At 43.4% G+C, this 143,033-nt stretch overlaps 3 protein-coding genes across 4 annotated transcripts; 1 reads left to right on the forward strand and 2 right to left on the reverse strand.

Annotated features, from left to right (window-relative positions):
• Positions 1–5,741: 5,741 nt before the first annotated feature.
• Positions 5,742–79,074, forward strand: PITPNM3 (PITPNM family member 3). Its single transcript, XM_074160901.1, has 20 exons — positions 5,742–5,991; positions 18,825–18,920; positions 26,958–27,065; positions 34,853–34,900; positions 44,385–44,461; positions 45,755–45,990; positions 49,946–50,135; positions 52,427–52,546; positions 55,985–56,157; positions 57,123–57,292; positions 63,667–63,837; positions 69,067–69,261; positions 70,004–70,152; positions 73,091–73,207; positions 73,942–74,058; positions 74,181–74,329; positions 76,346–76,495; positions 77,357–77,540; positions 77,943–78,071; positions 78,470–79,074. The coding sequence occupies exons 1-20, from the start codon at positions 5,742–5,744 to the stop codon at positions 78,776–78,778; spliced, it is 3,138 nt and encodes a 1,045-aa protein (XP_074017002.1). The 3' UTR covers positions 78,779–79,074.
• A 13,293-nt stretch (positions 79,075–92,367) lies between these two features.
• Positions 92,368–97,064, reverse strand: TEKT1 (tektin 1). Its single transcript, XM_074160952.1, has 7 exons — positions 96,811–97,064; positions 96,255–96,420; positions 95,844–95,972; positions 95,263–95,406; positions 93,818–94,040; positions 92,997–93,193; positions 92,368–92,722 (listed from the first exon to the last, which is right to left on the reverse strand). The coding sequence occupies exons 1-7, from the start codon at positions 96,998–97,000 to the stop codon at positions 92,563–92,565; spliced, it is 1,209 nt and encodes a 402-aa protein (XP_074017053.1). The 5' UTR covers positions 97,001–97,064; the 3' UTR covers positions 92,368–92,562.
• Positions 97,065–99,436: 2,372 nt separating this feature from the next.
• On the reverse strand, positions 99,437–117,122 carry SMTNL2 (smoothelin like 2). Of its 2 annotated transcripts, XM_074160953.1 has the most exons (9): positions 116,504–117,122; positions 109,385–109,472; positions 108,420–108,659; positions 107,640–107,693; positions 105,361–105,436; positions 103,822–103,992; positions 103,138–103,255; positions 101,650–101,801; positions 99,437–100,954 (listed from the first exon to the last, which is right to left on the reverse strand). In XM_074160953.1, exons 1-9 carry the CDS (start codon positions 116,906–116,908, stop codon positions 100,828–100,830), a joined length of 1,431 nt encoding a protein of 476 aa, XP_074017054.1. In that variant the 5' UTR covers positions 116,909–117,122; the 3' UTR covers positions 99,437–100,827. The 2 variants fall into 2 exon arrangements, with proteins under 2 accessions (XP_074017054.1, XP_074017055.1); XM_074160954.1 differs by lacking the exon at positions 103,138–103,255 and having other exon boundaries at positions 116,504–116,993.
• Between the last annotated feature and the right edge of the window lie 25,911 nt (positions 117,123–143,033).

Below are 143,033 nucleotides of genomic sequence, written 5' to 3' on the forward strand. Positions count from 1 at the left end.
ACAGCCAGCACCCAGCGTGCAGTCTCACTCTATGGAGAGCAGGACGATGACAATTGTCTTTTGACGGGAGGCTGTGAATGCCTGAGGAGGCCGTTTCCTCAACACATGAAGTGAAGCTCAGGTACCTGCTAAAGAGGGGAGAAGCTGGCAGTTTGGGAGTTATAGTTGGTGAGTCTGGCTTGCTTCAAGAGAAACCATTACTGGAAATATTAATAGATCTAGGATTGTATCACAGGCGAGGAAATGCACCACCTGCCTCTCTTTACAGCTCAGGGAAATTAAGGGCTCTGCATGGAGTCGCCCAGCACATGCACAGCAGCTGCCGAGTCAGTCCCTTCACTCAGTGTGGGCCTTTCTGGGTTGACGGGTAGAAAAATATGAGTTAGGGGGCTTCTCCTCCCTCCCCCCATACATCTTTTTGTGAGTTGGTTCTGAATAACTTGTGTACCAGCAGAAACCAAGGTGCAAGTCCTGGGGTAAAAATGCTTTTTTAGGAACATTGTGCGTTTCCCTTTCCTCTAAGATGGGATTTTCCAAACTGTTAACTCTCTAAACATAGTATAAAGAAATGTGTGTGCTATTTTCAAAGTGTAATGGCTGTTTATAGCTGACAGTCTCACTTAGTTATTGATTGCAATATACCTATAGTAGTGGAGAACTACAGCAGTCACTCCCTCGCCTCCTGCAGACACTTTGCAGCTTCAGATAAGCTGTGTGATACCGCAGCTATGACTGTTGGTACCTGACAGTGACAGTTCAATGCCAGCCTCGCTGTGCGCGCTGAGTTTCTCAGCTGCGACGGTCTCATATCCATTGAGGACAGGTCTAACGTCCGTCCAAGTGATGTGGGTGGCACAGCAGGATGGTGTGAAAGTCTCCATCGTGCCGAATCAGGTAGCTACAGCTTCAGCTGCCTTTCCCTCCCCGATTCCTCACCTGCCTCACAGTGTGGGTTTTGCCGTCGGCAGACCCGGCGGGGAGCGATGGGCTGTGGACCTGCGGTGGAGCTCGGCCACCTCGCAGTGTGGCTCCAGCAGTGGGACGAGCTGCTGAGATCGGGCTGTGCCCAAGAAAGCCAGTGGAAATGGAGTTGGGTCTGTCTGTGCAAAGAGCTGCTGCTGTTGCAGAACGGGAATGCTTCATAGATGCTTCAAAAAATCCCGGTATCACAATCTCTCCCCTTGGCATTTCAGTAAGGAAACAGATGACTAAAAATAGCCTAAAGCACCCAGCAAGCTGTGCTGTCTGATTACTCCTTTAGCGTTTAATTTTTGTTCTCCTGAATGTATCCAGTTGTTGTTGTTTGTGGGGTTTTTGGTTGGTTTTTTTTTTTCCAAATACCCAGTCCCTCATTTAGTAAAAAAAGATGGGTTTAGGATCAAGCTGATATTCATCAGCAAATCTTCTTGCATTTATCATAGTCCTTCCTCCTGCTGGTCTTTCCTACCATTCTGCTCTGCCATGGACCAGCAATCCGACTGTGGGAAGAAGGCTTCCTAGCAACGCCTTAAGCTGCTATAACAATATTTTAGAAAAAACAGGCTTCCTTTACGAAAAATAACATTGGGAAACTGATAGACTTTTCCACATGGAAAGAACAGATGCCCTGTGCTTACCCACCGAAATGGAGAGACCCTGCAATGTATGTAGCCATGGTAGGTTTCAGCTTCTGTTTTTAATCGGTAGATGCTGATTAACTTAGGCTTTCCTGGGTGTTTGCAGCAATCTAAGTAAAAATTGTACATTCAGGTTTGCTTGCTTCTTCCTCCTTTCCCTCTCAATGTGGTGTTTTGTCACTGTCCTGTCCTGATTTTTGAGAGTGGAAAGCTTAACAAGTATGACCCATATTCTAGCATTTTGAAAATTAAGACATTGTCCTCCTTTTTCAGCTTCCTCCCCTCCCCATGTCAATACTTGACAAAAAAGCTCCCACTTGCCCTAAAGTAACAGCATAAAAATCTACAGCTGCTACAATTTCATACTATTCCTTTAAGTTTCCAGTCATTAATTTCTTAACGTTTGGGTTTTTATAATCTGTGGAACTGGTCTTCTGAAAATTGCTAATATTGCTGACCTTGGTGTGCTATTTAGAGTGGACAGGGGGAATTGCTTTTTCAAAGTAACTGTTTCCGCAGCACTACCAGGTATAAAAAGTCATGACTATATGGGCACATTTGAATGTGGGAGCTTTCCTGCAGGGTCTGGAGCACATTGTCCATGTGCTCTCATTTTACCCAAGGAGTTTTGTGAGCTGTCTCCCATCTGGAACTGGAAGCTCTTTGCCTTGTGCTCAACCAATCTCTCCCTTTTATTAAAGAATTAGTGCAGGGAAAACAGTCTTGATTAAAGTAGTGATTCTGCAGTGTGGTAACAAATACTAGATATAAATTAATTACTTATGAAATCCTGCTTCATTCTTGTGGTTTTAATTCTTATCAACTTTCTTTCCATCTGTTTTTACACCTTGTGCTTTCCTCCTCATGTAGCTGGAGTTAAAGCACTGGAGTTAAAACAGCAAGTACCAGTTTTCCTTGCCTGCATTTAAGAAGGCCTCAGCCCTGACATTATCGATCGATACCAGTCTGCTCCAGCTCTGACAGACTTTTAATTGGGTAGGCTCTGGCTATTGAGAAGACTTGAGGCAGGAGGAAGGAGCATATTTCAGTTCAGGGCTGATGAAGAAGTAACGTGAGGGGTTTGACTGGCTCAGAACTGAGCCTCCCTCAGCTCTTGCTTCTGCAGCTATTGACAGCTGTCCTGGCCATTAGACCCTGCCTCTCTGCAGAGCGAGACCTGGGATATCGGTAGGAAAATTTTCATTGCCAGGCATTTGTCTGGGTGCCTAGTGGCTGTTGTGGGCTTCTTACAGCCACACATCCAGCTCCAGCTGCAAGCTGAGTAATCCTGCTGTCTGTCCCTTAGTAATAAGGGCTGTATGAGGCCTTTCTGGTATCGGGGATTAACCAGAGCTGGCAGCAACCCGGCAACACCACAGCCCCCCCCGCCACGTACCTTCCTGCGAGACAGTTCCCTGTACCTGGAGTACCATAAAGCCCTTGTTGAGACCAGTTGCCCATCCATTGCCGTCTTCTGTTATGCCTCTGCGGATTATGATTTTGTTCCCTTTGTTTTTTGGCAGAATGCTCTCCTCTGAAGTGCTGGGCTCTGACATATCCTGTCTCTTTTTTTATTTTGGCTGTGCGTGACATGTAAACAGTGCGGAGAGGCCTCTCAAACTATTTGAAGTTATGTTGCCAAGAGTTGCCATCTCAAGGCTTGTTCTTGGATCCTGGACAGCTTCTCTGGCTGTTTCACTGGCAAGAGCAGCCACAAAGCAGGTGTATCTGCTGCCAGAGAATTTCTCAGTCCTTCCAAGTAAAACAGCGTAGTGCAACCCGTTTCTCGTGGGTGACTGACGTGCAACACTTGGCTGTGAGCTGCTCTACTGCCTGCTGTTTCCTCTGACTCAATATGGTGTCTGGTCCTTAGGGCTGCCTCTCAAATTCTGTAGTGACTCCAAGGAGGATGTAGGAACTGAGCTTAAAGGGTTCTCCTGAACTTCACTGCACCATCCTCATCAGCTACTTTCCTTGAGTCCCACACTGCTGTATTAATGAAATCCCAGAAATGCTGATGGAACTGCACTCAACGTCACCCTTCTTGAAATAAGCAATTATGTTCTGACTTTGGACAAACAATGTTGGCTCTGCCAGTATAGTTCGGAGTTCTCAGCACAGGAAGGACATGGAACTGATGGAGCGGGGCCAGAGTAGGCCACGGAGATGCTGTGAGGGCTGGAGCCCCTCTGCTGTGAGGACAGGCTGAGAGAGTTGGGGGGGTTCAGCCTGGAGAAGAGAAGGCTCCGGGGAGACCTTAGAGCCCCTTCCAGCCCCTAAAGGGGCTCCAGGAAAGCTGGGGAGGGACTCTTGGTCAGGGAGGGGAGTCATAGGAGGAGGGGGAAGGGTTTGACGCTGAAAGAGGGGAGATTGAGATGAGATCTGGGGAAGAACTTCTTTGCTGTGAGGGTGGTGAGAGCCTGGCCCAGGTTGCCCAGAGAAGCTGTGGCTGCCCCATCCCTGGAGGGGTTCAAGGCCAGGTTGGAGGGGGCTTGAAGCAACCTGGTCTGGTGGGAGGTGTCCCTGCCCAGGGCAGGGGCTGGCACTGGATGGGCTTGCAGGTCCCTTCCAATCCAAACCATCCTAAGACTCTATGATTATGCAGAAATCTTATTGATAAAACAATTTTATGCTTCCTTGGGCAAAACTTGTGTTTACTGTGCTTTACTTGGTGGTGTTCTGACATGCTGTAAATAAAAGCCCTCATAGGCTCCCTCCCATTGTTCCCACAAGATGAGCTGCCATTTAAGACGTTTCTTGAGGCGGGTTTCTCCCAATTCTTGGGAGATGTGGAGAAGCTGGCTACTCTACTTTCTTCCTTGATGGTGTCAGAGAAATGCCGCGAGTGAGGCAGCCTCTTGCCCTGAAAGTTCCCTCGTCCGACTCTCAGCAGACACTTAAACCGCTGAGGCCGTCCGACCACCGCATTGACGCGGGACTTGGCAACAGCCAAAGGGTTAAACCCATCGCAGCCGCTCGCCGGGGCAGGGCCGCCCTGGGGGTGCCCCCGGGACCGGCCAGGGCAGAGGCCGGCGGCGGGGCCGCTGAGGAGAGGAGCCGGGCACGGCGCGGGCGGCAGCACCGCTCCGACCGCCTCGCGCCCGCGGCTCCCGGGGGCACTACGGAGCCGTGGGGGCCACCGGGCAAGGCAAGGCGGCCACAGCCCCGAGAGCCTCCGCATCGGGCCCCGCCGCCGCACCACCGGGCGGCCTCGGCCGGTGCCTCTCCCCGGCGCGGGTCCCCGCTGGCAGCGGCGCGGGCGGGCTCGGGGAGGCGAACGCTGCGGGCGGGCTCGGGGGCAGCCACCGCCGCCGCGCCCCTCCCCGCGCCGCAGGGACTCCGGCAGCCCCTGCCCCCGGGCCCGGCGTGAGCAGCCCCATCCCCGCGCTGCCCCGGCCCGGCCCCCGCTCTACGCGGAGCCGCTCGCTGCGCCTTTAACGACGGCGGCTGCGCCGCGGCGGGACCCGGCGGCGCGGCGGCGTTTCCCGGCCTCGTCTCCGCGCCGCAGGCGAGTGGGCGGCGCGGGGCCTCCGCCGGGAGCCGATGGGGCGGCGGAGCGCGGGGTGCCGGCGCGGCGGGGCGGCCCCGCGGGAGAGCACCTGAGGCGGCCGCGACGGTTCGGCTGCCAGCGGCAGCCCCGACATGGCGAAAGCCCCGCGCCCAGGTGAGCGCGGAGCCCGCGCGGCGGGACGGGACCGGCGGGGCTGGACGGGGCAGCCCTGAGGGGGGCGCGAAGCGGGGCGGGGCGGGTGCCGCCCTGAGGGGAGCCGGGCCCCTGTCCCCGGCCGGCGCGGCTCCGGCGCGCCCCCGCCCACCGGCGGCCTGGCGGGCAGCCCCGGCTCCGCGTCCGCCCACCCCCCGGAGCGGTAAACGCAAACTTGCGTGAACGAGACGCGGGTGCGTTCGCCTCCCCGTCTTGTCCCGGCGGGGTCCTGCTGTGCCTTCGGCGCCCACCTCGGCCGGTGCTCGGGGTCGCGGGGGCCGCCCCGGTCGCCGCTGCCCGGGCATCTCCCAGTGCGGGGCCGGGAAGGGTCTCCGCAGCGCGGGGGAGCTCTGCGGCTGCCGCCCTGTGGAGCCGGTGCTCGCTGCCGCCTGCCGGGAGCAACGGGCTGGGACGCAGCGGCCATGGGCTGCTCTGGAAACGGCAGAGGCGTGTTGGTGGGGCAGGACCGGCTGAGGGGAACCGGCCGGTGCGGTCTCTCCCGCCCCTTGCGGGTTCGCGTTTTAACGCCTGCTTCCCCCGGCGCCGGAGCGGCGTGGAGTCGGGGGGCCGGGGCCCAGGGGGTGCTCGGCGGCAGAGCCCTGGTGCCCCGCAGCGGGTGGCACACAGTCCGTGCGCGGGAACGGCCAGTGCTGGTGGCAGAACTGGCGTTGGGCTCCGGGGGCCCCGGGAGGGGTTTTCCCGCGGCTTTTGGAGGGGAAGGCCTAACCCTGCTTGACCGAGCGGCTGCTGGGCTGTGTGTGACTCTCGCCTGGTGCTTGGTGCCAGCTCTTGGCACAGCTTTACAGCACCATAATAATGTTAAGGCCAAACCCAAAGGTTTTGCCCAGCAGTGTTTATTCTTTTTTTTTATTATTTCCCCCAAATACACATAGCGCTCAGGAACATGAAAGCATCAGTAATTTCAGAAGATGCAAATGTAGTATTGAACTAAATGGTTGTTTTCCACCTTTGGAAGATGAAGAAATAATCAAATGGGGAAGAAGTCTCATTATTTTTTCTTTGGCATTGGTTTGCAGTCCGTTTAACTTTGATAGGAAAATAAGTGAGCAATTCATTCCCTTTCAGGGTCCTTGAGCAATGTAATAGCTTGCTTGTTCAAACCCAACTTTGCATGGGAATTTTAGAGGACGCTACTTCCCTTGGATGTGATTCCACTCACTTTGGTAGACAAAATATGACTTTCGCTGTCAGCTTTAGTGTTGTCACTACTACTTACTGTAAAGAAAAGCAAGAACTGACCATTCACAAAGGAGCTCTGGCAGAACCCATCTGGGTTAGGAGCAGGGGAAATGTGCTGCTTTTATGAATTGAGCCTACTGAGTTTATCAAAGTGAGCTGGAATGTGCATCAGTATAGAAATGTCGTGGCTGTTTTGCTTTTGCTTGCCTTGCAGCCTCTGCCAGTGCTGCAACCTTATCACAAATACAAAGAAAGACCATCATTCTAGTAGCTATGACTTCTGCTGCCTGGTCACTGTTGAATGACATGTATGCTTATGAAGGGCTTTTAGAGGCAGTCGACTTGACCCGTTTGAGTAGCCAGATTTCACCTAGTGGGTTCTAGATTTTAAGCCCTTGGAGTAGTCCCTGCGCAGAAACGCTTGGACATTTGCAGGATTGTAGGTTGCAAAACCACGTAGTGGCAACTGTACATCGCTACTTGACATATCCCTGTGGGGGTGGTGTGGTATCTGCTCTTCATCACCTACTTCATTTTTTAACAGGCAGCAGTGACTCAAAAATGCCAGATCCTCCTCAGAAAGCCAAAATCTCTGCACTGTGAAAGTAGAGTCTTTCAGATGTGATGCAGGCAGTCCACCTACAGTCGTTGCAGGAAAAGGTTAGAGAATATTCATATCTTCTCTGGTTTTGGGGAGTGAATTTGGAGGAGGTGATGATACTGCTGAGAGGGAGGGTGAAGTTAATTTCTGCTGTGGGGAAGCTGGCATCTGAAGCATCAAGAAATGGCTTCTACAGAAAAGCTTGATCTAGAATTTGGAGCCTGAAGAGCCATGCTAAACCTCCTCTCTCTCTTCCTTCATCTCACCAGTAATCCCATAATGTGCAAGACTGAAAATGTCACCGGTACCTTAAAATAGGGGCTTAAAGGCCTGCATGGCTTAGTTTCTTGATTTGTTTCCTGTACTCAATAAGCAAATATACGCCTGTCCTTACCATCTGCTGCAAAACTGCCAGTTGAAGGATGTACAGAGTACGTAACCAAGGACTTGTTGTTGCTGAATTGCTGTGAGATGAATGACACCGAATGAGGGATGGGAGAGAGGAGTTGGTTATATTGGATACTTCTGACCACAGTGGTATATGGACTGTTTCTTCAGTTAGCCCTTTCACTTGACTTCTTGATAAGGGAAGCTGCATTCTGTGTGAACTTTCTTCTGCCTTTAACTACGTCTCTTGCTTTGTCAGCTGCGCTCTTTGCTCTCCTTTTGATTTTTATTTAGGGACTGATGCAGCCACAATGAGAATAAAGGGAGCTCCTGACTCTTTCCCCCTTTTAGCCTTTCCTGGTACCTGCTCGATGTTGCTGACTGTCTTCAAACTGCTTCTCCTCTACACTTCCACTTACAAGCTTCTGTCTTTCCAAAACTGACCACTTTATTTTTCCCTTAGTGCTTCTCTTCACCTCTCAATTTTTCCTTTGTACCTGTCAACCCTTTTCCCACCTCTTGGAAATCTCAGTACACTGACTCTGTCAGCCCAGGATGGCTCTCAGAGGGGGTATTGTAACATCTCTTTTCTGGGCTGCGGCTTCTCTGATAAACTTAGTGACTTTTGTTCACTCTTGAGACCCTGCTTGCTTTATTGCCCTTTCAGGATTACTTTTTTTCTCCTTTTCTCCCACTTACATGCTCCCGATTTCTTGCCTTTGATCTTGCTGCCTCTTAAACCAGGAACTTTCTCCTAGTGCTTGTTCTTAAAGCTCCCACTTCTGTCCCTTTTAATTCTTCCTCTTCTGTCCTCTTTCTGAAGTGCAGCAATGCTTCCAAGTCTGCAATTCACAGGACTGTAGGCGTACACAAATTTCCTCAGGGCAGGACTCGGCCTGTAGAGTACTGCAGGTTCAGGAATGGAAGGTACGGGTTGATGATCTGGCAGCTTGCTGCCAACAGTAAGAGAAATCTTGTGTATTTCCTCCTCTTTCCTATGCCAGCTCGCAGACTTCCCCAGCGCTTCTGCAGTCTAGTTCTGGGAACCAAACAAGTGGAAAACTCTTTGTTATCTTAAATTTTTAGAAAGTTTGTTTTCTGCTGGTTTTACAGTCTTTACCAGCTCAGCTGCAGGGCTAGGTGACGGCCCTCCCTGGTGGGAAGGAGGAAACAGGATCACATCCCTTATAAGCAGCTATAGTTAGGTTTGTGGGATGCCCTCCCCCCTTCCCCCCCCCGAATTGGCCTCCCACTCCTGCATTTGCCTCTCCTTTCTACTCCCTGTTTTCCTCCCCCTCTCCCTTGGCCTCCCCCTCTTTTATTCTCTTCCCCCTCTCTCCTTTGGGGCTCCCCCTTCCCCACTCTGGCTCCCTGTCTTCCCCTGGCCTTGCACGCTCTCCCCCTCAGCCTCCTGCTGTCTCCCCCTCAGCCCACCCGTTCCTCTCAGTCTCAGCCTCCATCTCTCCCATCACGTTCTCTTGTTTATTTTCCTTCTTCTCTCCTCCACCTGTCTGGCCTCCCACGTCCCCCTCTGAGCGCTCTTCCTGTTGGCCTTCCACTTTTTTCTTCCCTTCCCCTTGTTTTTGTGTGCTCTCTCCGACCTCCCTCTCGCCTTTGCTTTTATTTTTCTCCCCCTCTGGCCTCCTCTTGTCCCCTTCAGCCTCACACTTCTATAGGCCTCCCACTCACCCCCAGTCCCTTCCACTTGCAATGGATTTCATTGCAATTTCAGCTGATTTCATTTCAGTTCTGCTCTCTGCCGCAGATTCGTAGTGTGACTTTGGATGAGTTCTGTGTGGCCCTGCTGACAGTAATGGCGTGTATGGTCCTTTTCTGGTGGTCAGTGCTCAGGTGAGGGCTTACTCTGAGTGTACTTCAGTTTTCACTCTGCAATAATTAGAGGGAGGATCAGCAGCTCCCTCTGTCTTGCCTGAGCTCCTGAGTCTGAGGACTGCCTCCAGTAGTTAAATTCACATCTTTTTAAAGTATGTCTTCAGTTTTACATTTGCCAAAGAGGAAATAAAATGTAACTAGAAAATAAAAGTGGGTAATTTTGGCCTCCAGTTAGTCTTCACTGCGTAGTCATTAGGTAACACTGTGTGGGTAGCTCAGTTAAATCACTTACTGGGTAGGCAGGAAGCATCTGAAACCAGCAGAACAGAAAGAAGTATTATTATGCAACAACAGTCAATGGCACCAGCAAAGGTCATTCCTTCTACCCAGTACCTCTTTCCAAATGGAAAAATGACTTGTACTTTTTAAATTTTATTAGGAAAACCTTCCCTGAATTCAAAATGGTCACAGTTCTAAAACAAGTTTTGACAAGTGGAAATCTTTTAATCTGTGCAACAGAGTTTATTTTTGATTATTTTTTTTTATTGAGATTAAGTGAACCTTCAATACTTTGCTATGTAAAAGACTGAGTTTTCAGTAGCTATGAGAACATTGTGTGCTATTTTGTCTCTGCTAACTGGGTTGGTGTGGTAGTAGTATTTGGGAGTGCTTTTTTATGGTCTCCCGTCTGTGGCACATGCTTGTGTTGAGGCTGGATCGGCAAACACTTATTAGCAAGCAAAGGATGTAGCAAACTGCTGGGTCTGCTGCAAAGCTCTACATCTGTGATAGTATGACAGTGACGTCAATGGCATTGAATTAGTTTTTCAGGAAAGCCCACTGCTGTGATCACGTCCAATGGTAGCTGCTGTTCTTATCCCAGCCTGCGGGAGGACATCTTCCTGCAGGGTCAGGTACAGGCACACCTCAGCCTGGGAGCTCTGTTGGGCCTTGTTCGTTAGTGTCACTGGTTCATTAGTGACACTGCCGGTGCACAAGGGACCAGCAGTGGCTGGCATTCAGGTCCGCCTGCTTTCTTTCTATCTATTCCATGTGCCTCACAAGGTAACTATTGATTCGTGCCTTGTTAAGGAGAAAGGGCCTTTAGGAGATGCGGGGGTGATTCTTAAACTGACGCTTCTGGATGTGCCCCTCACAAATGTGGTTTGGGTATAAAATCACTGCTATTTCATTCCCAGAGTGTTTGTGCTGATCCTGCTGGTGAAGTTCTGCTGCAAACAGCAATGGCTTCTGTCACGGTTTTCTTTTTCAGCTGCAGTCGGTGTTTGTAAAAGCTTATTCAAGCTGAGGAGAAGGCTGAGCCAGTGAGGAAGGGTAACGTGGCTGTAGTTTCACAGCAGGGCTAGGCTTACTTCCCCGAGGCATTTGTAAAATGACTTTTCAACCCATTAGATCCAGTGGCAGAGCCCTGTGTCTTGGTCAAGTGTGCTGTCCACTAGAGGACATCATTTCTGCAGGCAAACAAATGTTCCTTCCATTTTACAGAAGCTATTACTGTCCTCCGCACGCACTTCCTCTCCCCGTGTGTGGCACCTCCAGAGCTGGAGCCTCCTGTGTACAGCATGGCTTTATCCCAAGTCCGAGGTATTGCCAGTTACTGGAATGGAACAAATAAATGCCTTTTCGTTTGCCTGACTTGATAGGCGTTCTAAATACAATCCTTACATAACAAGTAATATTGAAACAGCATTTTTGGTACTGTGTGGAATTACTGAGTGACAGTGGTGAGACTTTCTGCGTTACGATGTTTGGGACTTACAGGATGAGTGGGTTTTGGACACCAGGCCTTTTAAAATGATATAGGCAAGTGGTTAAATTAAAGTCAGAACTCAGCAGCGCTAGCTATTCAATTTTCAGAGGAAGACTTTTGTTTCTTAAAGTCCTTTTCAGATCATCTTAGGCCTCGCTTCACTTGTCTGTTTTTCTGCTTCCTTAGTTCTGAGAATGTTGGATACAGACCAGTAAGGTCACTTCAATTCCTCTTGTGTTTTTTCAAATCACATGCAATGAAGTGCACTCACGCACTGCTTAATTGTTATATCACTGCCAGTTTGTCACATTTCTTTAAAAAAAAAAAAAAAGAAGTGCTTTTAGAAAGAATTTGGGTTTATGCCTCCTGACCAAGAGAAACTAGACCAGATTCTTCTCTTGTATACACTTTTCAACTACAGTTGATTTCAGCAGGATAATTTGCTCATGAAACTATGAGAAAATGAGCTCTGCTGCTGTTTGTGGGCGAAAGTGGAATTGGTCTTTCTTGTGGCTGTTCTGCTTCTTAGGTCGACTTGTGGAACGTATTGGAGATTGCATGATTGTAGTGGGTTTTTTCTTCTTCCTTGGATGGATAGCATTAGAAGCTGCTGATACATGAGTGGGAACTACTTCTGCGGTTTGCTGGAACTGTGTACGGTCACTAACACCAAGGATGAAATTTGCCTTGCATCTAAACTTGGGTGCCATCTACTGAGGTGCAGTCTGACTTGCCCTCAACCAGAAGTACCAGTGTCACATAATAGGACATGGAACTATTTCTCTAGTAATTCTTAGTCAAGTAAGATCTTGGATGTTCCTGGGAAGAGGATTTTTTTAGCTTTTTATTTATTTTACTGTTTTGTAAATGAGGGTCAGAGAGGCTGGGCGTTCTTCAGGGATGAGTTTAGGTGCTGGTTCAAGTGTGGAGTCAGTCAGCTCTTTTATTGCCTGCCATAAGAGGATGCAACTGGTTGTGTCTGCGGCTTTTGGCCTTATGGGAGCTCCTGCTGTACAGGGTGTAGGTTTCAGTTGTGATCCTTATTAATCTTAGTAATAAGGAACTCAATATCTAATGTAGGTAAATTGGCTAATGAGCATATTATAAATCTGAAAATCTTACTTTAACTGATTTTTTTTCAACAACATTCAGAATTGATTTTGCTTTTAATTAGCAAGTTACATAATGAGACCTACTACGAGGTTGGGATGTATGGTGAAGTATGGTGAGTCACAAACCCAGACCTAGAATATCCATGATGTGGAGAATTGTTTTCTGTACATCTTGGAAGAGTTGTCTTCATGCAGATATGTGACAGCATCAGCCACAGAAAAATTAAAATGTGAAATGATTTAGTGCAGGGAAAATGAAGAGAGTGCTGTTCAAAGTTGCACTGTACTCATGCATTGCATCGCCTCACCTCACGCCCTCAGATCACAGATACGGGAAAGTACCAATGGATTTCCAGCTGTTCTTTGTTGAAGAAAAAAAGCAAGACTTTTACAGAAGAAAATCACTGATTGTAATCTTAATTATAATTAATATTAATTACAATTAGTGCTAGCCTAACTAGAGAATTCAGTTTCCGTGCATGGTGCTGCAAGGTGGCTCTGCTCTTGCCTTCTCCCCACTGTGGCTGTGCACCCGGGCAGCCTCAGCCAGCTCCCTCTGAGATAGGTGAGTGTAGCCGCCTGCAGTGCTGGGCAGAAGAAAGCAGTTTCGGTAGGAAATGTTGCTTCTGCTTCTCCTAGAAGAAAAGCACCTGTGTGTTTCTGTGAATTCTCCTTTTGGCACTTGGAGACGTTCCCTGTGTGTCCTGCTGTCTGTCGTGCTGCCTCGTGCCTGTGGGAACTACTGCATGTGGTTCAACTGCTGTGACTGGCAAAGCAGTGATGTACTGGGTTTCTGTTAAAGGCATTACATTTTTACATGGTTTCCCCTTCTGTCCTCGGAAATTGTGATGCTGGACAACTGAAATAAAATGTAAGTTACTGCCCTGCTTGCAAAAAAACCCCACTGAAATCTGCCTGCTAAGAATCGGTCAACAAATCTGATAAAGTTTGCTGACATAGAAGCATCAAGTGTCGTTACTGAGGAGTTAGCCTGTATTTTGAAGTATGGCTGGTCTTTCTGTTCTCTGAAACAAAATAATAAAATAAAATATGCAGCAGTTGACACTGTAAATCAAATCAGTGAGTCCAGGCAATGCCAGTGTTTAATGCAATCAAGAAATCTTAATAGAGTCCTATTAAGGTGGCTAATGCTAATCTGTTGGCACAGAAGGAAGCAGGCTCAATAAGACTAATGTATGAGGGTGATGCAATGCAGCCCAGCCAGCAAATAAACGTAGATGTGGAGAACTGCTGCAGTGAGCTTACGCAGACTTGTGCTGCTGACTGGGGCTGTTTAAACTGCTTCTAAATCTAGAAGCATTCCTAGTACAGTACAGTAAAACTGCTGTTCCCAAGGGCTTTTCTTGTAGCCGGAATTTATGCCTGGAGATGTGTGACGCTTTTCCCTGCCCTCCCTTCACAGTCTGCATCCAACACCAAGGTCACTGGAAGCGTGAGCTTTCTTTGTGGGGCCAGCGCTGTTACTGATTTCCAGCCAGGCTAGTGGCAATTCTTCTCCAGGGAGCTCCTGTTTTCTTCTTGTGAAGTCTTTACAATTTCATATTTATATAGCCTTCTCCCTTCCTTCCTTCCTAGCAAATTCTGGTGGCTAAAATAGAAAGCTTTTTATTCTGGCAAAAAAGCAACAGTACGCTTTTAGTACTCTTTTTAGTACTCTTTTAGGCTCTTATTCAGGTGGAAGTTCCTTCAACTTTACATTACTCATCATACTTAATCCAGAGTAAGTAGCACTAGAATGGTGTTGGTTATGGAGATGCTCATGGTCTTTTGAATCCTAAAATGATGAGTAACAGGACATGAAGTGGAATTACATGGTTTCACTCCATATGCTCTGAGACTATCTACATATTTCTTTTAACCTGAGTTTGCCCCGGGGGTTTTCCTGTGAAGTGATGCTGTAGCCAGATTTCTGAATCATTGTTTAAACACCTGAATGAATGTCTAGAGTTATTTACAGGAGGCTGATACAGGGCTATGGCATCATTATGGTTGTTAAGCTTGGAGGCAGACACTTAAGCTCATTTGATATGGTGACTTCACCTGTACAAATGAATCCCTGCTGAGATAACTGTTGACCCCAGTGAAGCTGTGCCAGAAGGCAGATTTGGTGCTGTTAGCCTCATTGAACGCTGCAGGTATTTGCCATAGTCTTATGTGGATAATAAGTAGTTGGAAAAGGCAGAGCACTGGAGCGGAGAGGAGTTGCAGTTGTTTCTCGCTACATTTGCAAGGCCTAAGTCTACACATGTATTTACTTTACTGTTTAAAGGTGAGACTTCTACCAGGATTTTGGTTGTGAAGACAAATCTCACCACAGTGTCTCTAGGACGCTTCCTTCATGTCACAAGGCTTCTGATCCACATGCTTGCAAACACCGGTGTGCACACAATTGTCCAACTTGGCTTTATTGGTTCTTATTTTGGTCTGGAAACAGGTCAGGGTGAGGATCTTCTTCTTCTCTTTTTCTCAAAATGGGTACAAATTTATCTGTATTTTTAAGGGAACTGGGTATATAGGAAAAGCGTTAACAGTCTTTAAACAGTGCTCTACTGTATCAATGAATCATAGCAAACGAATGATAATCATAATGAGGAATGAGTCTTCAATGAATCACACGTTCACCTGATACAGTAAGTATAATTGGAGAGTTTTTCAAGTGGATGTGTGACAAAAAAAAATACAGTACCAAATGTGATCCTAGTGCCTGATGGTATATTGTGGGGGGCTTTTGCAGTGTTATTTTTTAACAAACAATTTAAATATGCACATTACTGTGTTAAGTAAAAGCTTGAAATGACTCTTCCATATTGGCCATGATAGTTTAAAAAATTACAACCTTTAAAAACATTGTATATTGTTACAGAGGTTTTCTTAAACAGAAATAAAGAGGGAAAAAAAAAAAGTGAAAATGTGAAATGAACACTTATTAGTCCCACTGCTTCAGTCACAAGAACCATACTTTTTTAAGCTTTTGTTTAGCATTCTGTCTCTCGTAAGACTGAAACATGGCTTCAGTAGGAAACAGTTTTCTGCATGCTGTGGGGATTTAAATGCAATCAACTGTGTTCTGTAATTACTGTTAGTGGGCTGGCCTTGGGAAGTCACGCATCATTGATGTCTATCATCTTGGGGTATTTTGTGCTCCAAATCTGAGTTTGACAGCCAAAATGTCAAGTAATGAATACAGTCCTTGAAAAAAATAAGTTTTATATCAAGAGTGAGTTTATTTGGATTTCGTCTGTTGTTCTCTTGAAATTTATATAATTTTTTTGCAAGAGTTCTTTGTTCCTTCCAGTCAAATGCAGATGAGATTATTTTCATAATCCAGCTGAAATTATCTGGAATGAAGCATTGGGGTTTATTTATTTATTTTTAATTTTTTAAAAATTTTTTTTTTGGTGCCAGACTTCCTTGATAAATAGCTTAAATTCTGAATCCTTTAATTCTAAATTCTATTTCAATTCTGGTATGCAGAAGTGGAGCACAGTCATAAATGTCTTGATCTGAATGAATTTTTATTTGATTGAGAAAACCATGCTGAAAATGCCTTTGTTATCAGATACAAATCAGTGAATCATCCGGATGCTTAAACTACCTTACTCTTCAGTGATTTTTGTAGTGTTTTTGATGCTATTTGCTGTCTTTGTGATAGTAACGTCTCAAAATCTGTTAGGTAAAAACAAAGAGTAGCAGGCAGTTTCTTCCCAGAAGAAGTGTCTGTCTTCAGCAGAGGCACCAAATGAAAACAGAGGTGAGAAAGCAAATACCATGAAACGGGAGGAACTGATCTGCGTATTGCAGGTGTTGGATTAATCCTGTAACTGTGGATTTTGCAAGGGGACTAGATCTCAGGAAAGGCAGAGAAGAAAAGGAAGGAAGAATGAGTGGCTCCTTCTGGTTTAAATCTTAAGCTTTTACTGGAGAATTATGGAGGCCCAAGACCACATTGAATGGGACTTCACCAATCCATGGAAAACATAGCTGACCGATGTAACAAAAATTGGAGAATCTTTAAAATCACAATAAGTCAAATCCTGAAAATAATTATCCAAAATGCCAGATACTTGTTTCTTCTGGCTTGTTTTTGTTTTCTTTTGTTTCTTTTGTTTTTGTTGTTCTTTTGTTTCATTTGTTTCTTTTTCCCAGTGTTTGCTGGCTTTGGATACTTGCATCTGTGGTGCTTGACGAGAGGCATACAGTTATACGGCTATAAAAAGTGCAGAGAAACTAACTTTTAGTCAGGTCCCTAAATGTCTCTTCAAAACAAATTATCTGCTGCCGTAAGAGGACATTTTTTGTTGGGGCATTTTTGCTTGTTTGTTTCTGCAAGTGTAGCCCTCTGGCTTCTTGTGGAGTCGCTGAATGCTCAAAATATATGAAAATCGGACTCCTCAGTGTTTAGCCTTGGAAGAAATATCATCAGCACAGACATCTGGTCTGGAAAATCTGAGCAGAATTTTCTCAGTGTGAAATTTATGTTCAGTATGGGATTGTCTGCATCTATAAGACCCCAAAAGGCGTTAACTCTGTGTTACCAATGAAGTCTGTCTGTCTTAGTTTGAATATTCCTGTGGTTTAATAAACATCTGTAGCACAGAAATTCAGCTTCAGTCACAGATACTTGATGGACCAGAGTCTCTGAGCGGGGAGCTGCTTTCTTGCCGAGGGACAATCTGAACAGTCTTGAGGTGTTCGAGGTGGTTCTTTGCCTTCTCGTCATTCCCTCTGTCTCACACTTGTTCTCGTGTTCTGTGGACCTGTCTCTCTTTTATAGGTTCTTCATAAATTTCCTAGTTTACTGCCTTCTTTCTTTCTGCTCATAGAGCTGAACACCTGTGATCCGGAAATCTAATATTCTACGTAAGCTGAAAAAGAGTAGTTTACTCAACAATTTTTATTCTAAGAGTAATAATATTATATTTTGGTTTTCAAAGCATCTCCAAAGGTGAGGCAGATTATTCCTTCCTTCTGCTCTTTTGTAGTGTATGAGCTTTTATCCGAAGACCGAATTTTGCAAATTCTCCCTTTCCCATCTGTCACTCTGGCTTTTTTGTGGTGCTTCCCATTCTAATGCTTTGAAATTTTGGAATTCCTGCTCTTTCAAGCATTGACTTTTCTTCATTAGAAGTTCAGAAATGTGTTCTTTCTACCACTATTTTGACGGCTATAGTGATAAGTTTTAGGATATTTGTATTTGAATGGAGAAACAGCAAGGTGTTGTTTGGTAAGGAATAATTCAGTTTGCTATCCCCTATCATTAGTAAAAGGTTCCAGAAATCTGTAACAGTTACTGTAATGATCTGTATGCATCCTCTGTTAGCTGCCAAACACCACTGGACACATTCCCAATAACACAGTACTCTTGTAATTAACACTGACTCCTTAATAACAAATTATTTTAATGGTTTGGGGGTTGGAGTTTTTTTTAAGCTATTAAAATGCTATTAACTGATTATTATTTTTACCTTCTTCTTGGCCAGCTAAAATCTGCTTCCTCCTGCCACCTTTCATTTATATTTCTGATTAGTTCAGCTATAGATGAAGTAAAAGTAGAGCAAAAGGCTGTGACCTAGTGGCATGTTTCCCCCAGCATAATGTAGAGGGATGCTTCCCCTGGTTGAGTTTCTTTTTACTACTGGGAAGAGGAGAATGCTTTTTTGGACAGGGCCTCAGGATATTAGATTTCAGGTCTGATGTCATCATTTGGATAAATGAATAAAACCAAGGACACTCTTCTGTTTGGTAACGAAGGTCCTTTCTACAACAGCTGTAGTGTTGTTATGGATATGGTGGATTTGATCCCTGGTTCCCCGCTGATTTGGAGGAGACTTTATTATAAATATAAGGAATATATTTCACTACTATATTTCACTATTTTCTAGTGCCAGGTTGCTGTAGATATAAGGAGAACTGATATAGTTAGGCAGGTCTGGTTTACTAATTACAAATTAGTTTGAGTATGATAATCCATTGAGACCATCTAAGTTGATGACTTAAATGACTATACCTGTTACTGTACCTATTCTAAAAGGGTTTTGCCTTCCTGTCTTCAAATGGCAAGCTTCAAATGAAAGCCCCAGGCTCCAGCAAAACAAAGCTGATGAAAACAGCTCAGTGAGTGAGAACTCAGTAGTTTGTCTGTAAATCTGTGAGCTAAATAGGATGGCACTTCTTTTAAAAGTGAAATGGAATTTAAATGGGAGCTACTGCCATGTCCTGGGGAAATGCTGCTTCATGTCTTAGAAACAATGTACAGTTTGAGTGTTGGAATTGAACAGCCCAGTGAATTCAACAGGAAGAATGTATCTTTTCAAGTCACTGCATTAGATTAAAGTGATGCAGGCTTATCTTTAACAAGAACTTGTTTAATCACTTTGGTTAGGTGGAAGGGAGAGGTGTAATTTTTATGCCATCCTGAGAACTCTACCTGACTGTCTGTTGAGATTAAAGTATGTGTGCTGACCAAATTGATCCTACTGAGCCATCTACACAAACTGTTTATTAATGTATTTTTTTTTTCTTTAAGCCTAGAGCAGAGGTGAGCATTCCTGTGGGTTAATGTGAGTCTCTGTATTTCCAGCTGGCCAGCGGCGATTCAGTGGAGCCCAGTGGCACGTGCAGAACGTCCTCAAAGACTCCGTGGAGAGCTCTGATGATGAATTCTTTGATGCACGAGGTCAGTACACATTTTTGTCTTCCCCTCTCCATTCTTTCCCCAATTTTGCAGCAAGTCACTAAGCTCCTTTGGGGATGAACTGACAACAATGCCCTCATCAGACTGAAGTCTGAAACAAAGCCGTGAGGCCTTCTCTCAAGGATTTGTGAATGGAGTTAGGTTTACAGGAGGTGGGTGAAGAGCTGGGGCAGATGAGCGAGCTGCCGTGAGCTGGGTCTGGCATCAGAAGAAGCATAACTGCAAGAGTACGGACCTTCACGGGGTCTCTTGGGCCCGGCTTGCTTACGGGTCAGGCAGTGTGTGATGTTACAGTTGGAGTGCTCTCGTTTACAGTTCCTGATGAAGGACGTGACTCTCTGTGTTACTGAAGTCCAACTTTTAAAACCAACGGCCTAGATTTTCCACTCTGTCAAAACTTTGACTCAAGGGACAGAGAACTCTGCTTGTTCAAGAAGCAGCAATATGGGAGATGGGGGCTCTGGTTTTAGTTTTGTTTGTAGGAGCGAAATCTAATGCTTTTCTGATGTTTCGTTTGTTTTTCTGAAGAGCAGAACCAGCAAGGGGGGATTAATTCTGCTACTAGTGTAGCAGAAATCCAACTGTATGATCTTTCGTAGTGTAGGCTACTGAGGTCAGACTGAGCTGTCCTTATGTCCTGATGTTACCTGGAAGTCAGCAGTGCAGGGTGAGGGAATAAACTTGTTGAATGTCCTTTGGGTTTTTGTAGCAAACCACTTATTCTCCACTTTCCTTTCTCTAAATTGCCTACTGTAGCTATAAAATTTATGACAACTTCAAACTTGAAAGACAAGCTGATTCTATGACAGATTATTTTTTTTAAGCACCCCCTCCTGCCCCCAGTAGGGAACAGTCTCAATCAAACAGGGGAAGAGAAACTTTCAAATTAAAATGGAATTTGAAAACTTGGCACAAAATTCTGGCCTCACCTAGAACACTAAAACTGTCCATTGAAATGGGGCAGTTCTAAATGGAGATGGACATTGGAATAATGGGATTTTTTATGAAAGTCAAATGATTTGTGCTTGGTTGATCAGTGATAGCAGGACAAAACTATTTGATATGGCTTGTTCAGGAAGTCTGCAGAAATGATTTAATGGATCCTTCTGTCTCTGTGAAGTTGACTGTGGACATCATGGTCTTTCAGAAACATGCTTGTATCCTCTTGATTTACCACAGCTAGGAAAGAGTCCCTGGCTGTACAAACATGCTACAGCCACTGTGCAGAAAGTGGTGCAGATGTTCCTTCTGACTTAATTGGAAAGGACGTGCCATGGTAGGTTGGTTTGTTGGGGTTTTTTTGTTTGTTTTGTTTTAAAAAAACAACACCCAAGCACATTGCGGGGAACAAAATTCCCTCATGTGTTGCCTGTAATAAGATATGTATTCAGTTCAGAGCCTTTTTGAAGGCTGAGGCATGAGATACACATCAAATACCGGTTTTCTTCCCTGTTCCTGTACAGCTAGGCTTACAGTAAGAACTACTTGGCTGCTCTAGAGGGTTCTGTGTCTGAGAAACAAGAAGTAATCTACAGGAGAGTAAAGAAGTAAGTGACCCAGGAAGGTAAATAAACGAGAGGGTTTTAAAAAAATTTAGAGGTATTTATACCTGTAAAATTTATAGGTAGGCTGAGGCACAAAGCCAGACTATGTATTGTCTGATGTCACAATGCCAGCTCAGGCCCAGCCTGAAATCAGCTCACATCTGCACTTCTGAGCTGGGATTTGGCAACCTATCTCTCTTTGAAGAGGAATTTGAGAGCTCTCAGTGAAGAGCTGTGAGCGCTGTGTGTGTGCATGCACATGAATGCATGTTTCAGAAAATACATTGCTGAGCACTGATTATTTTCTCCTTGTTCTGAACCAAATGGCTATCTTAACTGAAAGAGGCTTTTAGCACAGGGATGTTCCAGCTGTCTGCACAGAGAGAGGAAAGAAATACGGATGTTATAAGCTGATTTGTCCCTTGTAATCTTTGTTGTCATCGGTAGGCGCACAGACACTGCAGCTGGTATTCAGATGATCCTTGCACCTGGAGTTTTTTTCTTTCCCCAGATGGATACTTCATTATTTTGGGAATTTAACATCAGATTATGAGTGCTGTAAATTGTCATAGGTACAAAGCTAATGTGGATGTGTAACTGAGATTTTGGGGAGAGGCCGTGTGTGGCGTATGTGTATAGATACAGATTTTATTTACTTTTTTAACCATAAGAGTGGCAACTAGTCATCTTGTGTTTTGGAGGCAAAACCAAAATCTCAAGGTATTTGTGTCATGTCTCATGAAAATCCATGCCCTTGAAATCCATCTCAGTCTATGGAAGTCTCCTTGCACTGAGAGAACTTGTAAGCAATAAATTAATTCACCAGTACAGAAAAGCTTTCTACATTCTTGCTGATCAGGTCTCCAAGCTTGGTTTGGCTTTACAGGTCAGGAGGAATTCTGCTCTTTTGGGAAGGGGCTTTAGCTGTGGCAGAATTAAAAGTAGCTGAAGTGTAATGTGAGAGAAGCAATGCCCTGTGACACATGTGAAGATTGGTGTTGAAGATGCTGTTCTGAGTTGCAGATACTCAGTGAAGTGAACCTGTTTGGCACTGTGAAAAGCTGTCGCTGTAGGGAGAAAGCATGGTATTAAATAAGGTGATGACCACTGTGCTTAAGTTCGACTTGCTACGTCTCTCCTAGTGCCTAGTCCAGGGATTGACTATAGCAATAGGGGCTTGGGGTTGAATATTGTTACTTGACAGGCTAGGGCCAAATTTGCAAAAATTTACATGTACAACTACTGTAAGCCTTATCTGGAGAGTTTCACTTCATAGTCAGAGTCAATAAGTAATTGCTTTCACTGATTACAACATCTAAAATTATGGTCATAAGTATGTGTTCTCTCTTGTGAAACTTCAGCTAACTTAGCCTGATTACCACAACCCGTCTGAGAACAACTGTTGTTGAATATTTGATCTTAGAAGCATGACAGCTTGCAGCGCCATTTGGGAAGGGTAAATTCTACAACCTTCCAGAAATGTGCTTAATTTTTCTGAGCAATAAGGAGAGAAGGATTCTAGCCACAGTGATACTGAAACAAGGCCATAGCTATAACAGGAGTGTGTGGTTCCCCCTGGTCAAAATGTATCCTGGAATTCTGAGGCTGACATGTGGGTTAGAGCATGGCTATAAAAAGGAGCTGCAGGCTGTCTAGGTGAGTAGCTTATGAAAAGCAGCCTGTCTGGATTGATTTTGAGAAGAAATAATTCCTAGCGCAGACTTCCAAATCTTATTCCATAAGAAAACTGTATAAATCAAAATGTGATGTCTTAAATCAGTGTTTGAGTCGTACCTTCTAATTTATGAAATACATATCCACAAAGAAAGAGGAATCTCTTGAAGAGTGTTAGGAAGAGATGCAGACAGGGCCAATAGTTGCTGTGTGTCAGGAGAGGTCTCTGGAAATGAGTGTATGTGCACCAATTCAGTCTGCTATTTAATTCATTAAAAAGGAAAAAAAAAAACCCTGACAAAATCTAATCCTACGTGCAGTTGTCAAACAGGCTGCTCCCTCCTCCTTCGTACTTTGTGCTGACAGAAATTGAGAAGAACTAAGGGAAACAAATTAGTGCAGTTGACAGACGACTCAGGCCTTGGATTTTTCTGTGTTTAAGATGAGTAACATAAACGTTTTCACTCAGAAGCATTTCAAGCAAGGAAGAGCTAGAGCATCTGGAATTCTAATCTATTTGGAGCGTAAAAGTTTTAGAAACTGGAAAAACAGCGTCACTGCTGGAATCAAGTCTCTCCCCTACAAATATATTTGCATGTAAAAGACTGATTTCATTTTGTTTGTATTTTTAAAAGCTATTAACACGCAAGAATAGATGTGTGTGTAGAAGATGAGGGACTGACAGAGAAGTCCAGTACAATCTAGTTCTAATGAGTTTTCTTAAATGACTTTTCTAATGGGTTTTCTTTCCATCATATAGCCCTAAAGAGAAATTCCAGCTTACCCCCTGTTGACTTCACCCTGCTGTTTGGCCCCAGCACAGAAGGGGGGGCCAAAAGTTAAGTTAAGTTTAAGTTGCTGCCGTTTCCCCGAGTGTCAGACCTGGCTACACCTCATTTGCAAATGTGGATCTTTCCTGCCCTCAGAGCCGGGGTGCAGGAGCTCCTGTCCGTTCCTTCAGAGAGTCAGGATACCATATTGCTGTTGCTGAACTGTGACTTTGCTAAATGAAAAAACAAGTGGAAATTTTAGGGGAAGTTCCATTTGGGCATTAAACTCCATAGGAGGCAGTATGAGATAGACCATATGTACCCACGGTCCATTTATTTTTTACTGACTATTTTAGGGCACTGATTTTCTCCATCATATAAAACTATTAATTTTATTTCTAGGTTTTCATTTTTCCAATTGTAAACTATGAGAAATCTTTTCTGGCAGGTGGCTGGAAATTAGAGTGGTCTTTAAGAGAAAGCTGTTGATGATGGTTATCATTAAAGCACCTGCGAGTTGATTTCGGGCTTTTTGTGGACTCCCTCAGAAGCAGCAAAGTTTGCAGTTGATATCATGTTTGTGATAAGATGGAAATGGTGGTTGCTGTTTGCAGGGGATCCCGTAGCCCCTTTCTGACCTACTTTAAATTCAAATGAACTCTGATTTCAACAGTACTCTGGATTTAAACTAGTCCAGCAGATGAGAATCTGACCTATCAGAAACATAACTTCATCATTTCTTTATCTCTGTGTCAGTCTTCTGTTTTACAATGTGAGGGCATTTTTTTTCCTTGTTTCCTGAGAGTGTAACTGTGGCAGTTGTTATAGTCAAAAGCCTGCTGACAGCTTTGCTAAAGATGGAAGATGTGGTGTGGCATACAGCTGCTGCATTTTCTCCGGCTGAGTTTATTTAGTCTGCATAAAAAACTTCTGTCATTAGTTTTGTCTTCTTAAAATGAGCCTTACGGCACTGTCTTCTCTATTATGCTGTTCATGTAAAGCTGAAGCCAATAGATCCGTGGTATCTGTATGGCCTCTCTACCCTCAAGGGAATTCACAGCTCTTCCTAAGTTAGTATCATCTCTGCTTTCTTCTAGACAGCCTTTCAGGAATAACAAAGTGTTAAATGTCAGGAAAATAAATGTGCACAAAAGCATAGATACTAGCAGAAGAGGCAGAAGGCATTTCTACGCTCAGAAGCTCTCTGGGTGATGAGGGAACTTGTATCTTTGGTAGAGAAAAGCATATGTGTGGGCTAAAGTCATTGGCATTATCAGTGGGTTAAACGTGGCACCAGAGGAGTTTGTGCTGAAGTGAGAAGAACCTGGCCAGGAGAGAGATGTCACCTCCTGGACCATTATTCTGTCTCCAGCATTACGCTTCCTGTCATGTTTCTTACCTGTATTTCTCACCCATTCTCTGTTATTTATACAGAGTGCTTCATCAGTGCTTGATATTCTTGCAGCTGAAAGGGCTTTCCGCACAGTGCAGCTGGAGCTGAGCACTGTGTTTCTTTATGGGAGAATTTGGAAGCTGTCCCAGACTCTACATCTACCCCTGTGTAATTTGCACTTCAGAGACAGCCTGGAGTAGGAGGCAGAGGGCACAGCAGTGGGCACAATTAACACATAACATTAGTGAGCTGCTTTTGCATTCTGAAAAACAGCTGGGGTCAAACCCCAGTTCCTCAAACAAAGAAATTTCTGGCTGTGACAGCCTTGTAAACAGAGAGTCGAGCCCCTGTGTTTGAGATGGAGCAGCTGTATGTGTTTTGACTGTAGATTCATCTGCCCTGGCTGGCTACTTAATTTAGTGAAATCCACAGAGGAAGGGAGGAGTAATATTTTACTGTTTTATTTTGCCCAACTGTACTTTATATCTTGCTTTCCAGGTGGCATGCAGTCATTAGGCAGAAAGTTCTCAGTTGTAGCAGGACTGAGCCCTGCTTCCGTGTTTACATGGAAGAAGAAAAACGTTTACAGAAGAAAACTGCTATCACACTGTAAAACAATCACAAGAGTCCATGATTGTGTTTTTTAAAGAAAAAAGAAAAGTATAAACCATCAGAAAGCTTTAAATTAAACCACTTGAAGCACTACCATCTTGTTAATTTGATTGTGGTAGCGCCCATCAAACCCAATGAAGGTTAACAAAACTTTGTGAGTTAACAATAAGCAAAATAGGAGCAATTGCCACAAAAAGAACTATACATAACTGACACAGATGCAGTGTTTATAGTTCCTTGAATGGTTTTTTTTCAATACAAATTCCATATGCACAGAGAGCTCCTCTGTAATGCCAGCGGTTGGTTTGTTTTCACGTTGCTGGTCTGTGAGCAGACACCATCATAGCCAGGAAACAAAATGGTCCAATGGCTCAATGATGGTGAAAGACTTCAGTGAATTTGTGGCTTTCTGGGCAAAGTATCAGGAAGTCTCAAGAATCCCAATTTTGGTACAGTTTGGGCACGGAGGGCATGGTCTGTTCATTTCCTGGCTGATGTGTGTGGCCGGGGCTGGGGAAGGCTGCAAGCACTGGGGTTGGGCATGAGGTGGGGGCTCTGCCAAAAAGAGTCACCTCTGTCCTGGGGCAAGTTCTCACCTCACAAAGCCTTCCTGCAGTGCAAGTGTTCTGGCTACACGCATAGTACACACACACAATATTCTGTAGTATTTTTGATATTTTAACCCCTGAGGCTGACGTGGCTGTTTCTTTTAACGTATGTTGTGACATTGCAGTTTGCCAGAGAGGGACAGAGTAGCAAGAGAAGACTCCGGTGCTGTGAAGTGAAATTGTGTTTGAAAATGTAGATTGTTTATGGGGGTCAGGACTGCCTGTCAAATTGGAACACCCTGGAGTCTGTCTTGGTTTGCATTATGAAAAATAGTTTGACCTACATCCCGTGCTGCAGCCGGTGCCTCACAGATTTTGGTCCTTGTGCCCCCCTGGGGGGCAGGAGCCAGCAGCTCCTTCCTGCTTCTGACATTTTCTGGGCCTCTTTAAGGAACCGACTACAGAGGTGTGATAATCTATTTTGTGCTAGAAAAAGTGAAGTAGAGATTTGACATTTTTGTATACAGTCTGGTGAGGAGGTAGAGTACCTTTTATCTGTAATATTTTCTTTTTCCCATTCATTGATGATGCTTGTTTGAGGTTGAAAGTCATAACAAAATTCAGAGTGGGTTGTTTCCCCAGTTTCCCTTCCTTCTGTGAGCATTTAACATTTTTTTTCTGTGCATTCACCCTAGGTACAAAGACCATTCTGGGCTATATACAGCCAGGCTGAAATGCTTTTAGTAAACTTATTCAGAAAGGACTAATGCAACCTTCCTGCCAAATAGCTGTTAATTTGAAGGAAAATGCTTTCCAACAGCTTCTAGGCCTGTTTGTTTTTTTGTTTTTTGTTTTTAAGAGACAGAGAATATCTACAGTTCATGTTTTGTGCTTTCAGCTTTTCCCGCCCCCCTCCCTGGATGGGATCCCAGTAAAAGAGATTGTTCTCTGGGCTGTGGGCTTGGTGCCATTCCATTATGTCTCTGTGTCCCTGGATGAAATTTTAAAGCTTTGTGTAGCACAGGTGGCTTTGATAAAAGGGGGAAAAAACATGCCTTAAGCTGGTCTCTATGTCCATTCTTCCCTCTGCTCTGCCTTTTGAATATTCTGAAGTAAAAGAGAAGAAAAAGATGATTTCCAAGAACAGGAAAGAATTCTGACTAATTCTGTTACTTGACATTAAACACTCAAAGTGACTTATTATAAACTTTGTTTTTAGGTCACAGCTCAAGGTAAGAGCAAAAATTTGGGCAGTCCTCTCTTTTCTATGGTTTTCAGGCTCACAATCTATGAAGCATGTAGGTACGCTGTGGGGCATATCAGTAAGAAAGCAGCTTTCCTGCATATGCTAAGCTGTTATCTGTTCCCATTAGAGACTGTGAGTGTCTATTTCTCTCTCAGTTGTTGGTTCTCGCCCTGTCTTTTTTTTCTCCTGTTTGTCACTGCAATTTGTTCTGTTCTCCTTTTTCTTCCTATAGAAGAGATGGTGGAAGGAAAAAGTGCCATTCTCATAGGCATGAGCCAGTGGAACTCAAACGACCTTGTTGAGCAGATAGAAACAATTGGGAAGCTGGAAGAAAATCAAGGTAACGTTTAGTTTGCCTTACATACTAATTTAAAGTGAACAAGAAAATCTGACTACTGAAGCAATCCATTGTCAGATATCATGTAAATACTCAATAGAAATATTATTAACAGCGTCCCATAGTTAAAAGATTCACATAGACATGTAAGTAGTATTTTAGAGCTGCAAAATGAATCGCAATGATCTCTTTCAGGAGAATGCTTTTCTGGCAGTCCAGATAATACAAATTTATTGACTTCAGTGGGAAGTCAATGTTGGACAACTCAACAACTGTGAGACAGATTACAAGACCACAGCTTATGCATTGCATGTGTCCTGTGCTCAACATACATGAGACTTGTTGGTCATTATCACTGGGTTATTTTGCTCCCTAAAGTCAGCAAATCATTATCTGGAATTCTCAAGGGGACACATACTTTCAGGAGTATTTGAGGCCATTTTAGGTAAACATTTAGGTAGCTACATGCCACTGAAATGAGTGGAAAATGGGCACTGATACACCAGTAAGAATCTGGGACATAGGACAAAAGCCTAAGCAGTCTTCCTTTAATTGTTACTTTGGCTCCTAAATTGCCTAGTCGTTTGAAAATTTAAATGACCTCATTTACTTTAGGGGGAGAGAAGGACTTGACTTCCTTATCCATAGGTGGTATGGGGCTCATGTACAATGGTGCTTGTTAATTAATCTAACTTTTTAAAGAATTTGTTCGATTTGTCCATTTTAAGACCCTTTTCAGGAGGCTTTTCTTTGTGGATTTGCTACATGTAGTCAATCCTGAGGATAGCTGTAAGCAGGTCTACTTTAGTATATAGGTATATCAAAGTCATATTTATCTGAGTCACAAACTTCTTGATTACCTACCATAAGAATGTTTTATTTTGATAGTATTTAAGTGACAGGTAAACACAATACACACAGTATATTTACAATTGTTAGAAAGATAATGAGAGAAGAAAAAACTTCTCTTTTGCATGTGCTCTTAACAGTGGTATCAAGGCCTCACCTTGCTTGGTAACTTACTTCACTTGAAGTGACAATTTGTAAGAGATACTATATGTGTTTTAAATATGCCATTTTCTCTGCTACAAAGTAGCAAGAAAAATGGATACAGTATTGCATCAAATCTGACTTAGTCTTCTAAATGACTTGCCAAGAGCCATCTATCCTTGCATTCTTGCAGATATTTCTCTATTTCTTCCAGGGCTGGCAAAGATTTAGAATGCTTGTTTTCATTTCAGCACCCATCATATGAGAATGGTTTTGTTTGGTTTTCTCATAGTGCCCTTTGTGTTGGGCACTCAGGAGAGAGTTGTAAGAAAACTGCTTTTAAGAGTAAAGAGATTGTTGTTTGCATTATTGTCGTGGCTTGGGCTGAGCTGGCCACTAAAATGTTGAATATCTGCAGCAAAAAGAATGTGAGACCCGGGGTGGCATGGAAGACCTGTGCAGAAAGAAATGAAGCAGTCCCCTGACTCATAGTTCATTCTCTTCATACAAGGGGTTTCTGTTTTCATTTAATCTAATTCTCTGTGATGTTTTGTAAAAGAAAGACTTTTCATCCATTCTTTTACTTCACTTGTATTCACACACAGCCATTAGAAGAGGCTTTAGAGCCAGTGAGCCCGACGTAAAGCACTGGACGAGTCGGCCCATGTGTGAGATACGTCTGCATTCCATGTGTGCTGCTTCTGGGTCTTGGTTCGTTGTGCTGATGTGACCATTCCTGAGTAGAGATGTCAGGCAAGGACTGAAGTTGTTAAGAACTGGGCTGGCACAAGTCTGGGCCAATATTACGCATACCATATCTCGTTACACTGGAGTGTGATTTCACTGCTTCAGTAACGCAAAAGAAAATTGAGTTCTGGCTGTAATGCACGCTGCCAGTTAGAAGTTTTCCCTGATCCACCCCTGCTAAATACATTCGTTTTCTAAATAGACGAAGCAATTACGTACATTTACTTCTTTCCTCTGCCACCTTATGCTCTCAGATTTAGTCCTATCGATTAGCTACTTGTTGATTTTATTTTTTTTATTATTATTTTTTCTTCATTTCCTTGCATGTGCTTGCATGTGTATCTTATTGTCATGGAATCATCTGCCAAATGCTGATAGGTTGTATCGTAGTATTGTTAGTGCAGATAATTGTACCATGCTTTTGTTATGGCTTAACAAGACTGAATAGTGTTAACCAATTCAGCAATTTTAGAAAAGTCTGTGATTATCAACCATCAGATAAAATTATAAAGGCAAAGAGGGAAGAAGGAGGATGTCTGAAGGAAGACTGTGTTGTTTTCTGTGGCACAGTAGAAAGATATTTCAACCTTAGCCCAGTTGTTTGTAGTTAAAAATTAAAAGTTCAGGTAAAGCTGGATTCTCTCTTTAAAAACATTCTGTAGAAAAGAGAAAGATGTCATATATGGCTTCTTTCCCAGGGTACTTCACTTATTCAACGGAAGGATGAGAGGAATATGGTCTGCTGATTAAGGGAAAATTCCCCACCTGCCCTCCCACCCCCAAAGCTGGATTTTCTTATGGCTCTCAGAGAACGATGGGTCCATTGATTGGTTGCAGGGAGCTGCGTTACAGTTCAATCGGTCTCTAGGGCCAGTGGTTTTGTGCCTGTGCAGAGAGCAGAGTACTGATTCTTTTTCATGCTTTAATAAATTGATTAATAAAGCACATAATTGTGGGCTCTTTCAACAAATGAAGATGTATGAGAAGATGGAGTATGCTCTGGGCACAGCTGAAGACCCACTGGACACTACTTAAGCAATGCTACAGTTCTAATGTGAGACAGACAAGGTCCTCAGGAACTTTATAAAAGGCAAGTATGTAATTTAATTCAATCTTAGATTCTCGATAAGTATGACTGAGAGCACTTGATCAGCACAACCTTTATCATCAGAGGTAGAAATAAGTCTTTGGAGAAAAACTGGCAGCAGCATTTCAATTTATTAAGTTTTCGTTACAGAAAATAACACAAATAGCAATCAAGCTGAATTAAAAACTCATACAGCTGCATAAATTATGTTGATGCAGATGCCTTCCAGGTTGTGGCACAAAAATGCATGACTACGATGCGTGAAAATGCTTAAATTCATTCCTGGTGTCAAGTATCTGTCCATTACACTAAGGACAATAGCGTGTACTGAGCACTAGGAACACATTCAGCCTGTTGGATTTCAGTGCTTTGCATTTCCTCCAGCTATCTTGAGTTCATATCCTTATTTTAAGTATATATTGTTAACATTTGTGAGGTTCAAGTTGTTTGTTTGTTTTTGTGCTCTTGACAGTGCAGTGAAGGTGAGGTGAAGAAGTCTTTGCAAATACAGCAGAGACTATTTGTATACTTTGAATCCAATATATGCTTTATAGCAGGAAATGAGTTACTATACATTTTAACTGGCAAACCAGGCATATACTTGTTACAGAAAAAAAATCAATCCAAGCTAGTAATTGCCATGTAAACTTAAACTTGCGTGGTGAAATCCTGGGGAAAAAATACTGGAGTAGACATTACCTGTGAGGTCAAAGCATATTTGTTTGAGACAAAACCTGTGTAAGACTTAAAATAAGGGCACAGAAGTAGCAGGGTTGTCCTGTCCCCCTCAGTTGCCCATCTTTTCTTCTATTTGTTGTTTTTAAAATGTGGACCTAAGAGCTGAAAAGTGTTACATGAGTTTAACATTTTTTTTTTTTTTTTTTTTTCTCACACACAAATTAAAGTATGAGGGAATCCAGGAACATCTAAAGTGGATGAATAACAACAGAGCTCCATAGGGAGAAAATAAGTGCTTGCCATTGCAGCTGGAGAGTAGCAATCCTGCTGTGATTCAGTCTCTGTATACAGACAGCAGGCTTTACTGCTCTTCACCCTTCGTTTTGTCACCTCCTCCCCGCCAAGCCATCTTATTTTTCTAAAGAGTAGAAGAAACATGCAGCTGTCAAGGAATGGGCAATGTCAATGTGTCTCGGCTTTGCTGGCTGACCATCGTCAACCATCCGTGAACATGAATCAGCATTATTTACGTTGAACTGCAGTGAGAAAAAGGCTGTGTTGTTCTGCAGCTTTGGTAGATTGTCAGATTGTCCCTCCTGAGCCCGTAACTTCCACACTGGGGAATTTTATTCACCTCTACCCTCCTAGCTGGTAAGCAGAAGCAGCTGGCATTTTCTGGATCATCGCCACAGACAGAGCTGCTGTGCATAAATTTGTGCAAGCTACATTGCAGCTTCAGGCCTCTATTTTTTTTGCATCAGATCTAATAAAACATACAAGCTTTATGGTTTTTCTTGTGTTGAGCTTCTGCTTTTGTCTGTGGCGCTCTGGTTTTCTGCCTGTCCTCAGCGAGCCAACAGCCATTCCTGGGGAGCTCTGATTCCCGGCCGTCTTACCAGAAATGCCAGGGAGGTTTCTTCTAGGCAAAGGCTGCAAGGCTTTGCTCTTCTTGCACTGCCTTTTCACTGAAAGGTGACATAGAAGGCGTCTGGGAAAGGAGAAAGGTCTTCTGTGAGTAAAAGAGACTGCAGCTCCCCATGCAATGGTTAAGTACACCTTTGGCAAGGAAAACTGCCAAGATGCTAGGAATCAGCCCTGAGTTAACGGCAAAGTATGGCAGGAAGGCAGTGTTAATTTGATTTTTAAGGTCAGTTTTTTAGGCAAGATTGGCCTGATTTTTTCCTCTCTTGTTTTCTTTCCTTGTATAATTTGTATAATTTCCTTATATAATAATGTGAAATACATACACTTCCTTCTTGATCCTTTCCTGTGTATAAAACCTGTAGAGATGGAATCAACTAATCTCTTTTCAGCCTAATTGTATGTGGGTCTTAATTGCTTTATTGAATTTTGCGTTTCTAATATTTTTTAAAAAAAGGTTAGATTTGATGATTACGTCAAGAGAATAAAGAGGAAATGTTGCAGATGTGCCAACTTGGCTGTGAATCAGCATTTTCCACTTAAATGGGAATGGTTAGTTTTTTGCCTTGAGTCGTTTAGACTTTTCGTTAAGATACTGGTCAGTTGTGATGTGGATGTGAACCCGCAGTATCTGGAATTATGAGCCATGTTGAGGTGGATCCATTAAAGTCCTAAGGACAGCAGTGTTTCTGTGCAGGACTGGGTGCACGCTAAGATGTTTTTAGCAAGTTCTTCATCCGGTCTCATTTTTTGTTGGCTCACTGATTCAGTCTCCTTTGCTACATCTGCATCTCAAAGGTTCTCCAACATTTATGCAATGGTCAAAACACTCAATATAACAGAAAACTCTCTACACTCTCATGATTCTGCTTTCAGTATAGTGATTTTTACCTTGTGCTAGTGTTTCTCTTTCCTCTGAAGGCTGCCTTGCCTAGTCTTGTCCACAGTGAGTGTTGTGTACACAAATTGCTCTCTTCTGTCCCCCCAGTAGCATCTGATCTCCCCCTCCTTGCCATGTCCTCCTAGAGTCATGTAGTTAATTAAAGGATGTTTGTACATAGCTGACTGTAGTGTTTACACTGCTATTAAATTTATTGCAATAGCATCTGCCACTGCCTAATAATGTGAAGAATGGCAAACAGAAAATTTGGCTTAGTGGAGTGAGCGGTGGAAGGGAAGGATGGAAACTAGAATAGTCAGCAGCATTCCAAAACACATCAGATGGCTCGTATAAAGAACAGATTTACTTCTAGCAGCAGGTTTTACAGAGAAGTAATGAATTGGATTTCTGCAAATCATCCATGGTAACAGTTTATATGAGGGCAGGTTACCAGTGTTCTGCAACTGCTGTCATTTAATTTTTGATGCTGTACGTTCTAGAGTACGGCTCAGCAAATGCATGAAAATGGAGGAAGCTTAAACTGGTTGCTAAGGTATTTTTTAGCTGAGAGCCAAGTCCTGCTGCAGAGAGTATTGCTTTCCTCGTAGTCCCTCCATAGGTTCCCGTTTCCTTTTTTCAGCCTGTATTAAGATCCAGTCCACATGCTGAAATCAGCGTGTGTTCTCTATCCGCTCCACCAGGCCTTGAGTCTCCCTGGCTGCCGTGCTCATCCAGAGAGTCACACCATCTGCAGCTATATTACCACCTTTCCTCTCCCCCTGCTTTCTCAAGTTTCACATAATTTTGCTCACACTGGTGGTACGTTTGCCATGGCATTAAAAAAAAAAAAAAAAATTAAAAAAACTGATTTTTCTATTCTGAAGTTAAATTTCACTGTATTCTTGCTGGGGCAAAAGCCATGTTCTGAAGTGGAGCGTGATCATTGTTTGTTCCGGTGGTATGGTGATGTTGTCAGATGAATTCAGGTGATTAGAACAGAGAAAGTCATGCACAGCGTAAAGCCTGCTGGCACTGCGGGAGCTGATGGTGCAGGACTGGGTGTGTGGGGAGGAGTCCCTCGACACCTCACAGCTCTGTTCTGCTGTGTTGTCGTCTGATGCTGACCCCATCAGCGATGGAATCCCAGAGAGAACAGAACTGTACGAAACGCCCCCTGACACCTCAGGAACACAGATCCGCGAAGATAAGTGTGTGTGTGATGACTGTGTACCGGAATGTGACACTAGAGGTAACTTTGTGAATCGTATTTTCACCTGCAGATACTTTCTCTGGTGAACAGACACGTTAATTTCTACTGGGGTTACCAATCCCTTGTGGGGAAGTAAGGTGAATTTTATTCTGTTTTCAACACTGCCCAAAGAAGCGCTCGCTAATTTTTTTTGTAGCATTGTGATAGCTGGTAGCATGCGACTAGAGTAACTGCAGTTCATCTTTTAATTCCAGCCCAGAGAAGTCGCAATTTTTTGCAGATTCTGTAGAAGTTACTGTGTGATGAAAATATCTGGAAAAATATAAAAATATTTTCATATGAAAGTATGCCTCTTTTGAGCATACTTAACACTCCGTTAGAGCATAGAGGCGAAGGCAAGTTGTGTCTGACAAATTCAGTGGCCTTCTATGATGAGTTTCTGACATTGGTGGGCAAGGGAAGAGCAACTGACATCATCTGCCTGCGCTTGTGCAAAGCATTTGATACTGTCCCACACAACATTCTTGTTTCTAAATTGGAGAGGCAAGGATTTGATGGACAGACCATCGGCTGGATGGCCACACTCAAAAAGTTGCGGTCAAGGAATGGCTTAGTGTCCCAGTGGAGACCGGTGACGAGTGGCGTTCCTCAGGGGTCGGTCATTTCTGCAGTGGTGCAGTGCAAAGGTGTCTACCCTCCATGGCAGAAAATGGGAGAAGTGACCCGAGTGCTGTAGGAGACCTTTATCCATATGCACAAACTAAATGAAAGGCCCTTCTATTCCCATATCCTTGTTTCTATATTTTAGGTTTTTGTATTTATAGCTGAGAAAATCCACTCGTACTTGCAACTTTCCTTGGACAGGTGGACTGTGGGAGGGAAGGGAAGGACAGAGACATTCTTGAAAACACTGCTAGTTAAATATTTGGAATAAGAATCTATTTTGTGTTGCTAGATAAGTTATACTAATTCTTAGTTATTTAAAGATTCAGTGGCTAATTCTACAGGTAACCAAATGGATTCCTAGCTATGGTTTCATTGCTTATGATGCCTTTCTTGAAATGAAGAGTAAAATCTGGCTTCCAGACTAACCATTTTGATGAATAGATTGGAGCAGTTTTCAAGTTTGTCATATGCTGAGCTATTCCCACTGAAGCCAATGGGAATTTTAGAAATCAGCATGGTGGTCAATTGCAAAATATTTACTGCATTACAGTAAAGAGTTTGATGTTCACGTAAAGCAATCCTGATTCACACTGTGTTTTTTCCTTTTGCAGGTGAAGAGTCTGCATTTTGTTCATCTGGCTTTCTACAGGAAAAACAACGTGAGTTGAAGTTCTTCTCATCTGTCTTTGTACCGAGGCTGTTCAGCAACTGGAGATAGTAATAGAATAGAAATGTTACCCAGCACAGGTCTGGTGTTACATTATGTTGAGAAGGGAGATGGGTGTGGAGAGACTCTTTTGAGTTTTGTTTTAAATGTTTTATTTTGAACGTGGATTGTGAAAATGTACCAAGAAAGTACCTGTAACATTATTTAACACATTAGATAGCACCTTATAGCACTGGCTGGAGTGGCAGAGGTGGAGAATTGGAGGGTGAAGCTGCGCATATAAGTGAGAGCTCATCTAGGACAGTACGACGTGACTCGATTTGGGGCGTAGAAGCCTTCAGTGCTTTGTGCTCTGGACTTCCTTCTCCCATCTCTACTTGAAGAGGTGTACAATAGGTGTTGCTGTTAAAGTTTGAGTGCTATAGGAGTGAAAGTGCTGTGCCTGGCATTGCTAGGGTTCCTTTGCTGCTGGTGCCCCACTTTGAGGCGTGTGTTCACGTGTCGCTGTGCTGCTGATCTTTCTGCACTTTCGCATTGCTTGCTGTAGAAAGAAAATGGGCTGATAGAAATGAGTGGTGTTAATGAGGGTGTTTTCTTTTATCGCAGTTCTCTCTGGGAACAATTGTCCCTGGCTCTCACTGAGTTGATGGTGAAGCAGCTGTTTGCTGTTCCTGCAGCTGTGTTGAGGAGCACATGCTGTCGCTCCGTGCGGCCCCTTGCCCTCTGGAAGTCACGCTTTGCCCAGCTCATCTGGGCTGCTCTGAGGACTGGAGCTGAGGACCACTTGGAGTCTGGATCCTCCACTAAACCCTGCGTGTGGCTTCTCCTGCAGTGCTCCTCGGTGGCCGTGTAGGAGATCTGGCAGCGCGTGTGTGAGAAAACGGGGGAAGTTAACACAGGCACCATCTCACGTTGTGGCTTCCAGAACAGGGTTGGGCTCAGTGATGCGTGCCATTATTTTCCTCTAAACAGTGCAGTTTGCAAAACTGCATCTGCAGTGTATTACAATATTCTTTATCATTTGTTAATAGAAAGCATATGTTACAGCCTTCATCTGAACATATTTCTCATGACGTATTTGTCATTATAAACGGCTAGTAATAGCACAGCAGATGGCAAGAAACGGCCTAATTTCTCATGGGAGTGTGATAATGGAAATAGAGTTTTCTTTGGGGACTATCACCACCTTATGCTTTGTACCTAAAGCAAGTTCTCTTGCTTTTATTCTAAATTCCTCCTTAATTAACATGGCAAAATATTAGGGATGTTTGAAATGGTCTGGAGAAAAAAAAAAAAAAAAGAAGGCCTGGCTTGATTCTTAGTACAGGCTTGAACTGTACCTCATGTTCTCAGAAGTTTGGGAATGATGGTGCGAATTATTTTCTCCTAGGTTCAGGGTACTTATTTACTTACTTTTTTGTCACAGAATGAACTGATGCTTTTTGTGGCTGATTTGGGGTGTTAAATCACTAAGCTCTTCCTTTCACCAGGCTCTCCTCTCATGGTGGTGGCTGATCTTGAGACCTGATGTACTCCACATGAAGAGACTGTTTGGGCAGTGAGTTATTTCAGGCGAGGCTACAGACACACAACTTGCTTGACATCTCCGTAAATCACTGAGGAACATGTGCAACATATATACCAATTCCAGTGGGAATTTGAGTCCAAAACAATCCCTGCCAGAGATGTTTGCTCATTAGTATTTGTGGTAGCAGCGTATGTTTCTGTCTCCAGAAAAACTTGGTAAATCTCTTCCCTGGTCATTAAATCAGTTGGCTGAGGTGGTAGCCACTCTTCCTGGATACTGACTGCCAGACTGAAAAGCAGTATAATTTCTGCAGTGTGGTTGCATTTTAATTTAGGACTGTGAGCTGTCTTCCTCACAGTTCAGCATTTGATCAGCAATAGATAAGTGTCAGTTTCTGATTTTACTCACCTGTTGACATAGCTGTTTAATAATGAGGTCACAGTTTCCACATTGAGTATCCAATATGATCTCAGTGAAATCAAATTATTCACAGCACTTACATTTGGCCACCTATTTTAATTAAGGTTACCAGATATTCCAAGTTCGCTGAGTTAGCCCCAGATTACAAGATGTGTCTCCAGGATGCTGTTTTGTCTCAGATTTTCATCCAGACATGGGATTTTCCGTTTTCAGTTTTCAGATTGGGTTGACAGGGTTTACTTTCTCCAAGGCTTCAGCCTCTCTCTCTCGCTTTCTTTCCCCCCAAAGAGAATGAGAGACGTATTCTTTTCATTTGACTTGTCGCAGTTGAAATTAATAGCATTAATTTTGTTCTTTCCATCCTTGATACTTCTGTTGCTGGTGTCAGACTACAAACCTGTAGAAAGTTAGGAAAGGTGTTTGTCAAAGCCTGGATTACAGCTCCTGAGCAGAGTTTATGTTAAAATGTCAAGAAATTTCCCTGGAGAGGAAATGGGAAACACTTTTTAAATCACCACTACTACCACCTACCCACAACTGACTGGTTAGTTTGGGTGCCTGCACAGGGCCCGACCTTGGGGAATGAGATTTCAGTGTGTTCTCCTGTTCCTATGTCTCCCCTCCTTGTTTCAGGTTTGAGAAGCCTGGTGGACTCTGTAGCTGATGCATTTGCAGGTTAATTAAAAAACAAGACAAAACAAATGAACAGAAAGTTTTTAATCTTATCCCATCCTGACCTTTCCTGACTGCACTGCTGGCTGGTACAGTGTAAGCTATTACAGCACACTGGTTTCCGACTCTGTATGGAATTTGAGTACCTTTATTGTTACTGTAATTTATGTAATGATACAATTAGCATAAATTGGTATAATGATGGTATGAATCAAGACAGCTGGAAAAATCTCTAAAATGTTTATAATGTCATCAGAGAGGTTCAGTCCAGCAAAACCATGTTATTATTTTACCTCATTAAAGCCCTTCCAGTAAATAGTAAAACACATAATTTCTCCGTAATCAGTTTCATTTCAGTTTTAAATTAAATTTCTGTCATTTTCTCTAGTAGGTCATACTGTCCATTTCTGTCTCCGACAGAGCTTTAGCTGCTGAATAGTCTTACCCTTTATATTGTCATCACGACAGAGAAGGTCCCCCTGTTATTTCAGTCTCTGGTATTTAACCTAAGCAATATGTAGACCCAAAATCTGATTATCTTCCAAACCATGTGCTCAGCACATCTCTTGAAATAAAGGCATGTGTTCATCCCCTCACACAATCCACATGCATGACACAGGGCCCCCCGGCCTGCCCCCACTCTGGGACTGCTTTGAATTCAGGGAATTGTGTTTCTTTGGGCAGCACAGTGCTGAAGATCCATTGAAATTCCTCACTTGTGCTGCAAAGCAGAAAAAAACCACCTGACTCCCCTTTGCCTTTTTTTTTCTTTTTTTTTTTTTCTTTTTCTTTCCAGACCTTTTCATTCTTTTATGCTAAAACTGTACTTTTAGGTGCAGATTTTCAAAACAAGACACTATACGTTCTAATATTGCTGCAGCCTGAACTTTTGGCAGTGCAGGAGTGTTCAGAAGACAGTTGAACTGTGCGCATTGGTATGTCTTAAAGAAAAGAATACCTTGTATGCTTCCACAGACTGATCTGTGCGTCATCGTTTCTGTAATCTCTAGTACTGCAAATTGATACTGTGCTTTTTTCTTTCTCAACTGAAGTGAGAAAGCAGTTTTGAAAGAAGCCCAGTTATATGATAGAAAGCTACTTTAACATTAGAATAGAAATTGTGATTAAAACAATGACTAGAATCCTGGTGTTATCTATGACATTTGTGTGTGTGTGAAGCAAAGAACTACCCTGCAACCTGCAATTTGATGCATTAGGGAAAAAGAAGCCACGCTCTGCACTTTTAAAAGTATATTTAGAACAAGATTTTCAAAGGAATGGCACACAAGCAATCCCAGGAAGTGTTTTGTTTAGTGCATTGCAGGTAGATAACCAAAAGATGTTTGTGAGCAGGTGATGAGGAGTCCTGGGGTTCTTGTTCCAGTATTCTCTTAAAGATAAATACTGTGGTTCACTGGAAGGTGGTGCGTCGTGGCCCTGAATAATCCTTTTTCATGACACAAAACTAATGTTTCTGTGGTACTGGTTCTGTTGTGAGCTTAGATGTTAAAAAACTGTCACTTTTTCATATGATGACTGTCAGAAAAAAGTCTTCTGGGCAGGCTTTTGGAAACACCACTTTTAATTAGAAGCAACTTTAAATTGCAGGGACTTCCAGTGCAGTTGCATTTGGTGGAAGTTCAGGGTTTATCAGGGTGTGTTGTTGCTTGTTGGATTTGTTTTCTGTGGTTTTGGGTTTTGTTGTTGTATTGTTTTGTTTTATACAAGTATTAAATAACTAATCCTGTAGTCTTGCCTGCCAGAAAGGCAAGAATAATTACCTTGCTTTTAAATATGGAGAAATGTAGCCATAGAGGTTAAATACATTTCTAGTGGCTATAAGGAATGGTGGTGGTAGAATCTGCTGTAGAATTAGCTCTCAATCCTAATACAGAAGAGTACAGTGTGTTTGAAATGTGTTTTGGACTAAATTTGGGGCTTTTAGAATAACCTGGCCCAGACCCTGTTTAATCAGTGTTCTTGGTGAGGTGAAAATTACGGTCGGCACTGGTAGGGTCTGGTAGACGGCCCATAAACACACATCAGATGGAGCGGAACCACAGACAAGCTGTGAACGCAGAATGCCAGAAAGAAAAGTAAACTGAGTCATCTATAGCATTATGTGATGCATTTATTGTCTTTGAGGTGCTGGAAGAAACAGAGGAAAATGTGTTTAAATCCAGAAAGCTGTCAGCAAACTACTTTGGTTTTATTATTTAGTGCAATCCTCTCTCATTCACTCCTAAAACATGTACCTGTCATGGAGGGAGGAGGGCCTCTCCGTTTTTCTTGGAACAGCTAACCCCTCTGACATGAGTAGAATTTTAAGGCTGCAACACTGCAGTCAGCTGAAGTTTTAAATTGCAAATTTCTAGTGTTGTTAGTCTGAAGGGTTTCACAGCCACCTCCTTCCCCGCAAGGAGAGGTGTTACAGAGATAGGAGGATTCACATCTTGTATGGAATTTCATCACTGTCTGTAGAAGGAGAAAGCACGTTTGCCTTTCCCAAAGAACTGACCCCCATAACTTCAGCTGAAGTAGTTCCCCTTCAGTGAGATGTTACAATATCTAATTTCTCTTTTACGTCCACTGAGGTATAGGAATAAAAGCTGCTATCTAAAGACAGCCTGGCACTTTTAGTTCATAATTCTTTTCTTTTAAAGGAAAGACTGACATAGTTTGACCATATCATAGTTCTCATAAAGAACTTTTGCTGGTCTCTGTTGCTTCTTACTACATGAGAGTGGTTATAATCAGGCAGAGGTTGAGATGCTGAGCTTAGCAGTAAATCATGGCAATTTTGCCATTTTGGCACATTTTAATAAGTGACAACTAACTTGTAACTTTTAATATTCTGTATCTTAGAAAGAAAATAATGTTCTGGAGATCAATGGCATATAAGGTAAAGAAGCAAGCATCGTGAAATGAGTAGGAAAACTCATGAATAGGAGCACATTTAAGAGATAAAGCAGATTGTATCTCTACTGGTCTAGATATCACTAGAGTTTGTATTTCAGAGGAAGCGGATTTGTTGTTCATAGGTTGATATTGGTTGGTTCATAGATTGCAAGCAGACTAAACAAATAACTTGCCGGTGGTTTAGGTGTTAAAGTCTTCCTCTCAGGTTTACTTGTAGATGTTATCTGTTTCCTGTCTTAAGTAAAAAGTCACTGCTAGGAAACTGAGATGGTAGCAGAAGCAGTCACATTGTAGGTGTTTTAAATTCTAAATGGAAAATCATCAGATTTCAGTTTTGCTACTCTCTTTTTAGCACCTTTTAAAAAAAGCCAGCTGAGTGCTGTAAAACTGGAGTTTTCATCATACTGCTAGAAAGTGAGAGAGAGCATCCTACCAAATATCTGGTTTGTGGGTTATTGTGCCCATCAGGTACTAAGTTTTAAAGAACGGTTATGTTTTGAAGGCCAAGAAAAAACTAAATATTGTGTTCCTATGTCTTCTAAGTCAGAGAATGACTGAGGTTGGAAGGGACCTCTGGAGATTTTATAGCCCAACTCCTCTGCTCAAAGTAGGGCCATTTAGAGCAGATTGCTTACGGCTGCATCCAGTCAGGTTTTGAATATCTCCAAGGATGGAGACCCCATAACTCATTTGGGCAACGCATTCCAGTGTTTAACCACCCTCACAGTAAAAAAGTGATTTCCTGTATTTAAATGGAATTTCCTGTATTTCACTTTGTGCCCATTCCCTCTTGTCCTTTCACTGACTATCATGAAGAGGACTCTGGTTCCATCTTCTTTACTTCTTCCTGTCAGGTATACACATTGATGAGATTTCCCCCACATACCCCAAGCCTTCTGTTCCCAAGGACAAACAGTCCTGTCTCTCTTAGCCTCTTCTCATGTCAGGTGCTCCTGTCCCTTAATCATCTTTGTCTCCCTTTGATGGTCTTGCTCCAGTGAGTCCATGTCTTTCTTATACTGAGTGTCCCAGAACTGGACACAGCAGTGCAGATGTCGTCTCACCAGTGCTGATTAGAAGGGAGTGATCACCTCCCTTGGCCTACAGACATTCTTCCTAATGCAGTCCAGGATGCGGTTGGCACTCTGCTGCAAGGGCACGTTGCTGGGTGCAGGTCAACTTGTTGTCTACCAGGATACTCGGGTTCTTTTCTGCAAACCTGCTTTCCAGATGGTTGGTCCCCAGCCTGTTAAGTGGGGTTATTCCTCCACAGTTTTGTGTTGTCTGCAAGCTTGCTTAGAGTACACTCTGTCCCGTCATCTAGGTCATTAATAAAGATGCTAAAGAGTGACCCCTTGGGGTACACCACTAGTCAATGGTTTCCAGCTGGAGACTTTGTGCTTCTGATCACAACCCTTTAAACCTGGTGGTTCATCCAGTTTTCAGTCCACCTCACTGTCCACTTAAGTTGCCCGCGCTTTCTCAGTTTCTCTATGAGGATGTTACGAGAGGCAGTGTTGAAAGCCCTACTAAGGTTGAGAGAAACAACATCCATTGCTCCCCCTTCATCCACCAAGCCAGTCATCTCCTCACAGGTGGCTATCGGGTTGGTTGGGCATGATTTTCCCTTTGTAAATCCATGCTGACTACTAGCAGTCACTTTCTTGTCCTTGTCTTTGGAAACAAAGCACAATAGCCAGTAGGATACCTCTTGGAGACAGCAGCAAATCAGAAGTTTGATGTTTTTCTTCTTGCCTCCTCTTTCTTGACCTGAGAAATCAGTGTTCCAGGATCTGATTGCAAACCCCTGTAAGCTAAAGTGTGAGTAGGTGGGCATGAGTGTGTTTTTTGCAAAGCTTTGCTCGTCTCCTCTGATGTAGATGTCTCATAAGTGCTGTTAGAGACAGGAGTATGGAACATTCCTTTAATTTGTAGGGAAGAGATTGGCCCCATGTATAAATGTGACAATGAAGCTGACAACAGTGCTAATCAAATTTCATCCTACAGCTGTTTCCTAGGTAACTAACACATGCAGCTGTAGAAAAAAGACTGCATTATAAAGAGACCATAAAGATCCTGTAGCAATTCTCTTCAATGACCGAAGAAACACAGCACAAAAAAAAAAAAAAAAAGAAAATTGGATATTGCTATATCATCAACTTTTTTGTCCTCAAGGACAGAGAAGATCTGTTCAGAGGGCAAGAATTTTCATACCCAGCTGTAGAAGTTTTATAGAATAGAGTAGAATATTTTCAGTTAGAAGGGACTTACAATGATCATGTGGTCCAACTGCCTGACCACTTCAGGGCTGACCAAAAGTTAAGGCATATTGCTAAGCGCATTATCCAAATGCCTCTTAAGCAATGACAGGCATGGGGCAGTGACCACCTCTCTATGAAGCCTGTTCCAGTGTTTGAACACTCTCTCTACAAAGAAATGCTTCCGAAGTTTCACTTCCCAAGGCCAGACAGTGGACAGTCTCATGGTCTTAAAGCTGATACCGTGAATGTTCCACCACTTAGAGCAGGTTACTGTCGGGCCAGTATGCCCAAGAAGTAGTCACAAGTAGGTCTTTTGGTCCATCTGGTTTTGTCTATTGGTCATGCTCTGAAGTCAATGCAGAGACTTTCATTGTTGTGTTTATAATGGAGGATGTTGTATGCACAATCCTGTTGTGGAAAGGTATTGGCAGAGCCCTGTGCATCTCTGCAATGACACTTCCTATTTTACAGGTTACAGGACTTTTTGAGGTGAAACTGTTTTTTGCTCTTTCATCTGTGTTATGGTTTGAGAGAACCCATAACAATCTATTGTCGTTAGACAATTATTCTATCACCCGATAACCCCTCCCCGCCTGGAAAGAGGAATTGGGGAACACAAAGAAACAGAAGGGTTGAAATATAAATAGATTTAATAGACTAAGACTAAATAATTCACAATAATACTAAAGAACCAGTATTAATCCTGATACTGATATAAGATACACAGGAATTATACTCAGCCAACTATATCAGTAGGAAGCTGTGCACTCCCAGCAGTGGATAGCAAGTATTGGACACTGGGAGCGCAATGGCTTCAGGAGGAAGGGAAGGCCTCAGGGTTCTGGCACTGGGGCAAGGAGTTGTCTGGACCGCCGCCATCAGGGAGAGAGCCCGCTACGCAGCAAACTTTTCTAATTTATATTGGATGTGACGTTCATGGTATGAAATACTCCTGTTGGCCAGCCTGGATCATATGCCCAGGCCTTGTTCCTCCTTGTCCCTGCACCTGGCACAGCTCGAAAACACTAACCTTGAATCCCACAGAGCCTGGCTGGCTATAAAGTAAATATTTTCACAAATTCAGACACTAGGGTCTTCTAAAAGTGTAATTTTCCCAACATTAGAAGAAAAGTTAGTCCTGTGTCTCTCAACCCAGGACAATCTGTTACTCCTGTTTTGTATCTTGGTAATGAAGTACTGCAGTTACTTCTGGGAGTTTCCCACGTAGTCACAGAGGTTTGTGGAAGAGCTGGATCCTTTGGAGAAGCGTCTTTCAAGAAAGTTCACTTGCCTATATATAGGTGTTTAGTGCTGTTTCAGACATACCAGAGTATCTAAGATATCTGTATGGGAGAAGCAGAGGTGATGCAGAACCTCAGGTGACCTTTGCTGCTGCTGCTCCAGAAAGGCACAGATGACTCACAGCAGCTGTACTGGTGCTACAGACCTCTCTATAAGGACCTGGATCCTGTTCAGAGTGTTGCTGTTAAGAATGGAAGAGCCTCTAATATGTAGGGCTGCATGAAACCTTGTCTGTTGTTCTGTTTGTCCACAGGATTTTCTGTGAACAGATCTTTCTGTCTTGGAACTAGAAATGTGCCTTACCTCCATAGATATCTGTAAAATATGAGGCAGCCAAATATTTAAATGATCGATTATGTCTCTTTTCCTTTCAGGTGAATTATATAGAGCCTCTTTAAGAAAACAAAGGTTCCCGGCGCAAGGCAGTATTGAAATACACGAGGACAACGAGGTGAGATTTTTTTTCCAAAACAAGCTCTGCTGATTTCCAAGGAGTGGACGTGTGGAATACTGGCTTTATGGAACAAATCATAATTCTCTCATTTTCAGCCACTTCTGTACAGGTGCTAAAGTTACCAATTTCTTTGCTTTGTCCATGTCAACCATTTTTCCACCCTTACCCCTCAGTTAACTACAGCCTGACGTGTGGCTTTACTTGTGAGCTGTCCTGATTAAAGTTCTTCTTGTTAAACTCAGAGCAGTTCTTCTCATTTTATATTTAACTGTTGAAGACCGTGGCTTTTGTTCCAGGATTTAAGAATAAAGTGTTCAGAACTTTGCCTGATTCTCAGTAAATCACCCAATCTAGTAATTAACAGTCCTCTGACGAGTACAAGAAATGTTACTCTTATTTTTATTTTGTGTTTCTAATTGGTCAGGAACTAGAAGTCTCCAGGAATCATATGATCCAAAGCAAAGAAGAAAATGGCAGTCAAAATTTAAAAACAAATCATCTCCTAATCTTTTAATGTATTACCAAGCCCTTTGAGGGCACATAACTCTCAAGGGTAAAGGAGAAAAAAATTGGAGTTGTGAGAGATTCAAAATGTTTTTCCAGTCTCAAGTAGATAACATCTTGTTTGTTCTGCAGAGCACACAAATTATTGTCTGTGTATGCACGTATTCACATATTCATAAACATATTTGTGAGGTTTATGGATATCAGCAATGATACATATTTTACCGTTTCAGTAAATGAGTAAGTTTTCCCCAAGTTTCACTTTAATAAAAAGTTGCCAGTCTCAAAAGGCTGAGATAACTGTATCATCTGCTTTTGCTGGATGTTTTCATTGGCAGAGAAATTTGTCTTTTTAGAACCTGTGATGATTTGAGTTAGAACCTTTCCAGTAAATGCAGCAGCCTTGTTCATGATACTTAGACAAGATGTTCCCTTAGGCTCTCTGTGGATGTTGGAATTCTTCTCCCGTCTCAAATATATTTAAAATAGATTTTGATGTACATAAAGCTATTCATAATCTTCATTGATCTGAAATCCACATCTGTGCTGCAGGGGTTTTCTGGCAGAGCATACATCGTGTGCTCTGCCTGGTTCAGACATACTTGAATTAAATGGAACACGGGGTGCACACACCACGCCCCCCCAGTGAAGGCAAATATCACAAGAAGATCTCAGTGGGGGTGGGAGAAAAAATCATTGCTAACTGCTTGTGAACATTAACACCAAGTATACCAACACTGTCCGTACCAGTACTGCCTCCCTTCTTATTCCTTGTTTTTCTCACAGGAAGGAGTTCAACACCAAAACTGCAAAACTCACGTGCTAATTTTGATCCTACATGGAGGGAACATCTTGGACACTGGAGGTGGGGACCACAACAGCAAGCTGGCAGACATCAACACCTTCAGCTCTGTGTTTGAGAAAGTGACCCGAGCCCATTTCCCTGCCGCTTTGGGCCACATCTTAATCAGGCTTGTTCCCTGCCCAGCGATCTGTTCAGCAGCTTTCTCTCTTGTTTCCAAGTAAGTTGATTTGCATTTCATAATGTTTGGATTTGCAGTGTGGTTTTGAATGGCTTTCTGTGACCTGTCTTTTTCATAATGAAATGTTGCAAATCCTTCTTAATTTTTTGCTTACTGCAAGACGTGGAGCAATCTTTCATCCTTTTCTAAGTGGATGTATTTGTTCAAAAAAAACCCTCCACAAAACCCCACCAAAACGAAAACCCATGGTGGACTACAGCCTATTGTCTGCATGCACCCAAAAGAAAAAAAAATAATCCAGAAAAAATCTGGACAAAATAAGAAAACTGTGATAACTGTTAACTTTTCCTTCCCCTCACAAATCTGACCCCAAAATATCAGTAGTCAACTCTTACCTTATTTTAAAATTGAAGCAGCTAGATCTGCCTGCGGATATGCCAACTGACATTTGTCTTTTATTTATCTGTTCATTATTTTGCTATTGTAGGGATGGGATGTTATAGAAAACCCTCCTGAAAGTTTTAATATTTCCTGTTTTAGAAACTAAAGTGGCATATTGCTAACACTGGTTTAGGAATAAAGTGGAGATTGTGAAGCATTACTGAGAAACTTGGACTGATTTGCGTAAATTCTGCTTTGAAATGGAAATTGTGAACAGAGAGAAATATCTAAAACGAGTGATGTAAACACATCTTCTCGGTGAGAGAGCATTTACATATGAACATGGTTTTTACTTTTTAAGATGACAAAACTTTAGTATTTTTCATTCCCAATAGCGGCTACTGCACTTTGTGTCCTGCAGTGTTTTGTGGTGGACTACTCATTTATCATTATTAACCTGTGAGAATGCCGTATGTAGAAGTGTCTTGAATGGACTACAAAAGATGCATCACTAGGAAACAGTGCTTTTGGCTCATGTCAGTGTCAGCTCGCAGTACAACTAGGATTTGGTTGCCTGAATTGTGACAACTGTGAAGGAAACAGGTTTGCTGAGACTTGACTCTGACAAGTGGAACCTCGTTAAGCACGAGATGATTTGTGAGGGAAGGAGAGTGATCTGGGTGTTTCTTTGTTGGATTATTAACACCAAGGAGCAAAGGCTGATCTTAGGCTGTATGATTAAATGGCCAGGTAGCCCTACAAGCAATAGTGTCACCAACTTAATTTTTTTCCCACCACTGAAACAACTTTTCTGTACAGCTTTACTTGCATGCTAAATGAATGAAAGTTTTAGCAGGTGGTGAGGAAACTTTCCACTGAGTGCTCTATGATTGGCTTCCACATCGTCATAATGACCTGGCTGTAGTGAAATGAATTTAGAAATAACAAGTGGAGTTTTCCATTGGATGTACCCACTTCAGTAGCTGCTCTTCCTTGCCCACTTTTTCAGTCTTGAAATTCACTCATTAAATGAAAGAACCTTTTCAAGTAACATTTCTTTCCTTAGTGATATTTTCCTTGACATAAATATTTAAAATAGCATGATAGAGAAAGGAGAAAGAAACACATGCTCTTGGTTCTGCTTCCGTTCTTCTACAAGTGTAAACCAGGCATAACTAGTGAATTTTTTAGTGATGGGGAGAAGAGAATCAGTTTTGCTTGATTTCTTCTTTTCTAAAAAAAGAGAAACTTATCTTGATTTTGTCTGGGGCTTCCTCTAAGTGATGATCACTTTTATAGTCTTTTCGTTGAAATATAGTGCCCAAGGTTACATTTGAACCTCACGTAGAGCAGAAAACTCTGCAGAAGAGTTGAGGAGGTCTGCAACCACATTTTGGACCATAAGATGTGGGAGGAGTGATCCCTGCTCTCCAGATGAGAGTTAAGAGAGGAGAGATGGGGAATGCAGTAAAGTTCTGAAATACTGGCTGGACTTAAAGCTGTGGCAGGCACAAAGGAAGAGGCGGCAGGGTGCGGACCAGGCTGGTGGAAGGTCTGGATGTGTCTGACTTCACATCAATAAGGGGATACACTGAACCAACCAGGAAAGGAGGAATGTGTGTATGTCCCAGCTGCTGCCCTGCAAAGCGAGAGTACTGAGAGTAGAAGAGGTGAAGCATCAAAGAGTGTTCAAGAGATCGTCCTCACCCGTTCGGGCCCCTGGTTAACACAGGGCTCAGCAGTATCTCTTAGTTATTCATAATACAGTGCCTGCAGGTCTCAACTACCTGGAAGAAGAGCTGGTAGAGTGGAAGGAAAAGTGTGTGATATTCAGCCAGATTGGAAATACCCAAGCTCGATGTTTGAATGTCCTATAGAATCATTCCTAGCGCTGACATAGGATTGGTGTTGCCTTGGTGTGTCTTGTGTGGAGCTGCTTGTGATGTACAAAAGGAGAGATGTTCCCTGCTCTTATGTTTCTGCAGCTTCACGCCAGCAACTTTCACAGCCAGAACTTCAGGATGCAGTTGTGGAACATAAACTTGTGGTAAACATTCCATTTGGCAAACTGTGGGGGAGGAAGTGTGTTTTTAATTACTGCAGTGTTTCATTGAGGGTGAGCCAGATGACTGACTAGGCAGCAGCACAAGATTTCTTGTTTGGTTTGAATGGATCCTCCATTTTCAGAATGTGCAGGCATTGTGCGTGCCAAGGTGGTACAACCCTCTGCTTACCTTGGCATGGGTTTTGAATGATGCCGTGTCTGTACTGAGTGCCTGGGCTCAGAGCGATTCCACTGGGACATTTCATCTGAATGCACCTACGCAGGTCTCCTCCCTGCGCTGCAAATAGTGCTTTAAGGGAAAGGGATCTTTCAGGGCAAAACCAATCCATCTAGTAAAAGTTCCAGATTGTTTAACCTGGTCTCCTTCCACCACTTTCCTATATCTCGCATATAAATAAAAAAAACCCACTGTTTATATAACTGTATGTCTGCAGTGCATTGGGATGATCTAATCAGCCAGCAGAATGAAGCTGTGTTACGTGGTAAGTTGACACAGCTTGGCAGAGCAGCTGAGCTCCAGGACATAGAAGCTCTTATACTACTTTGGATTAGAAATACCAAATCATTGGAGTGCTTCGGCAAGAGGCAAGTATGGAAATGTCCCGTGAGGCTGAACACAGACCAGCATTGCAAGTCTTCTATTCTTCTTCCATTACTCTGGTAATAGTCTCAAGGATGCAGGTTTTAGCAAAAACATAGACTAATTCCATTTCACACAACTTACTTTTTAATATTGTGATAACCCACCAAGTTCCTAAAGAAAGTGAATACAAAATAGTGTTGAAGTTACCTGCCTGCAGCCTTAGGTGAACTTTGGATGAGCTGAATTACCCAAAATACTTCTGACTTCCTTTTAATCTCTAAAGGACAGTCAATTTACTGTAAGATAATCTGGCGCACACTGATGTGCTTTGTGTCTTTGGCTCTCTTTGAATTGTTTTCCCCACTCATCAATAAAAATCAGTCAAGATGCGATTGGCAGATTTACTAAGAAACTTGCAGGGTGCACATCTGAACTAAAATAAAGCTGACATCAAATTTAAGCTTGTGTTTTCAGTCGAGTCACCTCCTTTTTACAAAATGTTACTGTGCAAATATTTACAGATGATTTCGGAATGTGTGCAGCTTTGTTGCATCTTTTTGAAAGGATGGGACACTGGGAAGAATGTTTTTGTATGCTTTTGAAGAATACATCTGTCACACTTGTGTTCTAGTTCCATTGTGACAATTCGATCCCGTTCTTTGCTGGGGAATAAAAGCTGAAATGGAATAATCTTTTTGTTCTAAATTATGCCTACTTGTATGTGGAAAAATTGCATCGAGTATGTTTAATTACAGAAATGCCTTCTAGCATGATCTCATTCACATAAAGCAGTAACTCCTTGATTTTTTTAAGCTGTTGAATTCTGTAATAAAATAATCTTTCCTGTATTCTGTCATTGTGAACTGCAATAGCCCAGCCCATTTCTGTTAGTAAGTAACTGTTCATTCTCGAATGTTGCGTGCTGTCTCTTGCATTTTTCCTGATGATAACATGTCCTTCTCTAGCCTAAATCCCTACAGCTACGATGAGAGCTGTCTCAGCAGCAGTGAAGATCACATCCCGCTGGCTGCCTTGCCCTTGCTGGCTGTTTCATCCCCTCAGTACCAGGATGCAGTTGCCATGGTGATTAGTAGAGCCAATCAAGTTTACAATGAATTTCTCAAATCTACAGATGGGGCTGGTTTTAATGGACAGGTAGGACTATTTTCTCTTACATCAAATTCCTTCCAAGCAAGGCTGTTTCTTTTTAAGCCATTGTGTTGAGGGTTTTGAGTTATGAGTGTGGGACAATACTGCAAATATGATGAATGAATGTTAGCATGGGATTCCCTATGCAAAATGCCCTCTCAGTGCCCAGCATGAGAAGGACATTTCTGGAAACTTGTGCAGTATCTAGCCTGGACTTACTCAGTTGGTAGAAGAATACTGTACCTTCTCCCACAAGCATTTTGACCCCTAAGCTCTTCCTCAGTATTGCTACAAACTCTGGTAATGTGTAAGAGCCTCAGTTGTGCACTGTGTGGTGTGCCAAGCAGGGGACAGGTGTGCCAGCCCAAGACAAGCAATAATTGTGTTACTGAGCTCCTCACACACCTGCTAGAGCTGAGACAAAAGCTGGGATATCTCTGACTAAGAGCATAACGAATCCAGCATTTAACTTTTGCTATTTCTTTTTTGCCTCCATCACAATAGTTGTAAAACAACAGACAGTAAAGAAACTTAGAGGGCAAATACTCTGTTGCCAGCAGTATTGCAGATTTCCCGTGTAACTTTGGGAAAGTCATGTAACTTTTCTGATGTGACCCGCTCCCCAGTGAAGTCACCTGCAGACTTCAGGCTGGCGTGTCACAGTTATTGTTCCTACTTCTCCATCTTTAGACTACAAAACCCAGTACTTTCCTGCTTCACATAGAATGGATGTGGTACTTCTACCCTGTATGAGTTACTGAAATGATTTTGTGGTGGGGCCTTCTATGTAGCCAGAAACATGCACTTCCTTAAAGTATAGTGACCCCCAGACTTCAGAAAAAGTAAAAAAAACCCCAACATTTAATACAGAGTACAGTGTAGTCTTTGAAGGAAAGCATGCGTCTTAATACACAAACAAATTCTTTTCCATAGCAGTAATAAGATTATGCTGTGGCATATCGGTATTTTTAGACTAAAATTTGGTTTGAAGCCAGTTTTAATATCCATACTGCTTTTATGCTTGAAGCATAAAATCAGCCCAGCTGTGGTGACAGAACATTATGAAAGGTGAGGTTTTATGAAAGGTGAAGAATTACAGCAGTTACAGAAATATTTGTGAAAACAATTCTCTGTATAAAAAATTTAGTGTTACGGGTTTCTTTTTCTTTGACAAAGCTACAAAGACGACTCCTTGGTGTGTTTTGCAAACATATATATTAATATTTCACATGGAAGACTCTGCAATACCTCTGTATGCTCCACAGAATTTTCACCATCAACAGTTATTGGCATTGATAGAATGGAAGTGACTTCTCTGTGCTCTCTACAGTGCTTTGCTTTGGTCCTTAGATTGAAGTCTCAACTCTACCTCTGAATGAGTCCTGCACTTCGAGAATATATAACATATAGCCTGACCCCCACCCTGTCTGTATATTTTCTTTCATATTTTGGTCTCCTCTGTCCATGTATATTGCAAGTTCAGGTTTGTAAGGAGAAGTAGTGTCTTCTGTTAAACTAATTGGAGTTGGGAACAAGACTAGACGTTCGCTTCAGTTTGAGGAAAAGTTTTCAGTTTGCAGAGAAAGAGTTTCTGGAACCTGTGAACTGTGGGGGTTGTTATCAAGGAAAACGGTAATACAGCTATTGCTGATCCTCAGACAGAGGCAGGAGGACAGAGAGAAGGAGTCGACTCCTGTGGGATGGGGAGTAGTTCAGTGGAACTGGCTTGTGAGATACGCCCTAGTGTACTCCAACTATTGAATTCCCGATTTTTTTACTCTGTGTATTTTAATTCCCAGGTCCATACTTTGAACATAGCTTGTACGTGTGAAGCAAGAGTGAATCTCTCTGCTTAATACCTTATTTAAAAATTGCGTTCCCTTGACCTGACAGGGGAGTACCAATCTGGTTTTAATCTGTTGAGATCCTCTTCCCGGTGTGATTCTGAAGGAAATGTTAAGTGGCGTGAAATTTTTGGGTGATCTGGACTTCTGGAGCTGCAGTCTGGCTGCAAGCAGCTGGAAGAATTCTGGCCCATTTGGCCGAACTCCCAGCTGGTCAAAATAGTCCCTGGGACAGATATTCTTGGCTTGGGGCATATATCTGGAGATAAAAGGAAGTGGGAGAAAGTGGCTACGCATTTTCAGCCGTAATAAGAACCAAGGTGTAAAAAAAAAAACAAACCAGGAACAAGGGTGTAAAGTAAGACAGCAACTATTCTGCAGTACTGTGATGCTTTTTTTTTTTCGTTTAAAACACTTGCTACATCTCCCCAGAAAATCTTTTTATTTCTTCAGGTGTGTCTCATTGGTGACTGCATTGGAGGAATTTTGGGCTTTGATGCCATCTGCTATAATTCTAATCCAGCTGACGAGAGTCGGAACAGTAGCAGGAGAGGAAGCATCAGCAGCATCCAGGTGAAGAGAAAAAGTCCACACAGTTGAAACCCTATAGATTCATTCCCTGGAGGAAATCAGCTCCATATAAACCAGAGAAAATTTAAGGATTTGGTAAATTGCCATGATAGCATGGGATTGTGCTCATATATCAAAAAATTGCTGACTTGAAATTAAGTCTGCAGCTTCAGTTTTATGATATAACAGAAACCCCTAGTGAAGGCTTTATCTGTAAATCTTTAAAGTAGGGTTACCAAGTGCCCTTTATTGTATTCCTAACTGTAGATGCAAAAACATCCTCTGTCAGTAATCTGTGGTAGGCTCCTGGTTTTGCTAAAAGTCTTTTATCTTTTCTTTTAATAATTGTTTTATTTGTTCACATAGGGTCTGGAATTCCTTATGCTACTGCCTGGGGGTGGTCTAGCATTAAGATGTGTTCATGAATAAGTTCTAGTGACTGGTGAAAAAATTCCTCCTTCCTGATAAGGAATGCAAGTCGCCTGAGGATCTGTGAATGGACCACTGGGAATAACAGGGTCTATGCGAGTGCTACATTTGGAAAGAAGGGAGGATTAATTCTAACAGTGATCCAGGAAAGATTTTATGATAGTAAAAGCAGAGTTTTTTAAAGTAATGCTAAGCTTGATTATTGTGTTCAACACTTAAGAAAGAATAATTGAAGTTCAACTAATCTTATGTACTTCAGACTGAAGTGGACATGGAGAGAGGGAGTGTGTGTTTTAGAGCTGACAGCGAGTGAGGTGCCCACACTCCATTCTTTGATGGTTTTGTGGTCCTGGCCAAAATTGTTTCATCTCTTGACACTTTGGTTAACCTCTGTCCTCAAAAATGGGCTGGTGATACGATCTGCTTGGTTCAGTTGAGAGCTGTGTGTGATGGGAGTACCCTTGAGCAAATAGACATCCTCTAAATGTTTCCAGGAAGGAGAATTACTCACCATTAATAATGTGGCTCTGGATCCTCAGCAGCTAGCCTTTGATAGCACCAGCGCTGAGAATAGGGAAATAAATGGAGAAATGGTCCTCCTGGATCCAAGTCCTGCAGTGGGGGTGGTTGTGCAGGGGCTGCTGATGAATCTGAGAGTGGGGATCAGGTTTTAGGGAGTGTAGGCTCTCTTGACGCCCTGCTTTTACAGTTTCAACTTTCCTGTATTCCTCTCTTCCTTGATACCACAGAGCTTCTCTTCCCTTTCCTCTCTCTATCTTTTCCCTTTTCTCCTCCCATCCTCTGTGTCCAGAAGAACTAAGTATTCTTTTCCTTCCTTATCTTGTCTTTCTGTCCATTGTTCTCAGCTTGCTCCTGTGAATCGCTTTCAGGAGGGCTCTTTTTTTTTTTTCACTGTGTGGGTTTTTTTCCCCTTCCTTGGAAGTCTGAGATACAAAAATATAAGAGAGTTTTTTACTTTACCGTTTCACAAATGTCAGGGACATGAAATGAAATGAAGTGAAATTAGTTGGAAATAAGGATGAGACTGAGGTACTCTCAACCATTGCATTTTATGTTCTGGTTATAAACCTGAAAATAGAGTAAATTAAGTACATTTATGTTGTTCCCTTCCTATTCTCTTTATTTAAAAGTGGTCTGTAATAATAAGCTAGATTGGTGATGCAGTGACCATTACATTCTCTGGATAGTTCACAGTTTTAGGCACTAGAAACTTCCTTTTGGAGAGAGAGAGGCTGGTAGTTTAATGAGGCAACGTAAACAAGGAATTAGAATGGTACGTTCTGCTACCGTAGGTGAGTATTTGTTGGTTTGTCTGTTGTAGTCTCGTTTCTGTATTTTTGTTTCCAATACACACTGAATAATCAAGTCAGGATTATCCATTGTAGGTAGTGACTTCTACAGTATAGGCAGAAATTTTTTCTCAATACATTGACAGGAATTCCTTTTTAAAAAGTAATGGTAGCTGAGATGCTGATATATCTGCCGTGTGATTTTAAGGGAGCCTTGAAATATCACTAGGGTTTTGATGAAACTGAGCCTTGACAGCACTGATACAGTTTTCATTCCTATCAAGTCACCGATGGTATGATGTTTAAGAGCTTGACCTACAGCCCATTTAAATCAATGGATTTGTCAGTGCATTTCATGGGCTTTCATTCAATCTCTAAAAATTCCCTTTCAGCAACATGTATGTGGATTCACCTCCTTTTTGTGTGCCAACATGAATATTTTTATGCACTCTAATAAATTTATTCATAATCAAAACACCAAATTGGAATTTTAGGCAAAGGTTGCAGAATATTTGTAGCGTACAAGTTTCAATTTAAAATCATAAATATATTGCATTTTCATGGCACTGTTGCTTGGGAACAAGCTAGAGATTGGAACTCATCACAAAGGCTAAGATGTAAATAAATACCTTTGCTGAATTAGTTCGAGATGATCACAAGACACAAGCAAAGAGATTTCTATGCACGTGTTAAGTTTTTTCATTGTACTATCACAGGAATAATTGTCTGTGAACATGCTGGTCCTAAACTAATCTTCTGGAAGTTATTTTAGATGCTAATGCTAGTTGTGTCATGTCATCCCATGAATTCTAGTACTGCATTGTAAGAGTTAGTAGAATATGGATGAAAACCAACAATTATGCAATTAGAAGGGGGTTAAGTGTATCTGCTCTCCCAGTGTGCCTTGTTGATGTTTTTGAAGTTTTGTAAAAATGGATGTCAGGCATTTTCACACTGTCTTATTTTGTTGTTCTGATTAGGAGGAGATTTACATGGGATTGGATTACACAGTTGTTAGAAAGAACCAGATCTTTGGTGCCTCATGCACCCGGATCTCACACAGGAACGGGGGATTCAGTCCAATGGCGTTTGATTTGAAAAGCAGCGTTCGCATTGGCTGCTGAAAGGGATGCAGGAGTAAAAATCTGGGGGGAATAGGGATGTGTCAGGGAGGATGCTGGTGCAATCTGCAGAAGTGCTGGAGGAAATGAACAATAAATAAATCTATTTCCTATTTTAATGGGTACCTTAAAGATATGGTACCACTGGTCTCCTCTTGCATCCTGCAGAAGTTCACATTCTCAAAAATTCAGGTCCCGTATCCATGGAACACAATGAGCAAGACCATTAATGTTGTAATGAGCGTTTTGTGCAATCAGGTAAGACCCCTTCTGATTACCTTATGATATTTATAGTTCTCTAAGAATGATGAAGTCATGAGGGATAAAGCTTTTGTGTTAGTCCTCCTCCCCCCACTAAAATTCCCTGTTCTCCTTCCAGCTTTTAGGCTTTACATCCTACACAGAAATTTAATCTTCATCTCTTTCCTTATCTTCTACTGCAGAGAGAAAGAAAGTCTAACCCTTTCTACCCTTTCTTGGATAAAGTGAGGTCAAATGTATAAATGCAGCTGTTTCGTATAGGCTCTGTCGTATTTTGGTCACTGTCTAAATCCTCCTTTTGCTGTGTTCGTTCTCTGAAGGATAATCCCCCCGTAGCAGAGGACTCCAGTCTGGGTGGCAGCAAACGCCTGAGCAAAAGCAATATTGACATCTCGGGGATGGTGGAGGATGAGAAGCCGTTGCCCAGGAAACAGAGTAACTCATCCACCTATGACTGTGACACTATCAGCCAGCATCATGCTTTCCTGACCAGGTAACTAGTCTTTGGTGACTGAGTAAAGGAAAAAGGCTTGTTGTAGAAAGCAGCCTGTCACCACCAGAGCTACAGGACCGTTGTGATTGTTTGTGGTGCGGTTCTGGAGGTTTGCTTAAAGTCCCTGTATACCCCTCAAAGGAAACCACAGAAATTTTGGATCTAATATGAACTTACTCACACATGGAGAGTTTTTTATTTAATCTTTATTCAGTTGAAGGGTTTTGAATATGCAAAACTGAATGCAAGTAGTTCCATTTCTTCGATGCAGCCCCCACAAATCAAGATGGATGAATGCTTTATAATTCTAAATTTCTGTTACGTTTTTCGTTCTAAAGATCTCTCTGACTTCACTTACAGGCTTTCTATTATTCTGATTATAGTGAGATAATTGCTTTAGGTGCTCCCATTGGTCTGAGCAATTCAGATCAGCTTTAAAACAACAACAAAAAGAACCCTTCATAAAAGTTTGGGTTAAATGAGAAGGAGGTTAGGGGAGAGACAGTTAACTGAATTAGTTTTCCAGGATCCTAAGAAACCTTTTAAACACAGATTTGATGGGAAGATAAGCATTCTTTTTGTCTCATTGTTTCTGCCTGTTCTGACCTCTTTGGTTTTTTACTTATCTGAATTCTTGGTGCTTTTTTTCCTCTACCCATCATCTTATTTCCTTTATTTAATTGGGAGCGATGCAGAGGGAGAAATCTTATTGTGTGTTGAAGTTTTAGTTCTGCTACAACTGAGTATAGTGCAGACTTACTACTGTGCTTTACTTTAAGTCTGGCAGTTTTGTTAGTAGCAGTTTAAGGTAATTTTATTTTCTTGCTTTGACTGAATGTACTATGCTTTGCTTTTGTTGACTCTTCTGCTTTTATTTTCAAACCATTGCATTTTCTGGATATTGATAAGTTGCAAAGTGTCTGCCCTCTTCATTATTGTTGAATCAGTGCATTTTCTTTGCTCAGCATCCACTCTAATGTATTGAAAGATGGTGCAGACTTTCCTCCTGTGGATTCCAGTCTCTCAGAGGTAAACCTGGGCCGATTTGAATTCGAGGTGTCTGATTTTTTCCTCTTTGGATCACCGCTGGGCCTAGTGCTGGCCATGAGGAGCACTGTTCTGCCTGGCCTGGACGGTAAGCACTTTCTGGGGTTGGAATACAGGCTGCTTAATGACCTTTGTAAATGAAGAGACTCCTGTAAAAGGAGGTAAATGAAAAAGCCTAGTTAAAGACTGGGGAGTGAGGTAAGTTTCTTCCTCTTCTCTCAGCACTGGTGAGGCCACACCTCGAGTATTGTGTCCAGTTTTGGGCACCTCAATCCAAGAGAGATATCGAGGTGCTGGAGCGAGTGCAGAGGAGGGCAACGAAGCTGGTGAAGGGCCTGGAAAACAAATCCTATGAAGAGCGGTTGAAGGAGCTGGGACTGTTTAGTATGAGGAAGAGGAGGCTGAGGGGAGATCTTATCACTCTCTACAACTACTTGAAAGGACACTGTAGAGAGGTTGGTGCTGGTCTCTTCTCACAGGTGATTAATGATAGAACGAGAGGGAATGGCTTCAAGCTCCAACAGGGTAGGGTTAGACTGAACATTAGGAAAGAATTTTTCACAGAACGAGTGGTCGGGCATTGTAATAGGCTGCCCAGGGAGGTGGTTGAGTCAACATCCCTGGATGTGTTTAAGAGCCGTTTAGATGTGGTGTTGGGGGATATGGTATAGGGGAGAACTTTGTAGAGTAGGGTAGATGGTTGGACTTGATGATCCCAAGGGTCTCTTCCAACCTAGATGATTCTATGATTCTCTAAAAGATGGGAGTGTTAGTGTAGTAGGTACTGACGTGATGGGGCCCGTTCTGGGGCTGTCACTGCTCTTGCCCACATGTGTCTTCTGCTCTGTTGTATGACATATATTCCATGTCATACAACATGAAGCTTACACCTCACTAAGGATCAGTCCTTGAAAAGAAAAGAAATAATACCTGTGCTTGGTTCAGCATTGCATCTTGTTCACGTCTCTCTTCATGGGTAAATTTGGCCCTGAGTGTGTTGGTTGTGGGCCATTTTTTCGTCTCTGGTAACAGCCTAGTGATCAGATACATACAGGATTTTTTTGTTTTCTTTCTAAATACATCTGAATTTTGTTGGTTTTTCAGTTAATGTATGAGCTTATTTTACTTTTCAAAATTCAGTGTGTGTTTTTGTTTTGCCTCTGATGTTTGGATAGCACAGCATCTTCATAGGAAATGATACGTTCATTTATCAGGTGAGGGAGAAAAATCAGTTGCAATACTGCGAAGAGACAACAATTGATGACTCCCAATTTATTTCTTCTCAATTTACGGACTTTCGAGTAGTGTAGTTTTCAAAGTCACATGTGATTGCAGGAATAAAGTGGAATGTAAAATAAGCTGAAAATTATTTTACTTGCCATAATTAAAAAAAATGACCAAACCTGTGTCTTTCAGAGCCTTTAGAAATCTGGTAGGATTTTTTCTAGCAAGTTCCATGGACTTACAAGAGAGCATAATTAAACTTGCAACTTGCATTTCATTCCTCATATTTGCAATACTCAGTTGTATTCAAATAAAAAACAAACCCAAAACCAAAGCTCAGCTAAAGAGAACGGAAATTCATATATATTTTCCCACAAACTAAGGTTTTTTGCTTCTGTGAAAGAGCTGTCAGGGAAACAAACAAAAATTACATAGATGATGGCTGGCTTTGAAAACTGTACTGCAATTTGTTTTTGTGTCTTTGGGGATTTCTTCACAAAATTAGCAACACTTCCCTGTGAAGATGGTGGGGGTTAGGGTTTTTATTTCCTTTGCCAAATGCCTTTTAATTCTCTTCTGTTGAATATTCTGTTGGTTTCTTAGTGCTTCTTTGGCAGTTCTGGTTACCCTCTAGCACTCTTCTCTGGTCTTCCCGCTGTCTAGTCTTAGCTCTTATTTTTCTAAAGTACTGATCATTTGTGTGTCTCTGCCAGATTCTTCCACTGTCTTTGTGCTGATTATCCTTGGAAGAGGCTTGCCACCCTATGAAAATGTCGATGTTTTTTAATTCCAAATTTATCATGAGCATTTAGTTACATCCACAAAGTGGCACTGTTCTACCTTAGGATGGCTGTAACCATTGAGTGTTTTGCACTTGCTCTCAATGGGAACTAATACTGCTAAATGTGGCAGGTGGGATGCACCTGTCCCTGAGACGGAAAAGAATTTTGGGGCAGGAGTTAGCAGGGCTCATTGGTAGGGCTTTAAACTAGATATGAGGGGGGAAGGGGAACTAACTGGGCCTGTCAGGATTAAACCCAAGGGAAGCACGCCAAGGCTTGAAGGATGCTGGATTAGTGAGGACTCTCGCTCTGTCATTTCATTTGAGAAAAGGGATAGACGTTTAGAAATTTCTGATTGCGAACAATGCGAAAACCCTATGCCGAAAGGGGAAAAGGGTACTAGGCCAGGAGTTAACAAAGCTCATGGACAGAGCTTTAAACTGGATGTGGAGGGGGAAGGGGATAAAACCAGGCCCACTGGTAATGAGCCTGGGGGTAAAGGGCCAAGGATGGGGGTGAAATTGGGAGCCCAGCTCAAGTGCATCTACACTAATGCACGTAGCATGGGCAACAAACAGGATGAGCTGGAAGCCATTGTGCAGCAGGACAGCTATGACATAGTCGCCATCACGGAAATGTGGTGGGATGACGGTCATGACTGGAATACTGCGATGAGTGGCTATAAGCTCCTCAGAAGGAATAGGCAAGGAAGGAGAGGCGGGGGTGTGGCTCTGTACATTCTGGAGTGTTTTGACTGTATAGAGCTAGATTCCAGTGACGACGAAGTTGAGTGTTTATGGGTAAGGATGAAGGGGTAGGCTAACAAGGGGGATTTTGTGCTGGGAGTCTGCTATAGACCACCCAACCAGGATGAGCAGGTTGATGAAGTATTCTATGAGAGGCTGGCTGAAGTCTCGCAATCGCCAGCCCTTGTTCTGGTTGGGGACTTCAACCTACCGGATATCTGCTGGAAATATAACACAGCAGAGAGTAGTCAGTCTAGGAGGTTCCTTGAGTGTATGGAAGATAACTTCCTGACACAACTAGTAGGAGAACCTACCAGGAGAGGCGCCTTGCTAGACCTACTTTTCACAAGCAAAGAAGAACTAGTGGGAGATGTGGAGGTCGGAGGCCATCTTGGTCTTAGCGATCATGAAATGGTCAAGTTTTCAATTCTTAGTGAGGTAAGGAAGGGGGTTAGCAAAACCTCCACCTTGGGCTTCCAGAGGGCGGACTTTAGCCTGTTCAGAACCCTGGTTGGGAGGGTCCCTTGGGAGATAATCCTGCGGGGCAAAGGGGTCCAGGAAGGCTGGACGTTCTTCACGAAGGAAATCCTAAAGGCCCAGGAGCAGGCTGTCCCCATGAAGCGCAAAATTAAAGGGCGGGGAAAATGGCCGGCCTGGTTGAACAAAGAGCTTTTGATGGGACTTAGGGGAAAAAGGAAGGTTTACCACCTTTGGAAGAAGGGACAAGCAACTCAGGAAGAGTACAGAGATCTTGTTAGGTTATACAGAGAAAAAATTAGGAAGGCAAAAGCCCAGCTGGAACTCAACCTGGCCATTAATATAAGGGACAACAAAAAAAGTTTTTATAAATACGTCAACAAAAAGATAGTCAGGGAGAATCTCCATCCCTTACTGGATGTGGGGGGAAACATTGCGACCAAGGACGAGGAGAAGGCGGAGATACTTAATGCCTTCTTTGCCTCTGTCTTCAATAGTCAGACCGGACCAGCTACCCCCAGGGTGTACAGCCTCCTGGGCTGCAAGATAAGGATGGAGAGCAGAACAACCCCCCCGTAATCCAGGAGAAAGTAGTTAATGATTTGCTTATGCACCTGGACACGCGTAAGTCCATGGGGCCAGATGGGATTCACCCAAGGGTACTCAGGGAGCTGGCGGGAGAGCTCACCAAGCCTCTCTCCATTATCTATCAACAATCTGGTCAACAGGAGAGGTACCAGATGACTGGAGGGTGGCCAATGTGACGCCCATCTACAAGAAGGGCCGGAAGGAGGATCCGGGAAACTATAGGCCTGTCAGTCTGACCTCGGTACCGGGAAAGATCATGGAGAGGATCATCTTGAGTGAGCTCTCACGGCAAGTGCAGGGCAGCCGAGGGATCAGGGCCAGCCAGCATGGCTTTATGAAAGGGAGGTCCTGCTTAACCAACTTGATCTCTTTCTATGACCATGTGACCCACCTTCTCGATGCGGGGAAGGCTGTGGACGTTGTCTACCTGGACTTTGGTAAGGCCTTTGACACCGTCCTCCATAGCGTTCTCCTGGAAAAGCTGGCGAATCATGGCATAGACAAGTGCACTCTTCACTGGGTAAAAAACTGTCTGGATGGCCATGCCCAGAGAGTTGTAATTAATGGGGTGAAATCCAGTTGGCGGCCGGTCACCAGTGGTGTCCCTCAGGGCTCAGTTTTGGGGCCAGTCTTGTTTAATATCTTTATTGACGATCTGGATAAGGGGATTGAGTGCACCCTCAGTAAGTTTGCAGATGACGCCAAGCTAGGTGGGAGTGTTGATCTGCTTGAGGGTCAGTAGGCTCTACAGAGGGACCTGGACAGGTTGGATCAATGGGCCAAGGCCAATGGAATGAGGTTTAATAAGGCCAAGTGCCAGGTCCTGCATTTCAGTCACAACAACCCCAGGCAACGCTACAGGCTTGGGGCAGAGTGGCTGGAAAGCTGCCCAGCAGAAAAAGACCTGGGGGTGTTGGTGGACAGCCAGCTTAACATGAGCCAGCCGTGTGCCCAGGTGGCCAAGAAGGCCAACAGCATCCTGGCCTGTATCAGGAATAGCGTGGCCAGCAGGAGTAGGGAAGTGATCGTGCCTCTGTACTCGGCACTGGTGACGCTGCGTCAGGCCGCGGGAACTGTTTAGTTTGGAGAAGAGGAGGCCGAGGGGAGACCTCATTGCCCTCTACAGCTCCCTGAAAGGAGGTTGTAGAGAGGTGGGTGTTGGCCTCTTCTCACAAGTGAATAATGACAGGACCAGAGGAAATGGTCTGAAGTTGGGGCAGGGGAGGTTTAGATTAGATATTAGGAGGAATTACTTTACTGAGAGGGTGGTCAGGCACTGGAACGGCCTGCCCAGGGAGGTGGTGGAGTCACCATCCCTGGAGGTATTTAAGAAACGTGTAGACGTGGCACTTCAGGGCATGCTCTAGTGCCCGAGATTGTTGGTTTGTGTCTGTTTGTGGGTGGGTGTGGTGTGTGGTTGTCGGTGTTTGTTTTGTTTTGGTTTTGGTGCTTGGTGTTGGGTTTTGGGTTTTTTGTTTTGGTTTGGTTTTTGTTGCTTGGACTCGATCTCAAAGGTCCCTTCCAACCAAGAAGATTCTGTGATTCTGTAAATGCCACGGTAGTAGGAAGTAATCTCCTTTGGAACATCATGTGCTATATTCCGTTGCCAAGTTGGAAGAGGGGTGTGAAAACAGCTGATAACTCAGAGGACATGCTTTCTTGTTGCCACTAAATATCATAATTTGCCCTATGCTGACAACTTTCATAATCCTGCTCTTTGCATTCCTGGCTTTCTTTGTCTGCCTTCTGTGCACATACAGAAGGCAGACACACACAGAAAATGTTCCTGTGCAAGAAGTATTAGAAGGTGCAATTAGGCAACTGGTTTAATTAGATTAAGCACTTCCTATATGTTTGGCTCTGACAGTTAATATTAAACATGATAAGAAAGAAAGAATAAACTAATATACTACCCACTACGGAAGGAAGCTCTAGTTTAGTAGGGTAATACCCAGTTTACTACTGTAGTTTATAAGCGGTACATCCCTAAATACATATGTCAAAGCTATAGGCTTGCCAAAATACGGTTTTAATTATAATGCAGTGCAATGCTTTACCTCACAGAACGTACTTCACACTATTTGGGCTCTGCAAGAGAATTATATTTTCCTTGCAAAGAATTAATTTCTGCTGTGCTTAAATGCTCTCACACAGAGCTTAATGCAAAGAATCATAAGAATCACAAACCTCAGTTCTGTACGTTAGCTCCCATAATGTGACTTCAGAAACTGCAGTGCTTCCTGTAACCTAACTGCTCCTGCTGTCACCTAGGTTTAAGTCCTCTGGACGTAGCAGGCCCATCAAACCATTTTGCTGGTAAATATTTGAAGTGCTGAGTATCATAGCTGTAATGCTCAATAATATATTTACAGGCTTTTTAAACTTCTTTCTTCTTCCTTCCGTCTCCTTCTCTGGCTGGTCTCCACATCTGCTGCATGCCTGCATCTCTGATTGTGATGTCTCTGTAAAGTCCTTTGCAGCAAAGTGTTCTTTACCTATGAAATAGCAAACAATTTAGTTAAATTTCTTGTGGCTGGATGTATGCTAGTCTGGAGTTTGCAGAAGACCATATTAACCATGATTTGTATAGACTCCTTGAAAATTGTGAAGGGGCGATACTGAACTCTGTCTCATTCTCATCCAAGTGTGCCAGGTCCGCCCTGCCTGCAGCCAAGTGTACAGTTTCTTTCACTCTGCTGACCCCTCTGCCTGCAGACTTGAACCATTGCTGGAGAAAAGATTCCACCTCCTGCCCCCATTCACTGTCCCACGCTACCAGAGATACCCGCTTGGGGATGGAAGATCTCACCAGTTAGGTACAGTGCCTATTTTCATAGCTCTTCTTACCTATTTTTCTCTTAAGCATTCTCTCCTTTACACAGCTCAAGAGTATTTGAAGTACCAACACACTAACATTGCTAAAAACAAGTCATCTGAGACAGAATGGCATAGACATATTTATCAAGTGTGGAACCAGAGGAGATTACCAAGAGAAAATTATTCTTATGTTTGAATTTTGTGATGCTAGTTGTGTTAAGGAGTTGGATGGTGATACCGCTGCTTTAGTTGAAGTGTCACTTGCAAGCTTCCATGTCTTTGACTATAATTTTAAACAATTTATCTTTACAATTAGTTGACCTTTGCCTAGATCTTCAGATATGGTTTCTCTTGGTCACTTGTGGTTGGTTTATTGTAGATATCTACTAGGACAAATCAGAGCACTGAGCAAATCATCTTTTGATTGCTCTTTTCCTAAGTAGGCTACTAAACAGTAGTAATGTTGGGTAATAAATGTTTGAATCTAGGAAAAAACAGAAATAGACTGATCTGTGGAGAAGAAAGAGGAAAACATGGATGAGCAAGGTGCCAGTAGAAGGAATTGTGCTGTTTTGACTTTATAGAAAATGAGATAAGATCATATAGGTGGAAAGTATCTTGACTTGTCATATTATAAAAAAAGGAATTGCTCTGTGTATCTGTATGTGCATGCACATTAGATTTATTCTTTTTGCTACAGATTCAGACATGAATTCAAGCCTCAGCAGGGTATTTCAAAAAGCTTTTCAGGATTCAGAGTTTAAGGTTGGAGGCTAATATAGTAAAATGGCAGTGTTTTCTATTTAGAGCTACAGGTATCGTATCATTTGGACCCTGTTCTGTGCAGTAGATACACACAACTCCTTTGTTTTATCTGCTCAGATATGGTGTACGTTGCATGCAAATCAGTTTGAATATGATTAAATCAATGTTTGAAAAGCAACAGTTGACCTTGAGTTGAAGAAGATTGGTTTGTAGGTGTTGGCTTCACTGAAACGTGAAGATCTGGCAGTTCCTTGGGAACTGACTTCAGGAATAGCAAAGGTGAGGGACAGTCCAAACTAGGGAATATGCGCTCTCTTCTCACCCCCGTGTCTGAGTTTTCTTTCAATGACAACATATAGCCCGCTTTACATTCTGACTTGGAGTTACTAGAAAGCCTGACTGTGCAGCTGGAAATCCTGATGGTTAGTTAGGCACAAATTCTGTCACTGAGATGTATCTAAGGCTATCTTGAAAAGATGAAGCCTGCTTTAAATTACTGTCATAGGAAGAACAGTTCCCTTAGGCTGCTTTTCAAATTGAAAACCTTGCGGTGGTACATTTCACCAGCTTTGTTGTGTTAAAGTAAAACCTTCAGATACAGTGATTCTTGAAGGAGAGGCTCCGCTCCTTCCTGCGATGGCCGACGTCCAGAGAGGACTCTCTCTGTTCATCTGCCTTTGATCCCGATCCGTGTGTTCCTGACTCCAGAGCTGGAATCCAGTTCCCATTCGTCACTGAGTCAGTCTGGGACTTCCCCGGTGCCTGCCGGTGACGTGACTGTCATCCTGGGAGCTTGATACGGTTTTGTATATATTGTATTATTTTCTTCTTTATTTTTATTTTAATATTAATTCTTCATTAAAGTAGTTTAGTTCATTCTAAACTTCTGAATCTCCTTATCTCTTTCTCCTCCTCTCTCCTCTTTTCTGGGGGGGAAAAGGGGGAGGAAGGGCCATCTGTCGGTCCGGTTTTGGTAAAGGTGGCCGAAACCACGACAGATTTATTGGCTATCTCCCTCTCTCAGATAAGTGATCTGAGAACAACTGGTGTTCTTTTTGAGCTCATCTAAGGCACTGGGTCAGAAGATTCCTCTGCAGAGTATGTAAATCTGGAAACCCTGTCTGTTGGGTATATTATAAAATAAAAAATCCTGAGTACTTATGATCAGCAAATGTTCTGTGGTATGGAACCTCTGTGCAGAGTTAAACCATTGCCATGCTTTACACCTGAGCTGCGTTACATTTCAGTGAATGTGAAATCCTCCCATTTAAATGCAAGTGCTTTGAGATCCTTTTGGAATTTAAGGTTCGTTATTCACAAAGGATTAATTCTAGTGACTATAATTTTTTTTTTCTGTTCTCTGATACCTGGGCTTGTGAAAGTATTTCTTAAAATGAGACCTTTCATGGTGTCAACTGGAATGGTAGTTTACTAATCAGTTCTGATGAGACCTAGTTACACCAAACTGTAATTATGCACTGCCCAAAACAGCCTTTTCTAATAATCTTTCATGTCATTAGACAATCTCATTTACTGTTCCTTTTCTCGTAAGATGTGATGATTAAAATAAGAATGATTCTGTTGTCTGCGGGACATTCCTGATAGGTGCCTCTGTGAAAAAAAAAATCTGATTTGGAAACTGCATGAAAAAATTTACTACTAGAAGAGAATTTCCCCAGATGATTCCTAGGAACAGTTCAGCGATAACATGGTGCCGGGGGTGGACTTGTATAGCTCTCTTTCAGTTCTTGCCAATCAAACGAAACTCTTGGAGTCAGCTACTCTGTGTAAGGTTTATCTTGAAGCTTTTAGTTTATCGAATTTACTTTTTCCATTGAGATTCAGGAAACATCGAAGACTTAAATGGCAGGACTTAAAAGAGCAGGGCACATGTTTATCTGGACGATTGCCTTTTGCATCCAGCAGGCATCGACACATTGTTAACTCTGCGCCCAGCATCATTCCAACTGTAGAATGTGGTATTCTTTCTGTGTGTGATGGACTGACCTATTAAGAGCTTAGTGGTGATGAAAGCTGGCTCTTAACCAGGCTTGATTTTGACAATCACAGAAACTAGCCCAGAGAATTATGCCTCTTCCTGTCAATTACTTGGTCAGGTGCAACTGTTGATACTATTCCTAGTGTGGATGTGATGACATTATTAGGCTATTGATGAAATAGCTTAATAAAATAAAATTATTTGAGGCATGGTTTAAATTCAGTTTTCTGAATGTGTAGGAGAGTCAACACATAGCAATAGAAAGAAAAATTTGCAGAGATATGTTGGCTCACAACATGTTTTCCATTCTGTGCAAAGTTACTATTTTTACTTCTGTCTCCATTTTAGTGGGAATGAAAAACCAAAACTCTTGAAAAATTATAATGGGGGAGGAAGGATTAGATGAGGGTCAATTTGCAACTGTTTCAGCAGAGCAACAACCATTCAGAAGCAGAAAATTTATTTTAGAAGTACAACCTTTTTTATTCAGTGAGTCAGGGGAAGCAGATAGTATGCATCAGAACACTGCCAACCGTGAGCACTTCATGGAGATTTAGCTCTCGTTTTTGGGATTCATTGCAGCTTCCTCTGTGGAATTTCCTGTTGGTTGATGTTTGGGTCAGGGTTCTGGTTCAGATAAACCCCTAAAGGTGTGCAAATTGGCACCTTCCCTGTTCCTCACTGCTTATGTCTGTGGGTTCTGCTGCTCTCTTCAGTGAACTCATTTGCTGTGGTATTTTAGGCCACCTAATTTGGGGTTTGTTGTCAGAAGGACCAGGTGCCTTGCTGTATGACATAGAATCAGACCTTTTACTTTTTTTGTGCTGCTTTTTTCACTGCAAAGAGCATTTAATACTTCTTCATCTTGTGAGGTAAGTAATAGGAAAGCAGCATTGTATTTTATTTTCAGTTGTCTGTGTTGGAGTCCCTATAGTTTGCCTGAGACAAAGGAAGTAGAAAAATTGTCCTTCCATTCTTTTCACCTCTGTCAAGCTTTCCTGTAGCCACTCATGGCTTTCCCTGCTGCATGATGTCAACAAGATTCCTTTGAAACAACAGTACATTGCAATTTCCTTAATGAAAACTCTAAGCACATGTTCCCATGGAAGCTACAATTGAACATATTCTGTCCAAACTACATACCCATCACAAAGTGTTAGAATTAATTGTTTCTCTGATTCAGTTGGAGGGCAGCTCCTTGTGTTTTCTCATGCAGTTGAGTATTCAGGCTTATGTCAAAACAAGCCAGAATCTTTATAGCTGTGTCTGCTTTTTGGAAGGGAGGAGATTGTAGGGAGCTTTGCTGCTATTCGTTTTCATTTAACAGTGACGTGTTTTACCAGTTCTGATATTCTATAGACACTTATGCTTCCAATGTATATTTTTAAGGAATGGTGTCCCTGAAAGCAGCAGCTTCCTGTTGGCGTTCTCCTGTGTGTATTCATTGCATTGAGAGTTGGTAAGACTGGAAAAGTTGAAGGAAAACTTATTCCCGGCCTCCACTACATAAAGAATCGTATGACATAGTTCCCAACCCGAGATCATGTGAAAGATAAGCACAGCATGATTACAGTTATTTGTCTGCATGGGACTGAAATACACTCAGAAATGGAGCAATACATCATCCAGGGCCGTCTGCTTTCTTTTATATTGTGTGCATTGAACTGGGTGTCCTTTTTTCTTCTGTTCACTGTTTTAATCTCTCCAAGAAGTTTTTTAATCTGAAAAACAACACTGAGGAGTCAGTTGATTTGATACACACTTTGCTGTATGTCGTGTCTCCCAGTTGAGGTTCTGCCTTTCCTAGGTACGGCAGGGATGTGCAGGCTGCTTCAAGCAAAATTATCAGTAATGCTTTTATTTAAATGCATGTCTGTTCTTACATGTTTTAGAACATTCCTTCAGGAGGAAGGCTGGGTTTTTTTCATTAAGTACAGGTGTTAGCCATGGCCCTTGGCTTTGTCAGAGTGGCATGAATAAATGAGAATTCTGTTCCATTTGGGAACACACAAACCAGTAGATATCTGTGCTGAAGGTTCTCTCTCTAAAGTAATCTTGCTTATGTCAGGAAGAGGACAAGAGAAGTACCACAGATTCCTAGGGCTGTGTAGCTCTTCTCAGGGATGACTTCAAAATGGAGAGGGTTGAGTGTGAAGTAAAATAGCCTCCCGACATTGGTACCCAGTTCACAAGATCTTGGCCAAAGCACCCAGCTGCTGTTGCACTTTGATGGCAGTAGGGTGTGCTTCCTCCATTGAGTCGCACTGTCTCATGCTGTCCTCCTCACTCTGAAGGCGTTTCATCTGTGGTCATTAAAACTGGTATTATTCAGGAAAATGCTCGTTAGTTCTGTACTAAAAACAAAGCAAAAAAAATAATTACACACACACTAGTTCCAAAGGCATGTTGTTCATCCCATTGGTGGTTTTTTTTTTTTTATGATTTTCATTTCTGTAACCTGCAGGTGATGCTATCCACAACCACAGTGCTCTGTTCCTTGAGAACAGCTCTTTGAACATACCTTTCTCTCAGGAGAGTCCTAGATCTCCAAACGCATCTGATCAACCACAAGGAAAAACAAGAAAGTTGAGCTTGGCCAGCACAAACAGTGAAAACTCAGGGTCAACGGAAAGCTTGCCATCAGCAGACCTCACCAACAGTGAGTGGAGCCTGATGCTGTGTGCTGTCTGATACGGCAACAACCCTTCCCTCTACATCCTTTCTGTGGAAAAGTTTATTATGAAAATTACCCACTTGGAAATTTGGGGAGAATGAGAACAGCCTAAATTGCTGCAATTTTAAATAACACAATTTAGCATCCTCTTCTGTTTGTAATTAAGTAGATAAAGTAATAGACATGAAGTCACAGTTTTATATTAAGGTGCCACTCATAAATAGTCATTAAGGGTTTCATACTAACAGGGGTTTACACACATGTCCCAGGTATGAAGAAATATAGATAGATAAGATTCATTACCCATAATTAAAAGTGCTATAAATCATTATATTGTCCTGTTATAGACTATAGTCATATATCAATATTCCATTCACTATTTGGGAAGCATTTGCAATTCTTACTCTGTAACATTATCGTAAAAGTACTAGTCTTTCACGGTATGTTTTCCATGGACCAGGAAGCAATGGGAATCACACTGAGGTGATTTCTCCTTCCCAAAACTTGGACCCAATAGAACTGTCTAGATTACAGACGTTTAAGTGATGATGCAGTCAGTGAAAACAGAACTTTCATATTTGATAGATATTTTTTAACAGGCTCTAAATGTCAAGATTAAAAAAGCAGACTTCATTCAATTGTCTAGCTTAAACATAAAGACAGCAAGAGATTTATTAAGAAGATATTTTATAGAAATGTGATGCTGTTTTGTTTGGTTTTTTTGTAGTTACTGCAAAGTGGTGGGGAACAAAACGAATAGATTATGCCTTGTATTGTCCAGATGTGCTGACAGCCTTTCCAACTGTGGCCCTGCCACATCTCTTCCATGCCAGCTACTGGGAATCAACAGACGTTGTGGCCTTCATTTTAAGACAGGTCATTGATCTCTTTATTTTTTCTCCCTGCAACAAATAACCTTGTGATTGTTAATTGCGTCTTCCAAGGGTGATCAGCCTCTTAACCTTTAGTTCAGTTAGATGGCTAACTGTGGTTACATCACATGCAAATGGGTGTAGGAATGAGAGATGTGGATTCATTGGAGAGGGGAAGGGGACAGTGAGCCCCACATTGGCACCGCTGGCTGGTGTTCCTGCTGCTGACTGTGTGGCTGGGAATGCGCTGTCATGCATACCTCGCTCACCGCTCCCATGCCCCAGATCAGTGTAACCCTGTATTATGTATTAATTTCTTCCTGATTTGAAGGAACAGGATATCTCCAACCTTAGTTAATTATGTATTTCCCTACCAAATGTCAAATTATTAGCATATATTTGATAATAAACCGGCAGTTTGAAAGTACTGCTCCTGTCAGAAAATCAAGTCTCTCCTGTAACTATACCAGAGTATTTCAAGGCATTGTGTGCACTGTCTCTTCAGAATTTATTTCCAAGTCATATGATGGGTCTCTTGTTCCTACCATGTCAGTAATTAGACAGCAGCTCACAGTGATGTTATCCCTAACACAGTGCTCTGACCTCTAGAGAAAGTGATGAGGCTGAGAAATCTCACCTGGGCTAAAAACAATAATTAAGTGGTGCTGAAGTGAAACCTGCAGGTTAAGTGTCCCTCCAAGAACCCAAAGTGACCCTCACCTGAAAACCAGTCACAAGCAGTTCGATTTGGATTAACCTAAGAATCAGTGTGTTTTTTACATCCAGTAAATGATGAAACAGCTGCTGCCAGGCAAACGGTAGAGAGAATAATGCAGAAAACTGCAGAGTGACTTTTTTTCATTAAATCAGTTTGGCAGATGTCAGTGTGCCTGCCTCTCTCGTGACTCCTTTTGTTAGTCTCTGAGTGTTAATACCTCCACTCTGTTAATACTCCACACCTCCCGGTGCTGGTGTCAAGGGTGTCAGTTCCCTAGAGACTCACCCGGCAGCTCTGGCAGGGGAAGCTCAGAGTCTGAGTTCCCTCTGGGCCAGACCTGCCGCAGAGTCACCCTGTGCGGTTGTACTGAGCCCCATCTCTACATCCCCATCCGTGTGCGGAGAGGGCACCAACCTGGCTGGTAACCAGACCACTCGTGGAGTTTCTGATTGCCGTTTTTAACTGATAAAATTCTAAGAGTCCTTCAGTCTCTTGCTGTCCTTTCAGAGCATCCTTTAGTATATCTGGTTCCAGTCAAAATGTATCATCGAGCAATGCAGAACTTTAAAAGCTAATGTAAAAAGCTTTGTTTATAACTAGCATCACCATAATCAAGGCAAAGCAGAAGTTGCTGAAGAATTTTTCTGTGAACCAGAACAGTCTCCAGAACGGGAATCTTTTTGATGCTCATGCCAAATCTACTGGAAGTGACAGGGTGCAAATCCCTGTTTTTTCTGTTCAAGGACCCTAGATAATTGTACATAGATGTTTCTCCTCTCCTTTGCAGCTCTCTTATAGCTCTTGTCATCTCGTCTCCTTTCTCGGGACAATTTTTGCCTTGAATTCATCAGAACATTCTCCCATCTTTCCTTTCAAATGTCTCTCTGAGCCCACTTGTCTGTTAGCAATCAGTCTTGCTTTATTCTACTTATTATTTCTGTGCATTCATATCAAGTTGCATTATTGTGCTTTACCTAGCCTTGTATGTGCATTACAGCTTTTAGAATTTAATAAGCCCTTAAAGCAGTTGGAACATGCCTGTAAAGCAATATGTGAGCTTACAGCACTACATAAAGTACTGGTTAGCTCCAGCATGGTCTGGACATTCTGCCCTTGCTGGGCATTAAGGTTAAGGCTAATGGCTCCTGAATGCCCTGTGGACACATACATTTACTGCATGTGACCTCCAGTGAATAGAATTTATGCCAATTTGTTAAAAAACGCAGTGACCTCTCAGCATTACTATGATTTGTTGCATGCCAACTGCTCTGCTAAGGCTGAATGCAGTAGGATTTTGCTCAAGGGACTTCGTATGAGAGATCTTTCAAAATGATTCTGGTCCACTCTTCCAGAGAGGGCACCCAGGGTGGAAAACTTCAGCACAGAAAACTAACTGTTCAACTTGAGTAATTTTCTGCTAGCTTGTGAAAGAGATGGACTAAGCTATTTCTCATTCAAAATGAAGTAGCCTGTCGCTATCCATGATCACAGGGTGCAACCCACAGATTTCAGTAAGATGGGACTTGTAGTTTCAGTTGAAACAGGACATACCGATTTCAGAATCTGTGGGTTATTGTGTCCTGAAATCTGAGTTGGACATGCAAGTTTCATGATAAGCGTGTGATATTTAGGTTGTAAGAATGTGTAGCTTTTGTGACATTAGGGTTCTGCATGTTCACAAGTTATAGTCCTCTTATCTTCAGATATTACTAGCCACAAGCCAAATTCTGAGCCTATCACTTAGTGCAGTGGTGAGCAGTAGCCAAAAGGTGATAAGAACGATTCTGCCTTTGTTATATCTATAGAAAATTGATACAGATGGGGTCAGGAATCTGACTTCTACCTGATAAAGGAAATTAGAAAATACTTCTGTGGTCTTAAGCTGCTTTACTGACTTTGCAGAACATGAGCACACAATGTGACTGTCACTTGATTCCATCCTAATGTTTTCACCATTTTCTCTGGAAGAATGTGCAAACTCTGTTGTGAATGGAAAAGCTGTTCAATAAGTACTTGAGATGAAGTGTTGGCCAACAGAGTGAAAGCAGTTTATTTGTCTATACAATTAATGGGAACAAATGGTTTGTACCTCTTTCTACTTTCATTGTGCTTTTGGCTCTGCAGTGTCGTTCAGCTAGGGCAGCAGCGTACTTTCGCTTTCTTTGCCAAGTACCGGGAATCCTCAGGCCACACACTGTTTATTAAAATATTAATATAATTTCAGGTGATGAGGTATGAAAATGTAAATTTCAAGGAAAATGATAACCTGGATCCAGCAACATTAAGTCCATCCAATCCACGAGAAAAATGGCTGCGCAGAAGGACACATGTCAAATTAAGAGTAAGTATAAATCTGAATATATATGGCAGCTATAAAACTTGGGTTTGGCAGCAATTTAAACAGAGTTTGATCTCTCAAAGCATGACTTTACATAACTGAATATGACTAAAGAACTGAAAACTGCTAACGTAATCCAGAGGCAAACAAATTGACAGTTAGGGAATAGGAACAATTTATTATTGGTTTATCACTACATGTTGGGAGAAAGTATATTTCTTTCTTTAAATAACAGAAGGGCTTTACATTTCAGTTAAGCAAAGAGGTTGCTCTTATATTTTCACATATGCTAGATGAATCCATAGCTCAAGAAAAAAATATTTTCTTCATTCTTAAGATGCCACTTCAGTTAGAAATGTAAATTAAGATCTGTGTGTCTTGCACGTACCACTTCAGTTAGAAATGTATATTAAGATGTGTGTGTCTTGCACATAATCAAGTGAATCTATGGCACCACTTGAAGTGAAAGGTAATTGGCATTCCCTTAAATGTTCTCTCTTATTTAGTCATCTTGAGCGCTCCCACTAGAAAGTCTATTCAGAAACCCACCATTACTGGAAACCTGGCTCCAGCTGAAATAGGAACGTGGTTTTGCTGGTGCTCAAAGGTGCTCTGTGACATATCTCACACAGTCTGGGACCGTGTTTCTGTCTCACTGTTCATGGTAACATAACAGAGACAGTAGCCTCCTTACAAAACCAAACACTACCCTTTCCCACCTTCTGATCTTATTTCAGAATGTGACTGCTAATCACCGAGCTAATGACGTCATTGCAGCAGAAGACGGTCCTCAGGTACTAGTTGGGCGCTTTATGTATGGACCTCTGGACATGGTAGCTTTAACAGGTGAAAAGGTAAAGTTCAAGTAATTAATTTCCTCAGTTTTCTGAATCGACTTTTACTAGAAACAGATCCTGTAAGCAGGGGATGTGTTGCCTGCTGTCGCACTCAGTGACTGCTGTGTTGATTTTTGCAGGTTGATATCTTCATAATGACTGAGCCGTCTTCCGGTAGGTGGGTGTACTTTGACACAGAGATATCCAACAGTAGTGGCCGGATATCCTACAGCATACCCAAGCAGAAGAGACTGAGAGTTGGTGTGTATCCCGTCAAAATGGTGGTCAGGTAATAGCTCCATGCTGGAACTACCGCTGTGGTGGGCTGTTGCAGTCAGGAAGACACCGAGGTGTAAGATTGAAGGGGGTGTGGAGCGAAATTTTCATCAGTTAGTTATCTTTTCTCAGTCTTGTCACTGTGGTGTCAGCTCAGATTTGAAGCATTGATTATCTGTTTACTGGCTGGTTTGGAGGTGCTCAGGCCAATGAGTTTATCCCTACTGCAACACAAATCCTCAGTGCAATTCCATTTAAGAGCACTTGATCTTGGAAAATATGAGGACTGGATGACTGTAATCAGTCTTCTTGTGACAAGAATATGTGACTTAGGATATTTTGCAGCCTATTCATTGGGGAAAAGACTGCTGAAGGGTATAGTTTTGTGTTCTTCAGACTGGTAAGAAGATTTTCTTATTGAAATTTACAGTAGAGGATGTACTGCCTTGCTCTCGGCACCTGTTTATCTGTTGATGTCAGGCTGATCAAAAGAGTTATCTTAATTCTGTACTCAAGACCATGCTTGTTCTAAATTGGGAAAAGGAAAATAAAAATGTCAGCGCCTGAAAATAAAAATTCATTGAAGTAAAATCAGTCAGCTCTCCTAGCTCTCCAGCATTTCTTTAAAAATCTCTGTGCTAAGTAAAGCATGAAGAATGAAAATGGGTGAAATAAAATTCATTGGCTGAGGTGGAGGACTGGGGTAGCTGTGCTTTTACAAAATCTTATGTTTAATAAAAGTCCAGTTTGATTTAGTACAGAGTTTTAGTTTCATACTGCATTTCATACTGCACTTAGAATTAAATTTCTTGGTGACTTAGGAAGGAGCTTTACGGCTTCCTTTGAATCCCTACTTTGGAGGCAAAATCAGTGGGATGAATTTAGCTGAAACAGAATGTGGTGTTACCCACCAGTTAACCAAGTCCAAAGTCAGTTTACAATCTTATGTAGAGCTAATTGAGGAGGAAGCAATGTGTAATAGAACAGACAATCAATTCAAGAGAAGAGAGTTACTTAAAAACAAATTAAGGTGTATTCAGAAGCTAAGCTCCAATGGGCTTTTAGACTGCAGGAGTAAGTTTCAAACAGGAATGAAAGAAATTATCCTGTCTTTGCTCACTAAACTGTGCACACATATTCTAAGAATTTTCATCACCAGATATGAATTTCTAGTTCATACAATAATTATCTTTCTAAAGAAAAGAAGATGTGGTCTTCGGACTACATTTATTAGGGAACATGAAGCCATGCATTGATAAGAGCTTTGAATCACTTTGTGCTCTATTAGTGTCTTAATGTCCAGACCTCTTGGGGAAAATACATCATGAGGAGAAGACTGCATTTCACATGCCTTTCCATGAGAAAAGCCATCTATAATTGCATTTCTCTGTTGGGTTAGGTTTGTTTTGGGGTGGGCTGCCTTTTTTTTAAAAAAAACCCACCTTTTCTGGATTGGTATTTCCACTGTAATTTGCAAGGATAGGGGGGTGGGTAATGCCAGTATTAGCAACTGTTTGTCTAATGGAGAAAAGCTGATTTGTGTAAGTACATGCCAATAATAGGTGCATATCACTTCTTCCCTTGTAATTTCTAATGATTTGCCAGTAACTGTAGACTGCTGGAAAAAAAATGTAGCTAATTTCTGTGTGCTAGGTGTGTATGTACGTGTGCATGTGCATACATATAGCGTTCATGCCTTATATATGTGCATATATAGAAAGATGGCATGTTTGAGTAGTAGTTTGAGTACTTCAGGGTACTTTTGGGGTTTTTTTGCCTGATTAGTTTAGGTATTTATACACATGTTATTTCTTATTAAAGTCAGCTTCCAAATTTGTCTTTGGAAAGCTGTTTCCTAAAAGTTTAAGTTTTAATTGCCCCACATAGGACTGAGATCAGAAGCCCTATTTGACAGTGATTTTGAAGCTGTAGATACAGACAGCTCTAATTTCAGGTCTTCACTAGAACATGCAGAAAGTACACTCTGACATTTTGCTTTTTAAATGTATTTATTGCTTTGACTCTCCAGAGGGGACCAGAGCAGCGCCACAAGTTACCTGACTGTGCTTCCCCGGGGAATGGAATGTGTCGTGTTCAGTATTGATGGTTCATTTGCAGCAAGTGTTTCAATTATGGGAAGTGACCCCAAAGTCCGAGCTGGGGCCGTTGATGTTGTCAGGTAAGTGAGGTTTGCACACTTCACTTTTAAAATCTTTGACTTTCCTATTTGAACACAATGGGAAGGAAGAGGGCAGAATAGGGTTTTTTTTTTTTAACTAAGTAAGCAACAGTTCTTTAAAGTCCAGGATTCCTTGCTTGGACATCAGTTCTGCCTGATTTTCAGAAGAATCTTAGAATGCTATGATTTACTTTGGAATTTGTAGTTTAAGTTACCTAAAGATTAAAGGTTGCTTCTCGGGAATATGGCCTTACAGTGTGTGCAGTGAATTAATAACAATTGCACGTGGTACTGTGATTAGAAAAGAGTGTATTTTGTGTTTCATGAACTTCAAATAAGGAAATACTTCTTCAAAAATACAAAGTGCCATGAATGCAAGAGTGGTTTTTTGAGGAAAAAATTAAAAGGCTTTTTAACCCATTCTTGCAAATCTGTTAATGTTGCACTGGACGGGGAAGTACAGCTCTAATTTTGGAACTTACATGGGAATGGAGGGATATAAATTTTCAAGGGTTTCCACTCCTTAGAGCTGAAATGGCAGGAAATCTGATTAAAGGTTTCAAAGGTAGCAGGACTCGATACGTAGAAAAGTCTATTCTAAATACATTTTAAAATAGCTCTCACATTTTGTATAACATATTGTGTAAGAATCTCTCTTGCTTCCCTCCATTTCCTTCAAGATGTAGACATTATTACTTAATTTCTCAATAGTACCAGAGATCTAGGCGTGCTGCTTTCCGCTTGCTGAAGGATAACATCTAACTTCTAACTGTCTCTGTGCTGAGCAAAGAAATGCTGACCTGAGGTCTGGGTCTTGTTTCTCTTTCTGCACTCACATAGTTTACCTGCTGTTTCTGACAGGCATTGGCAGGACCTGGGATATCTGATTATCTATATTACTGGCCGTCCAGATATGCAAAAACAACGTGTGGTTTCATGGTTGTCTCAACACAACTTCCCACAAGGGATGATCTTCTTCTCAGATGGACTTGTTCATGACCCGCTGCGACAAAAGACCATTTTTCTCCGGAATCTCATGCAAGAGGTACTAAAAACCAATTTATAACCGTAAAAACTTTTTCCAGAGACTGTTATCCCATGATGTTAGAGATCTCCCTTCCTTTTGAACAGTAAATCTCACTGGCCATCACAGAGTCTTTTGCCATTCCTCATTTCTTTTCTCACTTTTTAAAGAGCAAGGAAGGCTGATAAAACATCCAAAGGGGCCTCCTGGCATGACAAGTAAATAAATGAACTGCTTGTTCTTTCCTGTGTGCACATATGTAGTTCTTGCTGGCATGCAGGCAGAAAGATTTAGCTTTCTGTGGTTTGCAGAATGAGGTTGTTAACAATGAACTCATCTGCTGCTTCATTGCAAAACAAGTGCCATCCTTGTAGTGCATGGTGTTCGATAGAGCGTTCACTTTGGAAGTAATATTTGTTTCAGTGCCACATCAAAATCTGTGCCGCATACGGTTCCATGAAGGATATTTCTGTGTACAATGTCTTGGCTCTGTCACCATCCCAGATCTACATAGTTGGACGATCAACAAAGAAATACCAGGCACAGTGTCAAGTAAGTAACTCTCACTACTCCATCAGGAAGTCCTGGGGGAAGCAAGGAAACGCACATTGGAGAATGCATGGGCAATCACACATACATACAAAAAAGATAAAGAGCAGAGACAGCATTTCAGAGAAAGAAGGGCAGTTTTGCTTGCAGCTGAGGCATTTTCTGGCACAGTGGATAGTAAAGAGAATCGAGTAGTCATAGGTTGTATCTGCAAGTGCATGTGTCGTATTGCTGAATGACAGAATGGAACAGGTCACCAGAAAGAAAAGTGAGGGGTGGGTAGTATTAATACTCTGTAGGTATCTAATTGGGATGCCAAAGATAGGAACCTAAATCCTCATAGAGCTCATAGGTTGAGGCAGCAGTAATTTGTCTCTCCCTTTCTTTCCTTCCTGTTTCAGTTCCTCAGTGAAGGTTACGCAGCCCACTTGGCCTCGCTGGAGTTCAGTCTCCATTCACGACCCAAAAAGAACAACTCTCGGATGATCTTGAGAAAAGGCAGCTTTGGCCTCCACTCCCAACCAGAGTTTTTGCGCAAGAGAAACCATCTCCGCAGGACTATGTCTGTGCAGCAGCCCGACCCACCTTCCTTGAACCCCAAGCCAGAGCGTGCCCAGAGCCAGCCCGAGTCAGACAAAGATCATGACAGGCATTTGCCCTCCATTGCCTGGGTTCGAGGTGGAGTTCACAAATTTGAATCTGTCCCCTAGGAAGCCTGGGAATATAGATCTTGGGTGCACCCCATTCAACTTGTAGGCATGTCTCAAAGATAGTATTTAGGCAGCTTCAAACTAAGAAATTTAGAGGGGAACCTGTACCTCAGTCTTCCCTGCTCTGGATTCTGCCTTCTTACACCAACTGGGGAACTTCAGTCTGTTCCTCTTGACATGTTTATTGGGAAATTTTAAAACAATCTAAAACTATTGCAAGTGCTTATAACATCAAAGCAACAGAAAATATCCTTGGTTATTTTTTACAACAGATATAATAAAATGTGCAATAAGACAAAAAGCTGTAACAGGCTGATTTTACTCAGAGGGATCGTGGTATCAGCTAACTAGCTGCGCCTAAAGCAGTATAAGGAGTAGGTCCCATAGGTTACAGAGAAGGTTTACACTTCAGACATTGGATAGTTATATCTGTTTACATTTCACTTTCGATAAAGGGATAGACTTGCAAGGGAAGCAGAGGTGGGAACTACAGTAATGGGGGGGGGTGTCAGGATTTGTACAGCAAGATGCTTTTTGGGTGCCTTAAACCCAAGATTTACTTTCAGTGTACAGTGCTGTCAACAGACCCCAACATGAGCCCTCGTGTTTGTGTGAGGTGCTGGACATGGAATAAATGGGAGAACTCCACGTATGAACCAAATCATAAAAACTTCATGTTAGAAATAAATGTCTGCCACAGTTTGAAGCAGTTAGTGTTGCTGTTTACAAAGTAGTGTGCAAGCGTACAAAAATCACATTGTTTTGTGGAACTTGGTGGCTGTGCAAAATGTGTGGACTACTCACATGGAGATCGCTCTGACCATCTCGGTCCGAGAGACAGATCCCAAGATGGTGAGCTAAAGGGAGCCCTTTTACTGAGGGATCTATGAACTTCAGAGCAATTACTTTTTTCATTACTCTGATTAGAATCTTTACACTGGAGAAAAAAAGTAATGGAATTCCTATGGGTAAATTGTTTACCTTCTCGTGCTTTGGAACAACTGCTGTGTTAAGACAATCTGTAGCATTCAGAATTACAGCATTTGAGCTTCAAAGAATGGACATGCCAAATTACAGGTGCCAAATAGACGTTTTCCTACTGATTTAAATTTTTATCAGATCTCTCAATGAATTTATGAGAAGTAAAATGTGTGAAATTTTCCCCAAGTGGTAATATTTCTAAAGTGTTGTAGTTAGTTCAACATAGTAGCAGGTGTCAGGTTCTTCATGTAGATACTTCCACTGCACTAAATTCACCAAGAGAACTTTAATGACTGAACTGAAGCATGTTTCAAAACCTGCAATGAAATTACAAGTGCATGTAAACCCCCTTTTTCTTTAAAAGTTAAAACAGGACTATTGACAGAGAAAGCTTGAAGTCAATAGGAGAATTCTTTTCAGGTTGGTTGGTTTAATTTCGGGGAATGGGGGTGGAGAGGGTGTCATGCCTTTCTGCACCTCCCACTCCCCGCCTCAGTTTCAGGTTTTCCTGGTCAGTAGTTAGACCAGAAACAGTCTCTCAACAAGTCTTTGGTTAACGATTTTGAAAGTTGACGTGTAAAGCAAACAAGAAATGCAATGGAAAACTATTAACAGTGCAGAAGTAAACCTAAGTCTGTACTCCCTATTCACCCAAAAGTTTCAGTGTGATCTTTGAAAGGCATAATAATGTGGCTTTCGCTTTAAAAGGCAAGTAGCTTATAAATGGAGATCTTTGATTTTTTTAGACATTACTTGGCAAGATCATCAGTTATCTATTTTAAACTTCTTGATAGATCTCTGGCACATCAGTAACTTGTTTTTATAATCCTTTATAATCCTTCCTTTAAGGGAAGGGGTAATCTTTGCTGAAGATTTAGGAAATATATTAAAAGTTTGGTAGCTCACACTAATTGGGAGCAGGTAACTACATTACAGGGGGCTGGGTTTTTATGCTATGTTGCCAAGTCAGCCAGCTACCAAAGCTAAATGAAAGATATCCACAAACTACATTGAAGCAGTCTTCAGGTTTACAGATGCTTCCCCAGTAGCATCACACCTAGTTCTTTAACCCACAAATTTGGAGGAAATATTCTGTGTTCTGTCTTGGCCCACTGTGTCTATTAATTCTAATCAGAGAGTCCATTCCTCCTCCCACCCTCTGCAGCGAGGAGGAGCATCTCCCTCCCTCAGTTCACTGTTAATGTGCTCCTGATTGCGAGCTTTAAAAATGCGCGGGAATCCAAGGCTTGGGAGGTCACTAAGCAAATTTTAAATTTGCTGAGGGGACCTAAAAGCAACATTGATGGACTGCAACGTTCTTTTTAAGCACTGGGTGTTGTGTATCATGTCTCCTGACAGTAATCACTGTTTCTGCTGCAAAGTTCAAAGCTAACGTTGCTTTAGCCATCTACCTCTCGCATCCAAGAGACTCCAAAATCTATTTTTCATTTTAAGTTGCTGTAATAGAAAGGCCCGCTTCCTTTCAGAAGGGGGATCTGTGTGTAACTGTGACTGTGTTAAAGGAACTAGTGTCTGAGCAGAAGGTAGAGAAATCTTCTAGGTTGTTAAGATCTGTCTTACTCTTGCAGACACAATGCCATTTTGCAGGGTACCATGTCATGAAAATTCTGATTTTTGTGTATTTCTATTAATAACTGGGTCACCTTTGCAGTAGTCACTCTGCTGGCTTCTCTTAAGAACGTTATGAGTTAATAGTAGTAAAACAAATGCTAGTGTGTGTGTGCATGATTTAGAGTGGTCACGATTTCGAAGTTTCTACACGTGATGTAGCTAAAAATATTAAGCTAAAAATATTTTCCCTAACTTTGTTACCTTCAACATACGAGAGCTTATGTGGCCTTTGCATAATTCCAACACTACTTATTGCTCAGGGATAGAATGGTTTAACTCCTGATCACATGCCTCCAGCTGAGCACTTTGGCACACAGTGATACAAGCATTAAGTTGGAGGTTAAGGCTTCATGTTAATTAGGAGCCGAGCTTCTAAAACATCAGATGCCAGATGAATTTGTTTGAAAGCACTAGTCAGTTGCCACTGAAATGGTAAAACAACTTCTGTTGGAGCTGAGAGTATGAACAAGATGAGTGTGATTTTAGACATCAAATATTCTGTGGCGAAGGCTGGGGACCTCGTGCACATTGAACTGCCCTTGTGCTTTTTCCTGAGGTTTGCCTGATGATTCACTAGTTTTATAGCGTAATTTTCAATCATGTTTTCTCCCAGAACATTTCCTTCTGGTCAGAATTTTAGTTATGCACTTTGAGTTATGCACAGTTATCCACGTGAAATTGCATGCAGTGGTTCATGGGCATTCACTTTGCAATTGGATTTCTGTTTCACTTGTGCTTTCCTGGAGGATTATCAGTCCTCCTGAGCAGGCCCTTTGCTGAGGATGAGCTTGATCCTGCAGTCATCCTGCTCCTGCTGCCAGTCCTCGATGCTGCGCTCTCTGCACGATCGGGGCTGACTGCGCTTTAGGGGCTGCAGAGGTGCAAAGCACACGGGAATGGGGGTGCCGGGGGAAGGCGGGTTACATCCTCCACAGCTCCAGCACCTTTTGTGCCTCCCGTCTGTTACAGAAAAGCACATTCTTTTAACCTGCTGAATGGAGAAAGCAAAGTGAAGCTGTAAAACAAACCTGCTGTTGCAGCGGGTGCAGCCCTACAAGTCAAGGCAAAGTAGGGCACAGCTGGGAACATTTACTTCTTTGCCCTGTTGATATGGATCCAGCTTTAAATTACTGTAAAAAAAATGGCTGTGATTAATAGCAGTGGTAGACATATCTGAGCTATTGTGAAAATACATCTTCACAACTGTAGTGTTTTGGGGTTTCTTTTGTGTGTGTGTGTGTGTATGTGTGTGTAGCTACTGGAAGACACCTTAAGTGAAGTTTAGGTTCTGCTTTCACAGCAAATTTGTAATCAATATACTTTAAAAAATAATATTAAATGGCTGTTTATTCAATTTTGTTGTCTAGTTAGGTAAGTTTGAAAAAAAGATATTGTATAAAGAGTGCAGAATATTCCACAGACCTGAATAGTGATATTGATCCAAATCTGCTTATTATGAATAACTTTTTTTTTTTAAAAAAGTGTTTGCATACACTAGTGCTCTTGGAACAGAATCTTGCTTGACCAAAGTAGTCCTATTTAGTTTTGTGGCATGGTTTATAGCTATTCAGCATAAGTTTTTGTTAGGTGTAAAAATGACATGGCATTGATAATTCTTGTTCACTGGGGTTCATGAGAGCTGCCATTTTGATTTGTTTATATGAAAATAGAGTCTTAGTTCTTAGAGATTACTTTCACCTATTCCTCTAGCACCTAGGGAATTCATTTCTAAACAGTTAAAACTTGGACTAGTTATGTAGAATTGGAACCATCAGTAAACTAGAGGAAAAAATACTACATACCTTAATCTATTAAAGTAAGCAGAATGATGACACTTTATTTGGAAGCTCCACCATTCTGCAAAATAGCCTTTGTTTGCCATTATTAGTGATCAAGTTTTCCCATTTATACATTGCAGTCTTTAGGGCAGGGCACTGCCAATGTGTGTATTTAAGCAAATCCCCAATACTTAGATCTACAGTATCATCATGTACTTCATGGAATAAACTTAGAAGGGAAAAAAAGACATTTTTCCTTCTTTCTGTATTGTTTCCTGTCTTAAACTTGCTAAAAACTTTGCTTATGAGCATTTTTAATAATACTTGAAATCAATAGGTATTTTCAGTTTTTAAAATGTGCAAGTGCAACAGTTGTTACTCGGTAAATAGGATTTTCCCCATTTTTTTCCCCCCCTCTTGCCATCTAAGCCACAGAAAGGTGAGTAAATCATAAAAATAGTAGGTGGTTGGAGTATGGGCACCTTTTTAATAAGCTCATTGGCTTAATAACAGAGAGGAGAGATTGTACACCGCAATTTCATCATATTTCTGATTAGAGCTTGAAATGTGGGATCTGAAATCAAGATTTCTGCATTGAATTGTTCATTTTAGGCATGCAGGGGAGAAAGTGGCACTTTCCATCCTCATCTGGAGCTGGTACAGGATAGAATTCCCATAAACACCAAACTTTCCAACTTACCTCCTCAGCTTCTCCAAGAGCAATGGTTCCTCATGGTCCGTGTTCATAGCTTCAGCAGAAATTGTGGGTTTAACAAGGTAATTTGACTTCCATGATGTTTAATAACTCAAGTGTAAATATAGGTTCCTACAGATGATCCTCAATTCAGTCCCCATAGAAATGGAGGTAATAACACATTTTTCTGGATGAAAAGAACTCTTTTTCAGAAAAAAAGAAATGGCCTGGAGCAGCTAGAATCCTGTGCCATGGACTCTGGAATTGAAGTCAGGTGTTGGTATTTCCTCTTTCCCTCATTTTAGCTCAAGCCCAAGGTAAGGGAATTATAGTTTACCCTTTATTTGTATTTATCTCAATAAGCTACCTTTGAAACTGGATATAATGGGGGGGGGGGGGGGGGGGGGGAAGGACATAAAACAAATTTGACAGCTCATTTCTTACTTGTAAGGATGTACAGCACTTAATTGAGGGGGAGGGGCAGGTTGACAGGGATGTGTTAGGAGATAGTACATACCTGAGATTACAAGGTTGAAACATACTTCACAGATTGCAAGCTTTAAAGATAGGGTTATTCTGGGAGGACTGGTGTAGGGCCCAGAATGGCAGTCCTCTCACAGAACCCCAAGCCTTCCACATAACTTATTTTTCTATTTGTGGGGGACGGAAGGGAGCAGTCCACTTACAACTGAATTCATACAAGGAAACTTGAAATTGTACATGTTCTTTCAGTCTATAGTTTTATTAAGTGCGTACTTTTAAATATTGTTTGTCAGTGAGAAGGTTCTATCTGGTGACAAATGTTTATATTTCTTATGGCTGCCTTGTAAAGATTCAAAAGTGTACAATAATTAATTTCTTAATATGAAATAAGGAGTAAGATTTCTACAACTGGTATAGATTTTGATGTGAGCTGGTTTTTAAAATCTTATAACAGACTACTCACTTAAATAAAAATTTCCTTGCCTTTAAGCAGTGTCACTGATTTTTCTTACCAGTGATGTGGGAAGTATTAGAGAATCATTGTATGTGTCTTAGTAGCCACTGGAAGCAGTATAAATAGAGGCTGTTTAATACATCTGACTATCTGAAATAATACTTAGACTAGAGGCTGACTTTTCAGAAAACTCCAAACCTCCTTCCTTTTGAAAACTTATATAAGAAAATACTTCTGTGATGACACCATCTTCATGAAAGCTTTATAAAAGTAGTTTCAGTACATGCAAAGAATAACTTCAAGCTACCATTCCATATAGAAAGGTGGTTAAAAAACCCCACAACTAAAGCCACAACAGAAAAAACACACACACAAAAACTACATCAAGAAATAACACAGGCTAAAGCTCTCAGTCTCCTGAAAGCCTGGAAGTAAGGGTTGTGTTCGTGTTTCCAGCCTCATAAACTGTTTCACTATTTTAAAACAGTCTAGTTTGACAAGAAAAAATTGGGAGCAAGCTTAAAATCATTACTTACACATAAATCAGAATTAAAAGTGACTGTTTCCCATATTTTTTCTTAATGCCATTAAAATTTTAATAGTTACAGTTTTATTAAATTACATGTGCATCTTAAAAGCATAGAGCAAAGTTTCCCAAATCAATCTTTTGTTTGAAGGTTCATCTTAGAGTGAATCCGAGAAGCCTGCACAAAGCTGCTGCCATGGAAAACAGCCCTGTTGTTGAATTCTAGAAGCTTGAGAAATCTTTGCTTTAGTTTGAGAGACTGAACTTTGTTAAACTGAATCACCTACCAAAAAGGCTTGTCAAATGAATGTTATTTTTTTTAAAAAGTAATTATAAGCAAAATACAGGTATCAAATGCTTAGTATACTTCATCAAATAAACCCTAATAGGATTAGTTAGACTAATCTAATAGCAATTCTTAAGACCATGAATTAAGAGTCCTAATGTGGCTCCTCTTGTGGTGCGAGTGACTCTGCAGAAACCTGTTGCCTTGGAATGGCAGTTGTGGTCAGAACTCAAACAAGCCACTTCTGTTTCATTAACTTCCAGTTAAACATGATGCTTAACTTCTGGGTTGTTTTGTAAAGAGAAAAAAATTTTCAGGCTTTCAAAATAATGGACTGGTACTTTTAGTATAGAAAGTACTCATACTAAAACTCGTGGCGATTGGATACCAGTCTAAATACTACTGTTACCTGTGATCACCCTTCCTAAGCCTGTGGCCCCTGCTCTGGCCATTCCCACTGGTCAGGTCAACATGAGTTTCAAAGCACTTACTACCTTATGAAAGTCACATTCACGATGGTCCCTCATTGCGGCAGGAGATAACACCCTGTGGTACAACTCTGATTCTCCTGTTCTCTTGAAAAGAGAAAGCAAGGGAAGGGAAGTCCTGAGCTGCTTTGAAGAAAGATCATAAAATGTAATGGCTTGTTCAGTGTACAGAGTGCACCCTTTCAAGTGCTACACAGAGCTCTCCTTTATATATGCTCATAAACTAACAATAGTTACAGCCACCCCTGTCTAGGTACCAAGTGCTCAACAGAGTTACTTCGCTTGCCTTCCAATGGCTTGAGAAAGTTCCGAGATTGACGCGCAGACGGTAAGTTTTGTGCCATTAGATAGTAGTAGTTTGATATTGCGTGTTGCCTGCAGAAGAACAAGACTGCCATTAGCAGCATGAAGTCAGGTCAATTAACTGGTTTTCACGCAAATTACTGGAAAACTGTTAGACGGGAGCAAGGAAGAGGCCTGGGACCTGTACACTTTCACTGTATTAACTGTTCTAAACACTAGCAAGAAAATATTTTGTTGCCTTCAGTGAGCAGAAATGGCAGTACACCAGTTAGGTACTGCAATACTTTTAACTAGCAGCATTTCTTGTGATATAATCTAATTAATTAAAATGAAAAACATTTGACCCATACACAGAACTGGCAATTATAAACAGCTTGAGATCAAGGTTTTTTTCATCATGGAAAAGATGAAAAGGGAGCTGTAACACTAAACCTCACAGCAATTGGATACCAGAGCAGAAAGTCATATGCAAGACTCTAGGGGCACCTCCAAAATTATTTCACAATTATTCCAGTAGGCAACCTACAAACCAGCCAGTGACAGACACATTGTATGCACCTACACATGCAGGTGAACTGGAACAAATTGCTTAGTGGAGTAGTTCAATATCACTGTTTAAAGCTTTGGTCAAACATTTGAAACTGCTCTCATTTTTCCTGAAAAGTTACAGCAATCAACGTCTTAAACCTATCTTTGTTGCTAAAATAGGACATACTATTCAGGATGTAACTTTGCCTTTAACAAAAGGAACACTTCCAGCATAACAGGTGAAGATATTAATGTCACAATACAGATCTCAGTGAAGGTAATAGAGGCATTTACCTGGTAATGGTTCAATGAATTGACATTAGAAGTGATGTTTAGAAACTTACAGCAAAGAATTCCTGTTCCCATCCATTTAGGTACAATTGCTGTGTTTTAAAATGCCAGCAATAGAGGTATCAACTGCTCTTACTATGATAGCATCATCTTAACTGCTAAGACAATGCTAGGGATGGAAAAGAAAGGCTGTAAAATCAGACAGCTCAGGGTAATAGTTTGTTCTGTCATGCTTTCTGATCTTCATTAGTAATCAGTGAGAACTGAGGTTGAATGACAAAGACATTAGTACCAGTATTTTTCTAGTCTGGGGTGAGAAAAGCTGCCGTTTGCATAAAGCCCAACTTGCAGTTCATTGTGAACCCACAGGGATTCACTAATCCACAATATAGAGGTGAAGTTTTACAACTGCACAATGATCTGCTGGAGCAGAAACAGCCACAGTGACCATGAGAGAAGAACCCTGTGGTTCCACATAATAATACTTTAAAGAAGCCTGAGTTAATAAACCTTTCTCTCTCCAAACAGCAGGTTTTCTCCCCACAGATGCATGCAGGTATAGACAAGGTAAGTGAACAACTACTTTACCTGGTTGATACTATCTTCAGTTACGAATGAGAGAAACTGTCATATCGCTAACAGATGGGAGAATATTAGGAGTGAGATTTAGCGAACTTTCAATGGATATGATCATTAACTCAATACAAGATTTAACCTATAGTTATCTAGAAATGATCTCATTGGTAAAAATTGAATTTTTGGAATTATAGAGGATTTTAAGCCCTTACCTCTTTGTAGATAAAAGTACTTAATGCTAAGCCCTCTCTAGAGGATTTTAGGTGCTTGACGGTTAATTACTGAATACTTGACATCAACTGTCCTAAGAGAGGAAGAGGTTTAGGGAATTGCCCTGTGATAAGGGCAATTGCCAAAAGTTGAAGGACAGTTAGTAGTATTTAACTTTCCTCTTGCACAATGGCATCCTCAAATACCTGGGAGATATGCTTCAACTGGCAAATCCCTGAGGAGACCAGCTCCAGCTGGAAGCCAAACTCTCCACAAGCAGAATGATCTTTACTAAAGATCAAACAGGACAGACTGACGAGGTGACACTGCCCAAACCTCTATCCCCGCAGTAGCAACTCCAGTTACCTCCAGGCTTCACCCAGAGTTTAGGGCTGTAGCAATCATGCCCTTAATTCCACTCACCAACTGCTTCACATCTCCATTCACCCCCAAGACAGCTATCTTCCAATTCAGACAATGGGTTCAGATTCACAAGGCTTGGATTCAGCTTCTAGCTTTCACATTTCTCACGTGACTTTGACCAAAACAAAAACCTGCACATGCATTATGAAGTATTTCCCTAGCTCACATCCCTTTATGTAATTTGTGTTAAATCTTTGAGGCAAGAGTCTCTCTACTCTCAATAAAGACCTCAGCATAAGCAGAGCTATTCCAAATATCTTTGTAATAAAAATAGCAACTTTGGGAAAGTTAGAGCTAAGTAGGAGTGAGATGTATTGAGAGCTTTTTTCTTTACCAGAAAGGCATCAGCAAAGAACTCGGGTGTGTCTCTAGTTTCTCACCACCAGTCCCCATCAGACAGATGGTGGGAGTGGGAGAGTGATTTTTTTTTAAAGTTCTTGTCACAGCACAAAATTAAGTTTCATGTTTCAGCTTTATGCCGTGCTCAGTCCCTCTCTGTACAGGGACCTGTAACTATTTCTTACCTATTCGAACAGCACACCCTTTCAGGGGAATAGGATAGCAACCCTCCTATCTTGCCTTTCACCTTGCAAGATACTCTAAGCACAGTTAAAAAAAAAAAAAGGAATAAGGTTTACAAAAGAATGTGGCTTACATCCTTCTGCTGGCAGAAGCAGGTGATGAGTAAGGGCTCTTCAGTGCTGCTGCTCTTCTTGATCTCCGGAGAGAGACAGCACCTTTACCAAGCCAGGATGAGAAACCCCTCCCTTCTTTGTGTTCTGATGCCCTTGTTGGCTCAAGCAAGGCTCTTTTGCTAGATCTTGGGGTGCCTTTTGAACTGGCTGTTGGAGTAACACTCTTCTTACGACAAGGGGTTTGAGGTGTATTACTTCTTTTCTTGGTAGAACCGGTTGCAGAGTTGCTGCTGATGGATTCAGCTGGGAAGGTCACGATCGAGCATGCTGGGCTTTGGCAAGACTTCTGTATTTTCTGAAAGAAGCATTAGACAAACATGTTATGAACTAAATAAACTCAATTAGCCTGGAGTTTGGAACCAGAAAGACAAGGATCTGAATCCCTAGCTTGCTCTCCTGTATCAGGTTTAGTCTAGCCTGAATGCTTCTCAACCCTCTGTACCCGTTCACATTGGAGTCCTTTGCTCCCTCAGTCCTTGGAACTTGTCAAGCACCTCAGCAGGCACTGGAACAGAGCTCCTGCTGCTCTTACACAGGAAGGAAACAGCTCCCCAAACACGTCATAGATGCGGACATCTCCACCAAAGGGAAGTGCAAGCTTGAGTTTGCCACCCTGCTACCATCTAGCAGTTTTCATCAGTCCAGATTTAGATTGACTATAATGAAGTACATGATAACAAATAGTGTGGGTACAGGAAAAGGAGTAAAAAAAAAAATAATTAAAAAAATCCAAAGCACTGCACAGTTCTCAGAAACAATTCTTTGCAAGCAATGGCCGTCTCTACCCACCTTCCTTGTGAAGGCTGCTCTGCCATACGTGATGGAATACAGTAGGGGAAAAGCATTTCTTTAGTAATAAAGTAAAAGTCTTGATGAAACTACATCTCATATTTCTTCTTTTTGCCTTCCTCCCTGTTCTGCCAGATCCATAATTTGCCTGTCTATACTTTAGCAAGGATATTAAAGATTTTTCTAGTTAGTGACAACCACAACAGTGTGCAAGTGTGTCAGATAGACTGGAGTACAGCATTCTGTAGAGTCCAGAAAGCTTAGTACTGACGTTGAAGCAAAAACTGAACTCTATCCACATTCCACTGCAAAGACAAAGTACCTGGGACACTGTTCCAAAAGCATTTTTTGCTGTTCTTTTAATAGTCTGAAGAGTTGGGCACTTCTGTCTTGCTTCCAGACTTTCCCTAGTTGGGGTCCTATGATAATTCAGCTCTACATGCTGTAATGGTACTCGCTTTCGTAGAGACATGCGGATGGTATTGAGAGAACTCAAAGAAGTCCTTCTCTTGAATTTGTCAGGTACAGGGCTCTCATCCTCATCGAAGTCACCTAGGAGCTGGTGTTTCCGCCAGGCCATTGTTGCCTTGACGTTTTGGAGTACAGATACCATCTTGTTCCAGTTCTCGGTCAACCTTGTTTCTAAAACAATCAAAATGAGAGAAAGAATGAGAGCAAGAATAAGAGCAAGGTACAGCACAGTGTGAAAAAGGAGAAATGGAAAGCATTTTACAATATATTCAGTTACATTTGCCTGAAACAACAAAACTAGAGCTGAGCAGGCTTTTACTTGGAGGCATTGATTTTTACAGCTATTTAGGTCTGTGTGCCCATGAAGAAGTCTCATACTGCATTTCCAGCGCTGCACATCAGACCACCTAAGCTGCGAACCTCAAGCTCGCAAGGCAGAATACTCTGTATCTGCGAGTTTCTTGTTGGTGTCTCGACTAAGGTCTCATATCCCAGAGCTTTGCCCTCATTCCAGTTCATCCGGAACCCACGGCAAAGGCTACCGGCAGCTCCTGCGCCGGGCACCGCACACCGAACGCGGGCGGCGGGGCTGTGTCCTGAGGCTCACCCGGGCCGCCGCCCCCCGCCGGCGGCCCCACCGCCCGCACGGCTGCGGCCCCACCGCCCGCACGGCTGCGGCCCCACCGCCCGCACGGCTGCGGCCCCGGCTGACGGCACCGGCTCTGCCCCGCGGGAGCTGCGGCGGCGGCGCAGGGCGGGCCCCACCGACACCGGTGTTTCACACTGAAACGAGCGGAAAAGGCGACGCGGAGGCCGGCACAGGCCTCTCACACAGCCAAGAAACCGGTGCCGCTCCGGCGGCTGCTCTCACCGAGGCTGGGCTGTTCGGGGCTGCACTCACCGGAGCCGGGCCGCTGCCAGCAGGAGCCTCCTCGCGCTTCGCCGCCACCGCGTTTGAACGCTGCCCCGCCCACTCCGGCTCCTCGGATTGGCGCCGCCGCCGCGGCCCCTCCCCATTGGCTGCGTTCCTCGCGCGCGCGGCGGCCCTGCACGTCTCGGCGCCTGCGTATCTGCTGCGGCCGCTCCGGTGGGCCCAGGGCGGGCCCAGGGCGGGGCGATGCGGGCTCCGCGTCCCCTCGCTGTGCCGTAGCGTCGCTGATGGCGGCTGTGCCCGAGCACGGCAGCACTACTGCCCTTTACCGCGGGGTCGGGGCCTGTGCGGAACTGTAGCCCAGAGCCCCACCTCAGGCAGGAGTCGCAGGAGGCCTCAGTCCTTGGGCGTCCAAGCCGCCCCGACTTTTCTGGTAATTAATTGTGAGCCAGTGCCTTAAAAGGGTTTTTGTTGACAGCTGGTGTAACTGTACAGTGTTGTACTGTAAACCATCTGGGGTGTCCTCTGTAGAAAAGAAAGACCAAGTGTAGAGAATTTGGTTTGGTTTGGTGTTGGGTGTTTTTTGGGCTGGGCTGGGTTTTTTTTATCCTACTGAAAGGAAAACAAGACATGCAGTGATTTTGTCTTTAAAACATTTCTATCTGAAAAATTGCTCTGGAAAGAGCTGTAGCAGCTTCTGGGTTTGTTTCCCCAAGGTTTGGTTTGGTTTTTTCCCCCACCAAGTTAAACTCCGAGCTGACGGCTAGAGACACCTCTGTAGCTAAGACTTGGATCAGAGCCACGGGAAGCCAACACAGTAACACCACAGGGTACCTCGAGTCCCACTATCGGCTTCTTACAAACATACTTTCCCCAAGTTCCCAAGAATTATGGTTTAAAAAAAGCTCCACATTATGGTGTTCGTACTCCTTTGTACTCACACACTATAATATGGGCGAGTATAGCTCAATAAATATCCCTAATAAATAGACGTATTTCTATGTATTACAGCTTTGAATGCTGTTCTGCTTCTAGACCTTTCAATGGCAAAAGATACCATTGGTTGCACACGAGATAAATAACATGGAAGAAGGGACATTTCTTCTTATTCTGAAATTTTATTGCCAAGTGGGAGATCTCATCAGGCATTATAGAGCATAGATAGCTGTGAAACAGACAGTCGTAACTACCGGGTCAGTTTTAATTACCTTGCACACCTAGAACCAGGACAGCATTGAGCCAAACCAATAAATTTCAGCAGGAGCTGGCTCTTTGGAGCACGCATGATCTCCCAGTACGGTGGCTTCAGAAGTCGTTAATGTGAACAGTCTCTCTCATTTGCATGCAGAGCACCTCATCAATGTACAATGTATTCTCCTTCACACGGATCTCCTCCTCCAAGGAAAGCTGTCTGCGACTCAGACCTTTCAGCTCTGTCTCAGCCTGTGCCAGTGTGTCCTTTAACCTAAGAGGAAAAATACAGACAAACATTAGTTGAAAATACATTAATAGGGGTTTTTTTTCATATGGGATAATATCTGTGAGTGAAAAAAAGAGATGAAGGGGGATTCACAGAGAGACAATATCCTTGCTGCTTCCCTTAAAGTGTCCTGCTCTTAAGGGAAAAGCAATTCCCAACCTTTCAGGGAGAATAGCTGGGACCCAATGTTACTTTGACTCATTAAATTAACCAGTAATCTATACCACAGATTTTCCACTCTTCCATCATTTCCACTTGCCTCTCAATATTTTTTGTGATCTCTTGAACTTCACTAGTCAGCCTGTATTGCACTGTGTCATAACACAATTCCACATTGGGGCGATGGTTTCTTGCTTCCAAGCGAGTTTGAGCCACTTTAACAGGTCCTTCTTTATCAGCGATTGCTTTCTTTAAGGCTGCAATGTTCTTCTCCTGTGAGGCAGTCTCATCCATCACCTTAACAAATCCAACAGAAGGAAGTGTTGCACACTGTCTCTTACAATGGGTGAAGTCTCAAAATCTTTAATAGTTATAGTAACAACCGTCACAGTAATACTCATGTTAGGATGTTATTTCATCAAACAATATTTTACAAAGGTCAGCCAGGATTATGATTCCTTCCTTGGAAAGCAGGTGACACTGTTCTGAGCGAAACTGGAGGTTGACGCTCAGCAATTAATTTTTAATATTAACACTTTGTTTTCATGTATCAGATTTTGAGCACGTTGACCCTGGTTTTATGTGATTAGGCTTTTATATCACAGTCATGAAAATTATATAGGAGCGGCATGTAATTAAAAGTCACAAGGGAAATCCTGACTTTACTGATGTCTACAGCAACACTTACATCAAGTCAGTGATTCCAGAAATTCACCTCTCTAGTGGTGCACACAGAGCTGAGAAAATAAAATCTAAGATTACATTTTTGGGGGGAGGAAGAGGAAAATGTGGCAGGCGTTGCCAATATTGCAAAGGTAAAATTCTTAAAGCAAAATAGCTCAAGACACTGGGTTGCAAAAATGGGTAGATAAGCCAAGCCCATGGTGTCCCCCTTTTCACTGACTGTCCCCTGCCGCTCACCATCGCGAGGAGCCTCTCCAGCTGGTGCTTGGCGTCCCTGACTTCCTTCACCCTGTTCCTAAAGGCCACGTTCACTGCCTCACACTGCCGGCGCATGTCACTCGCTGTCTGTGACAGGATGCCATCGATCAGCGTCCTCAGCACCAGAGAATTGTTTCTCTGCGTTTCAGCCTTTTCAACGTTTATGTCTGAGAAATCTGTCCAGTCTTCAGGGCTAACAAAACTGAAAAAGATCCAAATAGAAGGTTATCAGCTGGAAGCATGAGGCCCTCTGTGACTTCATGAATCTGTAACTGCTCCACAAAACCAAGAACAAAGCAGTACTGTTAACTGCACATCTCAGCTGTGCTGGGAATTCTACAAATATAAAATTAAGAGCCTCTCTGTTGCAAACATTTCAGAAGGAAGCAGAAAAGGGTAGGATGGAAACAAATTTGCTAAAGTCACAGAGCAACTTTGTTGTAATGTTCCTTTCTCTGATAAAGGATTAAGTTGCTTTGGGGGAAACACAGATAATAACCAGTATCTCTTAGAACACCTTTCATTAATTGAGCTGTTATTACTACTATAATTCAGCTGTAACTATTAATAGCAGGTAACTATTCACGCAAAACTTTCACTTGGTCTCTCACACCCCTGTAAGACAGTCCCGTGTAGACCCCAGTTGGAGCAATAGTTGGGAAGCCACCCCCCCATCTGCATCCCCGACAGAGTCAAACTGTGCACCAGGGGCTTGCAGGCATGTCTTTGGAAAGTTCCTCACAGGGTTCCTTGTTTCACTGGGTGGGCGTATAGAGTGCTAATTGTCATTTGCCTGTAGCAGCCAACATGGATGTGGTCTGAGTTACGCAGCCTGTCACTGATGCTCACCTGCTGGCAGCAACACCTGTCGGTCTCTAGGTCCTCCCCATTCGTCACTTCTCACAGAGCCAGTAGTGTCCTTGGGACACTCACACACGCTGCTTTCTTGATATGCTTCTTTTCAGCCCATTTTTCTGTGGTAGCAGTTTCTTTGTCTAAGCCTCTCATACTAACTAACCCACACAGAAAAGGTGTTTGGCAGGTTAATGACCGAGTCAGACACTGACTCCACACCTCACGTGTCCCAGCCCAGCACTCTCTCCAATGGGACACCCAGGGAGAGGAAAGGAAGTTAGATTGTTAAATCTACTCTGCGTTTAAACAACATGTGAAATTTTTCCTTAGCTAACTCTGAGCCTCAAAAACTAACTGCAGTTCACTGGGAACATGGTTATTGTGTCTTATTTCACATACTAATTACACAGATATTAGTGATGGACAGAAGTATAAGAAACAATCTACAACAGACAGATGATGGACAGATATAGCGTGTTTTATACAAAATTACTTCAATCTCGCTATTACTGGAACAGCTTATACTAGTTCTATGTTTATCATGTTCATTGAAGTAAATAACCACTTACGTTCCTTTTATTTTCACTGTATGATCAGCGTATCTGATATCAGGAGTGTTGTTTGTCAAGCTAGCACAGTAATTATCAATCATCAAAGCTGTGAACTTGTCCTTCAGATCCATTTCCAGGTTGTATTTTGCTGAACGGTTTAGTCTAGGAGGAGAAACAACTGGACTCTAAGCCAAAGTGTAGGCACACACAGGTGTCCCTAACATGCATTCACATGTGCATTAGGTAATACAAATGCTGTTATGGAATTCTTCATATATGAACTGTTAATTGCAAAGTCCCAAAATCTAGAGCATGAAGCTGCCTTCATATAAATTGATGGCATAATTCCCAGTAGAATTAAAGGCACCGGACTGGATCATGAGAAGACCAGGAATTATGTGCAAGTACTTTGAGTTCTAAAGAGCAGAACTTCTCACCATTACTGATCAAATGGTATGAATTAGGACTGACCTCCTGTAACTGTTTAACAATGAAGATAACTTTGGACCTGTGTGCAGCCTGACCCCACAACTTCTCAGGATTATGGCTGTCCTACTTTTCAGCTAATCAGTGTTCAGTTACGCTCTTTGCCTCTGCACCTGATTTGCTCGTTGGTTTGTTCCAATGTACGCTCAAGCAAAGCAATAACCCCCTGGAGGACTTCAGCTTCCTTCACCAGTTCCTGTTCCACTTCGTCGTGCACCAAGTCAATCCCAGTTCGCCTCTGCCTAAACAAAAAGAGGAAAAGCCATCAGCCACATTGACCAAATGCTTGCAGCAAGCAGAAGATGATGAAGCCCAGCTTTCCAAATTGAAAGCTTTTCCTTGCCACATGGAAAACTTTTCCTTTATGGCCTTGGTTCCTCAGTGTTACAACACCTATATCAGACTGTGACTCCACTGCAAAGAGAGGCAGGTCCTTAGTTTGCAGCCTTTTTTAGTATTTGTTAAAGGTTCATTAGCTAGATTATTTTTCTCTCCCTAAATGCTTTTCTTCTTAATCTTCTCACCTGTTCAGGAGACACTTTTGGGCAATGTCAAGTGGCTCTTTACAGCTCTCCAAAGATTTCTCCAGCCTAGTCTTGAAAGTCAACAGTACCTCTGTCTCATGAAAAATTTGTTCAAGTTTGTTATCTAATTCTTGCTTCCAGAATTTTATTTCTTCCTGTCTCTGTTCTGCAGAACGAAAATTGCAAACGTATTAATACCAGCCCATCTTACATATCAGAGCACTGTGGGTCAGATCTTAGATACGGCTAAAACCAGACTTACTCTACAGCAGAGTGTATGATGTCGTGCTGTAGACTGATATGTGGAAACAGTTTGGCAACTCTGTGTCAGGTTTGGTTGGAATAGCTTTCTGTGTGTTTTGGAGAAGTAATTAATTTGTTATAAGATAAAGAATCTTCCTCTAAATATTTTTTAAAATATTATTTTTTATATATATATCAGAGAGCATGGCATTGACATATATTACTATTCACTATTAACTAATTTTCTAAAAGTCCATTTTAAACATATAGCTCAAATAACACATCTTGACACTTATAGAATACGTGGAATTACCTATTTTCTTGTTGACATCACTTTGGGTTTTCTGTGTTGTCTTTTCTATCTCATCCAGCAGCCTCCGGCTCTCAGCTGTCACGCGTTCTGACCTGGATTTCTGAGACTCCGTGCTGGCACTCTGCATCTTGTTTGCAATGTCCCATTCTGAGGGACGAAACTCGGGTGGAGCTTGCAGTAGCCTGGCCATTGTTTTTTGGAAGGTTTCTGGATATAACTCAGGTTAGTTCTTGGAATGTGAAATCTGAAAATAGGAATAGCATTATATTTGGTTGCAGAAGCAAAAACGGGAGAACAGTGAGAAGGTCCATGAGGGTGAGAAAAATTCTTGCCCCTTTTACCTGCAAAACGATGCAGGTATGAAAATAAAAGACTTCTTGCTCAAGGTTCCAAAGCTTTGCTAAGGTGTGGGGGAGAGGGTTTGCAGTGGGAGAATGAAGAAACAGAAGAATTTGGGAATGGAAGCTAGGAGGAGAGAAAGAGGCTTGAAAGTGGAACTGAGGAGATGGGCTGTCTGTGATAGGAGAGAGAAGGGAAAGAAAATGAGACCGGTGAGGAAGGACAGACTTATTAATTGACAACCACAGAAAAATGAGAAGAATTGAACAAACATTAAAGATAAATAGTATCCCACAGGTTGGAGAAGTAAACACCTTTTAAGAATATGGCCGGAGAGGTGGGTGAACTCTAGGTTGTAAAAAAGAAATGGTCATTAGAAAACAAAAAAAAAAGAGAGAGAGAAAAGAGGACCTGGAAAACAGGAAAAGCTGAAGGAGGAAATACAGCAAATAAATGAGGAAATGGGAAAGCCTTGGAAGGGCTAAAGCAGACCAAAGCACCCTGGTTTAATGTGGGGTGACCAATGCCCAAAATATACGCAAAGTCACAGCAGTGTGATTATCCGTTTTCCCATTCTTGCACTGTGTTCATCCCACTTTCCTGAGGCAGCCCCGCACCCAGACACGCACAGCTTCGCCCACAGCCCAGCGCAGGAGCCCCGAACCCCCCCGGCTCCCTCGCACACCTCTTGGCCGACGCTGGCCCCGCCTGGCCAGCGCCCGAGCTCCAGCCCTGGCCAAGAGCCGCGGCAGCCGTTCCCCGCGACCGGAGCCCGTTCGCTCCCGCAGCAGCAGCCGGTATTTCCCGTGAAAGGCGCAATGAAACAGCCCTGGCGGGTGACGGCGGCAAACAAACCGGTTGCCATGGGAACGGCAGCCGCTGCGCTGCCGCCCGGCGGGCGATCCGGTCAGGGATGCTGCTGCCCGTCCCCTCTTCCCGGGTCAGATCTGTCTGGAACTAAAAACATTTTCTTTGTAACATGAACTGAGCTCGGTCCCGCAGCTTTGGACAGTAATTTTTCATCGATTTATTGCAGAAACGCATAAAGATAGTGAAAGCAAATGAAAGGTGTGTTGGGTACCTAGCGATCTAAAATGTCAGTCATAAAACAGCCTTAGCAGCATGCTCCATCTTTACAGCAACTATATTCTTTCCTGGGACAAAAGAAATTGGGAGCCAGACAGAAGAAATGAAGGAGACAGAAGAGTGTTACATCAGATGGTAGGGTTACACCCCTCCGTACAGCCCTGACGTAGTTTAGACCAGGTGTTTTACCACCACCTCTCTGAAGTGGGAAGATTTTAGAAAACCTGTACAAATAGCTTCTGGGTAGCTGTGAAAACAAACTAAATTATAGAAAGGATGTAAACTCCCTCAGTGAACTGGCAATAATTTTACCATCTAAAGCTTCCTTTATGTAATTATTTGCTACTAGACCTACATTGGTCAAGCACTTACCTGTGTCTTTAGCATCAGATCACACATGAAAATCATCCACGACCTGGGACTGTGAAGGAATGTGATGTATAAAGTCAGTATTGTCTCTCTTGTAGCCACGATGCAACTTGGCTCTGCTAGTCAATGAAAAGTATTCTGCTGTCAAAATGTAAATATGTGTATCGCACACGCCAGTTGTGGAAAGATTTCTCATCATGCTCACTCTAATCACTTCTCCAAAACACAAGTGCAGTGTATTCATCCTTAGAGTGCATTTGGTGGAGCAACAGGTGCACACTTAGTCCTCAGAATTACAGTCATTCAAGACAAAGTCAAAAACTGAAGACAACGGCACTCACATGACAAATGCAAACAGCCCACCCAACCTCTGTCCACCCACACAGAAGCTGGGAGATTAGCAATGCCAAGGATCCTGCTAGTTTGACCAAGTATCTTGTAGATACTTATAATATAAGCATATACATATAATATGTAAGTATATTCAAAAGTCTTTCCAACTGTTTCCATAGTGTCATAGCCTAGCTACACTTCAAACAGAATGCGGTGATCCAGACCTTCAGCATTTAGCTTATACTTTACCTTTGTACACTTTTGGTGTTTGGGGTTTTTTTCTGAGACTGCTAACAAACTGGTTGTTTCATTTGTGGTTTCTTTAGTAAACTTCACTAGAAAGGCAGGCTGAACTAAAATCTTATTCCAAATGCCACCGAACTTCTGTACTTTTCAGAGCACACAGCACCATGACTAGAACAGTAATATTCTAAGCAAAAGCTCTGGGTTATTTTCACTGATTTTACTTTCTTATTTGTCACAGAGAAGCAATAAATCTGAAGAACGTTTGACAGATTTTATTATAAATGGTCATCAATACAGAACCAAAGTCATCTTTATAAATATCTACAAAAAGCACAAATGCAGGGTAAAAAACATTCTCTAGCATGAGGGCTCGTGACTTTCAGTTTTTACTTTCTATGAGCCTGTTCTTTGGGAATAAATAATTTTAAAAGCCTTTTTTTTTAAGTAAGGGTTTTTAGTGGTTTTGTTTTTAACATTCACTGTGAAAACAAAGCTCTGTTGATTTATGAAGGAGAAAACCAGACAGGGTGACACATGACCATTTTATCCAGTAAATCTGGAGTAATCCCACTGTATTGTGGTTTTAATGCTAATTTAACTGAAAACAGGAACTAGTCCAAGGCACTTCAAAACTTCCACATCTTTCATATTTTTTTGGCATATTGCCTGTCCACCTCGGAGTCAGCATGAGGACTGAGCAAGTTGTAAAGGCTTCATTCCTGTCCCCACCAGAAAGCTGCTCTCCCCCGGAGTCCAGGTCAAAGCATGCTGGAGTCCTGCTTCTATTACAACTGCTCACAGATTTTGTACCTTGCTCGCTCCCCTCTTTCCTGTAATCCTAAATCATGCAAACACAGTCTCATACACGGAACAGCCCCACCTGTTGCTGTTCTTCGTGATCAAGGAATTAATCCAGGATGGCCAGCAGAGGCTTTGGCAAGTCTCCAAGTAAATCTCTTCAGATGTGACCGTTACAGCAAAATGGTGTTGTGCAACATGGTAGTTCTGTTGCCCCAGTCATCAGGTAAGAGGTGATGTTCTCATTCTGCTCTAACAGAACAAAGCAATGTCTGCTGGATGTGTGTGTGTGTACACTGGAGCAGGGGGTAGGGATGGAGGATTGTCCTAGTGGTTGAGTACTCTAGGCTATTATTTGCTAAATGGAATTTTCCTTGTCCATCTGCTGTTTCTTTTGTGCTATGCTGAACAGCGAAGTGAGACTGAAGGTGCCATCTTTGGAGTTTTGCCTGCATTTTAAGAGGAAACACCTCTGTAGCAGAGCTACCTGTCACTGCATAAAACTGTGTCCCCTGCCTAACAGAGATAAGAACAGCAAATTAGCTTCCTGTGATCTTTAAACACAAGAACATTAAAAATCCAACCTAATACTAGCACCAAAATGACAGCATTTGCCTTTCCCTATGTTTTTTTGTCTTTTTCAAACATATTTCTGTATTACTGCCATGCTGATGTGATCAACGCTTCGGGGCACTGCTCTGCAACACTTCGGTCAGCCGGCCACACAGCTGAATGTAAGCAAAGGGACAGTAAAAAGCAAGAAATAGCACTGCGTTCCATTTGCAAAATGTTGCTCTTCCCATCAGCATACTGTACTTGACCCTTCTGGCTGGAGGGATGTCGGTTTTATTCAAAGCATCGTAGATGATTGTATAGAGACTGGACATAGGTGAAGACACACATGGGATCTGGCTTGAGACCCATCATCATCATGTCATCCACTTCTATCAGACGATCGCAGTGAGCCATTTTCCTGTGGTAATAATAAAACAGGTGCAGCAAATCAAGAGTTAAATCTAAGGCCTGTAACTACTTCTAAGACTCATTTCCTTCATTTGCTGCTCCGATTTGAGCATCACCGAGGTATTTCAGAAATCGTGAGGTTTATCAGCAACACAGAAACATCAGAAACAAGAAGCTGTATGTCCAGTTCGTATGGACTGTCAGTAAACACTGGATGCCTTGTGCTCTATGAACTCAAATTTCTTTTTTGTGATTGATATCAGCAAATTCATTAAGAATCATTTGTTACTTCAAGAACAAAATAATAAAAAAACCCCAAAGAACACACAGAGAGAAGCAAGGTTTTTTTCCTCTTCCGTCCAAGCAGAACTCACAAGGCTGATTTCTCAAGTTTAGTGTGTCAGTGCTAAGGCTGGTGAGAATTACAGAGGGGAGAAAGCAGAATTCAAGTACTGCCTGAAGACTGTGAATGACGTGAACACAGGAGTCCAGTGAATTACCCTGCACGTGGTAAAACCAACTCTGATTCTGAACTGCCAAGTCTCCTGTTCTATGCATTCTCTGTGCAGAGCATTATTATCTTTTTTGGCATGATCATGATAGTGACATTGGATCTACAAGAAGAATCATTAAACTCTTTGCTGCTGCCCAGCCGCTTTAGACTTGAACTGGAAGCACTTCCTGGACATCTAATGTGATACTCACTCAGCCATGGTGAAGGCCAGCTCAAAGTTCTGTTTGCGATTAGCTGGGTCAAGCTCATTATAATCAAAAGCTTCAGGAAAGAAAGAATGCACAAGAGCACAGAATGCCATCCCATCATTCCAGCTTGAGGAGAAGTTCTGGAGATCAATGTGCTGTCATGATGAAAAAAACACGCAAGTTAACGCAGCTCAGGGGAACCGGGAAGAGCAGCTGATTTTTCTCCCTGCAGTTTCCTGTCCTCTCCCACTAACCAAAGCAGCACAGCATAGGCTTTGTGTTCTTTCCCCTCTTTGTATATCCTTTACATTATTTGTATCCTGAGAAAAAGCGGTATGCTCAGCAATAAAAGCCTTTTGTCTGAAATGCCCAGATGCAAAGCAGACACGCAGTCACGGCCCCTGATACAAAGCCAGCTGAAAACACTGGGAAGAATCTTGCCACCATCCACGAGCTCTGGAGCAGCCCCAACGCACCGGCTCGGTATCTGCAGAGACCAAGGACACTGCTTATCCCCATGAAGTATTTATAACTGAAGAACAGCTCACTGTGTGGCGGTAACACTAGATAAAGACTATGCTTGCTTTCTTTGCTTTTCAGTAAGGCCCAATTCAATGCCTGTTTATAGGCATAGAAATATAGGAAGAATTATGCCTACTGTAAAACCTCACTCTTAGAACAAATGCTTATTTGTAATTTCAACTGCCACAGTGAAAAGAAACATATTTGGGCCCTTGTCTCATGCTGCTTTCCCATCACATAAAATTCAAGCCCCAGCTTTTCTGGTAAGCAACTAACAGTAATTTTCACTAGTTCTGCTTATATGTACTGTAATTTAGAGTTCAGCAATAATAATACACACTTTATAATAATGTTGATAAACATTACACACAAAAAAAACCCAACCACTTAGAAAAAAATTCCTTTCTCCTGCTTTGGCAATTGCAGTTTAAGGTCAGGTAAAATTACTAAAATCTCAACTGCTGAATTCTTTTAGCTACACTGATGGTACCTCATAGAAATTAGCTCACTAACACCATGTGTTTCAACCTCAACCATTTACTACAAACTCACTTGTCTAATACCAATAGAGAGTATTTTGGTCTACTGTGTAGCAAAAGGGCCATAGTCTCCACATACTGGCAAAATGTTATTCAGATCTTGCCGTATATAATGAGAATGCAAAAATCACAAGAAAAAAAAAAAGGGTGATCATATACTGAAGTCTCTATCCATAAGCAGAAAAAGGTGGGCTTTTCAGACAAACACTAATAGATCGTTGTGATGGACACCTAGAATCTCACTCATGCAATCACTGTCTGTCTTGACGTGCTGCCCATGCAAACCATGATTTTTGCATTACCTGCAAACTTGATGACCTTGAGGAAGTTAACTCATTATCTAGTGTGTTTTACATTCACTTTTTTGAGTATGCTTTTTTGGCAAATTCTCCTGAAAAAGAGCGCGCTGAAAGTGCTAGCATGTCTTCACCTTGTATCCTATGGTTTTTGAGCGACACCAGTCTAACAGAATTTGTTTAATGCTGCTAGCGCTGGCAACCCCAAAACTCTGCGACCTCTTCAGTTTAGCTCTGGATTCTCCTTTTCCTCTGGAAAATTAACAGAAACCAGATTAAATTACATTCTAGAAAAACTTACACCTACTTGTCAGCAACATCTATGCAACCTTGCCCAGGTCAGCCCCTGTCCAAGTGATATCTGGGAAACATGTTGCTGAAACTTCAACTTGTTGGTTCTGCAAGAAAAGCTCATTTTCATTTCTCTAAAGCCAGTATCCTAAGCCCTCTTCTATTTAAATCATACCCTCCTCATGGTGCATAAAGAACAGTCCACGCTTTTGGTCCTTAATGGCAACAGAAAGTCACTAAATCCCAAGTCTCTTAGAATGACCGAGAAGGTAGCTTTCACAGCACTTTCCTGACAAGAGGCACCTGCTTCTTCAGCTGACCAACTCCAAAGCCAGAGGAATATATAGCTATGAATTTCCAGGGCTCAGCCTGTGAAGTCATTGAAGCTATATGTGACCTCATATTGTCCCTTAGCTCAAAATACTACATTGAGAGAGTCCTCCCAGCCAGCTGTCCTCTGCTGGTAATAATTGACAGATTACTTTCCCATTAACAAACCCATTCGGGAGACAAGGGGTGTGACATACTTTCCACCATCATGTTCAAATTTCTCAAAAAGCGCTTTCCTGGCCTGTGCTCCTGAGGTCCGTGGGAGTGTCTGAGACCGCACCAGTTCTCGCCTTCTTTCAACTTGGCGACGTCCAGCGGGAGGGGAGGAGCGAGTGCTGGGTGTCACGTCACAGTAACTGTCAGTGGCACTGGAGAAACATAACATGAAAAGTACGTGGTTAAACAAAAAAGTAACTCTGCAGTGCCAGGAGTCAGCATAAAGGTCCACCTGTTGCCTACTCTAAACCTCCCAAACCAGTCATTTCTAGAGGACCTGAATGAGTCAAAAGCAATTTAAGTAAAAGTCAAAGTTTTATTGACAGAAAACAGCACCTAATTATAGAAAAGCCTAAGGTACTTTTACAAATGAGACATAGCTGGACAAGTCACAAGTGCTTTGTAGCACTGAGTAGAACAACAATTAAACACCTTTAAGAAAAAAGAAAAAAAAGTTGTGGCCACACAAGAGCACTAAATACCTTTAATTTCCAAATTTGGAGTTCCTGAAGGTTTTTAAAAATGAAATTTGAAGAGTAACTCAGGAAGTACTTTTGAAGTTTTTACTAATAGTACACAGAATCCTGAGATCATGTCAGTGTTGCTTGACAGACCACAAGCTAGTAATTTGATTGAGAAATATAGGATTATATTCTAATTTGTGTTTATTTGAGCCATAAACCACTTTGTCAGCATTAATGAAGTAAGTCACACATTTGGAAATGTTCCCCATAACAGGGATGGGGAAACTGAGGCAGAGCGCAATGACATCAGTGTCACACATTAATTCCTGGTAGAGATGGAGGTCAGATCTGACAGCAAGTTCTCTTGGGCGCTCAGCATATCATGCCTCAAGTATCGAAGTGCTGATGTTGGCACTAACTCAAAAGAAATGTAATGCCAAATTTGGGATAATTTTCAGGGCAGATGCAAGCCCAATTTAAGAGATTTTAAATTGGCTGCCCTCCCATTTTTCTTAACGGATAATCTGCATGCCGAGGATGCCTGGATATGCCAGTAGCAATTGTGACTCCATGTAATCCCATACTAAGCAACCGGGACTCCGAGTTAATCAAGAATGTGTAGTAGTCCTCAGCAAGTCATTTATCTACAAACTAAACTCTAGGCTAGCCAAACTGAGGATATTTGATGGCAATCATATGTTGGTTTCCAAAAATAAGCCCAAAGTACAAATTTCAACACAGCTCAGTATTTTTGAAAGTGTTTTCAAAGGGCCAAACAACTTGTTCCTCCTAACAACAATCCACCACTGGCACCGAGACTTTTACTGACACTGTAGCAGTGCTGAAATCCACAATTAGGTCTGCTTTAAACTGCTCTGCAAAAGATTTTAATTCCTTCCCATCTCTGTTCCACCTGGCGCTCAGGAAAGCTCACAACCTTTAACGGGCTTAAAATACAGCATCTGGGACTTGCCCGTTCTCCAAACCAGCAGAACCCTGTCCCTTGAGACTATACTGACCCCAACGGCCTAACAAAATGTCAAGAAAAATGCATACCTTTCACCAGTTTTGGTTCCACTACTCGCCTCACAGCTCTCAGTTGACACAGATTTAGTGACAGAAGTGATATTCTCTGTATAAAAGCAGTAAAAACAAGATGCATCAGGGCAGAAACTTATTTTATCTCCTTTCCTCATATTTTTTCAAACCATTTCCTGATAGATAGCCATGCATCGATTTTTATTCACCACAATGAAAAGCTGCAGGGCTCTGTCTAACTTCCCCTATGCACTAACAACCTGGGAGGGATCTTCCCCAGGGGTTCAACCCCTCTGCAAAATTGCTGCACTGAAGTGAGGACGGTGTAAACATACCGGAAAGGGCAGTGACAGAATGCCTTTGATAAAACTGCTTTTGGATCATTTCAGGTCCTCATGCGACCTCAGAGGAGGGCACGCTGCCATGGACATTTCAGTGAAAGGAAGAACTGGTGATACAGCTCAGCTTGCAGTAGTCATTCTGGCAGACATAAGGAGTCCTGGGAAGTGTGCCGTGATTGATAGCATAATTTAAATTGCCTAATTTCCACCAGGAAACATTCTAGTTTGTAAAATAGAACAGACTCCAAAGGTTGCAAAGGTGGCTTAAAAACAACTTTGCATCTTCCTCCTCCCACCCAAGGTTCTACCTTTTGTGCATTGCCTCTTAAAAGCCCAGCTCTGGACTCCAGCTATGCTTTGTAAATGCAGAAAAATGAAGTGGCTTGCCCAGTTTTGACACACTACAGCCAAAACTTGTTTCATAAGCCAGCAACTCATTTACTGAAGGCTCCTTCTATACCCAAAGAAGAAAGACTGGCATCTTAGAAGCAATCCAACCTGATCACTGTCCAAATCACTCTCTAAAAATGCTGAACTCTCCCCACTGCTTATAGAAGGGATCCAGATCAGCTACACTTCTCATGTAAAACCCCCTAGTAAAGGCCAGTATACAGATGTGGCAAATTTGGGACCACAAACAATTGCCAGATATTTGTGCAAATCTCAGAGGTTTTAAGCTGAGGAGAAATGTGATCCCTATTCTGAATGAGCTAAATCTTTGCTAAACTAACACTTGAGACCGCTGTGAAATGCCAGTACATTGTCTAGACAGTGACAGCTTGGTGACATCAACCAGAAGTACTTTTGGATAGAGCAGAACTCATCTATTTTGACTGAAATTGAAAATCCTTAAGGCATTTTCCCTTTGACAAACTCATATATGAAGGGGACTGCTCGCTGCTATTCTGCTCAAAGGAACGTTCTTCGACATCCACTTTCCAACTGCCATTACCTTGTGTTCAGTCACAGTTTTCACTTGGTCAGCTGAAATCTTGACTGCTCAAACTGTCTGTTCTGCCACACTTTTCTGGCACCTATTGTTTCCACTGCAGAGATTGCCTAACCGTACGCATGTACACCATGTGCAAAAAGGGATAAGTACCTGTCCTGGGTTGAGCGACGCAGGACTAACTTCTCTTCTAACGCTTGGGAAAACTCCACTTTTGGAAGACTCTGTTCGTGAAAATATTTACTCTATAGTCAGCTATGCCATATGAGGTTCAAGGTCTCAGTGTTTTTGAGCCTCACCAGGTGCGGGGATGAGGAGGAGCGAGATCTGGGCACTTGACCCAAGCTGCCAACAGGATTATTTCATACCATGAACATCACATTCAATAAGAATTAGAAAGTTTGCTGCATAGTCTCTCTCTCCCTTGATGACAGCAGTCCAGAGAACTCCTTTGCCTGGTGCTGGACCCCTGAGCCCTTCCCTTCCTTCCAAAGTCATTGCACTCGCAGTGTCCCACATTTGCTGTCCACTGCTGGGAGAGCACAGCTTCCTACTGATAGAATTGGCCGAGTGTAAATCTTGTGTATCTTATATTAGTATTGGGTTTAATACTGGTTCTTTAGTATTATTGATAATTATTTATTCTTATCCTATTAAATCTATTTATATTTCAACTCTCGTGCTTCCTTGTGTTCCCCGATTCCCCTTTCCAGGTGGAGAGTGGTCATCGGGTGATACAATAATTGTCTAAACAACAATAAATTTTTATGCGTTTTCTCAAACCACAGCAGTACCCTTCGCTTTGAACTGACTGAGAATCTGATACAGTGGAACAAGTTTTCGTGATACCTGGGAAACCCAATCTGCATGCAGTCTTGTTAGCAGTTTTAATATCACCATGTACCTACTAATCGGAACTACATGCTCAGATCCGAATGGCCCGGACATGCAGCATGGAATCCCTCTCAATTTGTGTTGCATGAGGACACGCTGACAGGAGCACTCACCTCCAGGGGCAGATGAATCCATTGTTTTCACAGTACTCGAATTCCAGGCCTTCACTGAACAGCAGAAAAAAAGACAAAGGAAGGCTTTGCTACATTCTTAACTTCAATAAGATAAAAGTTGAAACAGTAACCTGCAAATAATCCCTATCTCTTGCTTGCAATTCCATCTGCTCTCTCTGTGTAATTTCTGACTTATAGACAGTCTGATGTGCGTCACTATCACTAAATGTATATGAAATACAGCTCAAAGATGAATGACTTCAATATGAATGAAATTATATTTCTTTTAAAAAAAAAAAAAAAATCAACCCACCCTCAATTCAGATATAAATAAGATTCTGCAATCACTCTGACTCACGTACACGTGTCAGTCCGCTGTCGGTCATTCCTCTCTCCAAATGACTACTGAACCTGTTACCCAAATATCTGCCAAACTTCTCAAGCGGCCTCAGGTCTCAAAGCGCTATAAACTCCTGCAAATTTCATTAGAATAGCTGGCCACATTGAAGAGGTTTTTTTCAGTAACTGTGCTAGAAGACAGGGTGCACTATGAGCTCAACTAGGCAGCAAAAATTCTAGGCAGATGTGACATTACAGCCTAAAGCTCCACCTAGGAGCCACAATATTCTAAATCAGAGTGTCCCACCATGGGACATACAGCCATAGAAGTGAGGTTTCCTAATTACCGCTAGGTTATGGGACAATCCCTATAGCGCCAGTTGCTTGCAATAAAGAAATGGTTCACAGCTTCAGCAAACAAATTATTTTAGTCTCTTTTACCTGACTGGTTGGAAGTTTTCACTGCCATCGCATTTTTGCTCTTGCTCTGTCCCAGCAGGCCCACAGACGCATTAGTTGTTCCTGTTAGACAGACGGTCTCTCCTGAAAACTTCTCTGATACCCTGGTGACTGCAGTAACGGGGAGGTGGGGCATCTGCAACGCGACTGCAGGCGCATGGGCCTCAGGGGAAGAGTCTGACCTGTGAAAAGAGGCCAGTTCATGGGAGACTTTTGCCTGACCTAGTGAATAAAGAGAAAAAGAGAGAGGAAGTAAATTTATTTGCAGATTTGTAACAAAGTTACAAGCCAATTTCCATGCAACAACTTTATTTTACAAGTCATTGGAATTTCTTCGCCTTGCTCTCCCTGAGGACATTATACCATTTACAGCACACTGCAGAAGCAACCCTGATGTAAGTGATCCTTGCAGCGATCATATCTGTCCTACACTAATCTCAGCAAGAGCAATTTCAGATCATTAATCCACTAGCATCTGCATTTGGTAAACTTCTTCCTCTGTGCAGCCCTGCCCCCGGTTTCCTGCCACAGGTTAGAAGTCAGTATTCTGGTTCTTTTCATGGTTTTATGAAACACCGTGTGCCTCAGTTTTCTCTAAAATGGAGAAGGCAAGTCCTTTCTCCACTGAAGGATGATGGAAGCAGACAGGTAATATGCAAAATGTTTTGGGATGCAAGGCTACAATGTCAACCAGAATAGCAGGCCTTACTATCATTAGTGCCCCAAGATAACGTCTCTAATTTATGAAACACCATAGTGCATGGTTAACAATAAAGTTTAAAAGTTAAACTCCTAATTATGAAATAAAGTTAAAGGGTATCAGTGCCACAGTAGAACATCCAAGCTGAAAACACAGCAGATTCTAATGTTTCCAGCATGTGAGAGCTGCTCTATGACTGCCAGGATCAGGTATTTTACTGCTACTTCATTTCATGCCATGTTCCTACCTGATGAAGACTGATGCCCATTTTCAATGATGGAAGAACTAAAAACTCTTCTAAATTCAGGTTTGTGGTGGTCATCCAGGTCTACACTCTGTCAGAACAGACAACAGACACAAAAGCTAAATTTCAAACAGCAGCAAAAGTTAGAAGAATATCCCTAAACACCTGCCAAGAACAGATCCCCCTTGTGCTGGTGACCACAATACAAGATGGGACAATTATCTGACCCCTAGAGCCAAACCTGCAAACTGAGCACTGGCAATGCAGGAATCCATCTTCACATACTTGTCCTCGCAGCCCCCATGCACCCAGGAGGGGTCTTCCACTTCTGTTAGATAAAAGTATCCCCATCCACTGAGGAGATGATGAACAGAAGACTCCACACAACAGTGGAGAGATTGATTGAGATTGTATAAAATGCTTAATGCTCTGCAAGTTTTTTTCTGTTTGCCGCAGAAAAAATGTCATTCTGATAACATATTGTAAAAGCATTACATAAAGTAAGTATGATCCTAGAACTTTACAGCCGCATTATAACCTGCAACTTCTGTAAGGATAGTTTTTTCCAGGAAAAGCACTATTTTTTCCCATAATGTTTGCCAACATAATTCCAAAACAATTGGCCAAGAATTTTGGTGGTGGTGGTGGTCTGTCTGTCTGTGTGTGTAAGCCTGCAAAAAATCACAAGGAATTATGTGATTTTTGGCTGCAGGAATTAAAGAAAGAAGAGACTGCTTCACAGACACACGATTACCTCAATTGAAAAAAATGTAGCTTCCAAGAAGTAGCATATACAAGCAGTAGAGTGAAATTCCCCAACTCAAAGTCCATGAAAAAGTTTTAATTGGTTCTAGACAGATACCTAACTACCAGATTGGCCAAAAATTTTATGAATTAATAAAGAAAAAAATCTGTAATGTGCCCTTATAAACATAATCCAAAATTCTTATAAACTCAATCCAAACAAGTTGTGTTGTTTTTTAAAGCCAGACAGAAAGACTGAAGTTAAGATACCAAAGAAGATTTTATATTGCAGGTAAGTATAAAAACGACAGAACATAACAGAAAAGGAAAGAGGCAATGTGTATACATGTAATAACTTGTCTCTACTTTTTGTAGTGACAAAAAGTACATGGGAAATATGGAGCAAACTGGTGGTTTGATTTTACTTATTTATTCCATAGCTCCATCATAAATTATTAGAATAATTTATTTATAGGGTGGAAAAATATCTCTCTCATAAAATACAGAAACCATATGATCAATTCAAGATAAATCAACAAAAATAGTTTCTTGGAACTTGTCTGATGTTTACTATGCGTCTGTTTACACTCATCCAAACTTAATTAAGAACACCAGACAAGGATGTTAACGTACCTTGGAGATTTTTTTAAAAGCATTTAATCTTGTTAGATGCTGCAGAGTGCACAGACCGTTTTAGTGCCCATTACTCGAGATACTAGAACTTTCATTACCTCAAGTACAAATCCTAGTCAACTCCTAGTAACTATGATCTGAGATCTTGCTAAGAATTTGTTAGCTAGTATTAGATTACAGTAAGGCAGCCTAAACACAATTTTGTCATGCAGCTGTGGGCTTAGATTCTAATCCTCCCAGATATTTACGTGCCAGCCTCCAACTGATTTCAGTGGAACACAGGTGTACGTAGCAGAATCTGGGCTACACGCCTACGCTGCTGAAGTCGAGGAAAATCCTTCTCTTGACTTTAAGGTTGGGCCCTACATCACAATCAGTATCCAGGCTTTTCAAGACTACAGCATAATTTGGAGAAACCATTAAAGTGTGGTAAAACCTCATTAACCTGACTTCAAGATGAGGACCCCCTGCCTCGTAAGCAAGTGTCTTACAAAGATATATTACAATAAAACACAGAAAGGAATGGCAGCAAAATGTTGAAATACTGTGAACTGTCTCTCAGGCTCAGCTTGGATGGTATATTTTATTATACTGGGTTGTATACTATTTTTTAATCTGGCATTAGATTCTCATGTCAATTTCGTTCTATGCTAGATGAGGAAAAGAGGTAGGACCACCCGGATATGATTTTCAAACAAAACAATCCAAAGTTCAGAATAGGACTGGAGGCTTCCCGAAAATATGGAAGGTGTACTCTTAGAAAAGATGACTATTAAAGGCTTCTCAGCCAGAAGTTTTTAATTCTCTTGCCTGGTTTCCAAGTCAATGACGTTTCTGGGATTATATATGCACTGATGTACTCTGCTCGATAAGAACGCAGAGGTTACACGATGAGCCCAGACACTCCTTAATCTGTTTACCACTAAAATGCACGAGAGGCTGTCTGATTGGTTTTTTGTTTTAAACAACCACTCAAACAACCATGCACAGCACCATGTTTTAGCACAATGTTGCTTATAGCCTCATCAACAAGACTGACACATTTCCACTGATGCCCGATGGAGGCTTGGGGTGCACCTCAGATAGCTGGGAGTTAAAATGTCCATTCCACAGCTAGGTTAACCTGCTCTGATGTACACTGCAAGTTTTAAAAATCAAATCTGTAATGAAGTTCAGTATTTCAATCTGAACAAGGAGAACTTTTGCTTCATTTTAATTTTTCTCTATCTTTCGTATTTAAAAAGGAAAATAAACTAGATTGGGAAAGTTGGAATGTTCAGAACTTCTCACTCTTTCCCAGTATCTAAAACTTTATTACAAGCAAAAGCACTACAGTTCAGCTATCTAGGCTCCACCAATTTTTGTGGGATCTCTCCCATTTAGAGGTTTCATTACAGACAAGTTTTCAGAAGAGCTCACATCCAACAAAGCTGCGCTCTTTAGGTAGTTACTCAGCACAGGCCCAAAAGGAGTGATGAGTTCTTTTGCAAAGCCAGTCTGCGAACTTTTTTCAGGGTAAATTACTTTAAAATCCGCTTTGTTTGGAAATGCCAAGTTTCTGACAAACCCATGTGAGTAACAATACTTCCTCTGTTACTGCTGGCTACATATATCATAAATAGCAGAGGGACAGGTACCTATATCTGTGCTTAATAATGAGAAGTCTCCATTTATATAACTCATGTAACAACAACATGGTGAAGTTGAAGGAAATAAAGTTAAGGGTAATGTTTTGCAAGTCTTCCTCACTCTTAGAACTGATCTCTCTGTAGCCCAAAAGTCTCCATGTAATGCAGGGTGATAATACTTTCCACAGTTGTAGGGCTGCTGGAATTCCTCCTTCACTGCAAAGAAGTTAGACCTTAGAGATCCATAACTGGAAGCTGCTATAAAACAGGCACACACATTCAGAAAAATTGAAGCACCAGACGATGAGATTAGAAAGAAATAAAATTTTCATTTCCTTTCTAAGCCTCTAAGCTGCATGTCTGTTATGTTTTCAACCTTTTGCCTGCAACAAGGTCAAACTGTAGAAGAATGACAAACAAATGAGACGCCTCTCTTTCAAATGAGAGATTTCAGTCATCCGAAGTCTTTCATAAAAGCACCAATTACCAAAAGGGTCATGATAAAAATCATTGGATCCAGAAATGTTGCTTATCTGTGAGATATCTCCCTCTCCTGTCACATGCTGGATGAAATTGATGCTTCACTCTAGCGAACAGCAAAAACATGACTGACTTCCACAAAGCAAGATTTGACTCAGTTCCTTGCATATAAGGAGATGATTGATACATCAGAAATAGGGAATGATGCAATGTGTGAGGAAACACAAACAAGGCTGATAAGACACCAACAAGAACTGCACCACATTTACGCCTTAATTCTTCTACTGGAAAGCCATTGTCTGTCAGATAACACAAGTATTCTCTATCTGTAACTGACCCTGCAGTTGAAGAAAAGGCCTTGAACGTCATGAGTATATTAGGAAAGCTTTTGCCTGCGAGTAATCACTGAAGAAAAACATTAAAAGCACTTCTCAGAACTTCTTTTGAAGCAAGGCTCGATAAAAATGGACAGCAGGGAACAATTCTATCTTGGCAGCTTCAGCAGGTGCCCACAGCTATGTCGCAGTGAATTAAAACAAAACAAACAACAACAAAAATAATCTAGATAAGAATCGAGGCAACTGTGGAACGTCGCCATTCCAAAAGGACACGTGCAGGAAGTGTAAGAGAATAATAAGAAGGAAATGGAACTACTGGACTTCCTTTATCAAATATAGGAGTTGAGATGGTTTAGAAACATAGTATGTAATGCCAGGTGACTGCTGGATCACTTTATCTCCCTGCCTGTATCCCAGGTCATTGTGTCTCATTCAGTTGCTCCCAGGATGACTAACTGTTGGGTGTCATCAGGTCACCATAGAGAAATACCAACAGGTGGTATTTGTTTAGATCTTCCCAGGTGGTCACAGCCAGCTACTCAGCTCTCTGCTGTTTTGGCTACTGCAGGCACGTTCTCTGCAGCGGTCTGCCCAGCACTCTGCTGGGTGTACAAAAACTCTTCTGACAGTATAAAAACAGAACACCATCATAGTATTTTTAGTCCTCCCTGTTCACAAAGGCATCATGCTCAACCATAAACACTATGGAAAGATCCTAAGTGATAAGGCTCCTGCCAAAATGTAAGATCTGATCAACAGAAAAGGTCAAAACTCTTCCGTTCAAGCAATCACAGGCAGGTAGGAGAGAGAGACCTCAGTGACTGCAAAGGATGACAAACAGCAACAAACTGCTCAGCGAGGGATAAATCCTCAGTAGTGCAGCTGTTGCCCCAGGATCCCGCTTTAAAATTAATTCTTCAAACATACCCTGTTTTCCACCTTTGCAAAAGCAGCTCTCAGACTGTGGCCTAGTTAGAAAGCCAAATTTAAGTTTGACATCAAAATACCAGAAGGACTCACCTCCAAATCACAGTGCCTAACGGCTGTTTAAAATACGACCAAAATCAGCACTTAGACTGTTGTATACCAGACTTCAAGGACAGCATAGCAGACATTGCCTGAAGATTAGAATTAAAAGGAGATTTGTGCTCTTACTTCTGAACTATGCATGGAAGTTCCTGGCTTAACTTTTTTCAACCAAATTACCTTGAAAAATAATCTATCAATATTAGAAAATAACGGTTCAGACACTGAAGATGCTCACAATCTCCAGTATCCAATCTGCAAGTCTGCAAAAGATAGTCCTAACTCTTATCCCAAGTATTTTGCTAGAAACATTGAAGGCAACAGAACCCAGCCTTTTGTTGGGATCAACATTGCATCGACCACACAGTAAAAATGAACTCAATCCATAAATCTTTTCAGGAGCAAAAGAGCACATCTTGATTTGCTACTATTTCCAGGTCAGTATTATTTACTCCTCATATCTCATACTTACAGAAGTCTTTTCTAAAGCTAGAAGTGTCACCAATTTTATCACAGGTACTCATTTATCTGAAAACATACATAGTGTCAGTTATGGTACTCTGTTACAAGTGCTTTGGTCCCATAACTAGAAATTGCAAGCAACTGAGGGACACACTTCCTTCATTACAGAGAGCTTGGGTGACCGGCACAGTGACTAAGGCTTGTTCTTTAGCCATTTGAGCACAGCCACATCAGAGCCTTACCCACAAAATCATGTTTTCACTGCATCCATTTGGTATGCGTAGCTCAGTACTGAAATTCCTTCCCGGTCAGCTATGCTAACTTGGGAAGTTGTCCAACCTTCCCGGGAAAATTGTTGGGAGGGCACTGAAGAACTATCAGTACTTTCCTGAACCCTGAAAACAAAGCAGGAAGGTTCCAATCCAAACAAAAGCTCATTCTGTGCTTTAACGTAGACTAAAGCTGGATATTGCCATAACGTCGATGCAAGTCTTCACAGAGCATGAAGCCCAGACTACAATGTAGGCAGCGGTGATGGAGCAGGTGAATGGTGTCACCTTTGTCACTTCCGCGTCGCTCAGCTCCCTTCTGCTCCTTGCAATACAAACAACTGTGGTGGCTCCATGGAATGAAAAGGAACAATCTGAAAGTATGCTGCTTACCTTTGTCACATAGGGGAAAAGGCAGCAGTTGCCACAACTAACTGTTGGAATCAAGCAGTGGGCTTACCTTTCCACTTGCACAGCTGTGGGAAGCTCCATGCCCCCATTCTTAAGTCAATAGGAATGAAAAGGACTGGAATGCAAAACAGACCCTTTGCTCATTCCCATCAACTTAACTTGGAGCAAATTTCATTTCCAAGCTTTTATTTTCCATCCCCAAAGCCTGGATAGATCACAGACCAGCTTTTCATACTCAACAGTCTTAAAAGCCCCTTAAGACATGGCTTAATCAAGATTACACAAAATAGGCTGTCATCTGTGAAAGCCAAGTCTCTAGTATAGGCCCGGTTTTATGTGACTGAATCACGGTCTACTGTCTGGCTGCCACCTCCTAGTGTCAAGGATTGTACAGGAGCTCCCAACTCTTTCCATAGAGCTGGACACATAGAAAAAGTATTACATAAAATGTCTCGGTGCCAGATGAGCTTCCCACTAGCTGGGGTTTCCATGCACCAAGTTACAAGGCTCTGCAAAAAGAGTTTTATCACTGGGAGGAATGTATTTGTGCTAGTTTAGGTCATGGAGACCACAACAGCGTGTGTGACGCCCACCTCTTGGGGATGAGCTGCAGCAGCGCAGGACAGGGATTGCACAGCAAAACTGTCCCATTGCAGGATGCTAGGTCACTATCTTAGGAAAACACGTTATTGCTTGCCATATGCTGAGCTGTTCTCCTTTGTGAGCTTGCCAACTGGTAAACAGCATTGCCTGGCACACAGATCGCCCTGAATCAAGTCCAGAAAGGATACACAGATATTCACATTCATTTGTATATCAATAGCTGAGACTGCCTTGGCTTTTCTTCTTACTCTTAACCACACTGAACTGACAGGTTGCTACCACTCTGACCAAGATCCCAGTCGGACCAAGCAGTGCCGTGATCAGAAATGTCTCCAGGTGGTATCAGGGCCAATTTCTCAGAGCACCTCCCAAACGCCCATTGACCCGGAACAGCAAAAGAGTAGCCCCGTGTGCCTAAAGACTCCCCCACGCTCACACAAAGAGCTTGGCAACACCTGTGAAGCACCCGCTCGCGCACCCACCCGGCCCTCCCCCCACGCCACCTCCCCGGCCGCGGCCAGCACTTACTTGGCTGCGGCCAGCGACCGCCAGCTTGGCGTGGCTGGAGAACCTGCCGCCGGCCGGACCCTGCCCAGGGGAGCCGGGCCCCGCGGCTGGGGGGCTCCCCGCTGCCTCATCCGCCCATTCCTGCGGCAGCCCCGCTGACCGGCCGAGGGCCTCCACCTGCCGGGACAGGCACTCCAGCTGCGCCCGCAGGCGCCGGTTCTCCTGCTGCAGCTCGGAGACGGCGTGTGCCAGAGGGCTGGCGAGGCGCAGCACCTCCTCCACCTGCCGGCCCACCCCCTGCTTCAACACCTGGATGTCGGCCCGCATCTCCCGCACGGCGCCCCGCAGCGACTCCTCGTAGCGTCCCAGGGCCTCGCAGACGCTCTGCGCCTCCCGGCTGTTCAGGTCCTCGGCCTCGCCGGCCATGGTGTCCGCGGGCCGCAGCCTGCGCGGGGCGGCCAGGGAGGGGGAGGCTCGAGAACCGCTAGCGGCAGCCGCCCAGCCGCCTCTCCTCCCCTCGGAGGGCGCCCTCCGCCTCCCGGCGGCCCTAAACCCGACCCCGGTGCCGCCGGGGCACGGCCCGCTCCCGCCGTGCGGAGGAAGAGCCCGCCCGGGGACGGGGCGCCCGCGGAGCGGCTGCTCCGGTAAGCCTTCAGCGGGGAGATGTAATTTCAGGAGGCGACGGTGGAGGAGGGAGGGAGAAGGGGCGGGGGCATCCGCCTACTCACGGCCGCCCACGGCGGCGGAGGCCGGAGCGGGCCGGGCGCGGTGGGCTGCGGGCGGGGAGAGGAAGGAGAGAGAGAGAGAGAGAGAGAGATGGGGCTGGGGGGGGGAACCGAGTGAGGGGAGGAGGGGCGAGTATCTGGTCCTTCCCGGGCTGCTGGGATGACGATGCCAAAATAAGCACAGCTTATCTCTGCCGAGGGGAGCACGGAGGCAAAGGGAGAGGAGAGTCGTCTCTGGGAGAAGAGAGCAGAAATGCACACGCGTGCTGAAAGCTCAGTGTCCCTTCATGCACACAGGCTTGTACACACACACACACACACCATACACATCCTCACACTCAAGAGTTTCCCACCGTGGACTGCGATTCGAGAGGCATCAACTAAACTGCCAGATCCTTCCCCAGATCCAAGCTGTGTGCACACGGGGCGAGATACTAATTTCTGTCAAACCAGAGGCACAGCAGGGTTCTGGGGTTTATTCTTTATTGCCTACTGACGCACAAGACAATACCTCACGCATAAAGCCTCACAGGAGCAGAATTCTACAACATCTCTACAGCAAACTGCTTTCTTCATGGAATTTTTGCAGAAATTGCTACTGTACTTCCATTAATCGGAAAATGCTTGGCAGCCTCCTGAAGTCTCTAGTCCTGTAGAATATATAAATACATGAATTAGATGCTTTGGCCCAGCAGCAAAAGCTTCTTATCTCCCCTCCCAAAGGCAAAAAAAAATTAATCAGGCACCAAAACATGCACAGCCAAATCCCACAAGGTGCTGAGCACTGAGCACAACCTGAAGCATCCTGTAATATCCAACCTGCTCTACTCAAGACAACACGTTTGTCCTCCCTCCTTTTAATATTACTATTTACTTATTTGTATGGTGATAGCACAAAGGAAACTCAGTCATGGGCCAGAACTCCATTCGTGTTAGTGCTAAACAACCAGCGAACAACAGGCTATTCCTTGTACGATATAAGTGTATGACAACAGAGAAACGGCGATGCAGACAAAAAGCATTGGTCTGTGACCTCAACACTACCAAATTTTGTCTCAAAAATGCTGTCATACACAATGTGAAGAGCAGAGTCATTCAACCAGGTGCCAAGCATGGTCTGCACAGGGCGAGTAAAAGGTGTCCACCCCTGTCACAGATACGCAAGATCACACAAATTCTACGCTGAGCACCACCATGCTTCTCTGTCTTTCGCTTCTCTGAGCAACTTGGCACAGAGGCATTGTTTTCCATTGGCTTTGGTAGGGCTGACCAATAAATGACAGTAGCAGTTGCTAGGAGGCTCAGCTCACCCTGAAGTTCAGGTTAAGGGAGCAGAGCTTCTCCTGGGGCACATTTAACATTCTTTCCAGGCCAGTTCAGTTCATGGGAGGTAGCATCCTACAAACTACTGCAGCATCCTTATGCTCGGAACTTTCAGTTATTTCCAGGACTGAAGAGGCCACTTCCTCCTTGACCAGATGATGGAAATTTCAGCATTCCTGCACACTGAGCAGATAAATACCTGCTTGCATGGCACCTTCTGAATTTCTGAAGTGTCTAGTTTGAAAATGGCATAGCCTGTTTCACAAGTGCCACTGGCACACGAGGTCCTGATGCTATCTTCGAAAGAACAGTCCCCAGAATAAGTCATTGTGCCAGTCTGTGTCAACTGGATGCTGCAGTGAGACCCAAAAGGACAAAAACACATGCTGCTGCTTTTCTGTACTGGAACTTTATGTTTTGAAAGCAATGCTCTGAACTTGAGGAATAATCAGCCAGTCTGATACTCACAGGAAAGAATTTATTCCTTGCTTATTCAGTGAAGAATAAGAACAGAAATGTGACATCTTGCACACTTCTTAATCAGAGAAAGTTTTAAATGGAAGAATGCCCTAACTGGCCTTTTTGTCTTTATCTTTTCCATTCCTGCAATATGCTCCTTCTCTCAGAACGGCTTTATGCTTTGGAGTGAAGTATAACAATGTAATAGGTTTCTGTTGCTTTTTCTGAGTTCAGATAGCACCCTCAGAGTGTGCCATATGCCACTCCACATAAAATGGTGCGGCTTTTTAAGGCAGGAAAGCCACAGCCCACCAGCTTCGAGGCTGCACTGTTCACGTTGTAGCTGGTGTGCGGATAGAATACCCACGTGTCTGAAGCTGGTAACTAGACACTTCTCCCCAGCCTCAAATTCATAACAGAGCTTTAAAAAAACCCTGGTGAGACAAGGCAAATCCTAGTATCTACGATCTTTGACCTGCTTACAACATGGTCAGAAGAGTCTTTATGCCATTGAGCCTGACACAGTCTCATCAAGGTAGAGAACCTGAAAGGGGTTTAAACCAATCCCCACATCAGACCTTCTTTAAACACTGAAATAACCCCTTTTCCAGATCTGGACCTGCAATTAGACTACCAGGCCCAAAGAAAAGATTATTTCTAAGCTTCAATTTCCTTCCCCAAACAGCCTCAGAAAGACCTTGTAAGAGCATTAAGCTGCCATTGCAGAATTGGCTTCAATCAGGTATTACCACAGCAAGCAACTGCTAGGGATTTATCAAGGCATACACAATTACAGTCACATATTCTCATTTCCAGGGTTTTTGAGTGAGCTCTTCGTCATTTTTTTTTTATAAGGGTCAAATCACTGCAGACAAGAAAGTGACAACTAAGTACTTACAGTACTGTGTCACTTTGCATTTTACAACATATTTTACAATATATGAGAGATTAATTATGAAAACAGTGAGGTCACTAGCAAATTTGTATCACACCTCATTGCCCAGTAACTTCCAACAGCAGACACATCTCTCACCACGCTGGCAAACCTTCATATGCCAATAGGGGAGCGAGGATTGATGCCGGCAAGGAAGCTGTCCCTGCCTTGAAAAAAAAAAAATCAAATAAGAGATGCTTTCCTTCCAGAAAGGCGGTGGGACGCAACTGCTATATTCTCTGACAGTTACCCGCTGGGGTGGAAAATGTTTTCTCTGTGGGAATGCTGCTTTCAGCAAGGTGTCAGAGAACAATGCTGTCACCAGCCCTGGCTGCGCTCATGTTTTCCATGTCTCCTTCTATCTTTTGTTCTTGCACCCTTTATCTGGCTAGAGCAGGATTAATTTATCTCCTGTGGTACGTTGCTTCCTAGGACGAGTCTGCCTCTCCCTCTCTCTTCCCCTCTCCTCAACAACTTGAAAACCATACCTTAAATTCTGTAAAGTAACTGAAGGCCTTGCTCTCTGCCATCAAAAGAGTCTAAAGGGCTTTCTGTGACAGATGCTTGACAGTCCTGGTACTGGAAACCTCCGTACTACCGCCAGCCAAAATTCTGCTCGTGAAGAGGCTAAGACTGTATCTCTCCACCACCACTGCCAAAAGAGCAGAGAGAATAACGCAGGATCCTCAGGGTCTTGGTGCTGAAAGCAACAAAGGAGAAAAGAAGTGAGAACGGAAGCTAAAATGTAGCACTGAAGAGCCAGCAGTAGGATGAGGAATGCATATGTGTGATGTGTGGTGTTGTACAAGCACCTGGAGTTTCGGTATACATGGGTCTATCCCATCTACACTCCTCTTTCTCTTAAATTGGTCTGTGAGAATAAATTTAGTGTTGCCCACAGATGCTTAACTACATCTCATACTGTGCCTTTTCCACTTGGCAAGGAAGCACTATCTCTAGCTAAACACTGAAGATAAAGCTCTTTGGTTCTTCTGCACAGACTAGCAGGTCAGTCTGTGTTGCCTCCCTCTGGTGAGGGAACTCCTCAGAGTGTTTTTGAATCATTTTTCTGCTGCTGCTGGGGCCAAGCAGCAGCACAGTGGCTGACCTCAAGGAGAACTCAGTTCAGGGCTCCTGTTTCTGCAACATTAATGACTTGAGTTTTGCAGATACGGATGTTTCACCTTAGCAAACAGTGGTGTGACAAGGATTGGCAAATGGAGGAGCTCAGAGAGGAGCCGGCACATACCCGATTTCCACAGAATCTGCTGTCTTCCTGCACACAGATGACCTTCAAACACCCAGGTGTTAAGCACACAGGGATACTTGAAAGTTTCAGAGGAAAAACGTGGCAGGCTTTTTATCCCAGCAGGCATCTGCTCATGCTCCTGCTGAGTTTCCATTTTCCAGTGACCTGCAAAATGCATTCTTTTGGAGAAGACTCCCATAGAATGGCTCACTGCATAAGTGTTTCAGCCCTTACCAAAAGTTTTCTCTGATGTTTAAACCGAGCATCTGCATGGGTGTGCACATCATACTGACGAGTAAGAGGTTACTGCTCTGCAAGGGCAGTTTGTTCATAAGGCAGCCGATTTTGTAGCAAGTCTGCATTGGATCTGCAATGGGAGAACATTGTTTATATTCCTTCAACAAAGTAAACACGCGCTCTTCCAATTATGCCAGTCCTTCCTTAATTTATCCTAGGCCTGGCTGCAATTTATATGCCAAAACCATTGCTAGTCCTCTCCCTGGCATCCCAGCTAGGAGTGCTCTGAAAAGGTAAGGAATCCATTTTCCCTGCAAGAAGTAGGTCATGTGGCCATTTGCTTTTGTTCATTTGTTCTTTGCCAAACCCCATCCTAACATCCCCTTGTCCTCTGCCGATTCTGATGGCATTGGCCTTTTTCCACTCTGTACTGGGAAACTGGCTAAAAAAAGAAAACAATCAAACAGCTTCTGCTCATTGCCAGATGCTGTGCTTTGTAAAGGTGGCTTGGGTGATATCCTGATGCCAACTCAGTAGATTTGCCAGTGATGTACAGGATGCTGTGTCAAGCTTTTCCTGCAAGAAGCAGTCTTGGCAAGTATTAGGGAAAGCACGCTTTCATACTAACAACAACCACTACCAAGATTTGTTTCCAAAAGAGTCTGAAATGTACTATACAGACTGGACATAGAGGTGCAATGGATTAAGGGTGCGAAATGTTTCTTTCTTATTAATTTTTAAGACAGCAGTTTTCTTATTTTTCATGCCAGGCCAGACGCTTCTAAAACTACAGGCATAACCACTTAATGCGGTGGCCCAAGTAGGTTCAACCACTCTGCACTAGTCATCTTCATCCCTCCTCTACCTCAATTCCCCTATAAGCAGAATACAGCTAATAACATCTCCTGAGGTAAAGCACCTTCCAATGACTGTCTTGCCAAATATGGTGGTCACCTGTTTTGGTCATGGACTATTTTTTACCCTGTGAATTACTGGGTGGCATCTGGCATAACTGGGAGCTCTCAGTACTGCTATAATAGAAGTACTTGTAACACTGGCACCGTTCACAAGGCAGCATGCCATTCTAACCACCAGCTTAACCCATCAGCTCTCGGCACATGCACAGGTTTAGGCTTGGAATTTTGATGACTATGACCGACCGCCAGGATACATGTCCAGCTGTTTGGATGTGACATTTTGCCATCTTACATTGCTTCTTTCCCCTTCCTCTGACAGGTTCCAGGCTATCAGAATTTAGGCAGAAACCTGGAAAACAGCTCAAGCCTTCCACAAGGAGACCGTTCCCTATGCCAGCAAGCAGTGCCTGGCATCTTCCACAGCTCACTCCTGCTTGCTGTCATTTGTATTCCAAAATTAATCCTCTAACCAATGAGAAGATGAAGTTAGAGAACAAGATTTAAAGTTCTAGGTTGCTGCCCACAAGACAGCTTGGATTAATCAGCATATGTGTTTAAAATGTACTATAATCGTTGGCAGTGTCAAAGCAGAGCTGAAAAATACCACATGTAAAAGTGGTGGATTAAGTGGGCAGCTTCATGGCATCAGGGAAAGCAGAGGGAATGACCGCATCACCGTAATGCATATATGTCCACTTGCACTCCAACTCAAAAGGATGCCAAATTTGCATCTGATTGGCTTTGTTCTTAAAGACAGATACTGCTGAGTGTTTTGCTCTACTTCAGCATGACACAAGAAACGCAGATGTGCAGTGCCAAAGCAAGCGCAAACCACATCAATGCACATGCAAAAGATCAGAGGCTTTGCACTTACTGTGTGAAACATGATTATTACCAGAAGGCAAATGCACACCCGAAAGGATTGCTAGTGCCCTCGATGTGATTTGCCAGTGTCAGCACGCTGCAATCAGAATTCTGGAGCCTTTAACATCAATTGTGTGCTACAGCTGCATATGATAAGTGCTTTGCTGTTGGATTTCCTTACTTCAGATTTGTTCCCCTTCGGACATGATTTGTAAGTTTGTTTTATTTTTATGAACTGTTTTAGTTCCTTGAGTCTCTTTTCATTCATGTTAGCAGACCGGTCAGAGCAGGGACTAGCAACTGGGCTCTGGTCTTCCCTCTGCCACTGACTTCCCAGCAATTATTGGGCAAGCTATTGAATCTCTGGGACTACCGAGGCTTAAAGGCCCTTTACGTTCTTCTGCCAAAATTGAAGTGACAGGAAGTGGATGTGACTTCAGTTTGCTGTAAGGCTTCTTTAAAAATCCAGGATCATATCACGAGAGAAGTAGGTTCCTCCTCCACAGTAGCTCAGAGATGTTATTGGGTTCTGTGAACTGATCTTCCTGGACAGCGCTGTTGATGACTTTTACATTTGGAATGACAATTAAGCATTGTAGAGAACAAGCTGATATATAAGAGGACTTTCCACATTCCACCCTTTGGAAGTTACTCCTCTGCAGGGAAGCCTGGGATCATGCCTATCATCTCCCACCAGCCAGCATCTGAAAATAGATGCCTGTCTGTTTACTCCCATCGACCACAGGAGGTATCTCCAAAGCTGGTGGGGCTGTACCTGGATGAAACCAGTGTAAGAAGAGTAGGGAAGTGTGCCCCACTGATCGTGGAGTTTTTCTGTCCAGCTGAGGAAGGGGATAGGCTTCCTTCATGTTCACAATGATCTGGCAACTTGGTAAGTTTCAGCTGACCTTTCCATTCTTTGTTAAGTGTCACCATGCTTCCCCCCAAGAGACACTGAGAGAGAAAGTGAAGTACTATTTTTCCTTGCTTATTTCAACAGCTTGCCTTTTCTCTTCCCTTCATTTCACCTATAGCTTTTCTCAATCCTTTCCATGCCTTTTTCTGTATTACCTTATAAAATCTTTTTCTTGCCTCATGAGTCATCGCTTTCCACACTACGGTCTTTTCATTCGGGACAACAGGAGAAATGCCTTTCGTGCAACTTCTTCCAGTAGTTTTAACACCAAGTTCCCAGGCAGAGGATTTGGGGGAACGAGAAGGTGGGAGAGCTTGGAAGGTAGGAAAAGAAACCAAAATTAAGGCACGAGTGTGATGGAATAATCAGAACGACGTAGCAGATTTGGTCAATATTCACTACATCTTACAGACTCTGACAGGAGCATGCATGGATGTATCTGTGACTGGTACCATTTGCCCACATAACATGCATGGGTGTGCTCATGGGCATTTGTGAACTGAAGCACGAGCTGGGGAATGCTCACCCGAAAATAAGTTCTTGCTAGACTCATCTTAAGTCATACTCATTTCAGACCTTGAAAAAACACAGACTACTAAAATGGACTAATCTAAAAGCAAAGTAATCCACCGGAATTTATGCAACAAGGATTTAAAGATGTGCCTTAGGTGCAGACAGACTTTGGATAGTTTAAATAACAGAAGCCAATTCTAAAATGGGATGAGTTGAGCGCACGTGAGCAATCACTGCTCAGATGAAATTTCACAGCCTGATGACATGTGAAATGGAAAGATTTTAGCAATTAAAGGAACATAAACATTCTAAGTATTAAAAATCAGTTATGTTCTTAGTGATTTATCTTGGTCATTAGTTTTAATCTGGAAAGCTTATTTGAAAACAGCTGAAGATAACAATCACTTTGTGCAGGCTAAGAGCCAAGAGTCCTCAGTTATTTAACATAACCGACAGGCAACTTTTCTGTGTCATCCTTGCCTGGCACCGGGAATTATCACAACACTGAAAGTATGGTGGCCGAAAGTAAGAGTGCACGCACAAGGCACGTGCCTGCAGGTATATGTGCAACCACATATATCCACAGGCAGCAAAAGGAGCAGCCATTCCCCAATTTGTGCAAGGTCTTTCAGCTCCTTTGGCCCCGTTCACTCACCACAAGGACAAACAGTCTCTGTTACACTTCAGGGTGCCAAGCCCTGTAAAGGGTAGCATTTAAGAGACAGCAGGCGCTGCCATGGCTGCAAACTCTGTTTTCTCAATACTGATCTTGGGTAATGCTGAGGCCCGGTCATCCTCTCCTTAGCAAATCGCCATCTGATCGCGTGTCTGACAGCATTCCACGGGCAGTTCCAATTCTTTCCAGATCAGAGTTCTAGCTTTTCATGGCAGAAGGCAACCTGATACTCTGGCCTAGCTCCAGCTTACTCAGGACTGCCAGCCCAGGGGAAGGCCTTCAGCAATGGGACATTTTTTGTCAGCACCTGTCTCAAAGCACTCTGTTACAGAAGAAGTGGAAAAAATCTACAGTCACTTCACCAAAACCCGTTCCTGAATCACATCTCCTCCTCAGCACCTGCTTCATCATGCACAGCATCTTACTATGTGGCTTATTATTAGCCATTATTTTCCATAGCACTCAGCTTTCCCAGCCTAGGGGCCAGAGGTGACACTACTGGAAATCCCGAGACCAGGGCAGAGGTGGGCAAATGGGAGAACTAACCACAAGTCTTACGAGGCTCTGATGCGCTGCGAGAGTGACCCAGGCCGAGGGTCTCACAAGCAAGCCCCTGGGAGGGAGGATGAAAACTTGCTACTGTAGTATCTGGCCTTTGGGGTTTGCATTTGAAATGAGCAGGGTTGTTCAGTACTATGGGAAGGCAGCAGCTCTGTAGTTACCATCCCAGCACATCCCCATGGGACGCCCCTGCATGTGTCCATGGCTGGGGACCTCCCCCTGTGGAGTTCCAAAAGACATGGAAAACTCCGGCTAAAATGGCCAGTGCTTTGTTCTCAAACCAGCTAATTGCAGCCTGCCTTTGTCTTCATTCTAAGAAACACCTTTCCCAAGCATCTGGAGAGCTTCAAGAATGTCAAGAGACCAGTAGCATGCTGTTCTTGCTCATGCCTTGGGTGTCATCTACTGCTAGGTACCCCGCTATCTCACTCTGCATTCCCCAAACACCCCATAACTGCTCCAGCTTCCATTACGGAATTCTTCAGGGCTCTTTGACCATTTATCAGGCCGGGGCTTGATAGTGGCTTTGCTCTCTGATAATGCTGGTTCATGGGCTCCTCAAGCGTCCTTCACAAACCCTCCAACACATTCCTGTGTATCACATAAAATGCCCACCATTTGGATAGTGGCCTGACCAGTATGTCAGCTTGTCTCTTTTCCCAACTGGAGGTTTTGGGTTTTTTTCCTGAACGCTCTAGTTTTTGTGGCTTGTTACCCTTCCTGACTTCCTATGATCTGTCCCTCTCTTGTTCTACAGTGAATCAATTTCATTGCATCTCTTTTTGGAGGGAGATCACAAGTGCTAAAACATGCTTACAGCCTATGGCAAACTTGCACAAATTTGATACAGTCCCAAAGAGAGAGCAGTCAGCTCTCTTCCTTCAACAGAACTGTAGCCCTTGGCTGCGATGGCGTTTTGTCCTGTGTGACATAGGTGACATCGTTAATGTTCACTAAATCACTGGCTGCACCAGTAATTGGCAACAGAGTCAGACATTTACCAAGGGCAGCCATGTAAGGTTTGCAGTATGATTTCTGAAAGGTGGAGAAAGCCTTCTACCGAAGACAGAACCCAGACCTTGCATATTCACATGAAACATAATGGAAGGAATGATCTGGACCTCCTAATCAAGGTAAATATGCGTATGCTATGCTATTAATTTAATAGATAACAGGACAATTTCCAATCTCAGCTATAATACTCGGGTAAACGTGGAATTACTCTGTCAATTCCTGCAGAGTTACTTGAGGTTTACAGTTGTATCTCTAAAATCAGAATGCAGGCCTTGGTCTTGATTTTGAGGACTGCACATACTAAGTACTGGATTTACAGCAATGGCAGTTAGGTGCCTTTTGGTTTGGGTTTTTTTTGGGGTTTGGGTGATTTTAACAAAAAATATCTAACCATAGGTTAAACCAGAGCCCCAACACTCTGTCGTAAGAAAGGACGGGGAAACTGAGTGGGTGAGGGGAATATGGGGAGGAGCATGCTATAAGTACATAAGAAGGAATGTTAACAGGGAAACTAAAAATAAATGGGGGCTACAGATGAATCCTGATGTAACGGCTTTGACCTCAATGGAGTCACGTTTTGTTTCCACTGAGCCATTGCCTCCAACCCTGGCTTCATATGTGATCCTTCATAAATAGCTAAACATGCTCTAATTCACTAGTTCTGTTCTCCCTTTATTGTTGTTCGGGACTTCTGTGCTAAAAAGGAAGCTATCTCAGCTGCTTATAAATTTGCAGTCATGGAACTAGTCAGAACCGTGCAGGGAGACTACGTTTCAGCTATAGCAAGCCACTGTAGTAACAAGGATATCAGAGAATAATTTGGACACAAATTTTGGCACTGAAAACATGTAAAACCTTCTGGCAGATATTAAACTTAAAGGCCACTTCAGTATATTACCAGAAACGGCTGGGAATAAATAATAATTAAAAAACAATAAAAGGGGGGCAGTGGTGAGATACAATTTCAAGGTGATTACCCTGTCTTAAATTCTTAAACTGTATTACCAGTGAAGTAAAACACTGCTAAAGGCTTCTGATATTGATACATCTATCTACTTAATGAAAACATGCTATAAGAACGAGCCTGAGTTTCCTGTTACTTAAGGCAGTGCAAACGCCTTGATATTACACTAGCATTCCTTGTTTTATCGCTCGTATGCAACAATTATGTCCAGACCCTTCACAAAGTTCTGCTTCTCCAATATTGAACCCCATTCCTCTGCTTAACTGCATTATTTAAATAAAATTATTTAAATGTAGACAAAATAAAGGACCAACTCCCATTGGTGACAGTGGTATTTGGATGAATTGTAAGACCCTGACTTTAGTGTAGTTCAAGTGTGCATAAAGAAGCGGGAGCTAACCTCTAACCAGCACCAACTGTCCTAGACTATCTGAAATTAATAAAACTAAAAATATTTACTTTCCGTGCAGAGCCACTTTCCCAGGTATCTGTAGTATAACAGGATATAGCATGCTGATGATATAAGGACACAGGTAACTCTGACAGAGTTTCCAAATCAGTGCTTTGGCCACCGTACCACAAATACTGGACACTTCACAGATTATGATCTAGAACCTGGAGAGGCAATCAGTGTCCAGATGGCCTTTATCCAGCTACTGGGAATGGTAGCTGGTTAACTGACAGACCAAACTAAGTGGGAAGTTATTTTCAGGGGCAGCAGGAGGGTGAATTTGTATAGACTGAAAGAGAACATGCCATGGCGACCGCACGCCCACCACTGTGCCTTGAGTTTCTGAAGCGATCTGGCTACAGCGACGGTGGATAAGCTGCTGGATGAGAACTCAGCTTTGTACGGTTACCATTCAGTCCTCTAGCATCAGGCCTGAGGTTTGCCTCTGGCTGCTTCGGTGTGAGCCTTGACAGCTGTGAAATGAGGAAGCTGGGGGAGTGCACTCATCTGTCTGTTTCTTTTTCACTGCACTAAGGTAGGTCCCTCAGCAAAGAAGTATTTAAGACTTCCCTGATGGAATTAAACTAATACAATTTCCTTATCCTTCAGCCTAAAATCAGAGAACATATGGGGACCTTTCATACACTTCTGCTTTTAAACTTTCCCATGAACATCAACATCAGATCTTTCCAGAAATTCCTCCCCTCCCATCCCCCATCATGCATTTAGAAAGGTGGGTTTTCTTCCATAATCTACAGGATTGTGGAACTGGCAGTTCCTTTACCTGTATCCTGTATGGCTTGGTACACCTTGGGAGCTTTGCTCCAAATTAGCATTGCAAGTAATACCCAAAAGAGTTGAGATGCAGAGCACAATAGCAGGCATTTGACAACCATTATCCTGAAATCAGTGGAATATACAGCGCCTTTTTTCCAGCCCTGCTGTTGCATTCCTGATGAGCTCCTTACTGCGCAGAGCAGCATCAGGCTGCCCAGACCAGCAGCAGGCCGTCTACCTAGTGGTCTGCAGTACACCTTCTCCGTGGGAGCTCACAAGCGGAGGTGAGCTCACTCTTCTGTTACAAACAAACTGGAAGCTACGTGAATGTGATTAACCAGTAGTACTTAGCACCAGCAGTCAGGGCCTGCAGCTTACCCTTCCTCAGAGTATATGCAGAGAAAGGTAGGGTCTCCTTTGAAATACCTGGAGCTATCTTCACAGATGCACTAAGATTCACAAAGCTCATAGGCAGATAGTCTGGCTTGCACCACTAAGAAACACACAACTTTGTTCTGAAGGTTTTTAGCAGTCAACAGAAATAGTGCTTGGGAAAGGTCAGCAACTCATCTTTCTGGACCAAATAACAATAACAGGGCCAGCAAGGTTGTTCTGTGATGACACTCACAGTGAATTATGACCTGCTGGGGCTGTGTGATAGCAGGAGCAAATAAAATGTGGTAATGTGAGTTGCAGCTCAGGCATTGCGCTCTTTATGGCAAAGGGCTATTACTTTCACCAACTACAAACATACAAACAGCCAAGAAGGGGGAGGAGGGGAGTGGGAAATGGACAGATGATGCTATTACCAGCACGATGATTCTGTGTCTTTACAAAGCAGCGAGCTTTGTAACAAGATGCCCACTGGGGCTTAGAACCACAGTATTGCTGTGTGTGCCTTTGACAATGATCAGTGAGAAACACTGAGATCAGATGGCCAGCAATTAGAAGGGTGAGTTTTGAATGGATGTGCCTAAGCAAAAAGATTCTGTTAAACAAGTAATTAACCCAGTCTCTTAGCCCCCACTTCTGTGCTGCACAGCACCTTACCGGAGTGTTGAAATGAATGGCTGAAGGTCCCAAGATGAAGATGTAGAAGAAATTGGTAGCTTTGATTCTTGTTTCAGCTCTGCTGTGGGTTTGGTGCGTGACCTTGGTCAAGTCATTCAAACTCCTATTGAACGTGTTCCTGCTCATCTACTGCTTCCTCTTTTCCCTGCTAGAGGTTACTGTCCCTTCAGTTCTGTACCTATGGTCCATCCCTAGCAATTGAGGTCACCTTTAGCACTTTCAGTAGAATCCTACCAAAACCAAATCGACTCTGAAACATTTCCTCAGAATTCTGGATCTGCTCCATCTTTGTCTGCTGAAAGGAATTGGTACCTAATGTTCCCCGCATCAGTGGAAAAGACAAATCTATTAACATCAAGCATGAATGACTTTCCAAGTTGAAGGGTACTGCCTTGAGCAGATGGCTGTGAGATGCTTCCTAAGCACTTAAACCTAGAGAACCCATGAGAAACCTGAATACAAAAATCTTTTTAGATTTTCTTTCTATGTCTCTATTTTAGTTTGATGACCTATTTTTCAATTTTCTCCTTATTTCCTTAATCCCCACTGCTTTTAAAATTTTCTATCTACTTTTACCTTGTTCACTGTTTTCATTTTCCTGTATTTATGTTTTAATTACTTGTCTCTCCTTAGTGCTGTTGCTTTTTAAATTTTCTTTCCCTGTTAAAGCTTGCCCTCTCTGTTTTTAATCTTTTTTCCCTTTATTTCCCTAATGCTCATAGCTTTTTAAGTTTTCTTTCTAGGCTTACTTTTTTCCCATTCATGGCCTTTATTTTTTAATTCTTTCTTACCTTTCCTTAGGGCTATCACTTTTTTAAAATTTTGTCTATGTTTACATTTTATTACACTGTTGCTATTTTTTAATTCTTTCTTCTCAGTCCTTCGACTTGAAAAATCTTCTACTTTTATCTCATTAGCTGTCTTTAGTTTTTATTTTTTTTTCTTGGTTTTCCTTAAGTGCCATCACTTTTAAAATTTTCTTTCTATGTCTCCATTTTAGTTTGCTGTTGCTATTTTTAACTTCATTCCTTAATCACCGTTGCTTTTAACAATTTCTGTTTACTTTAATCCCATTTGCTGTCTTTATTTCCCTGGCTTTATTTTTTAATTTTTTCTTGTCTTTCCTTGCTGCCCGCATTTTTTAGATAGTCTTTCTACGTCTCCATTTCAGTTCGCTGTATTTTTTCTTTTTTCCCTTTATTTTCCTAATTCCCCTCACTTTTTAAAGATTCTTTCTATGCATACTTTTTTTCCATTTGCTGACTTTTTTTTCTTTTCTTGCTTCCTTGCCATCACTTTTTCAATTTTCTCTCTCTGTTTGTTTACTGTTGTTTTTTTTTAGTTTTTCCTTAATCACAATTTCTTTTATCATTTTCAGTCTACCTTTATTCTGTTCGCTGTCTTTTAATAACTTGTCTTTTAAAAGACAAATCTAAAGACTTAAATGCTTTTTAAAACTTTTAAGTGCTTCTTAAAACTTCTATGTATGCATTTTAGTTTGCTGTCGCTATTTTTAATCTTTGTCCTCTATTTCCATAAAACACATTGCTTTAAAAATTTTCTGTCTACCTGTCTCCTATTTACTATTTTTATTTTTTAAATATTTCTTCCCTTTCTCAACGCAGGGACTTTTTACAATTCCAGCCTGGCGACCAAACCCCACCACTTCAGATCGGCCGCCACACATGCGCAATGACACACACCTGGTCCTGCTCGCTGCTGCCGCCCGGCGACCAAAAGTAGGCACTGCGGCTCAGGCCTGGCGCATGCGCGGTGGCATCCCTGTGCTCCACGCTGCCGTCCGCCGGTACAGGCAGTGCGATACTGCGGCGCCCGTTGCTGCCTCCCAGTATCGAAACGCCGCTGCTGCCCCACGTGCGCGGTGCCGGCGAGTGCTCGGCGCGCAAAGCGCGGTACTGCAGGGCCAGCCCCTCACGGGCAGTTGCCGGGCGCCATCCCGGCGGCAGTGGAGGGCCGGGACCACCGGGGAGGCGAGCGACTCCCGTCGGCAGGGGCAGGGGTGTCTCCTGCCCACTGGCCGCCCGGGGGTGGCGGGGCGGGAAGCTTCAAGCCGCTCGCTGCGGCAGGCTGCCGGTGCCCTGGAGGCGAGCCGGGTCCAGGCAGCTTCAGGGAGTTACCCGAGAGCGGACGGAAGGGAAGAGGGGAAGAAGGCAGACATGGGTTTATTTTGTGCTGTCGCACACAAATCTATAATTTTTTTAAAGAAGAAAAAGCCGGTTTTGGGTGAATTCCCCGCCGGCAGGCCCGGCCGCACGGCCCCATCGCCACGGCAACGGCCCCGCGCTCGGGCCGGTGCGTCTTCACTATGGCAACCCCTCCGGGGCGGATGGGAGGGAGGGTGGGCCAATCAGAGCGCGGGCGCTGCGCTCCGATTGGTCGAATTGCAACGTGGGGTGGGGCGCGGTGGCGATTGACGGCAGCGACGGGCCAATGGAGCGGGGATTTCCTGAGGGTGCGGGGCGACGGCCAATGGTCGCGCGGCCTGGGCGGGCCGGGGCGCTCTGAAAGCGGAGAGGGCCGATGGAAAATGGTGGCCACCTCGGTATCGCAGCGGGGCGGCCCAGAGGGAAAGCGGGGTCCGATGCTTGGCTGGTCTGTGCCGCGCCCGGCGCGAGCACGTCGTGAGGCAGCTGGACCGCATCAAGGTGAGCGGGTGGTAGAGGAGAATGTGGCGGGGGGGGGCTGAGGAGGCAGAAAGGTGTGATGGGGGGGTAGGCTGAGAGGGCCCTGCGTGGGGCTGGGAGAACAGGCGGCCTGAACGGGGGACTGTAGGGTTGGAGCGGGGTGCCTGGGCCCGGTTCCCCGCGAGCTGCCTTCGGCCTGGGCGGCTTGGGGTGCGGTGCTGGCGATGCCGGAGTAATAAAGCCCGGAACAGGGATAAGAAAGCGGTATTTGGCCCGTGCTGGTGCCGCACGGCAGAGACGTGGGGCCGGCCCCTCCGCAGTTGCCCAGCGCTCCCCAAAACTGTCCTTGGGGCCTTGGTGTTGCCGGGCTGTGGGGTGGCTGTGATCCCCCTGCCCCTCAGCATCGCCCAGAGGAGCTGCAGAGGCGCTGAGGAAGCAGAGAGTGTGACCTGGTTTTGGAGCTCAGAAACAGGAGTTGTGTGGCTTTGGGCTCAGGAGCAAGGGTCGAGTCTGGCATTTTGGGGACTTGATAAGAGGCTCAGCAGCTGGGTTTTGGGGCTCAGAAAGGGGCACTAAGTGATCTGATTTGGGGGCCAAGAGCAGAAGCTATTTTGGCTGGTTTTGCAGAGGGAGGGTAGGAGGGCGTTGGGGGCTGTGGGGGAAAGCAGGGTCTGGGCGGGGTGCGGGGAGGCTCCCTGGAGGCAGAGGGTCTGGTCACATCAGACCCCGAAGTTTGGGAGGCCGGCACGCACCTGCCTGAACTCAATATCTGAGGTGGTCTGTGGGGGGAAAAGGCACTTTTCAGACCCCGCGTGCTGTCTTCGAGTCCAGCTCTTATCTGCGCACTGCTTAGGATAGTTATTAAGTAATTTAGTCATACAAACTAGTTAATATTTCTATGGTGTACAGTTGTGATGTTTAATTGTAATACTCAGGATCTGACGGCGATCACTTGACGCCCTGGTCAAAAGCCCAGACGGTTGCAAACAGAGCTTGTAGTGAGAAGGAGCTGAAATCGACTGGCTCTTTAGTGCAGAGTGGGGGCTTGGATTAGCCAAAGCTGTGGCAAGCAGGAGCTGCAGTGAGACAGAGTGCCCGCTGCCTGGAGCATGCATTAGCCAGAGGCAGGATTGCTGGCAGCAGTGTCGGAAAGTAACGGAACATTGGCGAGGAGGACTGTAAATACGCTCAAGTGACTCATATGTGGGGTGCTGGAAAACACATATATCACACTAATTGTTGCTTAGTTTTGTGTGCTCAACAAGTAGAACATCTGCATTTAGGTAACACAGGCCTGGGATGGACTCAGGGGCACCTTATCGAACACGTGTGAGATTCCTGCCTGGCTGTTGAATAGATCAAAGCACAGTGGAAAACTCTGCCTGACAGAATCCTTGAAATACAGGCCCAAACAGCAAGTGGGAGCTCTCTCGCTCTCTCACTCCCTTGCTAATAAGGACTCTTGCTCCGCGGTGCCTGCATCCCCTGCTTGCCTGCCTCTGCCCAGGTGCTGCTTCAGAGGTTCCCCGATCCATGAGGTATTGAGATTAAATTTGTTTTTTGCTGTTAATCCATGATTTTGTGGTTGTTCCTGCATCCTGCCTGCATCGGCTCACAGAAGCGGTAATGAGTGGGAGCTGCAATTAGCTGGGGTGTCTGTTGGCTGGAGCATCTGACATCCATCCGGGCCATGCTCCCTGCAGGGCTGAAGAGCAGCTGGGTGCAGGCAGGGCTGGTCCCGAGTGTGGAGCTCCAAGCATCAGGGAAGCAAGTCATCCTTCTGCCAGCAGGCAGCCTGACCCCTTCCTTCGGGGATGAGATCCATGCCAGGTGGCCTCTGTGCACGGAGGGTCTGTCCTGGCCCCGCTCCCAAGGGCAGAGGTGGGGTGGGGGTCCCTGAGCTTGTCCCCATTGGCTGGGTGTGACAAACAGGGTCATTTCTCTCCTCTTCTTTTCCCAGGGTCACCTTCTGCGGGGCAGGAAGGAAGTCCTGCAGGGCTGATTCCGCTTGCTGCTCAGGTAACTGCACGCGTGGGGCTGGGGGAGCGGGGAGAAACATTTGCAAGTTCAGGGACGCTACAGATGCTCCATGTCCAAGTTGCAGAAAAGGCAAATTTGCTGCCAGAGGGGAAAAGCTGATGAGGAATTGCAGTTAACGGAGCGTGCCTCCTGCCCGAATCGAGCCCTTGGTAGTTGTCTTCCTTTGGTGTAAGAGAACAAACTTTCACCTTGGCTAAATTAAGACCTGCCCATTACCTTCTTTGGGCTCAAGTGTTTCTCTTCTGTTTGTTCCTACTAATTTTACAGGCAACTTGGAAACAGCCTTTTATTTTTGATTCATAACTTGATTTTTATTAATATGTGTTGTCAGTGTAGTTGATTTTTGAGCACCTAGATGCCAGTGGAAATGTAGTGAATGAAACATGATGGAAACAGATGTGTCGCTTGATTTGTATTCTCTTTTGGTTTTTTTTTTGAGTGGTGATAGCATGTTTTTCTTTGGCTCAGTCCACGTTGTTCTGTGGAGCCTTCAGTCTAGGACTTTTAAGTAAAAAAAGTTTGTCATTCCAGGAAAGGACCAGTCTTTCATAGGACTGAGGTGTAGACTTGGAGGGTCTCTTAAGGACATGATCAGAGCAAAAGCCAAATTTCACTGAGTGTTGCTGCTATTGGTCTTCGCTTTTTTTAGTGCCCCCACAGCTCCCTTGTGGGTGGGAGCTCTGAATCATAAGGGTTTTTTTCAGTCTCTAACGTTTTTTTTCCCCAAGGAGAGGCTATGTTGGAAAGTGAATGAGTTTCCTCCCAGACGTGCCAGTGACTACCATCGAGTTACGATTATTAAAAGCACAAAAGCAACACGCTCTTAGAGGTGGGGACTACTGGACACACGTTAATCCTGTGCAGGTGCTCTCGGGATACAGATCGTCTGCGCTACCTGCTCTGACAAGGCAGCGTGCTGAGACAGGGATGAGTTCCTGAAGACAAAAAAGAGGCCAGGTGCCAGGGGTTTTGTCTCTTTGTTTGTTTTGGAGGGTGGGGGAGTGGTTTCCAAAACAGGGTGTGTGGTTGACTGCAGGTGGCACCCTGCAGAGCTCTTTTGCTGCCTGACCTCACCTTTTCTTTTTCACTCCTCTTTCATGGCTGTAACTTTCATTTGGATCATTTTAGCAGAGTAGTTAAGTGACTTGCCTGTGGAAATGTGCTGATAATAGCAAGAAGGTGAATGCTTGAACCAGTAGGGAGTAACTTGCCTACAGGCAGAATTTGTGAAAGAACAACAACAACAATAGCAGGAAGCAAATCGCAGGTTCCCACAAAATTGTGTGTTAAACGCATCAAAGTTTAATTGCCAAATATTGTTTGGCAGTCTGTTCCAAGTGGCTATTTTTGATAAAAAATTCAGGGTTGTGTGTGTTACAACCTGTCCCTCTCTCTATGTGTCCCGCGGCAGGATCGTTGTTACCTGCTCTCGGTATGGCCACAGTAGGGCTATGATATTTAGACCTAACAGACAGGTTTAGGAGTGGAAGGAGAATGCCTGTCTTCTGTAAGGGCCATGAACGCTGATCCTTTTCTCCTTCTGCTGTTTTCCTGTGCACCAGATGAAGCTGTTTTATTTTTCTCCCTTGTTCCCGGTCTAGCTATCTCTGAAGCTGCTGCTGTGGGTTTGCAATTGGTGTTACTGGGTTTTTGTGGAGTTCTCGTCATGGATTACTCCTGCTGTGGCCAAATGTCAAGATGGGGCGTTCAGTTTACAGCTTCAGAAGCTACATCCCCTGAAATGGTTGTGGGTGAAGCTGCCCTTGGGCCTGCAGCTGCACTCGGGGGCTCACCACCAAACAGCAGGGTGTGCGTGGGCACCCGCGGGGCTGCGCTCTGCTCTGGGAGCTGCCCTGCTTTGGCTGTCAGGGGACAGAACAGAGCATGTACCTGGTAAATCTGAGGGCAGTCAAAAGCTGGGAGGGACCCTGAGCAGGTTTGGTGGTGTGACAGCAGTTTGAAAAGATCTTGACCATTGGGAGAAATGGCCTCGAAAAAATAATTCCTTTTCTGCAAGGAGGCAGTTTACAAGGACAGGTGGATTGCTGTACCTTTTAACAACAATATTCAACTCAGGATGTCTAGGGTGAGGAAACCTTGGCTCTACGTAGGCTTGAGAAAAGGTAGGTAGGCATGTGTGCCTGTCACCTGCGTGTATCTGGGAAAGTGGCTCTAGTGAAACTGAAGCTGCCAGTGAGCCAAAAAAAGGCAGGGTAGTCTAAAAAATGCAAAAGCTCTAGTGGCCCATATCCACAGCTGTGCCAGAGGTGATGCCAAATAGTTTTTCCTCCACTCGGCTGTGGTCTTTACAAACCTTCACAAAAGAAGGTTTTTGCTCTATGCTAAAGGGTTTTTTCCTTTCTCGGCAGAATGTCAACTGCCACCGTTTCACCGGGGTTGCCCTTTCTTCTGCCGCGACAGCACAGGACAGATGGAGAGGATCCAGAGTGCTCTGTGAGTACAAGGTACGTCTGCGATGTGCGTCTGCATTTCTCCTAAGGTTCTTGTAGTGTGGACTTTGAAGTTACATAAATAAGGTCTGTTCTGGAGCATGTTATGCCCACGCAAAGCTTACTTCCCTCTGCTTATTTTCTCTTCCTGAAAGCATAATCTTCTCTTTCTGGGTGCTTACTAGTTAAATGATACCGTGAAAATAATTTTGTACTAAAAGAGGGAAGAAACTGTTTGTTAGAGTGCAGATATTCAGAAGAAACAGACTTTATTTTCATGATATAAGCTTTTTAAAATATCTTACAGAAGTACTCAAAAACCTTACTGGCTTCTGTCCTAAAAGCAATCAAGGTCAAAGAGGAGACATGGACTAAACCAGACAACCCAGTGTTGCTTCTGCATGTTTTCCAGGCTTTGCCACGAAGCATCAGCAGCCTCGTCACTAGTGATGGCCAGCCCTGATGTGGTTTTGGTGAGTTGTGGCTTCCAAGAATGTCCCTTTTCTGTAATCTACAGTGTAATTTTGATGTCAGTCAGAAAGAGATTCTCAGAAACGGAAATGTTTCTCATTCAGAGCAGTTGCCTTTTAGAATTTACAACCTGACTGGCATTGTTTGAACTGCAACTGCCAAATAGCTCTACCATACTATTTATTAGGTGTACTTAAGTAGTTAGATATTTGTTGTATGTTTTTTTTTAAAAAAAAAAAAAAGTGACTGAACACTACAGGGTTTTCCCCTGCTTTTTAGGCAGAGTGCTCTGAAGTACTTGATTTCTGCCTGGCTTTCAGCGGTGCGTTTCCAAGGCAGTCTGGTAGCATCTCTCTTGGGCAGTGCCGCTGGCCAGATGTCCTTCCTCCTTGGGTAGGACAGAAAAAAGCCCCCTGTCAAATGACAGCTGTGCATTTTGGACACGGAGAGTACAATGGTATCAATTCATGGCTGTGCAAGCTCAATTAGTGCCAAAGGAAAGTCAGACACTTTTATGGTAAAAGTATTTTTATTGAATGTATATAAAGACAGGCACACCTTTTCAGCATAAAGTGAATGACTGAGCTTTGTCCTTTATTGTTCTTTGTACTCTTCAAGGTTTTACCCTTCCCTCTCAACCGCATTGACCGAGTGAGCGAGAGGAGCAGCAGCAGCGCGAGGGCTGTAGCGGCAGCACAGGGTCCATCAGCGTCATTCTGGTCATGGCACAGCCTGGTCCTGCCCCTCGCAGGGTGATCTCCCTGCACTGTGCTGGGAGGAAGGGGCCAGGTGTTTCCCTGCACCGGCCAGAGGGTTCACTGTTATGCTAATAACGTGTTCAAAATGGCATCAAGTAGTCTTAATACAGACTTTAAGGATTGGGATGGCTCCGGCTTTGGCAGGCTGTGCTGTCTTTTGAGCGGAGCTGTTTCCCCAGAATCCTCCTGTAGCTCAGCTCCTGTCCTGTCCCTCAGTCTGAGAGAATTCCTCTACTCTCTTCTGTGCTGTTTTGTTTGATGATGCTGAACTACAGTTGGGGATTGTTGTTTTGCAGGTGCCTCGTTGTATGCGTCTCGTGCTGCTCAATAGAGGCTCCAGCCCGGGTTTGCAGCCAGTGGTGGAGCCGCCTGAGGGGAAGGGGCCAGCCCTGGGTCTGGTCGATTGGTGCTGTCTTTTTACGGTGAATAAAAAGGAGGGGTATTTGGGGAGTGACGATGTCATTTGGGGCCACCCCAGCATCACCAAAGTGAGCGATGATGTGGCAGAGGAGCAGGCGAGTTGGGGATGTGGGGTCACAGGGTTCCCCCCTAAAAGGTGGGTCACAGCTCCAAAATATCTGAAAAGTCATGGGGGGGGGGGTTTAAAAAATAACAAAACCTGTAAATATGAGTGTGAAGTGTTGAAATAGAGAACAATCTCTTATCTATATATAGATGGAAAAGTAGTATTTATGTATATAAAAGGAGTTCAGAACAAAACCCTATGTCTCTGAGGATTCTGATTCTGTGATTCTATATTATAAAAATGATATTATAGTATAAAAGTATTTATAAAAAGATATTAGTGTCAAAATACATCTAAGATAGTTTAAATAGATAAACATTAACACGTAGAGTATGTTAATGTAAGTCTAAGCCTAAACAGATATTCTATTTAAGTGTAAAAAGAGAATATCTTTTCCCTAAATCTGTATACATATGAGTAAATACAGAGGTGTAAATGCCTGTGCTAGAGATGGTTCTAAACTGCAAAGAAAGCCTCTCGATAGAAGGGATTTAAAAAAAGCTGGATTCAAAAAAGGATTTCAAAAGCTGCCCATTCCCCTGTTTCCCCTCCCGCCCTAGGGAGCTGGATTGGTGCAGCGGGACAGGAGGAAAAAAACCCACCCCCATTTTCCTGCAGGGATGCAAAACTCACCGATGTTTCTGTGGTGGATAAGGCGGCACCCCCGCCTGCCTTCCTGGTCCCCGGCAGACTGGCTGCCGCTGTCGCCCCCACGGCCCCCGGGGCCACGCACAGAGCGCTGCGGCGTCCCTGGGGCTGGTTGCGGGGCAAAAACCGGAGTTTTTGGTGCTGAGGCGATGGCTGTGGCTGCCCGGGCTGCGAGGGGGGACAGGGCAGAGAGTGGTAAGCCCTGCCCGCCGGTAAGTGGTTACGGTCCCTGGGTGGAGGGAAGCGGGCTGAGAGCGGTCACAGCTCTCGGGTCTCAGAGGGGGACAAAGAAGGGGGCGCAGGTGATCGGCAACCAAAGGCCGGAGCCGCGTGTGGGGAGCCGCGCGTGGGCAGTCGCTCCGCCTCCTGCCCGTTAGCCCCGGCCCCGCCTCCGAACCACCTTTGGCCACGCCTCCCGGCAACTTGTCCCTGCCCGTCTAGGCCACGCCCGCGGCCCGACCTGGCCACGCCTTCCAGGGAGTGCATGCGCGGTTCCGCAGAGCCTGGGGCTGCTCCGGGCCCGAAGGAGAAGCGGGTACCACGAATCCCCCCGGAGCTCCAGTGGGCTCCTTGCTATCCGGAACGGGTTCTGTGCTGCCGAGCCCCGGGAGCGGCCGTTAGCGCTGCGGTACCGTCTCGTACCGCGCTCCGAGGCACCCGGAAGTACCGGCCGGTCGTCCGGAGGGCAATCTCTATGGCCTTTCAGTCCTCCAGTGACCGGAAGTTCCCCGTCAGTCCTCCGGCGTACGTCTCTATGGCGCCGCGGTCCTCCAGGAACCGGAAGTTCCCCGTCAGTCCTCCGGCGTACGTCTCTATGGTGCCGCGGTCCTCCAGTGACCGGAAGTTCCCCGTCAGTCCTCCGGCGTACGTCTCTATGGTGCCGCGGTCCTCCAGTGACCGGAAGTTCCCCGTCAGTCCTCCGGCGTGCGTCTCTATGGTTCCGCGGTCCTCCAGTGACCGGAAGTTTCCCCTCAGTCCTCCGGCGTACGTCTCTATGGTGCCGCGGTCCTCCAGTGACCGGAAGTTCCCCGTCAGTCCTCCGGCGTACGTCTCTATGGTGCCGCGGTCCTCCAGTGACCGGAAGTTCCCCGTCAGTCCTCCGGCGTACGTCTCTATGGTGTCGCAGTCCTCCAGTGACCGGAAGTTTCCCCTCAGTCCTCCGGCGTACGTCTCTATGGTTCCGAGGTCCTCCAGGATACTGAAAAGTTTCTCTCAGTCCTCGGAAATCTATGTGTATTGCATTTGAGGCCACCAGAGCAGCGGATGTGCCTTTCAGTCCTCCGAAAAGAAATCTTTATGGCCCTACGTTGGGCGGGGGCTGCGGAATATAAGACACAGCCCCTGCTCAGGGAGCTCATTCCACTCTGGGGCTTCTCTGGGGTTGGAGCTCCGCTGAGCCCTCAGGGAACTGCAACTTTGGGGTTGGCTTAGCTGTGGGGGCGGGTGTGTTTGGGCATTTAGAGGAGCAGAGGTGAGAAGTCTGAGGTAAGACCTTCAGAACCAGGTAAAGATCAGTGATATATATAGGAGAAAGTAGACTTTTATGCTGCTTTTTTTTTTTTGTCTTTCCTTCTCCCTCTCTGCGCCCCCCCCAGGTTAATAATTTTCTAATGAGTGTTCAGGTGTGGCAAGAGGGTTAATTAGTATGCTTTTACTTATTCCAGGTGCACTGTATTTTCCTGGAATTCCTGACTTTATTGAGTATGGAATTGTGATTTTTTTTTTTTTTTTCCCCCGGTTTTGCTGTATTCTGTGTAAGTTGCTGATACCATTTCTCTAAAAAGACTGATGGTGAGATTATCTAACAGGGGTTGGGGTGAGCACCTTGTATGCATCTGTATATGGAGTTTTAGCATTTCTGAAGAAAGCAGCAGGGATGTAAGGCATAGTGTCTTTCAGGGTATGGGATGACTCATCGCCTTTCCCCATTGCCCACAGAGAACCATGTTGTCCCTAGAGCTTTTGCAGGTTGTGGCAGCCCCTCATAGATTGTGTCAGGGCATCACTTATTTTGTGGGTCTGTACCAGAGCCCAGAGTCCATGGGAAGGCAGAAGATGGGAGGTGCCTACAGAGTGCAGGAAGCAGCTTGGAAGAACAGCTCCCAAGGAGCAGTTGATGCAGGAGCTTCAGGGTTCAAACACAGGATTGGAAGTGTCAGGAAGAAGTGGGGTTCCTTCCTTGACAATTCAGGAGACGAGAAGGGTTTTCTAAAGCTTTGAGACTGGGGGATGGCTAGGCAAGGGTGGCAGGTTCATTGGTCTTTCTCATATCAGTTTAGCAGTTGGATTTAGGCGTCGATGAGGCCTGATGTGTTCTAGCCTCTTGCATTTGAGGTGAGCCAGGTAGTATCAAGGACGAGCACGGGACTGGTGATCGTTCACAAGCGCAATGGTAATTTTGTTTTTCTTGGTGTCTTAGGTGCCATAATTAATTGTTACTGCAGCCTCTGATTCTGGGATCGGCATGGAGCAGGTGAGTGGAATGCCACAGAGCTTCTGCGGATGAGGATGTTGTGGAAGAGGTTGGCATTTATGGTCATGATGCTCACTGCTGGGGCTGTGGTTTCTTCTCTTTTTTGCAGATGAAGAGGAAGCTGGTGACTGCAGGAATTATGAGTTAGCTGTTTATTGTGGGATTTTTGTCAAGGATTAATTCAGCCCCCCCAGTTCTCTGAAAGCTAAGTTGAGGGACCGGCACTGGAGAGGGGCCAAGGTTGACAATTTCAGGGAGGGTTTTTTAAGTTAAAGAAGGGCAGAAGGCTGTTCAGGACCAGTCCCCTTTGGGCAGGTAAAGGAAGTGGGTTACTCTTCAGCACAATGCTAACATGTGCTGGGCAGGGCAGTTCCAGCCCATGTCTGTTGTTGCATTGTTTGTGTGGTTGGTCTTCTGTGTCTTAGACCTTTTTTGGGTCTTGCTGTCCTCTTTATGCTTAAGGGGCACAGGATGAACCTTGGCATGCTTGGGTGCTGCTTTTCTTGAGTTACAAGCTTAAAGCATGGATCGATCTTGAGTCACAGAAGCTTCTGGATGGTCCTCATTTGCGGCACTGTTCCTGTCTGTCTGAGGAACTCTGCTTTGTAGCCATCTGTTTCCATGTTATTTGGGTTTTACAGGTGGAGTGCAAGCCTGAGGCTGGCAACCCAAACTCGCGGAGGATGGGCCCTTTAGCTGTCAAGGTAAAGGGGCAGGAGATGGGAACTGGTGCGCACAGGCTGCGGTTTCAGGCAGTATCTCAGCATGTGTTGCTTTGCTTGGGTTTTTGCAGGACCGCAGACGGGCTCGGAGGGGTGACGCTGCACGCTGACGAGCGGTGCGAGCTGGTGAGGCTGTTGTGGGCGGGGTTGGTGTCTAATAGCAAAGT

The sequence above is a fragment of the Numenius arquata genome, chromosome 18 (assembly GCF_964106895.1).
Source record: "Numenius arquata chromosome 18, bNumArq3.hap1.1, whole genome shotgun sequence".
Taxonomy (NCBI): domain Eukaryota; kingdom Metazoa; phylum Chordata; class Aves; order Charadriiformes; family Scolopacidae; genus Numenius; species Numenius arquata.

What these genes read in the sequence shown, in the direction of transcription:
- PITPNM3 (XM_074160901.1), top strand. Translation starts at nt 5,742, where the DNA reads ATGGGCTGCTCTGGAAACGGCAGAGGCGTGTTGGTGGGGCAGGACCGG. An exon ending in AAATACACGAGGACAACGAG is followed by an intron (nt 44,462 to 45,754) that starts GTGAGATTTTTT and finishes TTTTTCTCACAG; the next exon opens with GAAGGAGTTCAACACCAAAA. An exon ending in AATACCAGGCACAGTGTCAA is followed by an intron (nt 78,072 to 78,469) that starts GTAAGTAACTCT and finishes TTCCTGTTTCAG; the next exon opens with TTCCTCAGTGAAGGTTACGC.
- TEKT1 (XM_074160952.1), bottom strand. Translation starts at nt 97,000, where the DNA reads ATGGCCAGGCTACTGCAAGCTCCACCCGAGTTTCGTCCCTCAGAATGG. An exon ending in TGATGTCAACAAGAAAATAG is followed by an intron (nt 96,421 to 96,810) that starts GTAATTCCACGT and finishes TTCGTTCTGCAG; the next exon opens with AACAGAGACAGGAAGAAATA. An exon ending in ACAGTGAAAATAAAAGGAAC is followed by an intron (nt 94,041 to 95,262) that starts GTAAGTGGTTAT and finishes GATCTTTTTCAG; the next exon opens with TTTTGTTAGCCCTGAAGACT.
- SMTNL2 (XM_074160953.1), bottom strand. Translation starts at nt 116,908, where the DNA reads ATGGCCGGCGAGGCCGAGGACCTGAACAGCCGGGAGGCGCAGAGCGTC. An exon ending in TTTGAACATGATGGTGGAAA is followed by an intron (nt 103,256 to 103,821) that starts GTATGTCACACC and finishes TTAATTTTCCAG; the next exon opens with AGGAAAAGGAGAATCCAGAG. An exon ending in CTGGCCTTCACCATGGCTGA is followed by an intron (nt 100,955 to 101,649) that starts GTGAGTATCACA and finishes TTATTACCACAG; the next exon opens with GAAAATGGCTCACTGCGATC.